Raw genomic sequence first — 141,608 nt, forward strand, 5'->3', positions numbered from 1 at the left:
GCTCGGCGTGCTGGGTGCCTGGGGATGCTTGTGCTGCTCCTCTGCCCCAGGTGCTGAGAGCCGTGAGGAGCTCTCTGACCCCTCTGGTTCCTCTCACCCATCAGAGACCACCTCACTGAGCTTTTGGTGAAAGCAGCCTTTGGGCAGGAGCCCCCACTTTCAGAAATAAAGGCACTGAGCAGTGCCAAAGGCAGGCTCTGGACTGGCATAGGGGATCCTTATTGCTGCTGCTGGAAAAAGTCACAACCACACATGATCCTGGGGGACCCAGAGTGATAGAAACAAACAAAAAAAGCAGCAACAAAAAACCACAGCAAACAAAAAACCCCACATTTAGTGCTGCAGAGATTTTGCTTGGTGCTCCCTTGCCTATTTTTATTGAAACTTCCACTGTAAGTCACTTCAGACCATTTGCCATGGCCTCTCTTACACTTCCCAAACATTCCTGAGCATGTCAAGACAGAGGCCATCAGGGCAACATAATACCTTGTCATCTCTGGTGCAGAGAGAAAGACCATAGAGATTTTTATCCACAGAAAAATGTATGTCTTCTGCTAACCAAGACAAAAAGGAGCCTGGAAATCAAAGCCAACCTGCTTTTCCTCATGAAGCTGTTCCACAAAACATCTGAGTCCATTGTGCTCCACTGCCAGGAGGGGATGGCTGTGCCCCCTGTGCCAGCACCACGTCAAGGACCAAATTTGCAGATCTGCACGTGGCCCTGGGGTCTGAGCTCTTTGTGTCACAGGACAAGGGCAGCATCACGTACCAACCATCCGGGGGGGCTGAGTGCACTTTCCCTCTGCAGCTTAGAATGTTTGTGCTGTCAAATACTGACAGGCACCAAGGAGAGGAGCAGCTCTCCTGTGAGTGGCTCTCCTGTCACGGGCACAGCTCCGCACTGGGAGCACGGCGGGGACACTGGGCTGGCAGGGGGGGTGTATGGGGGTGCAATAGAGGAGCCCCCAAAGCCCAGAAGAAGCCAAGTGTCTCTGCTACAGGCTTTCCTGGCATGCCAGGGCACTGACCCTGGACTCCACAGATGCTGTTGGAAGCTGGGCACCAGCCAGTCGGGTTGTAGGCAGAAGAACATGGTTTATTTCACTATCTTGCTAAGAAGGAATAAGGCTGTGTTGGGTCAGACAGGACCTCTGGCCATCCTATAAAGCCATCCATGGACACAGCATGGAGCCAGCAGCAGCAAACAGGATCAAACTACATTAACAAGAGCTTTTTGGGATAGGATACTGAAGGACAGCAAGAAGAGATGTGGGACAAGTAAGGTTTGCTTGGAGCATTTGCATTGGGGCTTGGAGATTGTTGCTGTGTGAGCAGATGAGGAACCTGTTTTATCCCCACCTATCTCCTTCTTCTGGAGGTGACTTGGGGACCAGCTGGAGCAGCACACAAGGGGAGCACCAGGAGTAATTCTGGCTCCTGGCCTGAGCCAGTGCCAAAGTCCAGCCTGGTATGTATGTCCTCCTTATCTGCAGGGGCAGGGAAAAACGTGAAAATGGCACAGGAAAGCACAGAACCCATGAAGAGCAAGCACAGCCCTACTGGCAGGTGGGGAGGGGACCCCAGGCAGCAGCACCAGAGCACAGTGGGGCCTGAGCAGCAGCATGGTGCAGTGAGCCCTGTCAGCCAGCTCAGCCCTTGATTTTAAATACTCTGGCCCTCACTACCACCATCCTGCATTGCACCAGTTCTCCCAGGAAGGACTTTTTTCCACCAAGTGCACCTGACAATGCATATTAGACTGGATGCATTGTCTCAGGGTCTTCTTCAGCCTCTCAAACACCCTGCAGCTTGCTGGGATGGACTGAGCAGAGCAAGAAACAAGAATTTTCCTTCCTCCCAAACCCTGTTGCCGCTTTTTCCAAGGAGAATGCTCACATTGACATTTGGGCGTTTCTCCTTTGTTCCCCGTTGGAGCGAGGGCAGAGACAGGGCAGAGAGCTGAGCACTGCAGCTACACCCTGCAGAGCCTCCTGGAAGGGTGAGCCACTGTCACCGGGCAGTGAGCCAGCCAGTTCAGAGCTGCTGTCCTGGTTTGGGGCTGGGGATGGGCAAGGAAATGCCCCAAACCTCCCCACTGCCTCCTGAGAGAGCAGCAGGCTGTGAGAGAACAAACTCTGGCAGAGAAGGGACATAACATGCTACCCCTGCAGCACTGTGCATTGCTGTCCCTTAGATTTTTGTCATGTTTATTTCAAATTTGGTTTAGAGGAAAGGAAATGAAGATGTATAGATAAAATCATTGAACAGAGATCTGCCAGGGGATTTTAAACACCACAGTCCAAGAGGCAAGAACCCACACCCAGCTCATTGCTGAGCAGACAGAAATGCACACTTGAAATGCCAGACAGGACTCACCCAGGTGGACTTTGGTCAGCTGTGACCTTTCATACACTCACATTTCACCTCCCCTTCCTCAGCTGGAGCTGCAAGGACAACATCCACGTTCCCTCCTCACCCAGCCATAACTCCCCCAGCTGCAGGGCCAGGGAGAACCCAGCTCTTGGCTGCATTACTGAGAGCAGGCTCTGGCACAGCCAAAATCCTTCTGAACAGCTCCGGGCCCACAACAGGCTATCCCAGCTGGTTAAGGAATCCAAGGCATGGCACCAGCACTGTAAACAGGGACATTTCTTTCCAGAATAGGGTACCTACCACATTCCTGCTGCCCTACCAGGAGGAATGGCTTCACTCTCAGCTGGGGTCCCAGCTTATACACAGTTGCTTTAAAATTTTTATAAAATATACCCCCAAAAAGGATTTTCAAAAAAAAAAAAAAAAAAAAAAAAGAAATCCTGAAAATCCTGATTGATGCAGAGCGACTCCAGAATAGATCAGCTGTGTTCCCAAGCTAAAGAGAAAATGAAGAGTTTGCTAGAAACTGCAGAGAAGATCTGAGTTAGGTCCTAGGAAAGACCCTTAAATTGTGAGGCAGAAAGAACACTGGAGCAGGCTGAAAAAACCAGAGTTGATTTAGACACACCTATAGGGGACAGTCCAGTGATCACTGGTTTACATTTTCTCCACATTATATCTTGAACATATATCAACAGTTAGATCTGGCTTGCCATGTCCTGCCCTTCTAAAAACTTCTGCCTCAAAACTGTTCTATTTATTGAATATAATAAACAATGATACATTTACATTTTCAAATTTTGCTTACCATCAGCTAAATAATCTGACATCAGTGTGCTGAAACTCATTACTCATAAGTAACTGCTTGGAAAATGGAAATAATTGCATTTTTTATTTTGTGTTTAGGTGGGGTTCACCCATTACCTTCCAACTGCAGGATAAGAGTTCTCTGAACAGCATTTTGATATCAGAAGGTGACATTATGCAGCAGCATTTTTCCCCAGTCCCACCCAAGGCAAAATTATTGCATAATCTCAAGGAATCACAGAATTAAAGCAAATCATATTCTTGTGATTATATTTTTATTTCAGCTTCAGCAGCTAAGGTAAGCGGCTCTTTTTACCTACCTGCAATAACAGAGTAGGAAATCCCAAATAACCTCGATTATGCACTAAAGACTCCAAGCACAACTGCAGTTCCAGACACCTGAGACAAATCAACCTTAGGTGCAGAACATTCTTTGGAGTCTCGAAGCCCTGAAACATAAATTTATTTCCATTTCTGTGCTGTTTTCAACCTGTGCCGCACCGTGCTCGGCTCCCAGGGCGGGAGCACCGCCCCGCTCTGAGCCGGACCATCCCAGGAGAAGCCACTCGCTGCTTCCACGCTCCCTCTCGTGGTGCTGGTGGTGCCCCACAGCAAACACAGAGAGGACTCGGTGTGCAGGGATGAGCAGCAATCACACTTTCCAGCGTGCACCCATGGGCACTGCTGACTTTTCCTCCTTTTTCAGGTTTTACATGTTATGTAAAAACTATTACGAGGACTGCAGAAGGCAGCTTGCTGTAAGCAAATACAAATAACAGCACAAGCTGTACAATAAACTCAATACTACCCTGACTCTGGTGATATCCAGACCACTTTATCTCATTTTTGATATGCCAGTTGCACTGTGTTGTTGGCACAGCTATATAAAAAGCACTCTGTGATGTTTAATTCAAACAGGTCACTTCAATGACATGAGAAAGCAATTTATGCAGCAAGAGAAAGCCTCTTAAATGTATTGAATCAAAGGAGCACTGATGCTTCCAAGGACTTGGGCATTGCACAGCATTCAGTGATTTCCAGCTGGGGAGAGGCACCTCACCACACCTGTGCAGCAGTGCACAGCACTGGGCTGGTACCTCTGTTTTCTGCTGTCCTTTATTTTTTCACACATGCTGTTGCTGGGCTGCTTGCTGAGCATCAGGAAGGATCCTACAGCCAATGGCTTCATCTGAGGAAGCTGCCAAATGGAGTCTGCAATGCCAGGTGAATCCTAGTGGGAAGGATAGAGTTCTAAGGAACTATACTGCTTATTTTCATGAGAGATGTGGTTTCCCTCTTGGCTCAAGACAAACGACTCTGGTTGAGTAAGCCTTGATTACAGCGAGACAAAGAAAGCACATGTTCTCCAGGTACCTCCAGGCCAATGGATCAGACCCATTCCACCATATGGATCTTCATCCTGAGTTTTATTAACACTTCCCTCCCAGGTAGCCCCTCTACCCCCACTCTTTTTTCCTTTTATTCTTTCTCAAAAGACCCTTATCACACTTTAGTCCTACCAGGGCACACCAGATTCCAGGAATACAGCTCACAGCAGAGGGAAAGGCATGTCAAAGCCACTCTTCACAGCAGGCAGTGGAGGAGAACAGAGCAGTGTCCACCTGAAGCTGGGAGCTTGGTACTTTTGCAGTGATCAAAGGTGATCCCAAATTCATGGCTTCTCTTCCAGGGCCTTCTGGCAGGTGGTGGCAGCTACGAGACAGACATATTTCCAAAACCAGGAAACATTCCTACATTGTGACTGTCCCAAGGTTTCAGGGGTACATTCACAAAACCTTTCCAGATTATTAAAGCGGGCCCCAAGAAGGAGCCATTCGGATGATCCTGTGCCAACAACTACTTCACAGACAGCTGAGAGGAAAGGAATGCAGCTGGACACCCAAGCACTTCTAACCACAGCCTGATAATGGGCAGGCCCAACAGCTAAAATATTTCTTCTAACCTATTAAAACATCTGCATTACTGAGATTAGACCCAGAGCATTTGGCAAGGCTGTGCTAATTCCTGGAACAACGAATGGAAAATAATGACAAGATCAGTAATGTGACTGTGGTCCCTGCAAGGGACTTCAGAGATCCCACGTGACAGCCCAACACACAGAGGCAGGAGCTACATTAACCTCACACACTCCTTCTTCCAGCAGTGGTTATCCAATATCACCTTAGAAAATCCCTCACCACCCCACACAGCTGCAACTTGCTCCAGCACTTACATGTGCTCTGTGAGCAGCTTTCTCTCTTTTCCAACATAGATCAGCTTTCTGAAAATTCAGTTAAATTCTTCTTGTTTCCCCACAGAAGCCAGGCTGTTGGTGATTACATAATCATTATTAATTTGAAGAAAAAGGGTCTGAGATCTGTCCCAGCAGTAGGATGAATCCCAAGCTTACAACTGATCATCCTATCTTACCAGTTCCCAAAAAGACAAGTAGCCCTTCAGAAATGTCACAGACAGCAAGTGTATTTTCTCTTTTCTGGGCTAACCAAATAATTTAAACAGAAGGTAGATCTTCTAAGGACATAAAGCTGTATGAACTAGTCAGCCTAGTGGCAAGAGAAAAGAAACAATTTCTGGAAAAGCCAGAAATTTCCCAGAAAGCTGACTGCTTCCTTTACTGAGTTGCAGTTAAAAATAAATTAAACCTTTTAGTAGAAGCATGAGTCTTAAGACTGAAAAGTTACATTGTAGTCTCACAAATGTATGAAATACTAATCCTTTTCATAAGTCTGCGAATTTTTCAACTTTGTTCTTTAAGTTCTAGTCCACTTATTTATTTACATGCAAGAAGTCCAATTTCAAAATTATTCTACAACGCTGGTGCATCTGATTCCAAGCAAGTCCAAGCACCTCCACATCTCTAACACACCCTTCCCCACATCCCCCCAGCAGGGAAGTGCTACAGTTACAATTTTTCTTCCCAGGCAAGAACAATTGAGGTCACCCAGTACCTGGCAGTGTCGCTGGGTCTCAAATCCCACGCAAGCCTAATCACTGGAAATATGCTTAGGAGGAAGGAAGGCACTGCTAAGAGAGCTGTCACAGCACACCCAGACTGAACCGGCAGAACACCAAGGAGCACAGACATGCCACAAACCAAACAAGCAGCAAAGCCTCCCCTATGAGTGAATATTTTACAGGTTCCTGCAACATGAGAGACTCTTTCCCATCAATTATTGCAGTTATTGCTCCAGAGCCTTTGGAGGGACTTGAAGAAAACGGCTTTGAAGGAGAGCACCAGCGGCAAGTAAGCTGATTCCACACTAAATACATCGTTTCCACAGAGAACAAGTGTCATCCCCTACAATCCTGCCGTCAGCACGGTCACGGCCAGCCCAGCTCAGTGCTGCCCTCAGCAGCACCCGCACACCACCAGCGGTTCAGCACCTCTGAACGGAGCGCTGTGCTGAGGTGCAGCCAGAGCCCTCCTCCTCCGCTCCTCGCAGCTGTATTGACCAGGCAGAGATAAAAGCGGCTATGTAAAACACTCCAAACCCACATTATTTCACTTTCAGGGCGCAGAACATCGGGCCACGTCATCTCCTGACAGAGCGCGCCCGCAGCTCCGGGAGCTGCTCGCGCTTCCTCCAGCGAGCCGTGACTCACCCAGCCCCAGCAACTGCCCGGGCTGCCTTTCCAGCACAGATAACTCACACAGGTCAACACGCACTGCTCCGGAACCCCTATCTCATTTTAATTAAGACTAGACACTTGCACCTAGTTTCACGCTGTAATTACAGCCCAGCCTCCCGGGGCAGATGCCAGCGTGCAGCTCCACACGAGGTGTGGCCGGCGGTTCACCCTCCACCCTGGCAGGGTCTCTCAGTCCCGGCTGTGGGGTTTGTGTGGCTGGGGGTTGTACCCCTGCACGCCCAGCCGGGCTGCAGGGCCCAGCTCTGCCCCGGGCAGTGACACAGTTACGTGTCACCCGTGCTGGCTGGGGGAGCGGGGTGGGGACAGGCCTCTTGCCTGTGCTGCAGCTGGCTCCTGCTCTCTGATGGCTCTGCAGGGACATCCCTGTCCTCTGGCTGCACAGGGGAAGCAGGACACTCCAGCCACCTGTAGAGTAAGACCCGGTAGACCAAAGAAAAAGCTGCCATGAAACAACCCCGAAACCAGGCAGAGCAACATGACATTGCCACACCTATTTAACAAAGGATGCTGCACAAGTCTGTGCAGCAGCAACTGAGTTCACTCTCAGCACCAAAGACTTTTGAAAGATAACAGCCTTAAATAACAATCTTATGTCCTTCTTTAAAATCCCCAACCCAGCCTGGATTACACTGTCACCTGGAAACAAACCAATGGTGTAAGTCACAGGGGCTTAACAGCTGTACTCACATCACTTCCCAAGCTACAAGTGGAAAGAGGAAGCTCCTTAGTCACACTGAATGCCATAAGGAATTGGGAGTATTGCTGCATTCTGACTTCTTTTAAACCACAGGAGAAGTCAGACCCTCACAGCAATGAACCCAACAGTAACACCACAAAGCAGACAGATCCTAAAGTGTCAGCTCCCACCCTCAGTGACACTAATGAGAACAGGGCATGCTTCACCCTCGCATCTCAGCTATGTTAGGGAAGCAGACATTTCACCCAAAATCACTTAGAAGCACATCCTGCTCTTCTCTATCATTTTCTTCTCGAGATGGAAACTACTTCTCTATTGCAGCAAAGGAAGTGTGAGCAGGAAGAAGAAACAACACCAGAAACTTACCTACAAGATAAGACTAATGCTGTTTCAGCTGGAGGAGGGGTGGTGAGCAGGCTACGTGGTGTGCCTGCTGACACACTGCTGAGGACTGAAGGTACCAAGGTATCAACTTTTTCTCAACTTGAAATCACATTTTCCATTAAAGCACAGCTTTAGTTACAAAGGCAGTACTAAAGGTCAGTGCCAAGACTGTATGTCCTGAGGAAGATGCACTTTTTGTTACAGGGCCCAGATGACAATCTGGACTTGGCAAATTCAGGGCTTTTACTGAGCATTTGAGATAATTGCTATCAAATAGCTTTGGGCACTTTGGTTTTCTGGAAAAATCTTGAGCCTCTCCTGTGGCAGAGCTCCAGGAGCACTCACTCTGCCAGGGTGGTGGAAAGATGTCAGCTCTGGCTGGAGAGCAGCTACAGACACTGCAAGGTGATGCCAGGACTTTGTGGCCACCTTCACTCACATAAAGCCTGCATGAAAACAAGAACGTTAAAGACTCACACAAGACAAACACAGATTTCTTTTGAACAAAGCTCCATCACACTGGCCTGTGAGGGGGCTGCTCTGAACTGGCCCCCAGCTCAGGAAGTGCCTGCCCTGCACAGGAAGACCATGCACTGCCCTTGCTCCCCCTTCTCCCTCCTCTGAGCACCCGAGACTGTGAGATTTACACCCAGCTGGGGCACAGCTGTACACCCTGTTCCCCCACACCAGGACTCAAACAAGACAATTCAGATGTGGTTACTGCATTTAGAATAAAACCAGGACCTCAAAAACAACCCACAAAACAAAAAGCAGCAGCAGCTTGTCAGTTCAGCCCACTCCAGAAGAAACTGAACACAGACTACTCACCCTGGTTTGGTAATACAGGTATCTATTTTATTAAAAAAGTTACAAACAGGTGGACTGTAGGGTTGTCTTACAAAATGACAAGAATGAATTCTACTGGAAAAAACTTTTTACAAAGCATTATAGGTAATTGTTCCATTTTTGCACTTGTTATTCCAGATTTCACCTATCACTGATAAAGATACAGTACATTAGATACAAGATGTTAGGTTACATTTTTATTTGTAGAGCCCTACTGCAGTGATTTGAACAACTCCTAAACAGATGCCATAGTAAAGACAATACATATTGCATTTATTATTAGCCTCTTACTCTAATAAGCAACTTCACATGCAAACTATTGAGGAAGCCTAAATAAACTTTTGGTCCCTTTTTCCCCCCAAAGTGTGCTGAAGAAACCATCTCTCATTTTCCCAGTCCTGTCACTCTAAGCTAGTTCAAGTTTAAGGTTTTTTTCATTTGTTTGTTTTTTTGTGTTTTTTTTTTCTTTTTTCTTTTTTTTTTTTGCTGAGGTCAATGAAAATGAACACTGCTTTGAAAACTACCCATAGGAATGAACCACTGATCAATATCAACCAACTTTTTCCTTCTTAGACAAAGGAAAACTAGGATCTTCATGAATTACTTCCATATCCTATTACTTCCTTACAACCTACAAAAAAGATCAACAACCATCACTTAAAAAAAAAGTCTAGTTTGAATACAAGGTTTGGTTTAATTCTGATATTAAAGTGCAAACCTAAGTATTAGCCTCAGCCTGTTTATAAAGTTTGTACAAACAGGAAAAAAAAAATTTCAAGTAACCCCACAGAAAAAGAATCAGGTGTTTTAATAACCAGGCAGAAATCCTGGAGTCCTCTTCTTTTCAGGATTCAAATTCAACACTGAATGTAGACACAGAATCTTTGTATCTGCTAATATTGTAAAGTCAGCCTGCATTATTACCAATAAAACACATTGAGATACTGTACCGGTGATCTTTTATTGTTTTAAATGCCATCATCCACAATACAATTTGTGAGTTCTTAACTGCTTAACCTCATATATCCATCACTGCTTTTACTGGAGCTTTTCTCATAGATATTTAGCTATTACAGGGAAAGAATGTACATTTCTAGAAGCATGTTCAAATGACTAAAGCTGGGCTCCTAAAAACCTAGAACTTTGGTGCAGTAGGTGAGCTGCAGTTATTAAATTTCTGCAAAAAAAATTACACATTTTAAACCACTGCTAGAAAAAGCTCTCATGTATGCAACACGTTAATAGAGGTGAACAAAAAGTTTTGTCTGTTCTTTGTACATTTTCATTCTGCTCTTTATACCTGTGTTATTGTTAAAATTTTCAAGTATTCAGAGAAAATGTTGATCAGGTAAACAATAAGGAAGGCAATGGCTGTTTAAAGCACGCTTGCAGTTAGTATCACTGAAACCTGGTGCTTTTCCCCTTGTTACACCAACTTGTCTCTAATATTAAACTTGTTTATTGGGGAAAAAAAAAACCAAACTAAAAAGCAATTTGTGACAGTGCAAGAAAAAATTTAACAAATATTGCTTTAAAATATTATTCAGAAAGACAAATATTAGGAACTATAAAATGTAAAGTGAACTTATTTGCATTAGATTTACATATGCAGAGGTCTACTAGATGTCTCTTACTGTGCCAGGCAAAGCTGAGCTGACAGAGTAGGCATAGAGCCCATTTTGAAGGATACATTATCCCTTTTCAAAGGCATAGAGAAGCATTTTGTAAACAAACAAGTTTAGAAACTCAGTAGAAGGAAAAGTGTGCTGCTGTTTTTCAATGCTACAATTGTCACGTTCAATTAAGAAACCCGAGATTGCGAGAAACATCAGCTGGAGACTTTCTATGCCATTCCAAGTAATCCCTACTGTCAAATCAGACTAGTTACAAACACATTGTCACAGCTGCCTTTGCCAAGAAAAGGGATACTACATCCATACTACAGAGTGCCTTCAGTATCTTTCCATGACACTGTCACACGTAAACAAAAAGTCTCAAAGAATGACCAACTACATTGTAGGAGAAAACCTTGCAAATAGAAATAAGCACTGATGCGAGGTAATATACAGAAGTAACCATTTGTTTAAGGCTCAACTTATTCTCCATTAAAACTCTCTTCTTTTAAAAGGCATTGAGTAGGTAATACTGAGTTTAAGTATTTAATAAATACAAATTCAGAATTGATTAAAGAAATCAATTAAAATATTAAAAATGAACTCTTGCATATTAGCCATTATATGAACTTAGAAAGCTATAAAAGGACTGATAGATAAAGAACAGATTTTAAAACTTATGGTAAACATGCTAAGCATTCTGATTAAGGTGTGTGGATCCTGGAGGCCACCAACCTTATGCACTTAGATGTATGGCAATGTGCTGTAATAGAGACAGGTTTACCAAGGCTCAGCTCTGCAACCTGGGCTGAAAGTTCTCCAAAGCAGCATCTGTGCAAGTTTCCTCTGAGTTTTATCTGCAATTTAAACAAACAAACAAACAAACAAAAAAAAAACTAATGAAAAAAAAAACTAATGAACATATTCAATATACATCCAAAGTGAACATGGCTCCTCCCCTGCCTGGAACAGCCAGTTTTCCATCCTGAGCTCCACTGTTTTCCACAGCAGCATTCCCAAATGCTCCACTAACTCTGGTCATACAAGAGGCAAGCAGGTAACAACCTACTGCTATTAATTTTTCAACAGCTGCTGCTGTGGGATCTGAAATTGCATCTAAAGATCTGAAAAAGCCAGGAAATTTAAGTTCTCTTGTACAGATGCACCAATGCAGGACCTAGTGTATGTGTAATAATAGCCAGTAACATACAGCAATGGCCTTCAGCACAAGTTCTGGGAACAGGCAGATGAGCCAACTAACTCAGTTTTGATACCTGTGTTCTCAGCAATCAGACCCTCTAAATGACTCTAAAAAAGCCCTTTAGCATTCAGACAGCCTCAGCAGGGCCAGAGCTGTACACCACCATCCTCAGTCAAGCACACCAACACGTTACCAGTGTGACCAAACCATCTTTGCGTTTCAGATAGCTCCCAGGATTTATCTTCAGAGATATCCTGAAAGTCTTAGGTGAAGCTCAAAGTCTGTAGAAACCTGTCATATGTATGTGCATGTACTTCACTCTAGTTTGATCCATGACTTTTCAGGGATTTTGAGAAGCCTTCTCAGTTCCTGAAGTAATTTCTCCAAATGAGTCAGGAGCTTATGTTTCCTACTGCACCATTTCTTTTCAGCTGTTGAATTGCTCTCAGCTAAGTCTGTTACCACAGAGTGCTCTGACATGGCCAGGGTTCCCCTTCTTGCCTAACAACTGGTCAACACTCAGGAGCAGCACCCCTGCCCTGACAGGAGCCAACACCTAGGTTTTTCTTGCTTGTTTGTGTGCTTTCCAACTACCAGCAATTCTTTCCCAATCTGGTGAGATCACTCCCACTCCACACACTGTTGCTGGTCCACAAGTTTTAGACAGAGTCCCTGTCTGTCAAAAGCAGTGAACCAACATTTAGCTTCTAATGGTGATGGATTAGACTTGCTTAATAGATGTTTTATCTTTGCTTAGAGCACAGAAGAGGTAAACCATTTACAGTGTAGCTCCTCATCCTACCAGAGTTAGATCCACCCCAAAAACTTTATCTAAACCCAGCATCCAATAATGTGACCAGCAAAGAATTGCTGGGAACACTAAGAACAGAAAAATGAAGGAGTGGTATGTTCCTTCACGTGCCCTTCAGCATCCTTGCATTTGCAGGTTAGGGACCTCCCAATTCAGATTTGTCATCTTCCATTTGTGTTTAGTTACTAAAATTAACACTACAGGATACCTTATCTGGCTTCATTTGCCTGTGATCTTTTACACCACTCTCTGGTCTCTTCTGTGAGCAGGGAGGAGAGAAGGGAAAGTTAGAAAATATAGTAAAATAAATGTGTCTATGTTGCACAGCCACACAGACCAGAAGAGAGTACGCTTGCAGTTTTTATTCCTAGAGAGGAATACTCTTCCTTCAACCTTGCTAATACCAGTTACTCATGAACACAGGGGACAGAAACCACTAATCAAAATCAGTCTTTCATCCCAACCTTTAAGGTGTTACCAATCCTATTAGTATCAGAAAGAATTTAGTGCACAAGCACTGTACCAGATACCATACTTTAAAGAAGATTCAAAATACAAAAGAGTGTCATACTGAAAATTCAAGAGAAATACTGGAGCAAGGAACACAGAGCAGGTCCTGGAAATCTCCTAACTCTGAATGCAAGAGCAAAACTACACAAGAGCACTGCAGAAACACAGAAGAGGAGGTGGGGAACACGATGTGAGAACACCACACATTTTTTTAAAGGAACTAAGGGTTATCCTTACTATGCAGTTATGTTCCATCCTCCATCTCAGCCAAGGCAGCTGACTGGAACAACAGTTTAGCAAATGCTTCTCAAAAACGTCATGAAAGAACCTACACATCATAGCTGACAGACAGGGTGAGGTATCAGCACCAAAAAGAGGTTAAGTGGTACCTGAGAGTTAAAACTGACACTGGAACAGCCTCAGGCAAAGCTAGGCCCAGAAAAAAAATCCACCCCCACCCCTCCTGGGTTTCTGCACCAGAACTGCAGGAACACAAACTGTTGTATGTACTGCTCTGTGAACTGACACACCCAAGACTCCTCCTGGACACAGCCAGGTTACAGAACTCAGAGATTATGATGATCCCAGGACACAGCTGTAGCTCAAGCCCACAGATTTTCAGACAGCTGGTTCTACTTCCTGAGTTTCAGTTTACCTAGGAGGGGTCACTCCTAAAGCAGAGGTCTGACAAGCAGCAATTGTTTCCTGGATCACAGATAAGCAGGATTACAAAGCTGATTAGAGCTATCACAAGACACTATCAGCACCTCTCCTACCAGAGCACATCAGACAAATTATCAAGCAGCAAAGGCTTATGATAAAGTTAATGAGATCCTACATCTACTCCATCAAAGAACAAGGATAGAGTGGGAACCAGGAAGAGCAAAGTACCCCAAAAGTGTTAGCCTGAAATGAAATATACAGAGCATGAAGACTGTGAAAAGCCAGAATGAGTAATAAAAGTTCCAGACATTGTGAAAACTGGACTGAATAGGAAATGGATCAGGAAGGAAAGACTTGTTTGGCACAGGTGATGAGACTGTACTAGGCAGAGACAGCATTCCCCAGAAGCAAGGAAGCAGTTTGCTGCTGAAGGCTTAGGGTGATTGTCTAAGCCAGGCAGAAGGAAGAAGAGGAAATCTCTATCACAAAAAAAAGCTTAGATCCTCTGTCTCAAGAGCTCACAAAGACAAAAGAATACAGATGTTTCTTCTGAAGCAAGAACATGTTTAGGAAGCCACCAAACCTAGGTAAGAGTTATGTTTCAAAGGAATAACATATGGCCCTGCCCCTTCTTCAATTTCACCTTTAAGATCAAATGTGCTACTTAGTGCTAAATCCAGAAGCAGACAGGTTACAAAGCCTCTCTTAGAAGCAATCAGTTCCAGAACTATTACTTTTAAGGATGAAAGGCCTGATTTTGTCAGAGTTTAAGACAGTAACCTGCACAAGACAAACCATTAGTAACCCAGGGCATTGCCATATCCTTTGGCATGATACTTCTAGTCCACATAATCTTGCTTGTGAAGCTGCCTTAGAAATAGCTGCAACATTGCATTACTATACACAATTCAGTATATTATCCCTGCAGCACTCCATTTTTTTAAAAAAAGCAGTAATTTCTTAGATTCATTTCTTAGAACTCCATAGAATCTGCAGGTGTGATTAATGTAATGAGAGACTTTATTTGTATTTTCCTCTGCTCCAAAACAACAAGCTCGCTCACCTTTCAACAAGCAAGTCTCAAACTTACACACACCTCTTACACATTGACAGCAGCCCTTCCTAATTTCACAGAACTGGAGATAAAAACATCATGTATTATCTGTAGCATGACAGTGCTAGGGCCATGAGCACCTAAAACTTGATATTTACAAAGCACTTGATAACGATCTCAAAGAGAAGCTTTGAGACTTCACTCTGACCTTGCACTCAGGATTAAAGAGGATACATAGTCCAAAGCTTCCAGTAATAACCTATTTTCCCCTCTTGTCACTCGGACACAAAAAGCTCCGTTGAGTTAAGCAAGTTACTAACATGGCAGTGGGAGTCTGAGCCTCAAGCAGTGCAGCTGTCAGGAGGGGCAGTTCCTTCCCCTGAGTTTCCACATCCTCCCTCATTCCTGCACTTGCTCTCGGAGATCACGAGTTGTTTGCAAAGGTCCAACAGACAACTGGAGGTCTGAGGGACCAGCTGGCTGCACACAGAGCACACCAACGGTGCTTTGCAGTCACATGGATTTGAGCCAGAGGTGAAACAAGACCTGCAACAGCTACAGGGGAAACAGGAGTGGGGGTGGTTGAAACCACCTCATGGGAATGCACATCAGGGAGGGACAGAGAGTCAGGTGGAAAAAGGTGATGAAAAAGACCACACATGTGAAAGGCCAAAGGCAGCTGTCCTGGAGGGAAAAAAATAAAAATCAAAGCAACACCTGACACAGGGGAAGCTTTACAGAGGGCCCTCTGAAGGCTGGACTCTCATCTCACCTCTTGTGAGCGAGTCACTGTGAAAGGAGAGCTGTGCATTGGGAAGCCATTTTACAGTGTGTTCTCTGCTCTGGAGATTTGAGATGAAGAGCACTTTGTGCATGCCCTTGACTATTGCATGTGGGCTTTGAGCCACTTCTCACCACTCAGGGTGGTTCTCTTGCAAGAGAAACTTATTCCACTGATAAGGCAGAAGGGTACTGTCAGTTTCTGTACCTACAGGACTTTATTTCTTTTAAAGAAGCTCAAAGTCTTCTCAGTAAAACTACTGGGAAACTTGGTCACAATAATCCCATTGAACTCCAAGGTAACTCCCATTCCTGGAAAATAATTCAGATACCAGCTACAAGAATAAACCCACTGCAACATCACAAAGCACTTATGCAGAATAACACAGCATCAAATACAGCACTGACAGTCAAAATAGGTGCAGATGAGATCATTCACTTTGTGTCATTGTAAAATTACTGCAAGCAAATGCAGCATTCCCTGACTAACCCTATTGAGGTAACACGAGAAGTCCATTTGACTCAATCATGTGCACGCGCTCCCATCTTTTGGAGGAAGGCTGTCTCATTTCAGACTCCCTGTCCCTTTATCTCTTACTGAAACACCATGTTTAGGCACCTCAGTTAGTTATGACTGTTCCACCAACCTGCTCTGTATGGCCATGGTTGAGGTTTTTCTTAATATCTCTCACTGGACGATGCAAGTTGTACAACACTGATCTTGTTTTTCAGGCAGGGAGGCATAGTTCATTTGCCTGACGATCTCAGCAAACAGTTCATCCACCATTGTTTTGCTCTTGGCTGACGTCTCCATGAAGGGACAGCCCCACTCCTGAGCCAGGGCTCTGCCTTCTGCAGATAAGACTTCCCTCTCCGACTCCAGATCCACTTTATTCCCCACCAGGATCAGAGGAACTTTCTCGTATCTCTTCACCCGGACAATCTGGTCCCTCATCGGCTTGATGTCCTGGTCAAACAATCCAGCTGGTTAGTACATGCAAGGAATACATGGAATTGCTACAGAACCACATTTTAGTAACCCTCACGTGCAACTGAACATTAAAAATACACCAGAAGACTTTTCAAACTCATAGTCACGCAGATCTAGAATTCAGAGAAAATTTACTACCCATCACTAAGTTACTTCTTTTATATAAAAGCACACACACTTTAAAGAATTTATGTGCATAAACGAACAGAAAGTGACTGCTGTGCTCTCAGACAGTCGGTTCAGCCAGAGGAGGACGCGGTATTGCAGCTCTGAAGGCTGGTTTCAGCTTTCTGAAGAAGTTGTCTCAAGTCTAAGGACCTGTAACCCTAGCAGGGGCATGCCATTACACAACCATTTAGGAAGTTTGTGCTTAGTTTACAGCTTGAGAAAGCCATCAATTTAAATAAAGCCTTCTCAGTCCTGGAATGCTTAGAATAATTCATTGTGAACACATTTAATCACATGTAAGTAACCAAATTAGATGCTGTAAAGAGATTTTATTACCTAGAGATGCATTTATTCAAGTCTGAGCCGACACGGGGCGTTTGCACTTGAAAGTCTGAGTCAGCCTCCTCTGCCCCCTGAGTGTTTTAAGTTGCTATCAGTACTACAAATTCTTGCATAGTTCTGAGACAAAGCAACCCCAGCGTTTGAAGTTACCACTGTGTAAAGAACTGCAGAGAGGTTTACACCTACAGCCTTCAGAGCAAACACTACAGACAGACGGGAATAATTAAATATTAACAAGGAAGATTACTGTACATGCATTTCTCAAATAATGAGGGCTCACTGGAACCCAAAAATCAGTGAAAATGAGAGCAGAAGCATCCCAATGTCACTGCTGTTGTTTTCCAGAGATAAGCATGTCTTCAGCTTGCACAGGGCTGTTTCGAGGCCTCTGCTAAGATAAGGTTTAGCCTTCAGCAGAAGCAAACAGTGGGGGTGTGCAAGGTCTTGCCAAGCAGCTGGAACACACCCAGCTCAGCAGCCCAAGCCAAGGCAGGAGTTGCAAATAAATCCCTGCGCTGCACGGAGCGCTGCTAAACTCGCTTATTGCCCAAAAACAAAGCCCCGTTTCTACAGGCAGCTTAGACCCAATACTAGCGGAGACAGTTCCTTTCTTTGGAGAGTTTTAATAGTAGAAATCAAATCCAGATCCACAAATTATCGTGTATAGCTAGTTCTCCTCTCCAGTACTCCACCTACGCTGTGAGAGCATCGAGCTCGTGCTGGACAGGAATTATATTTTGGGGGCAGGGAGCGGAAAATAGCAGCTCACTTAACAAGTCACAACTGCAGAACAATGAGACTCTCTTCAAGAGCAACTGCAGAAACATGCCTTTTAGAAAGGAGAGGGGGTTGGAAGGGGAAGTCTCGGTTTTAATATCGAGTGATTTCTTCACAAAAGGGGATTGCCAAGAGATTTCTGTTGGGGAAGTGGGAGCTAGGCATTGTTCTCCAGCACTGCGTGGGATTTAACAAAGGTGGCACCCTGATAAGTACCTGCAAAGCAAGCAGTTTTCCATCAGGAAGCAGGGCTGGTAAACGCGCTTTCAAGCTGGCCATTTACACTTTTGGCCCTTCGGAGATAAAGCGCTTCTACGCACACGTGGCTACCCCTAAAACTTCCTCCTCGGCCCAGCGCCTTCCCCGGGGCAGGGCCGGCTCCATCCGAGGACGGGACACCGGGCGAGGTTACCTGGAAGGACTGCTGGTTGACCAGGCTGTAGACGAGGATGAATCCCTGCCCGTTCTTGATGTAGAGGTCGCGCATGGAGGCGAACTGCTCGGTGCCCGCCGTGTCCAGGATCTCCAGCACCGAGGGGGACGAGTCCACCTCGATCTCCTTGCGGTAGAAGTCCTCAATGGTGGGGTCGTACTTCTCGATGAAGGTCCCGGTGACGAACTGCACCGTCAGGGCGGACTTCCCCACCCCCCCGCTGCCCAGCACCACCACCTTGTACTCCCGCATCGGGCCCCGCTCGCCGCTCCCCGCCGGGCCCGGGCCTAGGGCAGGCGGCACCGCGGCCCTCGCATAGCCCCGGCCCGCCTCAGGTGAAGGGCGAGGCCCCACTGCTCCCGCGCCGTCCCGGGGGGAGCGAGACCCCCGTCAGTGCCCGGCGCGGCCCCGGCCCCGCTGCGCTCCTTCACCGCCGCGCTCCCGCCATCGCCGCCTCGGCCGCGGGACCCGCCCGCCAGGGCCACCCCCACCCGGAAGGGTTTTGCTGAGGCACCGGAGGCGGCCCCGCCCCGTCGCTTGCCGCTCACTTCCGGCGTGCTGCGTCACGGCCCGCCCGAACTGTGCCCGGGGGGGCAGGTTTGAGTGTGGCACCGAGGCAGCCGCGCTGTGCCGGGGGGCAGGTTTGAGTGTGGCACCGAGGCAGCCGCGCTGTGCCGGGGGGCAGGTTTGAGTGTGGCACCGAGGCAGCCGCGCTGTGCCGGGGGGCAGGTTTGAGTGTGGCACCGAGGCAGCCGCGCTGTGCCGGGGGACAGGTTTGAGTGTGGCACCGAGGCACCGTCCCTGCCCGGCCCCCCAACATGGCGGCGCTAAGATGGCGGCCGCGGCCCCGGCCCCGGACGGGCGGCTCTGTGAGCGGCGCGTTGTCCCTCCACGAGCTCCTGCTCGGCACTCGATAACTTGAACAAACTCCTTAACAAACTGCTCTCAGCTTCCTGCGGGAAGAGACCCGCGGGGGAGGGGACCCGGGCTGTGACACCGGTGGGTGTCGAGAGTGGGACACCGGCACCGCGGTTCTTCATCGCTGAAGCCCGCTGGGCTGGTGACAAAGAGGGTCACCAAGTTATCAGAGGGATGGAGCACCTCTAATATGAGGAAAGGCTGGGACTGGGAGTGTTCAGCCTGGAGATGAGAAAGCCTCGGGGTGACCTAATTGCCCCTCCCAGTGCCTGCAGGGAATTTACAGGAAAGGCAGAGAGGGACTGTTTACAAATACACGTAGCGACAGGAAAGGGGGAGTGGGTTCAGACTGAAAGAGTGTAGGTTTCGATTAGCTATTAAGAAGAAAATCTCCACTGCCAGGGTGGTGCGGCCTGAGGCTGCACAGAGAAGCTGCCCCGATCGCTGCAGTGTCCGAGGCCATCCCTGGCACGGCGTCAAACGAGATCACCTTCGAGGTCCTTCCCAACCCAAACCAGCCCGCGACTCTCTGACAGTTGTTACCTCTAGGTAACAGCTAGAGGTAAGGCAAGATTCGTCCCGTGTCCGTACACTCAAGCCCCGGTGCCCCGCGTTCTCCCCGTTCCGTGAGCCCCGGGCGCGGGCGGAGTTCCCCGGCGGGGCTCGGGGCGCGGGGCCGGGCGGCAGCGCTGACAGCAGGTGTCAGCACGGCACCAGGGCCAGCCCCGCCGCTGAGACTCCCCTTTTGATAAAAAGAATCGACGTCTGTTTTCTCTCTAAAATAAAACCCCCCGGTCACTTCAGACCCAAGTCGATGATTCCCACCCGTAGGAGAAGCTGCCCTCCAGTATAAACACGTTTGTTTCTGCTGCTCCCTGCAGCAGAATTTCAGCAGGCACGTGTGGGGTGCTGGATTTGTCCCTTTCCCCTTTGATTGCAAGTCCAGGGCAGACACAGCTGCCGCGTTGTGTCCGTCCTGGGCTTCCAGCAGCCAGAGAGAGGTGCCTGGTCAAGGCTAAAACTGTCCAAAGGTACCGAGGAGGTGACTCTGCTTGTGGCTGTTTTCACAAACAGCTTTATTTTATTCACTTTCTTTCCATAGAGAGAACATGTCCATTATGGGAAAAGGTCAATGAGGACTTTTATCCTCCAGAACAAATCTTACTTATGTTACACCAAATTTGATTCACTCTTCTTTATCAAATGTAAGTAAAAAGCCCTCTCCTTCCTTCACCGTTGCCTCCAGAATTGTGTTGTCAAGTGAATTGCTGGCAGGAGGCAGACGTGCCTGGCTGGAAGATTTTCATGTGGCTGGTGAATCAGCTCGAAAATGTAAAAAGGTGAGCATTAAAACAGGCTGCCTCCTACTTTAACCCCATTAGAAATCACGAGTTGTTGCAAAGTACCTTAATACACTCAGGGTGCTCGGGATAAAGGAAAGCCGCAGTTGCTCCCAGAGGAGCTTCCCATCTAATTTTAACCATGACACAATCGGCGACAGTGACAAATGGGGGGAGGGAGAAAAGGGGCAAGGGAGGGTGAGGGCGACAATAATAAGATTACACGGTCACTTAGGTTCATTATGTGCGCGTCTTTGTGGCACTGCTGGTCCATTATGTTTGTGATGGGTGGAGGAATGACTGCGGGAGAGGAAGGGGCAAAGAGCACAGTGGGAGAAAAGCCAAATATATTTTTGTGCAATTGACTTTAACCAGCAACGCCTCGCTCTTGGGCTGAAGGGAAGTGCAATCAGGTGGACATAGGATAGGGAAAATGGATTTTTTCCCCTCCTCCAGTATTGATTTGGATTGCCAAGATTTATTTCCCAACTCACAGCACTTTATACCTGGGCATAGGTGCCTACAGCTGAAAAAATGGGCCGATCTCAAAGTGCACCAGGCTGTTTGTTATCCTTAAGACGAGTCATTCCCTTCATTAAACAGTTTGCACAGCTCTTTCACCGCCTTGTGTCCTACCACATATCCCGAGCCACAGAAATAGCCGGTGATGTAAAAGGTTTTGAAAGTCTGGATGGAAAGAGCTGCTTCTGCCATAAATGGCCAAGCCCTGAGCCAGCCTTGCAGGGCACCTCTGCCACTCCCTCGCTACCACCATCCCCTCCCCTGAGGTGTGGCACATCCCGGGTCAAAGGCCTGATTTAATCTCTGCTGCCACTTTCTCCACGGCTCCTGCCAAGAAGAAAGGAGCAAGGCTCAGCCCTCGGTGCTGCCCCAGGAGGGTTTGCCCTCTCTCAGCAAAACAACCTTCCCAAATGAACATCCGGGCAGGATTCGATTGCTGCCAGAGCAGCTCTGTGCTGTTGATGGACTCAGCTGCTCTGTGCTGTGCCTGCAGCCAGCAGCAATAAAGCAGGCTCTTATTAAATTAACCTGCTAAGACACAGATCCTGCAGGGATGTTCAGGGAACAGACAGATGGCACAAGCAAGGGCCAGGAATAATTGCAATCCCCATCTCACCAATGTGAGAGATGAATCCTGCCCGGTGCTGTGGCCAACAGGGAGGTGGGACTGGGAGCAGTCACCCCAAGAGGTGACAAAGGAGCCTCTGTAAGCCATGGATGGAGTGAGGAGTCTGGAACATGTCCTGTGGATACCAGGGTGGGACTGCACCACCCCCCAGCAGCCAAAGCCTCCCCACTGCAGCCACAGCGTGGGTGCTGCGCGGCCGCCACCACCTCTTGTGGGCTGTCCCCGCTGCCATCAGCGATCTGCTCTGACTCCCTGTGTCTGCCCGAGTACAAACCAGGCTCTCCTCTGCCAGGAAGCCTGCAGCAGGCTGCTGAGCCAGGGCAGCAGGGCTAGCCCAGATTTCACCTCAGTTACTGTCTAGCTGGGGACATCATTTGCGTAAACACATGCAAAACCAGCTTAAGACCCAGTGTCCTTTCTTCTTTGCCTCTTCCAGAGGTTTTGCTAATCCACTTATTGTGCCTTATGGTGTTCAGCATGGAAGCTGCAGGGTAGGGACCAGCTCCTCAGGGCTGGAATGGCTACTGGAGCACCGGGGGCTGCTCTCACGTGCAGCTCATTCAAGAGGTCTTGTTATACCAGTCACATAACTGCAATGACAGCTTTTGATCTCAGCCCTGTCAGATTCCAGTGAAATGTGTCTTAGGGGTTGGATGTGTCCACTGGCCCAGACTCCTAATTCTGGGGCTGTTTCAGAACCTGCAGAGATGCTTTTCTTTTTTGCCAGCTTTTCCTGCCAATATAGAGATGACTCAGAGGCAAATCCTGAGGACCTTTCTCAGAAATTTCTGATTTTCTGCCATCCCTCAGCTTTTAGCCATTACTTTAGTCGCAACAAAAGGCATTATGGTTCTTCAAAAGAGGTAAAGGACATTTTCCAAAGCAATTACTAATTCTGAAGCAGAAGTGGGACTGCACTGAAATATAATTGATACACCAAGGAGACTGTTGGGATTTCTGGGAGAAGCATCTCTCTTTGGCTCACAGACATGGTACCAGATCACCAGCCATTTAGAAGAGCTTGGCACAGGGGCTGAACAGCACCACAGGGGAAGATGCTGTTGCTACACCCAGCCACACTCACTGCCTGCAGCCCCTCACCTCCCCAGCAGCCCTCTCTCCTGGTTATCCCCTCTGATGCTGCCTCTCCTGCCGGCAGGATCGGCATCCGAGCGGCTCTCTCATCTCCGGGTGGTGCTGAGTCACCGCTCCGTGTGAGCAAGCCAGTGGTGGTGAAGCCAGAAATGTGGTTTCACGGGTCATTCCTCTTCCTATTTTCTCCAGACATGGAGCTCTCTCCTCGTTGCCCTTCACAGTCCAAGCTGCTGTAATCCTTTCTGCAGTGCCTGGGAAGCGCCTCCAGCTCTCCGGGTCTGTTGGGCTCACACCGAGCTGCAGCTCCGTGGCTCTCAGAGGCCTGTCCTGCACACCCCCGACGTGATGCCAGCACAGTGCCCTCTCCTTGGGTACCACCTTCCACAAATACCTGCAAAGCTGAGGGGACGGGGCTGTCCTAAGCCTTGCCTTTGTTAAATCACCAACACATGGACAGCCTCTTCATAGAAATACATATATATACATATTTTAAAGTTTCTAGCCAACAGTAGAGTAAAACTGAAAATACAGCTCCTTAAGGTTAAAAAAGGCAACAGTGAACACGTAAACCAAACCCGTTGCTTTAAACTCCAAATGAAAAGAAAGGAGGGAGAAAGTAAATATTCTGTCAAGATATATTTTTAAGATTTGCAAATATAAAGCAATTTTAAACTGATGTCTTACAGAAAGATTCCCATTTGCTTTTAGAATTCCACGTGTTTTTCTTTTTTTATCATATTCCTGCAGCATTTGCAATTCAAATGCTACAGAAATGTGTAACCTTGCTCATGAAATTTGCTGGCCAAATGAAGCAGACAACAATTAATTAGTGAAACCCCCTGCTTTACTCCCATTGGTGAGAACAAGAGAGAAAAAACATAAAATTCAACCCAAATGGGGTATTGAGAAAATACTTTAATATGATGTTGATCTTAATAAGCAAAACCATTTCTTTCCTCCCTCTTTTTTAGTAAATTGCTTTTCACTTGACAATTTCCTCACAGAGAAGTGACAAGTATTATTCCGAGTCGTTAATTCCTCCACGCAGGCTCTGGCTGAGCTCATTAAAGCGTGCTGAGTCCCTGGGCAGGCACTGCCAGGTTGTGCGGTGACCTGGGACCAGAACACCCACTGCCTTGTGCTGTCCCCAGCCCTGGGACAGGCAGTGTCACCGAGACAGCCAAGCACCTCATCTTCGTGGCTCTCCAGTGCCTTGGGTGGGTGACACGGGGACATTTCTGTCGGAATACTGGTGGCCCTTTCCTGGAGCATCACTCCTGGCCAGCATGGCATGCACAATATCTGAGTCCTGGCAGCACTCACGGAGTGTGGGAGATTCTTCCCAGGTGGGCAATGCCACTGTCACCAAATGCTGCAGGGTAGCACATCAGACTTGATTTTAGAATCATGGAATATCAAATCAGAATGTCACAGACCATCTTCCTAGCATGGCCCTGTTCCCCATGCTGAGGACACTCACTTTCCCATCCATCTCTTTTCCCCAGCCACACAAACACATCAGCAGAGAGTCCCTGTGCCTGGCACATGTCCCCAAATGGCCTCCCTGCACGTCTTGGATGAGATGCCTCCAGAGATCAGCCTGAGGCCAGAGGGAAAGGCTTTCCATGGCAGTGCAGTGGCAGAGCCATGGGCAGTGGGAGCCAGGCAGAGCTTCTCCCCAGGCTCCTTTGCCAGCAGCCAACAAACCATCCGCAGAGCAGGAACACGGCGAGCTCATTATGAGACACTTGATCAGCTTCCCTGTCAAGGGAGGCCAATGGGACAAAGCTGTGTGTCCTCCACACCAGAGCCTGTCAGCTCTCCTGGAAAGAACACCTGGCTGCTTGGAGACAATCCAGACACCAGCAAGGATCTTCATAACAACCTGGAGAGCTGCAGCCTGGATGACATGTGGCATCCATCATCATCATCCAAGGGAGCAGACCTCAGAGGCTGACTGCTCCAGGAGCCTGGGAACCAAGGGGTTAAAGTGCTTGGCCAGAGAAGGTCCTGGGAGGAGAAAAGCACCGAAACTGCTTAATTAGAGTATTCAAATTAGAGGGGGTTGCAAAGCAGTTAATTTCTCAACTTGAAAAAAAAACCAAAATTAATATTGGCCAGCCAGGATCAGAAGCAGTGGGAGCCATTGACAGCTTTGCTGGGGCTCCTCGTGCTGGGGAGGACTCCAGAGGTCCCTGCTATAATTATCTGAAGGCTTTAGTATTTTGTTTTGCAGTTTATGAACTTGCTTGAGCATTTTGTGGATAAAAGGCGGTGATCCAAACCCCAGCTGTATTTCTGCATAAAGAAGCAAAGGGCTCCTGCCTGGCATTGCAGTGTGACACTTTGGTGTTTCCTCAAGGAGTTTCCTAATTTGCACAGTCTGGAGAGGATCAGACCAGTGGGTGGTGGAAGCAAACTGTGGCTCTGCCAGGCTGGTGCTCCCTCCCAGCCTCCAGGACCAGGCAAGCACCTCCCATGCCTGCACAGATGGAGCAACAAACAGCCCTGCATGGACTGAGCCACCACTCACACCGGGGGCTCACTGCCTCATTGATCCACAGCCATGGACACCTCACTGTCAGCAGCCCCTGAGCAAGTCCACCCATGCCAGTGCCAGGGAGAGGAGGCTCTTCCCTCTGCCTTGTGCCACAGCTCCAGTGTGGGAATGTGGATGTGGATGCTGTGTGGACAGTGCCAGGGCTCATCCCTTGGTTAGTCCTTGTCCTGTGGGCTGACAGCTTTCCTTGCTCTGGTCCATCTGCCTCACCCCTCAGGCTTTTCTCATCTGCCTTTTTGCTGGTCTAATCTTTTCTCTAATATTTAATCCCATGCCGAATTCTTTCCCATCCTCTTAAAATTCTGAAATTCTCTAATTTTTTTTCCTTGTCTGCATAATTGAGAACCATCTTGAATCCCTTTGTGTTCAGACTTCATACCTTGTGCTGCCACTATGTTACAATCACTTAAACATTAGATCTTTGCATATTATTCCTGTGGAGACAAATTTTTGCATGTTCCCTAGAAAGGAAGTCATCCTCCATTAGCAAGTGCTTTGTGGTGAATGAGAGAGAACACTCTGCAGGAGCAGAGGCAGCAGTGGAGAGTCCCACCCTGCACTGTGCCTCAGAGTGATACTGATGTCTGAGACAAGCTAGGATTTCTTTCCCAGCAATATCTTTGCTCTTCAATGGCTGTGAGTGAAAGGCTTTGACACTCTCCATCAGCACAGCACCAGGTGAGGGCTGGCACACGTTCCCTGCCACCCTCCCTCTGGCAATGCAGCTGCCACTGCCCCTGGTGCCACCCACCAAGTCTCAGCACAATGGGAAGGGAAGGAAAAAAACCACTTCCCCCTGCACAGACACATTACACCAAGAGCAGAGAAAATTGATCTCTGGCTGCTGAGCCTCTTTAGCACTTTGTGTTGCTGAAAGGAATAATCAAGCCTGGCCCTGGAGAAGGCAAAGACAGAAAGAAAATAAAAGCTTTCCCTGTCTGATGATTTATCTCTGGGGTTGGGGCCCTCCCTGAGGGACCCAGTGGTGGTTTTGGGAGAGGCTTTTGCTCTGGGGCCTGGTTCAACAGCAGATCCACAACAATCCCACAAAATTTTGCTTTTCCTGCTCACTCAGCAGGTCTGAGGGGAAGGGGAAGAGGCTGCCAGGGCTCCCAGCTGAGCCCCCAACAAGGGGGGCTGCAACATGCACTTACACTGGGCTTGCCCAGGGATGTCACTTGACATCCCCTAGCACAACTTCTCTCCTGTCCCTCGTGTAGCAGCCATGGTGTGATGCAGAAGCCTGGCTTTCTCCAGGTTGTGGCCCTCACAACAACTGCAGGCGTTGGAGTTTGGGGACAAGGATCAAAGTGCTGAAGTGCCACTCACGAGGCTGAGCAGGGAGAGAAGGCTCCTCACTTGCCCTCAAGCCAAGGGTTGAGCTTTGCCCTCCACAAGAGTGTGGGCCATTTGCCACAGCCCATCACCAGAGGCTCAAAATCTGTATCTAATACTCTGTTGGATCAACAATTACCAGACTAAAAGAAAAATCCACACTGAAAGGGGAGTCCTGAGGCTCCTCCTGGCTCCCGGCAGCACACCCTGAGCTGGCCCAGCCCCAGCTTCAGCTACTTACAGTCCAGGGGACGCACATTTCCACAGGCAGCCCCCTCAGCCCCACCCTTGCCAAGCTGTCCAAGAGCTGGGGGTAGAGCTGTGGCAGTGTCAGACACCTGTGAGCAGGGGTGTGGGGGGAACATCACATCCCCAGACTAGTCCAGGGAAGCTGACTGTCACCTCAGCCCCAGGTAAGTGCTGCCTGAGAGATACCCCATCATTTGGTGCCCTGTGGAAGATGCAGGCTGGTGAGGCTGCAGGTGGGAGAGGCACAGGAGGAGGAGGTAGCAGCTCTCTCCCAGCTCCTGCTCTGCAGCCCTGTGCCAGGACCGGCCAGGCTGGCTGGCTGGCGGTGGGCGTTCGTGACTCATGATCCCTGATCACCATCCGATGACACATTTACTGCCAGCAGGATGGGCCTCCCGCCAGCACAGCAGCCCTGCAGCCTCTCGGGAGGGTGGCTGGGCTTTGCCAGCAGCTGTGCTGATGCAGATGGGTGGGGAGGTCACCAGCTGCAGCCCTGGGATGCACAACCTGAGGTAGCCCCTGGCTGGGTGGTAATGGGGGCAGACCAGGACCCTCTGTCCCCGTGTTCAGTGTGGGAGCACAGGGGCAGAGATGGGACCTGGCCAGGACCAAGCACAGCAGGCCTTGGAGCCAGCCCTGCTCCCTCACCTCCCACAGTACCCTCCCTGCCTGCCCAGAGAGCTGGCTCCCGACAGCGGGCACGGTGACAAATGCCTTTAGAACATTCTTTATTAAGTGAGAAATCTCACTGCGCTCCCTATGCCAAGCCCTAATACAGTGCAGACCTAAATACAGCACTAATGCAAAAGCTTAAAGGATTTCCCATAATTGAGCAAAGCTGGCAGAGGGGCAAGAGCCTGGTGGGGGGAACTGCAGCCCACCTCCCTCCTCAGCATGGGCTACCCTCAGTCTATCCCCGCTGGTCCAAGTGTGGCCACAACCCCCACCCTTGGACTGTTCAGTGTAGAAAATTAAAATCTTCCAAGGCCTCATCCTCCCCAGCTCAGAGCCCCAAGTTGCCATCGTTACCCTCACACAAATCTCCTTGACTTATGCAATAGCACAAGTAGCATGGTGATGTGTGACCTGTGTGTCACCCGTCCTCCTGCTGCCAGCACAGCTGGGGCCCTGCCTGTCCCAAACCTCACTGAGGGTCACAACAGGGCCAGGGCAGCAGGACTGGGCACATCCAGCCTCCAAAGCACAAGGGATGCTCCAGACAGGGGAGCTGCTGAGCCAGCACCTGCTGCTCCTGCACACCCCAATATCTTGGGAGGTGGGTGGCCACCAGCACCCTGCACCCCAGAGAATACCTGGTCTTACCTTTGTACTTCCTCTGCCTTGGCACAGCCACACATGGCTCTGAGAACAGTGATGGGAATATCCTGTGTCTCCTTACTAGCACGGCAGAGCGTGATCCTCAGGCAGGCTCACCCCACAGGGCAAGTGGCTGATGGCATTAATTCAGGCTTCTGTCAGGGAAAGCAAAACAGTTTTCTTCAATAAGTTTTCCAGAAGCTTTACAAAGCACAAGCACCTTTGCTTTGGTGCAGCCATATGCAGCCCAAAACACCCCCAGCACCCCTTGATGTCACCACCAGGAGCTGTTTATCAGTGGGAGCCCTGCCAGACATTCAGGTGCCACTGTACTGCAGGCGTGGGGACAAAACTGAGGGCTGGCAGGGCTGTGGGGCAGGTGGGGCCACAGCCACAGAGGCCTCACAGCCGTGGGGAGCACAGGACATGCAGGAACTGCAGCAGAAGCACTGCCATGGAGATGGGCTGAGGGTTGGTGCTGTGAAGCATTAAAGCAGAACGGTGTTGATTACAGACACAGGCTCTGAGCACACAGTGGAGGGTGGGAGGCAGCAGCTCCCTTGGGAAGGCTCTGATAACATTTACCAGCAAATCATTTACACGAACCATGGAGCAAAGCAGAAATACCTCTGTGGAGCCCAGCTGTGGCTGTGAAGAGAGAAATGGTGCAGCAGCACCGTAGCAGGGCCTCCTGCCTGGCAGCAGGGATCTTCCTCAGGCAGGTAGTGAGGTGTCACAGTGCCATCCCCTCGGGGCTGGATTTACATATTCGATCCAGGGGAAGGGCAGTGGGAACAGTGGGGCAGATGCCAGGGCACATGCTGCTAAACAAACTGGCAGAGCCACACTGAAAAAGGCAAGAGGAGGAGGGAAGGGCAAAGCAAACATCTTCTGACTGAGCCAGGCCTTGGTGGGACTCATCAGAGCTGGGTGGCTCTCCTCCAAGCCTGTTCCCATGGCCTTCAAGCTGTGGCTTTTTCTGTCTCCCTGTCCACAGACAGCTCAGAGGCCTCCCAGCCCACTCCCAGGGATCCTTTGTTGGCACGTGCTGCCATCTCAGAGATGTACTCAAGGCATGTCTCACCTGGCCTGGAGGAGGCACCTGAGTCCATCGTCTGCAATAACAGCTCTGAGCACAAGTGAGAGGGTGCAAGCTGCTCCTCACACTGCCCTGCACTCTGACACGACCCCTGCTAGGGGGAGTTAAGGGCTGCTTGTGTTGGAGAGCATATTTTAGATCCACAACTCATTGGGGATTAGCCAAACTTTTCCCCATTCTCTTATTTCACATAACAAATAGATAAAATTGAACTATTATAAAAACTGGCTTTGGACCATCTGAATATGGAGCAAGTCTTGAAAAATTGCATTTTTCCCATGTTCCCCACTGAAGCTTCAACAGCCAAAGAGCCAAAACAGGTTTTTGTATTAAACATGACTTTCCTGCACAAACAAGCCCCAGTGAAAAAGTAGATGGGCCAGGTGCTGAAAGACTTCAAAATGACACATGCTGTAAATACAGCATCATGAATAATTTTGGTCAGATCCTTTAATCCAACTCCACCTATAAAGCAGTTTGCAGCAGCTCCTCCTGTAACTTCTGCAAATGTGCCCCAGGTAAAATCCCACATCCCTGGCCCAAGGATGCTGTTTGGCCTTGAAACATAATTTAAAGTCTCTTGTTGGTGGACTACCCTCAATTTTCAGTGCTAGTGTGGGACTCCAACTCCCAACCTCCTCCACGGGGGAGGCTTCTGAGCAGAGCTGGTGTCTCCAGGCAGCCAAGGCCCAGCCATCCCACATCTACATAAAATTCATCACTTGAAAGCTCCTGTATCCATCCTGCACAGAAAGAAAGCCATACCAAAGCTAGCAATAAAAATTATAGGTAACCATTCAGGAAGGATCCCCTGCTTCCACATCAACTGCCTAGAAAAGTTTCAGTTCCACTTTTTTTTTGATCTTAGAAACAATTCAGACATTTAACTGTGCCATCAGATGAGGCAGAAGTCATTTATGGAAGAAAGTTCTAAGTGGCCTTGACACACAAATAGAGTCAATTAACCTGCAAAGAGAAGTCAGGGGAACAGGCTGATGAAAAAGCAGCAGTTACATAATTTGTCCTGGGCTCAGTCTGTCTGTTCTCAAAGTCAGCAGCTTGTCCTACTGAGGATGAGGAGCAGTGTCTGCCCAGCCTCCCCTGGCAGTGCCTCCTCGCCACCGCTCCTGCCCGAGCAGCTGTACTGCACCCACATCCCCTAAAACACATTCTCAAACTCCTAATCCCTCCCCCAAACCCCAAGAGTCAGATTCTTAAACTCCTTTGGGAAAACAGCCAAGGATCCCACCCCTGCTGTGAGGGGACTCTCTCGTGCTGGCACCAGACCCCTCTGGCTGCACAATCCAGGCTCACCCGTCACGCCGTGTCCCGTCACGGCCGCCTGGGTGCCGAGGCTGCACCGACACTCGCACATCACAAGGGCAGTTACTCACATCCTCGGGGCTCCCGACGTTGTCCTCTGCCGCCGTGAGCTGAGTGACGCTGTGGCCTGGCACAGCCACGTGTCCTGGCTCGGCGCCTCCAGCCTAAAGCCTCGATGGAGCAAGTGGAGACCGCAAGGAGTTTAAGGGTAAGAGCCCCTCTGACACAGAGCTATTGGCAAAAAGGTGGTGACCAAGGTGGCCTCACTGTTGAGCAGTTTTCTTACATCTAAATCTATGCAGCGTTACAGAAAGGACAAACAAGCTCATCAAGAAGCAATTTTCTCTTGCAGCAGCCTGGACCCAGCTCAGCCAGGTGGCTCCAGACCTTGGTGAGAGGCAGCCCCAGTTGGTGCTGGCTGGAGGTGCGAGCCTGGCTGGGCAGTCCGGGATGAGCTGGGCACTTGAAAGAGAGCTGGGGAACCCAGGCTGCTGCCAAAGGGGAGCTCACTGTTGTATTATTGCACTGAGACATTCAAAACGGTATCTGACACGAATGCTGAAAGAGAAAAAGTAACACACACCGCTGTTCAACAAAAGCTGCAAGCCTTTGAATGGGAGTTGATTCATTCTTCATGGTTATCTTCAAATGCACAGCTCTGATCTCCTCTCTAATCACATCACAGGGTCAGAAAGGAAGCATGGAAAAACACAAGCCAAGCAGACCACATCACATGTGTCTCTGAAGGTCTAAGGCAAGAGAGAAACCAAAAGGCAGCATCTGGAAAGTTTTACTTTTTATTTTTCTAAAATACAAATGTCTGTCTTGTGTTAGTAACTTTAATATGATAGGCCAAATGCATCCAGTAAAAAGGAGGCACTGGCTACAGAATTCAAAATACTGAAGGTATTTTCTGGAAAGAAATTTATTCTGTTGATCTACACTTCAGATATAACATTGATTCAAATTCATTAGTTATTATTTTTACATCAGAATCTTTGAAGTTTGGGACTAATAAACTGGAACTTGAAAAGTTTTTAAAGTAAACTCCTATTAATGTGTAGATATGGATCCATAAAAAACATAACCAAGAATTTTATACACTTTATTAAAAGATCAAAAAATAAACAATAACAATATAGAAGTAACATACTAAAATGAGTAGCATTATGCACATTTCTAAAGCACGTACAAGCACTACAGCAATATAATGTGGCAAAAAGAAACATAAATTCAAAGCGTACACCCTGTTGGTAGCAGTTGAGGGAATGAACTATCCTGTTATGGAACTGAAATACTGCATTAACCTACGCCTGTCTGGATCCAATGATATTTTAATTTCTTACAATTCCACAGGGCTAAGTGTAATCATTTGTATATATTTTCTAAACTATTCCATTAAATTGATAACTAATGTTTCCCTTACTTTGTTTTACCAGAAACGCCTATGAAAAGAAGAATGTGCTTCAAAGATCTACTTTACACAGTACAGTATAAATGTTTTTATATATTTAAATTAAAATTTGACAATTTAGGAGAACATTCTTTCTTTGATTTTAGTGATTGCCTAAAATACAATTCTCTATTTATAAAAAAAAATAGTGATCTTTTGTCAGGTGATGTAATAAAGGGTGAGGAGTCAGTTCATTTTCATGATCTTAAAAAAAAAATGAAAACAAAGCTAATTGGAAAGAAAAAAAAAATCCCATAATCCAATCTAAGAATGGTCTTATCATCCCCTCATCTGCTAGGATACAAAAGCCATGGCAACAAAATCATTTGGCTTCCACCACTATCAAATAGCATCTGTGTACAGTAATAAAGAACTGGAACCTTGTAATTCGGTGTCAGGTAATTCTCTCTGTTGTGTGTTTGGAAAAATAACTTCATTTTATTTAACAGTTGTGTTATTTTGCATGTTTAAATATCTCCTTTGAGAGGCATATAGAGTTATTTTTGATGATAGAGGATGTCAGTAAAGATCACTAGCAAAGATTTTAGCAGTGTTGTCACGATCATGCTTGTACCCCGACAAAGTTTGACCAGCTATGATTCATTTCACATAGTGCAAAATATTTTTCTCTCATAATCCTAGAAATGAGAAAGAACTTGATTATAGAAACTGATGATGGCAAAGGGAAGCCATAATCGTGTGGTGGCTTGAACTAGCTGATTATTTAGTATTAAAATCTAGGTTATTATATAACACCATGGAGAGAAGCAACATCTGATTTTTTCTCATTTTAAAGACCCTGGGGCTGCTCCGATTCAGCAAACCACCACTTGCACAGCTCCGTGGTGCAGAGTGGGCTGGCTGGGCACACCCTGGCATCACCAGGGGTCAGGAATGCTGGCCAAGGAACAGCTCTTGGGCTTGGCAGCAACAGGTCAGCCCCCAACCCTGGGGCATCCAGCAAAAGGGTGACAGTCACATTGGATGCCACCTCCCACCAGTTCTGCTCTGAGGGACTTGCCTCACTGCTCAAGTCAGGACCAGACCAGACTCATGGCAAAACCAGTTACTTTTCTTAAGCACAACTGGGGCTTGGGTAAAAAAAAAAACAAAAAAACCCAAAAAACCCCCCCAAAAAAACCCCAAAAACCCTTAAAAAAAAAGATCTAACAAGAAGCGAAACTTGTTCCAATCAAAAATAAATGGGTCAACACAGGCACTTCAGCTGCTCCAAAATCCCCCAGCACTGCAGAGTCCCAGCAGTACCAACACAAACAGGAACAAGAGGCTGCTCACTGAGGGGCCACAGCTTTGCTCTCCTTTGGTGGCAACTCAAAGGGGCTTGTTAGTCCCAGTCTGGAGCACCCAGCTGGCCACACTGCCACCAGCCTCCACCTCCCTGTCCCAGCAGCACTACCAAGTGCCTCTCAAATAACACCACGGCTGTCACACAGCAGAAAGAACTGGTCCCAGATAATTCCAACCCATCCCTGTCCATTTATGGCTCACCAGCTCCTTCCTTCATTTTGTTACCTTACTCTAAAAGGTTAAAAAAAAAAAAAAAATCAAGAAGTTGTGACATTTCAAATTCACTCTGGGATTTAAAACACTCGCCACAATGACAGTCACCTCCCACAGAGAAACACTTCAGACAGAAATAGGATTAGGTGCTAGGAAAAATGTGTGTGTGCTGCCATGGACCTACCAGTCCTAACAGGATTCACCGAGAACACAACCTATCAGAAACATGACCTGGGGTGTGTTTGAAAATGTAGGCTGATTAAAAAAAGTAATTTGAATCTTTGCTAGTGACCTTACTAATTAATTCCACACCGTTTCCCATTCTCTGCGCTGCAGGTTGGAGCTGACCTGTTATCAGTCTGCTGTATAATAAGCTATGGCAAACTACAAAGCTTTTACAACAGCAAAGCAACATCATGCTTTCAGATAAGTTTTATAGCAAAAAACTCCTCCTTTTCAAAGCCTTAGTAATACCTATCTCTTTTACAAACTTTTCCTGTATTATTACAGACTTTTTATATTCAAAATAAGTTCCAAGGATTTCTTTCGTGGACTATGTACATAAGTGCAAAAAAGGTGTGTCTCACACATTCGTACACTAACTGAATCAGTTTAACTGCAGCATATTTGTATCTTCAACACTGTTACGGGGTCATTCCACAATATTTTTTTTTCTTATGTACAGTTTTTGCTAATATAAATTAGTATTAAAATAGTTATATGCTTAATTATTTAGCCCTGATCATAACGTAATTGTGTGAGTGTCCAATTTCTGGAGAAAAGAAAATTGCAGGCAAAACTACAGTACTGAAACTGATTACTTCTGAATTCCCACCTTGTGAATGGATGTGAAATGAAAGCAAGACCGGTCACTATGTTGTAAATACAGGCTGCTGTGTTTCCGAAGTGAAAATACTGTGGAATAACCCTTGCCACACAACAATTTCTACAAGCTATAAAACCTGACTCTAAATCCATGTGTTGTAAACTTCTTGACTGAAAAAGTGACCTTAAAGACACAAATTCAGCGTTCACATGGGACTTTGGGATTTTAAAAATATTCAATCATATCTTTATCTGACAGTATCGAACTGTACCTTTAACAAGCTCATACTGTTACACATCACTTTTAATTTACATGTGAAAATTTCACAAATAATGTATACAAAGGTAGCCATGTTGTAGTTTTGTTGCCATAGCAACAACAACTTAATATAATTAGTTAACAATGAATCTATCATTGTAGGAGTTACATACAAAGTTAATTTTGTTCTTAAACTGTAAACTATACAAACTAGTTATGGACTGTATTCTATACCTTACCATGCTTCAGTGTTGGTTTAGAATATAACTAAATGGGCTGAATACATGTATTAAAAATTTTAAACTTTCTCTAACTCTCCTTCAAAATTAAATTCATTAGTTACTAAAGATATCAAAAAAAGCAATAATGAAAACCTTAAAAACTAATGGTAGAGAAATGAAAATATATGACATGAATTAATGCGTTGTAGCCTAGTAACAATGAGTTGTAGCTCTATTTACATTTGGATTAGGCTATCAACTATTTTTTTTTTTTAAAGTTATTACAGTCTTTAACATACAGTATATACTCTAAGGCCTTCAACAGGCACATGGTAAAATCAGGTCAATATCAAACTAAATCCATTCAACAGGAATGGGAAATTAGATTTTCCTCATAAATTTCACCTTTTTCAATTTGCATGTCTGTGAAATGTACAAGGGATAAACAAAACGAGGACTCCAGTTTCTCAATCGTTGTGTACCCGGCGTGTCCTAGAGCTACTCCTACCGCGCCAGCGCCAGCCCGAGCCGGGCCGGGCGACGTCGCCGGCACACGCGCGTCCCGCTCCGGCCACCTGTGCCACCAAGGCGCGCCCGGCCCCGGTGCCAGCTCCGCGGGGTCCCCGCTCCAGGGGACAGCGGGAGGAGCAGCGGGACCCCGGCCCGGCCGTGCCGCCCTTGGGGAGCGCCCGAGCGCGGAGCGGGGCGGCGGCCGGAGGAGAAGCGCGTCGGGAACCCGCGCGGGCTGCCCGGGGAGGGAACGGCTTCTAGAACGTTGCGATGCAAAAATACACAGTCAAAAATCATCAGCTAAAAATTCCCAACTAAAAAACACGGCTGATTGTGAAATCATGTTCCAAATTACTAAAAACACTGTATTTAACAAAAATAATCTTAATAGTTTTATGAATCCATTTTATTTTAAATCCCTCTTTTATTGTCTGCTTATGTTACAGTTTAGTAGTAGTACTTTTTATTGAAACTACTAACAACCTTTTTTCGTGAAAATGATCAATCTCAGCTTTCATTTTCCCTCTGCATGACCCGTTTTATCCAAGTTTCAGCATTTCTTGCATATTGTTTGCATAAGGCTGAGAGAAATGGACAAAGAGAAATAACTTTGGATAAATAAAAAATATAGGTTCATGGAAAGTGGGAAGCTTATAAAAATGTCACTAAAATTATATTGATTTAAACAAACTTACATACATCTCTTGTCAAATAAAGGATGATATTCATGCTTTTATGACATTTGTTTAGAGTCACTAACTAGCTCGGTGACTTTGTAATAGTCTATTTAGGAAATTTATAGTCTGGCGACTGGTTTCTTTTTCTTTTCTTTCTTGAACAAAGAAAATTAGAGCAAGTCATTGCACAACTAGTTTAAATAGTGCTACCTCAAAATGGCATTTTTGCCGAGATTGTTTTGAATTTGGTGAAGTTTAGTGCTTCAAGCTTTTCTTTCCTTAAACTCATTTACAAATTAACTCTAAATTTGCCAGCAATATAAAAACTGTTGTGGCACCTAATATAACTACCCTGAACATCCCTCATTGGACCTCTTTAATAAAAAATAATCCTTAAACGCCTTTTTTTTTTCAGTGCTTTAAATGTGACATGAAAACAGCTGTATTCTAGGTTTACATTCTATGCACATCTATGCCAGATGTTTAAGTCGATAAATAAAATAGGAGGTTACATCAAAGTTTCAAGATATACAAAAATCCATTTAGCACTGAAAAAATTTCAACCTCCTTGAACTCATAAAGCCATACAAGCTTGAATGCATCCTTTCTGGCTTAAGAAGATCAGCTCTGTTCTTTGTTGAGGCACTGGCACAGGTTGTGCAAAACCCATTTTTGATACACAAATAATTTCAAACAGGAAGTACTCAAATCCACTTTTTCCACTAACAATGTTATGGTTTCGGGAAACAGAAACACAGTGGTGAAAAGAACAGGTATGTGGTCGCCAATACAAATGAGAGTCACTGATTTCAGGCCACCCCACTGCTTGTGAGCACAGATGGCTGGGGAACATCCATGGACACAAGCGACTGTCAAAACTCAGGGTCCATAAAGGAGGTCTTGGGGGGGATGTTGTTTTCCCCTTTCTATCAGGGTTTGGTTCAAAGTCTGCTGAATTGAACAAAAAGATTCCTCAAGGCCTTCTTGAGCTGGGCTCCTCAAAGGTTCGTGCTATGAGAGTCTCCACGGGCAGATGGTCAGAGCCTGCCCCGGAGCGCACAGGCTGCGCCCTGGGTGTGCCACCATCATTCATGGCCCATGGAGATACACATCTAGCAAACTGTCTGTGCTCATACTGCAGGAGAGGGGGCAAAGAATATCTAACCAAGGCCAAGGAACTGGGAAAAGAGAAGAAAATCTGGTTGTCTGAATTTGGCACTCTACAGGACCACTCTGAGCTCGGGGTGGTCGCCCCTCCAGACACTGTGAGCTGGCCTCTTGCTTGATTCTCTTTCTCCTTGTATGGAGTTTGTGGATTTACAGCAGCAAATCCACCTCTTCCATAATGCCAATGATACTGTAGAGCTGTGGTAGGGACGAATTAGGCAGTATCCTCAACCAAAATGCATTTCTGCAGCCAGATTGTTCAGCAATGCAGCATAACGACAGGCAGGGCTGTCCAGGGTGCACGGGCTGAAATGGTTTTATTCGTGCGTATGAGAAGGAGGTATTGAGAACTAGCCCTTGTTGTGCAACAAACATTGCTCTTGATCAAGTAGAAGGTGCCAAAATAAATCCACTGACCGACAGGAACTCCATTAAGACAAATGTTTATCTTCAGCAGCAAGCTTATGCTGAACTTTTTGCTGCTTTGTTACTGCTGTGTTTGCTTTAAAGGGCCACAGATCACAGGGCGGAGGTGGGGGGGAAATAATCACCCACTTATGGAAAACAGTGATTAAATAAATGGGGCATGCTGACAAAATTTCAACAAGAGACACATAATATAAGATTTCAGGCCAAAATGTTTCAGCATGCTTGGTGGAGACAAGCCCCAAGGCTCAGTGCTACCCAGCCTGGGCTGAGCCATGGCCCCGGGGCCCTCCCCAGCCAACGGCTGGCACCTGCTCCTCTCCAATGCAATGAGCTTTTTGCCCAACTGAAGCTGTCTCACTCCACCACCATTTTTTTTGTTGTTTGTTTCAACTGCACCATGAGAACAGCGAGAGAGATTGTGCGCCGTTTGCAGCTGAGAATGCACTTCAATGGACAACAGAGCTGCAGAAATCCCTTGATGCTTACTCCTCTCTGAGCAAATTGTTCCTGTCCCCTTACTGAGCCTGGGCTTTTGTGGTTTTTTTTCCAAAAGTTTCCAGAATCAGCTCATTGTATTGAAAGAAGAACCCTGAACTGGACTAAAATGACAGCTGTCCTTTCACATCACACGTACTAAAAATTTGGAGACTATCTGAAGGCAAGTTTTAAATGATAAAAGGAGCATTTAACATAAGCAACTTAAGCTGACATTAACAGCAAAATCCAGCAAAGGGCAGAACATTCTGTGTCGTGTTTTTCAAGCACATAATTCCTGTTTCCCACAATAACATTTTTAGTAAAAAACAAACAAAACCCCATAAAACCTACAGTATATGAAAACTTAAGACATAACAATAATGAAAAAATGGTATTGAGTATACTTGATAATGATGTACACTTTAAAACAAATCAATAGACTATGATGTAAACAAAACAGTAAGATAACACTTTAAAAACAAGACAAACATTTATCCATCGATAGTATACAGTAAACCAACAGTCCGCTGTGCATATGCACTTATCATGATGGTAGTCATAAAATGATTAAGTGTGTTAAAGTAATGTGTTATAAAAGTCTATTATAATTTCCTACTTGTATATCTCATATAACAGAGCGCTGTTTGTTAATTGTTTCTATAGTGCTTTTTTTTTTCTTTTTTTTTTTTTTTGACATTCCCATTGATCAGTTTTTGGTTAACATGTAGGCTGCAACAGGCTTACTGTAGAGGTGGTAGAGAATGATAGAGGGAAGAGAGGAATATATACAGAAAGGCCATGCGCAGCTTCCCACCAAGAAGTCCTGGTGCTCCATAATTTTACTGTTTAGAATTTCAACATGGTCTGCTGCAGGGGAAAGAAAAAAAACAACAACAAAGAAATAGTGAGAAGTTAATACATCTATATTTTAAAAGTCATTCTAATACATTTACATCCTCAATGTGTTGCCCAAGAAGCTGTCATTACTGCGTTGCAGACAGACATTTTATTCCGTTAATTTTCTGATGTAGGGAGAAATTGCCAATAACACACTTGTCATCCTCTTAAATCTGCACTTACGACTCTCTCTTTCACACAATGACAGGACAAATAGTGAAAGAGGGATGTGAACAAATAACAGTCTTGATTTTTGGATGGGATGCCAAGTAGAGGGTGGCTAAGGAGAGGGCCAAAGGAATCCCTGATCTGTGTTAGCTCTTGTTTCCTTTAGACAGTCACATTAAATCTGATCCTAAGGATTTAGGCAACTAAGCCCAGAGATAAAACAGTGACACAGAAACCCTGTGCTCAGGGGACCCTCTTCTGGGAGCAAATTGCCTCTTTGAGATGTACTCATGAAAATCCTCCACTGAAGGACCCAACAAGTTATCCCCTGCAGAGCTAGACCAACCAGCCTGGCTACCAGGACTATTTCAGCCATGGAGGAAAAGAAAAACATCTGTCAGAGCAGCAAGTGTTTCAGTTACCAAAGTCCCACTAAGGGAAAGTCTCCTGAAAAAATGCTGAAAACAATCTTAAAGACTTCAAGATGAAGCTCTTCCAATCAAATGATCTCCTTATTGGGTGGAACAGGCTGGTTTACACATGTTACGGAAATAGGTTAACATGTCATGTCTGTCTGTCATTTGGAACAGCAGTACAGTCTAAGCTGAACACTTTCACTAATGTGATTAGCTTGGTGTCAGCCCTCATGAACAGGGTCCACAGCCACAGTTAGCAGGTCATGTATACATATGGTATTTAATTAAGGTCAGCAGAGATAAGGGCCACCATTGAGAAATTAGTTTCTGTTGATTGCTAATAGATATCATTACAGAATTGCTTGCCAAATTAATTTCCAGTATTTAAGGACTTGCCTGTAATATGTGACCTAGGGAAGAAATGGGCTTGCATATCTGCATTACTAAATGGCTGCTTTGAGAAAGACCTCTCATTGAATCAGCTGAACTGCTCTTTACTCTCTTGAGGTAAAAAAACCACAGTCAAGAACTGAAACTACCCAGAGATTTTAGCTCATGAACATCAGTTAAAACTCAGAGAAAAAAAAAAAAAAAAAAAAAAAAAAGCAATGGAAATATTACACCGCTGCTATGGCTGTGAAATAGTACTCTGTAACTCCAAGGACAAATTCCTCCATCACTCCCCTTAGAGAAAACTATCATCTTAGGGAAGCCCAGGATTGGCAGGTGGGGTGAAGACTATGTTGCTTATGACATTCATTCTGGTCTCCAACCCACCATGAGCCAGGCCCTCTCTGCACCTGACCAGAAGAGTTCTGCCCAGACCAAGCCAGCCTTGCAGATGCACAGCAGCTACTGCTGACCCAATCCTGCTTACCCCAGGAAAGAAAATATGTCAGTAACAGCAAAAGAGAAGTTACACCTTTCCAGCTGACTCATTACCAGAGTAGTCTGTGCCATCAACACTGCAAATCCCTGAGGCATCTGCAGGCAGCTGAGAGCCGTGCAGAGCAAGAGCAACCTGGAAACAGAGCCATGGGACTGGGGGATGCACAGGGAGGCTGCAACCACCACAACACAGGTACTTGAGACACAGGAAACTCGTTATAAACCACGGGGCTGGTCCATGTCTGTGCTGCAGCAGCTGAATTCCTGTTGAGTCGGCAGAGCATGAAGCCAATGGGGTCCCATGGGCTCAGTCTCTCTGCCTGAGCCAGCCCTGTGTTTAGGGGACGCAGTGCCCATGTACAAATCAATACACCATAAAGAGAAATGCCAAAAAGGAACTTACTGTTCTATCGGGAACTTCTACATCTGTGAAACAAACATGCTGCTACTCAGGTCATCTACTGATAACTGGGATATCTACAGCAAAAAAAAAAAAAAAAAAAAAAAAAGAACACAACACATTAAAACATTGCCTTGAGATCAGACTGATCATTCTGCCTTCAGTATAAGGTTAATATGTACATCAATGTCTTATAAAACAGGATCCACTCCCAAGTCTTTATTTTGCTACACTTAAAGTACAATGTAGCTGCACCACTACTGATGCCTTGTGGAGTACCTGGTGATTGTACTGGGATTTTGATTCCATAGACTACAAGTAAAACAGAAATGCCCTGAAACTATCTAGCTCAAACAGGACTCACACAACCACAGAGCAACGCTGCACAGGAATTTCTGCTTTCCTCTCATGACCAATACAAGTCTGAGTAAGACCTACTCTACCTGAAAATAACAACAAAGCACAGAAAAAGACTGGCAATTCTGACTGCGAGCAGTAAAACACTGCCTAAGACTTACGCAGGCAAAACTCCTACTGAAATCCTCATGACCTCACACCAGCAAAAGCCTAGAGGATGCCCCCAGAGACATTACTGGCATTCAGTATGGATAACAGCCTCCTACAGAGCAAAGTGACACCCCGATTTCTTTGCAATAGTTCTAAACCTGAGAGCATGACAAAAACACTAAAATTAGTCCTGGGGAAAATTTTTTTAAAAGAGTGTTTGAAATGTCTCTGGTCTAACTGGGAGAAGTTGTGTCACACCAAATTATCAGGACGCATCACTAGGACAGGTTGTGCATTTACAGTTCAGGACTGGTGCAGAAGCAGCCATCACACTCAGTATCCTCAGAGGAAAGTTCTGGAGAGAATTATGGCTCGGCAGACATGCATGGAATCCTGTACACTTATGGCAGTGCTACAATGGCACGTACTGCACATCCAGAGTCCTCTCTGTAGGGATGGGTGACATGCTATTGGCATTAAAAAAACTTCACACTTCACAGTCTCCCCCCGATTTTTGGTTGTTTGGGGATTTTTTTGGTAGTTTTTAGAGTCCAATTTTGTTGCAGGGGGAGGCCACTTTGTATTTCCACTTCCACTTTCCAGTCCAGAGAGGAAAAGCCAAAATACCACAGGGAAGGATGCTCAGGGTGGTATTTCTGCTTGAGACTGAAAGCAGAAGTGCTGCAGGTCTTGCGTGACTCTACGCTCGGGAGATTCCCCGCCCATTTTTGGAGGACCCGGGGGGGAGGTGTGTTTTTGGAGGAGAGCCTGCGCCCCTGCCAATCGCCCATCCCTACGCTCCGGCCGGGCTGGCGCCCATCCCGCAGGCGGCAGGAGCGGCCCCTCTCGGATCCCCGGCCTCACGCACGCACACACGCACACGCTGCCTCTGCCGGGCGGGACGGCGCTCGACCCCGCGCGGGATCCAGCCCTCGCCCGGTCCTCAAGATCTGAACACGTGAAAGAAAGCCATTGAAAGGGCCAAACCTGATTGGCGGTAGCTGTTGCAGCGAAGGGGACGCTGGTGGCAGGAGTTGTTGCTGCAGACACAGTGGTGGGCGTAGCACCGTGCATCATGGGCACTTTCGGAAGGGAACCATGGAAGCGACATACAGGAGGGTGGAGCGTATATATATTTTGTTTGTTTGGTTGGTTTTATGTAACCATGGCAACATGTGGTGGATTTGGGGGCGTGGCAGGAATCACAGCAACAAGCCATGTGACATCGTCATGAAGGACACATCGGGGCGCAGCATGCAATCACAGTGCAAAGCAAGACAGCGTTGGGAAAAAAAATAAACAAGAGAGAAGGGGAAAAGCCAATTACAATTATAATTAAGGAAAAAACCAAAACATTCTCAACACTTAGTACATTTATAAGCAGAACAATGATGTATTAGACTCCGAGGGCCAAATTTCCAAAGGGGGGAGAGGATGGGTGTGCTAGCAAAAGCCCACGTCAGCTCGCACCCGTGGGGAGTTAGACACAGCCAGTGCACGTTCCTTTGGGTGGGGACATTTTGGCAAGCGCACCCTCCCGCCCACCTGGGAAAGCTTGTCCCCTTCCCTCCCCACCCCGTCCCCGCCAGCAACCAGAGGTACATGATGCACTTTGCAGCGGCTGCCGCAGCCCTTTCACCAGGTTTTCTCGCCTCTCTCTAGCAGGGACAATGTTTCGGCACGGGACAGAGCTGGAGGCACGGCAAACGAGCGGCTGGCAGACTGAGCTCTCTCCGTACAAATTCAGCATGCTTCCTTTCCACTCTAATTCTACAGGATTTGGCAAAACTCCTCTTGCAGGGTGGGGGGATGGAGAGGGGAAGGGACAGAGAGGGGAAAAATACACAAATGCATCTGAACAGCTACAATTTGCAGGAAGAGCATCCAAAAGTACAACACGGCAGCAGGGAGCTTGGCAGCCTCCTGAAGCTGCACGTCCCGCAGAGCACGGTGCTGGAAGGGATGCTCTGGTGCACACACGGGCATCCCCCAAACCCGAGGGGGGTTTGTGGGGCCGAGGAGCCCACAGGAAGGCCCAGCCATCCCCACAAACACGCGGTAGGGAAGCAGACTTGCCTTCCCCTCCACCCCAGCAGCCACGGCGAGCCCCAGCAGGGAAGGGGCGTGCCTGTGGCTGGGAACGCTCCGGCCACGGGATGTTGGAACGTGTGGGTTGGGGTTTCCTACAGGCAGAGGTGTATTTGAGGGACTCAGCCCCTCACCATGCAAGCAATGTGTCCTCCCTGTACTATAGGGATAGGCAGGTTCAAGAGCAGAGTGTTTAAGCCATTCATGCCAGAGCTTCCAGACCTGCTCTTGGAAAGCTTTGCACCCCCCCACCAGGGCTCCTGCCTCTCTCCCTCTGGCTAAAGCAGGCACACACCTGGATGCTGGTAGTCTTGCGTAACCTCGGCTAGAGGATGAAAGCTCAGCTTTCACCTGCCCTGCTGTGCCCAGCAGCTGTAGACAAGAGGGGAAGGTCCTCAAAGGCCTGCAGAGGTTTAATCAACACCCAGATGCTGAGCCTGAACAGAGTGGATCCCTGCAGCACCAATGAGCACGTACTCATTGCCTCCCTGCATCCCACGTGCACCTGCAGCGGTACCTCCCTATGACCTCCTGTACCTGCACACCTAACACTGTCCTACAGAGATGACTCTCCAGCCAGTCCATGGTCCAAACCCTGTTTCTCTCACCCTGCTCTGGCAGAGGGGCTGACCCCAGATGTGTTCCTCCTTAGCACCTTGTTAAACCAGTCTCCTAAAATATCCTCAGAAGGACAACTGAAAATCCAAACTTAAACCCGCCTGTTGCTTGATACAAAATAAAACAAAAATAAACCAACAGGATCCTCCCACTTCTACTTCCTTGTGTCAGATGACTTAAATGGGTTGTAAAGACATTTAAGTGAAAGATTCTTGTCTCTGAAGCGGAACTAAATAGGGGTGGGAACACATCACCTTGGATTGTCTTATTGTAAGTCACATGAAACACTGCACTGCACAGAAATTAAAAGGGATACAACCAATTAAGCCTCAAAGAAGACAGCAGATAGACAGTCACACCACTCAGCCACCCAAGTTCTCACTGATGCATACTAACTTGCAGTCTCTTTCAGATTAGGAAAAGTTGAGAAGTTTGTGTAGAAAAACCTACCAACGCTTGCAGTGGGTGTCATGCACAGAACTGACCCTGCACACCATGCATTGAAGCGTGGAAAGATGAACAAAAGGGATATTTCATTAGTGAAGCTTCAGTGTTAGATATCACTTTAACTAAAAAGCAGGTATTCTCTTTGCAGCATTCAGTATTTAAGCACATGCAACCAGATTCTGCATATTGGTACAACAATAGTTTAAACTCAGTTTAAAGAGATCATAGCAAACCAAATTAATTCTTTAATTCTTGAGTAGTAGAGAATAAACTCCTCCCACCTTGGTATTAAATGATATGATTGATCCCAGAAATCAGGGTTGTTTGAGATTTTTTGGATATTGGGTATGCTGATTTATTTCTGATTGTGTCAACAGAAAACAAATTGCCTTTAGAAGAATGTCATACTCATGTTAAAATTGACTTTCCAAAAGTAATTTACTCCCGCAATCAGGGACTGCGATTCAAAGTCTCTAGTTTAAGCTGAAAGAGGCATTTATTTTTCTGGACTCCAAAAAATTGCAGTGGTGATGCCATTTTCAAGAGACAGCCTGACACCCCTGTGCCATGGCAACCCATGATGCTGATCTCTCAACAACTGAAGAGGAGATTCTAAGAAAAGCAACCGCTCCCTTCCCCTCCCCACAGTGAGAGCTGCGACGTGCCACCTCTCTGCTTTGCCCTCCTGAGCACAGCCAAGGCTGAGCCCAGAGCTGGAGTCTGATGTGTAACATAAATTCATCACAGATCTGTCCTCTGACTGGAAATTTGCTGCTCTGCCCAGCATTAATGTCTTCAGACAGAACAGGTGCCAGTAAGCAGCCCTGTTATGCATCAGCCCTGTGTGTAATTTCATTGCCACGAGCCCAGTACCCAGCACAGTGAGGGCTGGGCACAGCTGATTTATGTTGCTCCATCAGAAATGCCTGTCTTTATGTCAACTTGGGCAACTGCAACCTTGAGGACGAGCAGTGTGTAGCCAGCTGGGGACTTGGCATTCCCCAAGGTGTCCATGTTTCCTGAAGAAGTATTTCACTTAGCACCTGCCAGAGCTGTGGTAAGGTCAGCTCAGCTCAGCCCAGCCCCTCCAACGCTTTGCAGAGCACCAGGTAAAATGCTACTCCATCTCTCCGCATGAGAATCCACTTCCCTGGAAGAACATCTTGGTAGCTGCCGAGTTCTGAGTGTTTCCAAGGGCTCTCATAACAGAAAGGCTACATGAGCATAGGGTTTAGGTCCCCGCTCCCTGGACCCACACTGCACCTTGCTCTCAGGACCAGCTTGTCTCTAAAGCTTTTCCCCCGACCCCAAAGAACAACAGTGCCAAGGTGCAAATCCAAGTGGGTTCACCTCCAGGGGTCAGCCCAGAGAAACACTCTGTATTTTTGTAAGTATCATCTGACAAGTAAATACAGCATTAGACATTAAGAACACAGGGCATTAATTTTCCCATGATACTCTGAATGATAATAATGATACTAAAATATGAGCTATAAACTCTGGAATATTCCTAATTCAGCCACTTATAATACTTTCCACTCCAAGCAGGTTTTGTTTTCCATTTGGCTGCAGTTAATTGGCCAGTCAGCAGACAGTCACATCTACCACATTAATATTTCCAGTCCTGTAAGAATTATTGAATTGCATCTTTCAATTTAACTCTGAGACCTTAAAGGTACAATAAAAGCTGGGAGTTAAATTGCTTTTAAAAAGCTTAGGGTATTGTACTAGTCAAAAGACAAGGAAGAGGGAAATATATGCCTTTAAAGAGGATTATATAATTTGTATTTACTAAAGACTAACCATTCCCTCTATAAACATCACAGCTGCTGCAGTATGTAGGTCAGTGAGATACAAGCTCATGGAGGTGCCTACAGCCTCAAGAGAGCAGGCACAGAGGTCTACAGACATTTTAACATGAGTCCAAAAGAGCACTATGCAAGAATCAAAGAATTAATTTGGGATTAACCAGTTGAACCATAAGGAGGAAAAACAGAAAGTATGAATTCAAGAAACATGCAGACATTTTTCTTAGTTTTGACTGCTTTAAAAAAACCCCAAACCACACAAAAAAAAGGGCTAAGAAGGATCTTTACATGTGAAAAGCTCTAAATTGTAGTAGGTGAAGGGAAAAAAGTCAAACAACAGATGTTAATTTTTCATCCATTTTTAACATGAAGCTACACACCAGTATTATTTTGCTAAAGACTCTTACAAAACTGCTCATTAGCTGAACACCAAGGTCATAAAATAAACAACCATGATGATGGGAAAGCAAGGAGACACTTACCTGTAGGGATGAATGTAGGCTGTTGCAACTGCATGTTGGCTAGAGCCTGTTGGTAGTGGAAAACGCTTGGGTTAAAGACTGTGGTGGCACCATTGTTTTTTTCAAGTGCTGGCCTCTTTGGTAAAGGTTGAAGTGCACCAGGCGGCAGGGCCTGTGGATAAGGGAGTCATTAAAGACAAGTGGAGTAAATAAAGGGGCCCACATGTAGGTCAAGCATGCAATAAATAATAGGGGGTCTTGGCTGCAAATCACCTGCAACTCTATCAACTTAGCGAGACAGGAAAGAGAAGAGCAGCTAAGTCACAGTACGAGTAGTAGGCGAAACAACAGCTTCACTAGGTAAGCAGTTAGTAAATGCACCAGGAGGAGGCGCAGAGTCCAGAAAGAGGAGGGATGCTAAGGAGCTTTTGAGCAGGACTGACTTGGGTACAGAGGGAGAAAAAAGCACTGGGAAAAGGAAGGGGAAAGATGATCACCTGGACAGGATGCTACAAAGAGCAGTTGCAGGCAACAAGCATTAAAAACCCCAAAACAAACAGGGAAAATACAGTAGGTGACTATTTAAAACCTAAGAAGATTAGCATAAGCAACAAATGCCATGGAAAAAAAACGGATGCTTGTCTCTGGTTCAACACCTGCCTACATGTATGTGTGCATGTGTGGAAGTGTGCACACTGTGCAGCCAACCCATGTTGTCCAGATGGTAAAGCTGTAGCTGTTGCCAATTATACACATAACATTACATCCACAGTAAAATGCATTTCCACTTGTTAGTAGAGAGGCTGAGCAACATGGTCAAGACCAGGCCTGATTCTCTACCGCTCACACCAGAGGCAAAGCCCACCACTGGCAGATTTGGACCAGATCCCAATTTATAGAAGGTGGCCTCCATCAGTCAAATACTGCTCACTCATTATTAACAGTGGAAAAAGCCATTGACAAATCCCTTCTTTTCATTCTATCACACCACCAGGCTTCTTCCAGCCCGTCAAACCTGTTTCATGATCAGACTTGGTAAAAAGCATTAACCCAACTCAGGAACTTTTCTCAGTGAGTTACTCATCATTCATCCAAGCATGTCTCAACAGCAAAGTAGTATGTCAGGTTCTTAAGAGACAGGAATGTTTCTAATGATTTACAGCTTTTCATTGTACCCAAGTAAGAAACCACATTTTTTTTTCTCCACATTGTGATAGAAAAGGGTCTTTTTTAATTATGCCCCGCAGTCCTTTTGCACGTAACACTCCCATTGACGTCAATGAGATTTACGCACGTGGAAGTCATGCAGAATCAGGTCATTTCTGACTAGTTGTTAGTCTGTATCATGTAGCAAAGCAATGGCTGAAAAACAGGGTTATCACTCCTACTTTTATTTTAATAGGTCACAAATGAATGGTAGGTAATAGAAAAGGTTTGGCTAATGAAGGGTTAAAACTACAAACACACAATACTCAGAAGGAAGGACACAAGTAAAGAGATTTTAAAGCGTTATGAAGATCAACACACAACAGAATGTAAGTGAAAGCTTGCAACAGTTTGTCGCCATCTAGAAACAGGCTTCACTTTAATTTGCTATAGGAGACTGCTCATCTGAGAAATGTTAAGCAACACACTTCCAGGCAAAACATTACTCCATCCTATCTCTACTCACATGGTTGCTTTTGGGTGGTTTTAATATTAAAAAAGAAAATTAGAAGAAATTGCACTTGCAAAACTGCCCTCAGACATGCACACATCCTTTGCCTGTGCTAGTGGGCATCCACTCTCAGCATTAGGATTTAATCTTCCTAGATTTCTTCTGGCTGCTACTAAAAAACAGCAGTCAAAGATGGGACAATATTCTCAGACACAGACACCAACATCTTTTACTTAAGATGCATATTTTAGGATGATGTATGACTTTCCATTTCTAGGTAAGCTTTCATTGGTATCTGTGTTAAATCTGCCTGTTATCTACAACTTGTCTATTTAATGATGGCTACATGCATGTTCCTCCAGGCATGGGACACATCTGCAGCTTACACAGTCTGGAGTAGTTTCATGTACTTCACAGAGGTTTTACAGCTTTAGAACAACTGAAAAACTTGCTACTTAAATTCATGCTCCTTATGGTACACAATTGCTAAATAACCCTTTTCAGACACTTCCAAAATCTGCCTCAGAAGAAGAATGTACTAATTATAGCAAAGCAACTGTGCCAGGCACATAATAGACTTTTGACTCCCTGCTTCTTGGCCAAAGGCTGTCACCACCCTAAACCCCACAATGGCAGTGCCAAAAGCAGAACAGCTGAAGGCTTTGAGACTGTGCTGTCATGTCCCGGCACATCACAGGACAATTCCAAAGCACAGCACTGCAGTCAGAGGGAGACACCAGCAGGTCCCAGAGATGTCAAGACACATCAGACTATCCCATCACTTCTCCAGCATCACCTTCCCTCCTGACCTGCTACAGCCCCTTGGGAGCAAGGAAAAGAAAGGAACAATGGCAGTCTCACTGGTGCTCACTCAACAGCAGTCAGGTGGAGAAACACAAATAAATGCAGTATTTCCAGAGTGTTCTAAAGAAACAAGCATTCTGCAGCAGTTCCTGTGCCACCTGATGTCCAGCTCTCCCATGTGGGCTCTGTGGCCAGGGGAGCTAGGAACCCATCTTGATCTGCTTCTGGTTTGACCCAGCCCTGTGGGTCACCCCTCCAACCCCAGCAGCTGCAGGAGTGTTCACACAGGATACACAAAGATGTGCTCCTCCTGTTGCCAACCGATCTTATTTTAGATACCGAGGTGTAGGAGGGCCCAAGGAGACAGAACGATCTGGCTTCAGCCCTTCCCCAGCCCATGCGCTGAGGTAAGAGCCTCAGGCCAGGAACACACTCACTGAAAGGTCCATCTATAATGCCTTGAAGAGGCATCTAAAATTGCACATGAGGAAGCTGGGCCAATACAGCTTCTGCACGGGAAGCTGGCAGGGACACAGGACGAAACAAATGTGTCTCATTTGACACGGGCTACAATTTTGTATCACTCGGGACAGAATCGTAGCAGCTCACAGGGATACAACATTTCTTTCTTATACCACGTCCTGGTTCTGAAGGAATCCCACACGCAGAATATACAAAAGGCAACAGAGACTCCTCACCACCAAATTCTGTAGCTAGTGTCTCCACACTCCAGCAGACGAATTAGACTAAACCCTCCTAAGAACTTACTTGATGAGTTTACCTCATCCAGCTGCTTGTGCTTTCCCTCTAGACAAGCTCTGACCACCACAAATACAGCAGCAGCTCTCGGGCAGTAACTTTTCCTGACTTTATTTTTTCCCTGTGTGTTTGTGTGCACACATGGGTATGCAATCTTTGCAACAGGACCTGACCATCTGCACCAGTCAAAGGGTTAATTCAGTTCAGAATCCATGTGATAGTCCTGCACTGATCCAAACGAACAATTTCCACTAATTAAATGCCAGGCAGCCTCCCATTTTTGGGCTGGGAAAGCCACATTCCTGCTCGAATGAACATCTGAACAAAGAGGCTTGTGCCACTTCTCTGCATGGCACTGAAAGCAATTCTTCAGCAAGACTGACTGATAAAAACACACTTCATGCTAAAGTCAGAATTTCCCACGTGCTGGTTAAAAAACCTCTCCTTATTTTTTGCAAGACAAGAACTGGATTAAATCTTTGCAACAAACAATTTAATTGCACCTCCAAGTTCCCCTCAGATCTCTATCTCCTGGGACCAGCTCACACTTTCACCCCTCTGCACTCAGCAAAGAGGGGCTGGGTCTGCTGCCAGGCATGACAAACACAGAATGATGTGAGAGAGGGCAGAGGTAGCACCCGTCCCCTGGCAAGCAGCAGAAGAAAAGTGAGCAGTTTCCCCTGAAGATCATACATGCCCTTATCACTATGAAGGGCTCAGAGGAGGTGACATATTCCAACAAGTGGCTGCAAACCTTTCGATGTGTCAGAGCGGGAAGACTCATACAAGCAGCTTCTCTCGTAGGGTTTGTTCAGTGGGGGAGCAGTTATGGGCTCTGCCGCTCTCTGCCAGACCAGGTCTCCTCACAGTGGTGGCTCTTGGAGAGGGCAGCTGTGCAGGTCCTGCCTGCGCTGGCTCTGGGGCCGTGTCTGTGTCAGCCGTGAGCAGAGCAAGGGAGAGGCTGTGATGTCACAGCATCATTCCACCACTGCTGGCAGAAGCTGGGCCCTAGCAAGGCTTCCTACTGCAGCTGCCTAAAACTCTGATAAGGAAGCCTCTTGACTACTTAAACCTAAAAATAAGTCTTTGGAGAGGAAGGGGAACAGATGAGCTTCTCCTCCCTAACTCTGGGAATGAGAAGCAACATCAGCTTGATGGTTTCACAGCTCCTATGTGTTCACTCTTCCCTCTCCCTGCTATAGCTGGGCAACAGGAGCTCTCTTTTAAAATGTATTGTAGCCTTTATTATTTGGGAAAACAAGAAAGGGTTTTCTTCTATGGAGCCAGGACTGACAGCACTGTGAGGATGGCCTTTGCCTCACTATGAGCATCACAAAGCCAAGTAAAATATCTTGTTTGAAAGTCATAAAACAATCAAAGACAACATATATGAAGACAGCTTGCAGGCAGAACCTCAGGGAGCAGATCCCATGATTGAGACTGAAGCAAAAGGCACCCAGAGTGTGGTCCCTTTGCTGACACTATGCCACTGGGGAATGGGGGATGAACCACAGACAGAGCCAGCTGAAGGGACAGCCATGTCCCCAGCTTACCCAACACATGAGCCAAGTCCCACACTGAACCTGCTTCAGTTTCCAGCACAGATCCCCAAGGATGCTGTTTAGCCCTCTTCCCCCTAAATCTCAGTTGTGCTCATTACACAGAATGCTCTTGTGCAGGGCAGTTACCAGCATGGCACTGCCAGGCAAGGCTGTGATGTTGGGAATGCAAAGTTACTGGATCTGTCGTGCAACCACCCAGTCCTGTGGCATTTAGAGCACACTGCAGACCTAACGAGCTAAATTCTTAAATTCTCCCTCAAACATTGCATCTTGTGACTCCAAAGCTGCCAGTGTTTGGAAAAAACACTTCAAAAGCCAGAGCTGCCTCCCCCTGAGATTATTCACTGTCTCCAAAACACAGCTAGGCTTCAGGAGGCAAAGCTCAGACTGCGTTAATGGATGGTATGTGGGGCACAGGATTGGCATGTCTGAACGCACACTGAACATTTCTGGCTGGGATGGGCAGTCTCCCCGGGCACTAACACCACAGACCAAGAGCAGAAGGCTTTCATGCAGATTAAGATGGTTACGTGCAAAGCGAGAAGGTGAAAGGTCCAAGTACCAGGTCAAAGGTTGCCTCGAGCGGTCGCTTCAGTGATCTGACAGCTGGCTGAGTCTTAATTAGCAGGCAGCGAGCACATGATGGCAATGGGCCGGGGAGGGGGATCAAGCACAGTAACAAAAACAGCAAGCAGAGGTGTGTCAAGAGAGAGCAACCATTTGGGAAGGCGAAGAGAAAAAAAAATTAAAAAGTGAATGCGTTATACAATATATTAAAAAGACGAGGCATGCACAACATGGGGTGGCTGGGTAATTACCTGGCCTAGTGGCAAGTCAGTTATTTTGCCTCGGTAAGTTTTAAAAGTAAAGAAATGTCATCACAGGACACGTGCTTTGGAGCTTCATCACACCGGCTGGCACAGCAGGGCAGGAGCGCTCAGGGATCAGCACCTGCACAGGGACTGGCACTGGGCTCCAGCCCTCATGCTGCCGCTACACATCATGCAGAGGCCAGCAGAGCACTCGTGGAGCGGGGAAGGACCACTGGAAAAGGAGGGAGCTTCAAGCACATGCTAAGTGCTGTCCTGAACTGGGGGCAGAGCCTTACCCAGTTCATCCAGTGCTGCACTGACTTCAGCCAAGCAGGAGTGAGTAAAGCTGCTACTTGTGCACATCAAGTAACTGCAGGATTGGGTCCCTCAGAAATGCTCAATTTAGATTTGAAGTCATTCTAAATCTGTTTTAGAACATAGACCCATAGCCTGGCATCTGTTTTTTCCTCCAAGAAAATGGAGCATCTTTCTTCCCTTCAATAAAGTCTTATCCCTCAACAGGTACAGTAAATGCATCAAACCTTGAAAAGTCAATGAATAATGTAGGCTGTTTTGGTAGCAGGGGTGATGCAACAAGCCATCAATAAATATTTTAAAGGTTCTCGTTAACAGCATACAAATAGGGTTAATTACATTTTTAAGAGAAGCCAGCTGGATGAATAAAACATGCATTGGCTTTGGTTAAGTAGCAGTGTCCTAGATAATTAGTGAAAAAGTAAAGATTCAATTGTGAAGAACACAAGAGTTTCATTTCAGAAGGTTATTTTTCAACAGACCTGGACTCTTATTTCAACAACAATTTCACCAATAAAACAGTAAGAAAACTAATAAATAAACTCTGCAGGACAAATAAATACTGCGGTATAAATTAATTGTTCAAATTACATTCCAGGTAATATTGATGCTACAAGAAGGGCACTTCTTTAATTTCTAGAACTGCCCTGGTACTGCATTAAATTTCATTATGAATTAAAAGCAACCTCCTTTACTATCTTAAAAAAACCAAAAAGGTATTTAGAAAAATTTTAGTGGCCTTAATTCTAAATCAAAGAGGAAGCAAGAGCCTTTTTAATATTAATTAGAAAAAATTTAAGAAATCATAGAAGAGATGGAAGGGACCTCTAGAGATCAGCTAGAACAGCACCCTGCTCAAAGCAGGGTCAACTACAGCAGCTTGCTTGAGACTCCATTCAGGTTCAGATACAGGTTCTCAGAATCTACTAGGATGGAGAAACCTGTTGTAGTGTTAGACCTTTCTTTGGTAAATAAGTTTTTTCTTACGTTTAAATGGAATATCCTGAATTTCAATTTGTGCCCATTGCTTCTAATCTTTTCATTGGGCACCACAGGGAAGAGTTTCCCTCCACCTTCTTTACCTCCCACATGAGGAATTTGTGCACATGGCTAGGATCCCCTGGGCCTCTTCTTTCCTCCCCAGCTCTCTCATCTCTAGAATTAACAGGTCCCATTAAACCAAACGCAACAGAGTGGCAAACATTTATATGAGCTAGGGGTCACCTGGTGAGTCTTCCTTGACTAACATTCAGAACTGTAGATACAAGTAGTCACAATTCAACTTAAAATGCAAGTGGGACCATCTCTACCAGGTACAAAGCATCAAACAGGTCAGGAAGTCATCCTTGTTTTGTGTCTTGTAATTTCACTAAGTCTTGGCAAAGGCGTCAGACACAAGCTTGCTAAGCTCAGGCAACTGATATCATCTGCTTTTTGCAGAGAACAGGCCAGGTTCTCCCTGGAAAGGATATATTGTGCATTGAGGAAGCTGAACTGACCCCTACGACTCAGCCAGGGAAGGTGTTGGGTGATGCTGCACTTGCACTCATGTCACATCACAATGTCATGTCAGCAAATCACAGGGCTGGGCACCATGTCCCTACCTGGTGAGATGTACTGTGCCATTGAGGGCTTCATGCTGTGGTGAGCACAGAGACAGGATGAAGAGATGGGATGCATCTTGCACATGCTCTCAGCTCTCCAGTCAGCCATTTACAAAGCTCTCTACTTTTCCACAAATGACACATGGAATCTCTTAGCAATGGAAATGCAGCTTGAGAAGAGCTCTACTTACCATTGCAGCTGCAGCTGTCTGGTTCACCTGGTGTTGAGCTGCCTTGATTTTGGCTTGCAGGTGTGCAGGGGGATGAAAGTACTTGCATTTCTCCCTAGAGCATCGACCTTTGATGTAATCCATGCAAACTGTAACAGTATTTTCATTTGTGTCTATCATTGCAATATCTATAGGGTGAGCATAGCGGCAATCATTCTCACCACGTGTGCAATTTCCACGCTGAAACTCTCGACAAACCTTAAAAGAAAGTCACATTGTTGAGCAGAACATGAAGTTACTTTTCATTCAGTATTTTCAACACAGCATATCAGTTCAGTTGGCCACATTAAACCATGTGTATATTCTAAATCCATCATCTGGGGTAGCACATATATCAACAGACACAGGGGCAACAGGTTCTACTCACAACTGCTTCAGGGGATGAAAAAAACCACAATGTTAATAAAGCCAATTACCAAATGCAAGTGAAGTAAAGAATTTGTGCAGAATGGAAAGTGACCCCAGAAAATCAATGTCATTTTGACAAAACTTTTGCAGTTCAGGATTTCTCCCCTGCCTCTAAAGCTTAAACGTTAATAACTCTGCCATTTGTGTCTCACCTGGATTATGTATTTGTTATGGAGCACACTCTTGGGCAAGACATTTAATTTTAAATGATGCATGCTACTGCTATTTGCAACAAGTACTTTTTCTTAAACATGAGGTGCCTCTTTCACACAAATAGTCTCCCTGCCCTTCACAATAAAACCCTGACCCTGGCATTATGTGACAGCACATTTGGTTACACAGCAACATGTTTGAAGGTGTTGCTAAAATTACTAGTTGTACTAGGATCTCGCAGATCCTCCTAAGTTATGACCACTGAAGCATCAGGGCAGAGGAAAAGGTTTCACAAAAAATCTGCAAGGTTTCTTGTCTGAGGAACTGAGAGAAGTGGTTGAATAATATAGCAAGTGGCGTAGCTCACGTACCAATGTGCAATCAGTCTGAGTGTGGGGAAAGGTGAGACATGAGCAAGGCAAGATAAAGTACAAAACAATGTGTTTTGAAATTACACTCTTCTCTCCTATCTTCCCATGTTATAATTTACACCTGCAGGGGCCTCTGGATTCAGGTCCTCAGCCCTTATCTCCTGCAGAGTCTCTGCTTAGGGTTTGAAAGACATTTACAACTCCTCCACGATTAAGTCCCAGCATGTCCAGCCAAGTGGGGAGGGAGACACGTCTTTCCAACACCACACACTCTCCACTCCCATCAGTGTAATGCTTAAAGCTTTCAGTAAAAGCTCAATAAGCCCATGTCTAGAAAAGGGAAACATTTGTTATCTCCAAAACATCGCCCACCCAACAAAGTTTAAGAGCAGACCATCTACTTGGTTTTTTGGGTTTTTTTTAAGCATGGCAGATCACATACAAAAAACCAATCCTAACCCTGCTCTAATACCCACTAATACCAGAGGAGTGAGTTTTCCCAAATTTCCAAGGATTTGGGAAAAGGCCCTGCAAAAGCGTCTAGTCTGGCAGAGAGCAGCAGCCCTGTGCTAGGAAAGCTGCAAGTTCAACTCTGAACTGTGCTGCATCAGGTCATTTTAGCAGAGAGCAACAGCTGGGACCACATGTCCTGTTCATCCCTGTCAGCAGTATTGTATCAGATGTCCAAATACCTCCAGTTTATCCGTACGCATCAGTTTCTGCCCAGCAGAGCCTCCCGGTACTGTAACAGTAGGATTTCCAGAAACCAGGACAGGAGTATTTGGTAAAAGCTCTGCAGGAACTAAGCCCATCCCAGGAGAAACATGACTCAGGTAGGGACTAAAAGCCATTGTGGGGCTTGTTGCAAGCGATGGAGTCACAGGAAACGTTGTCTGTGTACAGAAAGAAGAAAAACAAAATATTAGTTAAAAAGCTCTGTCTTGGATTTCCCATCAAAGCCTTGCATCACACTTCAATCCTTTTAGACAATTTGATTAGCCACATCAAAATGCTGTGCTCTCCAATCTATTCATTTATTGCCATTTATTTGCGATCCATTCGCTTCTCCTGACTCACAGATTTGTGACTCATCCTGAATACAAGGCATCTTTATTTGTCAGATCAAAGCATATTGATGATCTTTATAGTTTAATGACACAATTAAGAATTTCATGCCAGCAATTAGGGCAGGCCCAAATTAAACAGACTTCTCATTCCCAAATATACATCTCTGCTTCTTTATGCCTACACCGCAATGCTGTAGAGAGACTCCAAGGTAAATTGCAGCTTCAGGACCTGGAAGCAGGTAACCCCATTAGCTGCACTGCTGCTTCCACCATCAGCCTGCCCTGAGCTCCACGTTAGCATGGCCAGTGGGCCTCACATTAGACCAAAGGCACCATTCAGTCAGGTGAGCTAACTCTGCTGCAGTATGCTTTGTTGGTCAGGCATCCTGCACATCTGGGGTTGGTTTCAGAGTGTCAAGAGAGTCCAGGCAAAAGCCGTTTTGCAGAAGGATCTAAGCCTGTGCTCCATGTGAACGGCAGCAAGAGGACACCAAACTCATTCATGTCACAACATGCCAGATCTCATGGCTTTGGCAAGAGCAGGTGAGTCTTGGGCTTGGAATAGCAAGGACAGAGTGAACCAGATGAGATGGCTCAAGTGGACTAGTGCAAGGTCCAAGACCCCACCTGTGCTACAAGGAGCCATATTCTCTTTGGGACAGAACAACAGGCCCTAAAGATCTCGACCACTTCAGGTCTCTACATTGTGTTAGGCAGGTCCTCTGAGAGCAACAGAGCTTCAGTGCTGGGGGCCGGAAACACTTCCCTGACCTGAGCTGATCCAGCAGCGCTCATCTGGAAAAGGATCTGCTCTGCTGGCAGGCAGGTGAGCACAAGGCTCCTAAGCAGATGCTCAGTTTAAAGTCTGGGACTAGCCCCTGTAGCCAGGGAGTTTGTGAGGTTTCAAAGCACCAGATTCAAAGTGTTCTTGGGAATAAAACTAATTCCAGCTGATGAAAATCTCCACCTGCCACCACTGAAGATGACAGCATGTATGGCAGCACTCCTGCTCTTATAGCAGGGGCTCGAACACCCCCCAGGGAATGCAGCCTGAAACTTGCAACCATTTTTATTTTCCCTCCTGTCACCTGCTCCACTGTGAACTCTGGGTTCCAGTTAAAGCTGCTCATACTGGCAGGTGTCTATGACACCATCCTTGGAAGCTACTGCCTCTATTTGGCAATAAATACAAGTGTGCTTACACAATTGCCTGGGGCAGTTTTTTGGCCACACACATCATTCCCTCCTTTCTTTTGTTTTGGTACTTCTAGTCCTGTGAACTTCTAAAAGAAACCACATATGGACACAGTGTGTTCCTCAACAGCACCTTCATCCTGGTGCTTTCATACTTGGCTTGTTGTGATGTGGAAGGAGTTAACCCACAGTAACACCAGCCAACCGTCCTAACCCAGCTTTAGCTCAACCATGCCCCTTCCTAAGGTCAGTGACAGCAAGCAGCTCCCCAGCCAACAGGAAAGGGAATCATTGACAGAATATATCCCATTTTCTCCTCCTCAGTGAGGAGACACAGCTTCCTGCATCAGTGCTGCTGGATGCTTTAAGTGTAGCAGAACCAAATCATTCTTTTTCTGGGAGGGATTTCCAATTTTCCTTCTTGTGAGCCTTAGTCAAGCACTGTTTCAGTTGTTGGGAGACTTCAGCCACTAAAGCCAGAGATCCCCTAATCCATAGCCCTTTATTTAATAATTTTCTTCTCTCTTTCAATTCTCTGTGGGTCTCAGGCATTTTATACCTTTTGCTGCTAAAAAACCTCTTTAGGATTTTCAAAGCTGTGACTCCCTGAACACTTTAGGGAGAAAGCAGTATCCTTTAGACTGTTTTCTTTTATGCAAGTACCAGTAATTACAGTGGTATCTGCTGAACTTCCATCACCATTTGCACCATAGATGCTATTTTAAAGAGCTTCTCTAGCCTGGTCAGTCTGCACAGGTTATAGTGGGGCCTGACATGTTGTCAGCATTTGTTTTATGTATCCATAGTAGCCCAAACCTTGCAGTACACATGGCTTGCACAAATGTGCAGGCAAACCTACCCTATGTTTTTCAGCACCTAATACAGCAGAAATATCCTGACTGAGCAGGTGTGGCACAAACACTGCTCTCCAAAATGCCAGGAGATCCTTTAAAGTAAGCTTCTCCTGCTTGGCTGGGTTCAAACACAGCTAGCAGTCAGGCCAAGGTCCTCTCTGGTTTCTGAGACAAAGGGAAGATGTTCCTTCCATCGCTGAAGGAAGGATTTGTGCAGACTGGGAATGCTGAGGCCTTGCAATACCTCACACTGAGTGAATTCACCTGAAACATTCATTAAGAGATGATACACCAACCTCTTCACCACAGCTACTACAAAGGTGGAAGCAGGACCTGCACCCTGAAACACAATCCCTATCTCCCTCAAAAGCAGTCCCTCTTCTCTCTGGGAGCAATCAGCAAAGGCTAATGGATCCAAACCCAAGCTGAAGCGAGTGCAGGAAAGATGTGCATGAGGAACACCTGAGTAGTATGATCCACCTGCGATCTTGGAGACCTGCAGAGTGATGCTCATAGGAGCAGGAGGAGTTTTTATTGCTGCTGCTGTTTGTTCACCCCTTTCCATGCCCTGACATCTGCTGCTGCCTTCCCAAGGTTTCACAAGGCTCCTTCTGCCTGCCTGCACCATGTGCCTGCTTCCCTGATGGGAAGTGCCAGTTGTGCTCCACACCCTGCCCGCAGGCTGGGGCTGCTCGCAGCCAAGCGGGTGCACAGCCAGGGAACAAGCAGACCTCACTCAACATATTAAACCTACAAGAGCTGGGGTTTTAAGTCTGGAGTGTGCAAAGCACTCTGAGAACTGCGCCTTTGTGAGCTGGCACCAGGGAGCTCTGTATTTATTGTGGCTGATGAGGGGAAAAGATGGGCTGTGCTCACTGCCAGACCCGGCTGCCTGTCTTGGATTGGGAAATCCAGTCTGGCTCACGCATCAGTACCAGTAATAGGGATGCTGCCAGCCAATTTCTTTCCTCTACGTCTGTGCAGGTCCCCCATGTCCTCAGGGAATATGAGAAAATTTCCTCCTTCAGCCAGAACCCAAATGTAATTTTTACTCCAAACAGCACTGCCCTCCTCAACGTGCCTCCTGTCCACCTCTTGTGACAGCTTTTGGCTGGGATACAGTTAATTTTCTCCATAGCAGCTGGTACAGGGCTGTGGTTTTGATTTGTATTGGAAACAGTGTAGACAACTCAGGGATGCTTTTGTTGTTTCTGAGCAGTGCTTACAGAGGGTCAAGGGCTTTTCTGCCTCTCACCCCACCCAACCAGCGAGTTGACTATGGGGGGCAGCACAAGGAGTCGGGAGGGGACCGAGGACAGCTGACCCCAACTGACCCAAGGGATATCACAGAACAAATGGCATCATGTTCCTGATATAAAGCTGTGGGAGGAAGAGGAAGGGAGGGACAGGAGATCTGACAGAGCAATGTTATGGTTGCACACTAAAAAACCATACTCTCAACTTAATTGCTGGTGTGCTCTAGGGCAAAGCAGAGGGATTGAAAATATCAGCACTTACTCCTGCTCCCCCCCCTCAATGCTCTTGCTAACTCAGGAAACACGGAGACAGGTTTCCTTGCAAATTAACTTTTATAAATCATAGCATAGAGACACTACCAGGAACTCCTTTGCAGAGGGAAACAGGTTACAGTGCAGCAGCAAAGGGTTCAGGCTGGTAGCAGCTCACAAGACTGGTTTACTGAGTATTAAAATGCTTGTAAAAATTGTAATAATTTAAAAAAGCTGAAATGGCTGTTGTGAGAACACATCTCAGGGGGAGGGTTGCCAAGAACTTGGATAGCTCTGAGCTCCTCACAGACCTCAAGCATGGAAGCTGTTGGGTTGAAGGTGTGGGCAGAGAAGGAACCATCCCAGGGAGGGACATTTGTCACCACTGGTGACAACAGAACCTGGAACAGCTGATTTTGTTAACAATCTAGAAGTTGCATTCAATTTGGCTAGCAGAAATTGTGCTAAAGCTAGAGAAGAAACACAGAGTGGGTGTGAAGAGGAAGGCAGAGGAGCGGTTGGTGTTTTGTCAAACACAAGCACTGTCTCAGCCAGGAAGTGTTGATTCTGAGCTACCTCAGACCCTAAAAAAGGGAAAGCCTGAAAATGAGAGGCCCACTGTAAATACAGAGGTGTTGATAGCCTGAAGGAGGGGAGAGAGGTCACTGCTAAGAAGCTATATATGGAAAGCACACAAAAAACAATGGCAGCTTACAGTCTGGTGATAGAAGCTGAAGATAAAGATCTCGTACTGACAAGATTGGAAACCTTGATATTAAAAACATACTTAACGCTGTCAGAAAACCCAAAAATCTGCTTTTCCCCCAGCGTAACTGTATGGGGCTGGCTGGCTGCAAATACACTCTCCAGCATGAAGGCTGAGCATGCTGGAGTGAATCCAATGGGCAAAAGCATCCAGCTACCTACCACCACAGATGCTCATTTTCCCAACCAGTCTGCAAAGACACACTCCTAGCTCAAAGGATCTCTCATCTGTGGGCTGCTGTAGTGTAAAAGACAGGTGTTAACACCCCACAGCACTGTCTCTTGGCAGACACCAGCTCCTGGGTGGGCCAGGATACCTGCATTTATTCATTCCTAGCGTGCCTTTGACTAGAGGCTGATATAAATCAGGGTTTTGCTGCATGGAAAAAATGCCTGTGTAAAGCACCTGTTGAAATTGGCTCCAGCACTTGCTCCAAGCATCACTGGCCAAGCAAGTTGCTCACCCTCTGCTTTAACCCCTCCATCAGCACCAAGGAGTGGCAGCAGGATCCTGCTGCCCCAGAAGGGAACAAAGGGCTGGGTTAAAGTCTGGGCTGTCTTCAGGGACATGGGTGACTCAGAACTATCAAGATAGTCCTGTCTGCAAAGACCTTGACATGAAGAAAAGATGAAGAGCTTGAAAACAAAGAGAGGAAACAGCTTCCCTAGGCAGTAGCAGAGGCAGCTGCAGAGCAGGAGAGGTGGCAGGTGTGTCACCACTGCCGTGCTCTGTCAATGGCTTGTTCAGGCACTAACAGGAAGCACTGGGCAAACCAGTGCCCTGCTCCACATCACTTGGACCATGGGCTGAAGCACCTCCATGGCCAGCTCCAAAAGTCTGCCCCACACTGCTGCAAAGGGACAAAGCAGGATGGAGAGGGTGTGGACTAGGCCCAAGGTGCAGCACTCTTTGGGTGGTCTTGCACTGGCACACACAGGACACAAGGTGACCGTATCTGAGAAACCAGACATAACATTGACCAAAGCAGCTCTTCCTATCAATGCCAGAGCCCAGCTCATAGACAGACACCATTTCAGGAAGCCTGGTGAAAAGCTGCTCTGTCAAGTACTGGTTTGGTTTGGATTTGGTGGGTTTTTTTTGGTGGTGGTTTGTTTTTTTTAACTCGGTAGCTTTTCTGGTGAAACTGCACTTTAAAATATCGAAGCATTCAGCTACTGTTTGGAGCTATTAAGTATGCTGTTTCAAATCTCATCTCTGGCAAGCATCCCAATTAAGCAGGCATCCTGTTGATCAGCTTTCTGATCACATGGGATTTGTTCTGCTGCTGCATCAGATACAATACTTTCTGCTTTGACGAATTTCATGTGTACCCAGAAGGAGGCCCCACCCTTCTCATTTAGAGAGGAATAAAAAATCTCAAAGCCAGCTTCCACTGACAGCATCTTCAGGAAATCAAAGGCAGTTGAAAGAGCAATCTCTTGTTTGTCCTGAAATTGGTGTGGAGCAAGTCAGGCAGCAGGAATCAGACCAAGAGCTTGTTTAGTCTGAGTAAAGTGTGGGAAAGCGCGAAGGGAGCAGTCACTGCAGAACAAATTTTTATTTTTCTTCTTTGCCCATGTCTCCCTCATGGCACAATTTAGAAACCAGGGGCTTTTCTCATCAGATAAGGTTATTCTGAAATGAGAGCACTAACTAGACAAACCAACATATTCAGTCTCAGAGGCAATTTAAAAGGCAGGAGTAAAATTTAGGAGCATACTGGACCTGCAAGATTGCAAAGTGGGAAGATGGGAACTTTCCAAAAAGGAAATCCCAAAGATGCTTTGAATAGCCAGCCAAAGAACATCCACCGTGAATTCCCCACAGAGGAAAACTCCAAATAGGAAGGGTTTGCTTTTGGTACAGGGCTTGGAAACCAATGTCACTACTTTGTGAGAATTCAGGATTCCTTCTGATGTGGACATACTTTCAAGCTCCACAAAAAAGAGGTGTAAGATTACAACAGATAAGAGCCTATGGTACAGCAAAACTAAAGACCTTTCTGTGGCCAATTTTCTGTCTCAACTTTCCGTCTTCAAAATGGGAAGAATAAACAGCATTTTCCTTAGCTTATAGGGCAGGATAAAGCTACTAGCAGACACACAAGATGATCAGTGTAATGGCAAATACAGAAAGCCCCCCAAAACACAGGAGGAATATGCCAGACTGAGGAAATAGCTGAGTCTGGTGGCAGACCACCATCATGAAGGGACACTGACCAGCTTCCTCTGCTGAAACAGGGAAACCTCCATCACAAGCTCGTACACCAAACATCACAATAGCCTCCAATGAAGAGGAACCCTTCACTGTTCTCTGGTGAGAATAAACCAGAAACACCTGAGCTTTTCAGCTGAGGTGACACAGCTGTGTCCCACATGGGCAGAGAGGCCAGGCACTGTAGGTGGGACACCAGGAGGCCAAGATCAGGCTGGTTCACAGACTTGACGCCTTCAGGCTAGAAGAGCTGGTCCGAAGGATCTGGCCAGTCCTCCCGTGTGGCACAGCACAAGGAGCCTCACCCAACTGCAGCACACTAAGAGCACATTGCCCCAGGAAAGATGCTCACTCCCAACTTTAAACTGAGAACTCCTAATTAACTCTCAGTGCAGCTTATTCACATCAGCATTGAAGAGCTGCTTCAAGACCTCTGACAGTTCTTAAAATATACATTGTGACAGACTAAAACTCAGCTGACGAGTGTCATCCCCTCCCAGATACACCAACCAGCAGACACAAGCCATCCTCTCCCTGGCATAACAGGGCTCTCCAGCCTGAAACCTGTTGTAACTGACAAGTAAAAGCAGGGACAGGCAGTGAAGGCTTCTCTGAACTACCTGCTCTGCAAACATCTATCTCACACAGGCTTCCCTTCCTCCCTGAAAAGAAGCAAATCCTTCCTGCTCTTACTCTAAATCAGCATTACTGTGAGAAACAAGTGACAGGGCTGTGACATTAGTACAACTCTCTGCTGGGACAACTGCAGTGAAACGGTCTCACTCCCAGACATTAAAAAGGATTAAAGTCTAGGTAGGATTCATTTTCCCCAGTTTTAGTCCAACACTGTCACACAGCTAGTCCAAGGGAGTCAGCATCATCTCAGTGCAAAGTAACTATCCAAAATAGGATCCACTGGAATTGAGCCACTCAGAACTTCTGGTATGTACATCAATCAACTAGTCAAAATAAGCACCTGGTGGTAAGACCCTTCCACTTGAAGCCCTGAATCTCACAGCTCCTCACTTATCAGAGGAAAAGAGATACAGCTTGCAAGGAGACACAAAGGTAGCATCAGACGCCCCTCTGGAAGATTCTGCCCAGTTCTGTGCAGCACAGACAATGGCCTGAGCTCGGGCACAGGGCTGGGGCCTCCGTGGGCAAACAGGGGAGGGACAGGGAGCAGCGTGAGCCCGATGGGCTCAGGGCTGTAACTCACAATTGGCTGTAGCTGCGCGCCCGGTAGCATGAACTGCATCTGCTGAGCAAACATGGCTGCGGCCGTCTTCTGCTGGATCAGGTTGTTGCGTCCATTTATTTCAAGTTGTGTTTTTAAATGTGGGGGAGGGTGGAGATATTTGCAGTTCTCTCGGGTACACCGGCCCTAAAAAACATAATGGAACAGAATTTCAGTGAATGTAACACCCAGGGCAGCCAGAGAAATTTAATTAAGGATTGTTTGGGTTACTGGAACAACACAATCATCGAGGCGGAGGCGGCTTGGTAGCTACTGTGTCTCTTTTGTGATTTTCCTACAGTAGGTGAAGAGAAGAGCAACAGGACTTCTCCTGCAGTAACACTAACTGAATACTATCAGCTAAACCAAAAAGTCAGGCTTCCTGATGTTAAAATGATTGTTGTAAGAAAAAATCCCAAACAATCTAACACAAACACCAATACTTTCAGAAGCCAGTGGCAACAGTTCCAGAAACAACAACAAAAATTCCCTGTTTCCTTGTGTGTGTTGCTTTTCCCCTCCTTCCCAACACCAGACCACTTAATTGGCCCTGACAACCAGACAGAAGAAACAAAACTGTCTCCACCACTTCCCCAGCTGCACTGGATAAAACTTGAAGAAGACAGCTCTGTAAGGCAGCACCTCTGATCTGCAACATGCAGGTACCCCAAGATGCTGAGAACTGCCAGTCACAGGAAGAAGAACTGAAATTATTTTCCCCCTTCATGCTTTCATTTGTCAAAAGCGATGTGTGTTGCACCAATGACTCCTTTCCCCCTGCAATAAACATAAGCACTGGCCATGCCAGTGCCTCCTAAAAAGCAAGAGATCACTGATGTTATCTCTGCAAGTCAAGTGAGATCATCACTTAAAAAACATGTATAAACTGTGCCTTACTTTAATAGTGTTTGCAAGTAGACATAAGAAGATAAATATCACTAAATAAGAAAGCTAGTAACAAATATTGTCATTAAAATGAAATAGTTCTTGAAAAATAAGTTTTTTCTTTCCCCTTTTCTTTTTGAATTTCTTCCTCAAGAAACAGAAGGCATACAAAAAACATTGAATACTTAACGTAACTTTATGCAGAAATTGTGACTTTTTTGAGGAGCAAATTCTTCTGAGCTGTTCAAAGCCTATTTAAATAAGGCCAGACCTGGAGGCCACAGAGCTGTTCCATGACAGATAATTAATAACAGTTCCTGCAGCCAGCAAAGGCACAGGACCATCCATTACCCAGCCTATCCCAGGCACAGTCATCAAGGGCTGGACACAGAGTTCTCAGTCTCAGTGTAATTAAATTTGCTTTCCAAAAGGGGCACATCAGATAACCCCATGTACCTGCCCCTGTTAGCAGGAACATGTGCAGCAGAGCTGTAACCCCATAACCAGCTCCACAAGGATACAGCAGTTACATACCACTCACCCAAGGAACCTCCTGGGATCAGCCCATGATGCATCCAGGATACTCCTCTGGGGATTCTTTAAGGCTTTTGCAAACACACAGGTGGAATCACTGGACAGACCAAGTACCACTGCAAAAAGCCAACACTGTGAGCCACTGCAGGGGCTGGTTTTGAATCCCCAGCCAGGCTCCCCAGCATGCCAGGTTGCTGTAGAGCAGCCTGAGATTTTCCAAGCTTTACTCTGCCTCCCTTCCTGGTGGGGATAAAAGCCTCAATGGGGAGAGGGCTGCAGAGCTTGACTGCTGTTAAAAGGGGCTGTTTGACATGTGTCATGGGAACAGGCTCCTCTCTTATCTGCTCCGAGGAGATCAGAGTTAAACAAAAGGCAAATAATTAAATGCAAGAAGTGATGGGCTAAAGCCAGTGGGACAGGAAAAAAAACCACTTCCAAACTTTAGCAGCCTGGCTTGGTGGAATGAAACTCTCTGCCCAACTCCTAAAAGTGCCCAGTGGCTCCCAACAACCCAACTCAAAACAAAAGAGGCTTTTAAATGCTGTTCTTTTGGCTTCTCAGCAATCCAACAGGCCCAGATCCCCAGCAGTGAATTAACTGCTCACAGGTCTTGAGGACACAAATCTTCATCACCAGACACTTTCTCATATGTGTGTGAAGTGAGGGTAAAATGGCACCACGCAGCTGGCTGGTGCTCAGACAGCCAGTGCCACTACAAAGGAAATAACTGCAATAATCTGCAAGGAGAACACTGGGCAGGTTTGGGTCATCCTTCTCATGCTGCACAGCACCAGGCCTCTCTACAGCCTTTCCCATCACCTGGGACCCAGCAGGAGTCCAGGGCTCAGCCTCAGAGCATATCTGCAGTGTCCCACCTGCACAGCTGCTGACCAGGAGCAGACCACGGAACCACAGGCTGCCCATGGCCAGGCAGCTGCTCGGTCCTAAGCTCCAGCCTCCATGGGCTTACACATCAGCCTCAGAAATTCCTCCTGACTGTAACTTGGCACAAGTGCTTTGGGTTGGGGAAACACTTATTTCTACCAAATTTGGAATAAATCTGTGTAGATGTTTCTACACTGCAGGAATGGAGAAGAACTACTATTTTTTGTAAACAATACTTACACAGTTGACTTCAACTTGAGAAGGATGTTGCTATTTCAACTGAAATTGTGAATATCATTGATACCAGCAACCCCAGCCTGGTGTGAAGCTTTGTTCTATTTTTTTTTCCTCAAAGCAGTTTGCTTAATTCCAACAGGGGGTTCTACAAACAGAATATTTTTACTACCAATTAAAAAAAACACCATACAGCACAAGGCGCTGGTCTTGCAGACAGAGTCTGTAAGCTGAAACCAGTGCCCACACAGTGCTACTAGTTTCAAGGACACGTATTTGTAAGAAACAGAGCTGTGCAGATGCTGCTGCAGAGCAAAGGCTGTGTGAAATGCTGTCAGTCAGGCCTTTGAGGGCTCAGAAAGACTAAATGAATCACTGCTACACTCAGATTCAAACCCATGCCTTTGGTCTAACTCCTCCTTGCCAACATTTTCATCCTGAGCACCACCAACCACAGTGTTTCACTGGGGCATATGGGAAGCCACAGCTGAGTTGAGCTCCCCCCTACAGCACCACAGTAAGTTCTTCATCTCTCAGACAATGAATTTTAGGAAGTGGTGATGTGACAGAGTGACACAAAATGTTCCTAGTTTAGACATCTTGCTATGTAACAACTTTCAAGATGCTCGCTCTGTAGTGATAGGCACCACTAGTACCCCCTGAACTCCAACAGTGGTATGGTGAGCCCTTCTTCTACCCTTCCATCACAACACCCACAGTTCCTGGTACTTCCCAGAAACACACACAATCTTGGAGACCAATTTCAGCTCTACAAAAGCTGCCAGAAGGACAGAGGAGCTGCCATTTTTAACTCTTCAGTTTAACTCTTCAGTACCAGTACTCTTCCCTGCTGCAACACAGCAGGGAAAGCAACAGGGAACTGGTAGCAAATCTGCTGTGTGGATATTGGGCTGGGGATAAATAAGGACAACTCCATTTTATACCTGAGTGGCCTAGGAATACAACATGAGAAAATACAACAGGAATTAGGCCCCCAGTTTTAGATGAGTATATTTATGCTACAAGGCACAGCTTTCCTGCAGGGAGTAGCTGTGGCTCCAGCATATTGAAAGCTCAGCACAGGGCACAGGACCGTTCCAGAGCTGTGCACAGAAGACCAACTGAGGCATTCTCCAATCTGAGTGTTGCACCAAAAAGCACCATTACAGCTCCTGGAGTGGCCATTGCACATGTTGGTAGGGGCCTGGTGCTCAAAAACTGATCTGTGCTGGTAAGCAGCACATTGAGCCTGCTGGCACCAGTGCAGCCATCCTCCTGCAACTGGAAATTTGAAATTTGCTGCTGTCAATTTAGTCTGAGTACTGACTCCAGGACAGGCACATTCCCACCCTGTCCTGGGTGGTATACAAGCCTGCAGCCAGGGAATCACCACCCAGTAACAGACTGCTGCTGGCCTTGGCAACATGCTAAATATAGCTGTATTTTCTGGCTCCTCACAAAATGGAAGGAGTCTGAAGGACCATGTTTCATCTGCTTCTTTGCCAATTACAACCAGGAGGGAAAAGCATATGGACTGCACTTTCCAAAGACTTGAAAATGGATATTAAAAATAAATCATTAAAGGATTTTATAAGAGTATCTTCTCCCCATTTCTTCCCACACACTCCCCCACCCTTACAGTAGGCTGCTGGCATGTGATTGACTCTGTGTTGCCAACTTAAGTCATGCTGTGATGGCGTATACTGTAAATGGCTGGCATCTGACACCAGCTAACGTGACAGCAGCTTGCACTGCAACAAAGCCAGCTGTTTGGAGTGCAGCACTGAAGGCAGCACACTGAATTCCAGTAGAAAAACCTACATTATACCTGGTTGTGTGGAGTTTGCACCTTGTCATCTGCGTCCTAGCTCAGCGGGATGCAAATAAGAGCATTCTGGGTACTGCACCAGGCTGGAAGAATCTTCCCTAAGCATGTTGCACAAATTCTCTCCTCCCTGGCTACTGAAGTGAGTTGAACTGTGCTGCAGAAACGAGGCTCCCAGCACAAACCCCAGTGCTTGCTCACATGTGCACCAGTAATGCAGTTTGTTACGGTCTCTTTAATCCCAGACACCAGTGAGGGGTTCCAGACACACATTTCTGGTTTTAATGACTGCACACTATGTCCCATCAATCATGAGCAGTTCTCATGTGAAAATCTTCAAGCTGATGCGGCTTTTCACACACTGGAGGCTGCACTAGGTTGGTGCCCTGACTGTGCAGTCTTTTCCACAGATACTGATGACATGTGCAATGACTGACAGCAAAAAGAATGAAAAGAGACCAGGCAGGAAAGGATTTCCATGTTTTGCACAAAACCAGGCACCAAAACACAGCTTGTCTACATAACTCTTCTCTGCATGAAGCAGCAGATTTCCCCCTCCCCAAGAGGAACTCAGTGGGGAGGCACATTCAGAGATGTGCTGGCCCTGCTTACTCAGTGCCTGTCGCTCCAGTGCTGAGGCATGAAACGCTCTCTGCTTTCCATCCCACTCACCACATGCACACTAAGGCTCTCTCCTGGCCATGGATCCTTGCTCCTGACACAGCCTTGCATGGCTTTGTCATACACAATACAACCTCAAGCACCATGGTGTCTGCCCCACATTTGCAGGGCAGGCTGCAGATTCATGCCATAGAGCATGAATTGTCCTGCAACAGTGGGAGGCAAAAGGTGGGAAGCTCAGGGTTGCATCCCTGTGTCCATGCAGCACAACTATGAACAGGTACTGAGCAGCACATGCTGCTTTAGGCCTACCCCTACTGCCACCTGCTCTGTAAGGAAAGAGAGGTCCTGGGAGGCAGAGTTGGTACCTGGTGCCCAAGCTCTAAGTCCTTTGCCCATCCTATAAGGACTTGCAACTTTGAAGTTACCCTTCCAGGGCAGCAAACCACCAGTGCAACACCTCAAGTGCTCTGTGCTCACTGCAGTTTGTCCCTAAGCAAGTGGAATGCTGGCTGGATTGAGTGGCCACCTCCAATGCACTGCATGGCTCGTCCAGCCACCCCCAATGCTGCACCATGCTCCTCTTACCACACAGGTGGACAGCTGCATTGGAGGAAGGGAGATAGCTGTCCATCTCACTGCTGGATCAAACGCCTTCCCCTGGCAAACATCAAATAGCATGGAAATAGCATGTTTTCAACTGGAAAACAAAGGAGGCTGGAGCTGACAAGTCAGTCTGATCATTAGCGAGTGTTATGTCTCAGATAGGTGTTCATGCAGCCCAGCTGTCACTCGCTGCAGTTCAAAGCCAGCTCTGAACACACCTTTATCTGCAAGTCCTTTCTAAGGCTAATGAAATTTCAGAAATTATACTGCCAACTGAGTCAGTGATAACTGCAACCTCACAGCTTCCCCTGAACATTGACCCTGACCCAATACATGAGGTAACTTCTGTTTTAGAGCAATGCTTTCCTCCTAGCAGTGTTGGAGCAGCTCACTTTCACAGAGTAGTTTTAAAGTGAAATTATGTAGAAAACACTCCCTGAATATGTTCTCATAGAAGGCTTTTAGATTCCCCCTACAAGCACCCTAAAAAGCATGTCTAGGATAGAGTGAAGTGATACATCTCCCCATTGCCCACACAGATCACCTATTTTATTTGTTCCCATTACTTGTGTATTTTCCAGACATGGGACTCCAACACATCAGTCTCCTCACAGCTGATTTTCAACAGTTTTGCTCCACTTGCAACAGAAACCTAAAACTTCTGGTTTAGGCTAGAATAGGAATTATTCCCTTCCTCCTTGAGGAAGGGCCCATACTTAAAGGTGTTGTCACATCTACCTCCCTTCCTTATTCTCAGCTCCAGACTATGCAAACCATCCTCTACCAACTCTCCCTGCACAGTCTCCAAGCTTTTCCTCAGGCTACTCCCCCAGTCCCTGCTGCTGTGGGTACCTGCACGGGGCACTGTGCTCCACCTAACCACTGCCAGTGCTATGCAGGTACACAGATTTTTTCACCTGTCCTGCAGATGACACTGCTGCTTTTACATCCCTACATGGCATTTTCTTTCCTACTAACAATGTAACATTCTTTGATTCACTCTCAACAAGCCTTTTCCAGAACTACTCCAGACCCAGCTATGCTTCTCCCTGTATGAGGCAGCTGATTCACTCCAACACTGTATTTCATATTGCTTTTATTGAACTCACTCACCTTTTTATGGATTACTTTTCCAATCTGTCAAGACTATCTGCAACTCCACATCTAGTTCTCTAAAGAGTGTCTGTAGTTCCTCCCAGCTCAAAGCACCCTACCAATTTAACAAGCATACTCTCTCTATTCCATCATTCAAGCCATCAGAACAAAACAAAACTGAACAGTCCTGCCAAGCACATCCTTCCAGACAGCCACTGAACTCAGTTTTCCAAGCTGTTGTGGATAGTCACATAAAAATGTATCCTATGCTTTGTTCCCTGTCTTGTTTGGAAGTGGATTTGTGCTGCATTAAAGACTCCCAAATCTAACGCCAGCACTTCATTCTCCCTCTCTGAAATAACTCATTACAAAGGCTTCCCAGTTCTACTGCTTTTTCTGCTCCTTTTGGGACAGATGTTGGGATTCTGGAAAGTCTGTGCTCTGCAGCCCTCCTACACCAGCAGCCCTGCTCTGCTTATACAGTATTGGGTACAAAGAAGCTGGTGGTCTAAAGTTATTGTAACAGCAATAAAAAATACAGCACAGCTGGCTGCTGACATTTTTCAAATGCAGGTGTAACACCCATTTACAGAGAGCCCAGAGACTGCTGTTATGGTGAGGATCCTGCTGTGAACAGATCATAGCTGGAAAGAAAAAGCAAAATGTATCTTCTAGTTAGCATTACCAGATGGCAATCAGCCTCGAAGGCAAGGGAAGCAACACAGACTTCCTACCATACAGAAGTTTCAATTCCAATGTGTGTGAATAAAAATGCTAGAGTTAAGGTTAATCTGGTAGTTTCCAGCTATGGATGATACAGACCCTGTGAAATGCATGTTCTAGCCAGGAAAGAGTACAGTTCATGAATACAGAATTTTCTGGAAATAGAATTCAAACAGCCCATAAAAAGCACAAACCACATTTTTACAACATCTCTAGGGTGAGTTTTGCCTAACTTTGGAATTCCCACCTCTGAGTATAAAGAGCCACCTCCCTGAGCCTGCACAGACAGACGAGAAGAAAAATGCTAAAAACAACTCAGGTGTTATTTTGGCCCGACTCAGCTCCCCTGCAGTCACTCGAGAACCGTTTGCAGATTTTGTGCTGTTCTGAACAATGCTCTGAGCTGCAGCAGCAGCATGTCAGCTCTGACCCAGGGCTGCTGAGGTGAACAGGGACATATCTTTTGTCAGGGTAGAGAGGACAAGAGTCAGACCTGCCTTTCCACACAGCTTCAATGGAAAACCAGAATAGCTATCACAAGCTCCCAGAGCTATTAATGTTCCCAGCACTCTCAAGGCAACCCCAGCCTGCCACTAAAACTGCAACTGAATTTCATGGCTTCAATGAATGTTAGGTCAAGCCCTTTCTGAGCCTAGACTTGATCTTGACTGAAATGAATGAACCTTGATGTTTTGCATGATTCCAAATGAAAGCAGGTGACATTTGGCAGCTATGACAAGAGTTTTGGGTCCTTCTGAACTGAAAGCTCAAAGCAAAGCTCAGTGGTACATGCAAGTGCAAGACAGCTTGAAAACCCTTGGAGCACACCAAGCAGACGCTCTGTTCATCCCACTGAAGGGAGGCTGGTACACTTTGCACAGTCCCAGTCTGACCAGTTTTCCTCTCCCTACAGCTGTAGAGCAGAGCCTTGGGAAGCCAATCAATGCTTTAAAAAGCTTAAAAAAACCAAAATGTTATATCCCTCTGCAACTTTAAAAGAACAGGTCAGTGAAATACAATCACTTCAGTTCAGGTAAGGTCTAACTCTAGGTCCAGGGAGTTAGAAAATGTACAAGGAATGGAAAGCAAACACAACAATCCCTGGGTCCAAGACACTGATGCTGCTCTTCAGCCTCCCCCTGTGACTGTTCTGCTGGGACATTTTTGCTTTGCAGGGAAGATGGAAAGAAGGACACACAAGGTAAAAAAAAAAACAGCATCATTTTTGCAAAAGGTATTCAAGTCTAGAAATAAAGCTGCCAACAGCCAGCTGAGGACACTGCCCATCTCTCTGCCATTCCAGCCTTTGTCTGTGAAAGCCAACCTCTACCACAGACACAAACCAAGGTGTAGGGGCTGTGTTGTGTGCCACTGGCTCAGGGGGATGTGCTGTGCTTGAAGGCTCTCTCCCATCACAGGACTGGAAAACTGCCCCTTGTCACCAACACACGATGACCAACCCCAGTGGCACGTGGCCAAGCTGACAGGGCTTCAGTCATCTACTTATTGCAGAGTTGGACAGGTCACCACCAAAAGGCATATAAGGGGCAGCAGCACTTTGCCTAAGCAGGAGACAGACTTCCCACCACATGGCACAAACAGTTTAGCAGCTGAACAATTTCACCAGTATATTAAAAATGTACACTGAGCACTGCTTCCCTCGCACCAGGGTAGGACAGTGATCAGGTGCAAATGCTGGGAACAAACAGATGCACAGCATGGCCAAGCCCGACTGCACTTGTCAGTCCTTTCAAATAGTCTGTATAAAAGTGCAAAGCACTTGGACAGGGGTGTTTGCAAGATCAGATGTGCTCTACTGGAACTCAAACATTCTTATCTAGGACTCGCTTAAAATCTGCAGCCTCAAAATGCTTGTCAAGCTTGTTTTTGTTACATAGCTCAAACCAGAGCAGGAGACAAAAACAAAGCAGAAAGCAGCGTTTCTATGTCCTCATCTCCCTTTTTGGTAGCACCTTAACTGGTGACAGCCACTCACAGTCATTACCAATCACTTCAAACCACTGACCTCGGCAAGCAAATCCAGCTCCAGAAAGAAACGATGGCTTGTTACCACAGAGCTCAAGTACTATCACCCTGACATTTAAAAATATATTTTAATTAGGAACGGGGGGACATGCAACAACTGCATTCCAGTAGATTCTAAGCAGCCACAGGCACTAGCCTAAATTCCCAAATCCTTATTCACCTGGCAATTAGGGAAGCTGAGAGCTGCTGTGAGTGAAGTTTTGCACATTGCTGAATACAGCAATGTTCCACTGAGTTTCCCCAGGACAGCACAAAGAGGTCATGGCTGTCCTCCTGCTCTCACGCAGGATTTTCATTCCAAGCTGTTTGTTATACTTGAAGGTTCTTAAAAACTCAGAGCAGTTATTTTGTTGGGGAAAAGCCCTGTAGCTCCTTCATTATATTTTTACATCTTGACAACTCTTTCCAGCTCTGTTCCCCTGCCAAGCTCTCTTCTTTGAGGCCAATGGCACGCTCTGTTATGCTCAATGAAAAAAGTGTATTGATTTTAATGTTTTTGGTTTGTGGAACATTTAGCTTGCTCCAAGCAATGGACAGTGTTTACCAAGCCCAAGAAATATATATTAAAACAGCATGGCACTGTCAAAGTATGTTTTTTGAGCTGTAGAGCCACAGAGCAGAAAAACATGTTTATCTGAGAGATTACTATTTCCAATAATAGCAATCTCATGCCACAAAAGACAGGAATAAAGACTTCATCAAGCTCTTTCTTTTGTATCCACCAATACATTTTGATTATGCTATGTTTGTGAACCATACCAGTCTGTTACCACCACATATTTGAAATTAGGTTTAAACAGAGTAGGATTATCATCATTTAGAGTTCTGAACTGAGCCTTTTTAATGTCTTCTAAGTATTATTCTACTACTCTCCTAGGTTCAGGAATGTTAAAAGCACAATAAAATAGGCTTCTTTAATACAGGATCAAGAACAGGCTCTCTCCAAGACAAGTAAGACTTTACAGAACAGCCTGGCCACAGACCTGCTGAAGGAAATGATCAATAACAATTACAAAAGAAGGCATTTAGTGTCCAGTAAAGAGAGCACATTTAGGAATATGTTTAGCCCTGGGATCACTGCATGCACAGAGCAGGATGCAGAGGAGGTGACATCCACCAAAGTTAATATTCCTGTGGGTTTCAATGTGGGACTATTTCTAAGTTAAAAAAAAAAAAAAATCAATTCTACCTGGAAGATAGAAACACTGGCAAGTCATTGATTTTTCTTCTATAATAAATTACAAAAAAAGCCCACACCAGCTCTCTGGAACAATACTGCACAAGTACTGTATTAAAAAAAACACCACAAAATCCCAAAGAAAAACAAACAAAATTAAACTTCACATATGTCTTCTACCTTCCATCCTCAATTGTTTCCCTCCTGATTGCTATTATACCAGGCCAGCATTTGAAAACAGCAAGTACAGTTTCTCTTGTCCCTTAAACCATCTTTTCATTGTAAATCCCATAATCCAATTCTATAACTTTCACCAGCTGAATCTGTCAAGGTCATATGGAAAGTTGATGCTTCTGACCTTCCTCTACCTACAGTGTCTGTTGAATATTACAGTTGCAGCAGGCAAACCACACGTAGCCAGAACCAAGCAAAGTACATCAAAGCCCAGGAGAATAAATGTTAAAGTACTGTGTTCATGAATACAAATATCGGACATGCAACCAGCTCCAGCAGCCTCAGAGCTCAAGTTTACCCGAGGGAAAAGGCAAATAGGGAAGAGCAGAGATTGATAACTAAGTGTCTGACCCAAACCCTCCCTCCTGTCCTGCAAAGGGCAAAGTCATGCTCAGAAAACCTCATTCTCATTGTGTTTCAGAAAGCACAATGAAATTGCAAATAAAAAGATAAGGACGTGGCTAGGTTTGGTTGGGTTTTTCTAAGAAGTTGGCAGAATACAACCATTCCCTGAGCAGGGAAGGATGTGGCTGGGCTCCGCCACTCTGGCTTTCCACACTTCAGGTGGAAACACCAAGATACGTCAGAACATGATATGACAGTCCCTCCGTGCAATAGCTTGAGCCAACAAAGGAGGTGATGGCAGGGCAACAGGAGATGCACCAGTACAGGAGGGTGATGGCCTCAGTTGCCACCACAGCATATCCTCCCTGACATCTGTCAGAGCCAGGGGTCTGATGTTCCAAGGCACAGGACACCTTTCTGCTCTTGGCTAGGATTTGCCCCACAGTAGAGAGCAAAGCCAGCTTGCCCTGCTCCTCACCCTGATGGCCCACTGATGTCCCCAGCTGCTTTCTCAGGCTATGGTTGAGTTCACCAAGGACCAAGCTTTGTCCTCAAGCTCCTGTTTCAGCTATACATGCCAGGCATATTTGTGCACAGCAGCACATTTCCCCTCTGCTCTGGCTTTGCAGAGAAGCTACCAAGCTACAGAAAAGGGCTGACTGTGTGCCACCAACTTCACACATCTCCAAGCAAAGACCCCAAAGCTTTCTGGTCCATGCCAGGCCGCAGATTTCATGCCCACTGTATAATGAACTTGCTGTTGGTCAAAGGATTAAAGGTGCAGATACAAAAAGTACCTTTAAGAGAGCTCCTGCAGCCTGCTAGGCACAGCAGGCAAGGACCACACATCTCACATGGGCCTTGGCTTCCAAAGAGGACATTCAGGCCAAGTGACATTGAATCACAACCCTCCAACTAGGAGGCAGCAAGGCTTGAAGAGAAAGAAAGAAAGAGAAAAAAGGAAAAAACCAAGCAAAAATAAAAAGAAAGCCTGCCTTGCCCTAGGCAAATATTCCACCTCGGTCAGCTTTTGCAGACTGATCTGTTTAGTGAGTTGTTTATTACAGCCAGTAACATATGCACATTTAAGTCACAGAGGGGATTTTTCTCTTAAAAAACACCTTCAGAAGTGCTCTTTAAAAAGCCCCTGGCACTAGAAAGCAGATATGTGACCAGTATTTGCTACCATCTCTAGTGAAAGGGAGGTTAAGGCATTGTAAATGTTTGTTAGGAGCTGAGCCCATGGAGAAGCATGGCAAGCTGTGGTGGCAACAGGACTGACCTTTTTCCACAGAGGCAAACATGATGGGCTCACAGTGCCAAAGATAATACACCAACATCTCTGTGGGCAAGAGATGGAGAGTTTGGCAATGACAATTCTGGGATAAAACTGCAATTAGTGAGACATATTTAGGTGCAGTTCCCATGCACTAGTCACAAGTGCCACACCGACAGCCAGCTTTAATGAACATGATGCCCAGTTCTGTGCCAACATCTGAAAACCTGTTAATATACAATGGATTTACTACAACAACCTTGGCCAGAGCAAAACTTCTACCTGTTCTAATTACAACACTGCTCACAGATCCCTGTTCCCACAGTCTGTTATGCAGTCTCGTGAGGTCTGTGCAGATTCACACTCCCAACCTCACTCAGCCAAAGCAGATCCATGTTACAAACTAACAAAGCCTACCCAGGAACAGTAAGCCAACAGACGCTGCAAACCAGACTGCTCAAGGGGGCTTTCTGCTCACCCTGCATTCCATGCTGACCTAGATAGCCAAAATTCGGGGTCTGTAGGTCTCTACACTGACATACAGTCCAAAGACCCCAAAATCTAGCAGGAGTGGTCTGCTTTCTCCATGTGATGCCAGGATAATGTATTTTGCAGAAACCATCATCTAAGCTGCTGAGAGGTTAATTCCATGTAGTCACCAGGATCTGTTCCCTTCTGTGTAACAAGAGCTGTAGGACAGGACACTGAAAACGTTGTATGTCTAGTTAGGTGGATGTATCCACTTAGTCCTGCGGGATGCAACTTCTGGTCTGACCTAAATTCTCATCTGCGCAGCACTGGTGTAAGTGCCAGAACAGCTAAGAAAGGAATGTGTCCTGCGTGTGCATACATGTGTGTCTGTCCATCCATCTGTCCCAGCTGACCAACAAGAATGGAACTGATCAGGGCTTTCCTTTCATTTGCTTGCTGCTTTGGAGTTCATGTTTTTAATAACTGCCAGATTCACTTAGGTTTGAGAGCACAAGAGAAAAGCTGGGGGAGGCAGAAGCAACTAAAGCATATCCATGTGGATGTGCTTGCTTATTCAGACTTGAGGCACAAAAGCAAACTGATCAAATTACCATGGGGTTTTTCTGTCCTTCCTGTATTGCTGCTCTGCTTTCCAAACTCCTGCAGCTCTCATCCTTGTCCCGTTCACCAAGTGCAGTACAGACTGCCTGAGATGCTCAACCTTTTGTAGTTGAGGAGGCATGCAAGGCTTACCTTTTGAAGGCTGTTCTATTAGAAAGCAATCTTAAACAACATGACTTCCTTAGGCAGCAGACACCTGATCTCATGTATTTTGCTTTTGCTACTGACAAGAGATATCTTCAGATGCAGCACAATCCCTTCCTAAAAGGGCAGCAAGAAAAAGACCTTTCACCGCCCTCACCAGGCACAGTTAGGATGAGTCAGCTGCAATGCAAATATTCATTTGTTTTTAGGTGGGATGGGCCCATATAGATGGGGGTGGGAGGGACTCTCAGGGATTTTTTCTGCAAGGAAGAGTGACCTTTCTTGAGGACATCTGCAGTCTCTCTGCCACGTGAGAGGAGTAGCTGCAAAGAAGCTCCAGGGTCATTAGCAAGTCTGGAATGCAGCAGGACCAGTGCCTACATAAGCGAACACTCCAACACTGCTGAAAAAATGCTCAAACTGGTTTAAACTAAGATAGATGGACTTCTCATAGGGCCCCGGCAGAAATCCCTGTACAAACCTCTCTTCAAGTGCCTCTGACACAGGCAAGAAGGACAAAGTAAGAAAAATGCTAACACTTTTCCCCTGATTGGGCTAAGCACTGAAAGGATGCTTAAAATCCTTTTCCAAGAATTAGCACAATCAAAACAGGAAAACAAAACCAGTTTTGAGTAGTGTTTTTGTCCTACCTAATGTGAGCTCTATTCCAAGTAAACATTTCTAAAGATTTTATATTACTGTGGACTCTTCAAAAACCCATGCAGAGAAACACAAAACGACAATGAAAATCCTCTTAATTCAATCTGTGCTTTATCGCACAAGGCCGCAGCAGGGGATTTCTGGCTGTGGGAATACAAATACTCATCAATGCTACAGCTCAGGGTCCAGCTCCAATTACTACTCAAACACAAAATGAGACAGTCTCAGCCTGAAGAGTTTTCAGTCTAAATACACCAGACTTGGTGGAAAAACCCCAGGCAGCCAGGGGAAGCCTCGGTAACACCAGACTGTATTTCAGCTGCTCTGTCCTGGGCTGCTGCAGCTGTGATGCCTCCCAAGCTCCTTCCTGCCGGCAGCCTGCCTGTGTCCCACCCCTGCATCACTAGCTAAAAGTGATCCTGCCCATTTGTCTCCCAGTCCCCAAGGGATTTACCCCTCCCCCCTCCCAACTCTCCCAAGGATGGTGCAGAGCCTTTTGAGTGGGCTGTGCTGGGAAATCCGCGCCCTGCCGTGACATGCCAGCCAGCAGATGCTGACAGAGCTGGCAGCGATGGGTGGCCAGGGTCCCTGCCACATCCCTGAGCTCCCCAGTCCTATGGGAAAGTGGCTTGGGGAGCTGCACTGCTCCTCCCCAGAGTCACCCCCACCTCCTTCCCTTGAGGTCCTCCTTCACAGCTAGGAGGTTTCAGACATCCCTGTCTTGCTTTTATCAGCCCTGACGGCTTTCCAGCTTCGAGCACCAAAGTCACTCAGCCTGCCTGCCTTGCTCCAGCTCCCACCCTGCAGCACATCACTGAGGTTTTACAGGCAACAGGATTGACACAGCAGGGAGTCAAAAGTCTGCAGGGAGGTAACCATGATTACATCTTCATCTGCAAGGGCACCAGATGCACTGAGAAATAAAAACGACTGCTGAAGCAACAGGAGAGGAGAGCAAGAGCTTTCTCAGGCTGCCTTATCCAGTCCCTGCAGACACTACAACATGGACAAAGAGGACAGGGGAGCTGCACTAGGGCTTAGGGACAAATAGGCCCAGAGGGGAGGAGGAAACAGCAGAAAGAAGAAGCAGGGCACTAGAATAAGGCTGCAAGTCTTGCACCATCGGAGCAAGATTTGGGAGGGTTTCTGCATGAGCAGGAGCATCTTTTAACACCTTCTCCTACAATGTTTGGGAAGGAGCAACATTCCCTCCAAAGACAACTGTCTTGAAAGTCCACTGGTTTATAAAACAAAATTCCCTCACATGGAGGAAAGAGCTTTCCTTCATACAGCTGACCTAAAACACCATTACCTCTGCCATGCCTGGATGATCTTCCAAGCCCTCCTTAAAGGCTCATCTGTATGTCTGGCTTTCAACTCCCCACGACCCTGAGCACTAAAGTGCTACAGCATAGGCTGAAATGTCCAACCCCATGAGGCTCTAGCTTTCTCCTGGCAAACTCATCCTGGGTTTGCTATCTGCAGCATCACGTGGAAGGGACTCTGGGAGCAGAGCCCAAGCACTGCATGCAGCACAACACTGCACAAACCAACCATTTGGGATCAACAGCACATAATGGCTGCAAGCCTTACCCATGCTCTGATCCTTTAGGAATGGACAGCAAGAGGAAGAAACATAGACCAGTGGGATCAGCCAATACCGTTGGGATTACACACTGAGGTTTTGCATTCAAACTCTCCTCAGTTGAAGCAGGGCTCTTTAAGGACCTAATCTCCGTGTGACTGTTCCCAGCACCAGCCGTGCCCCTGTGGATAACAGGGACTTAGGGAAGCAGCGTCATGACGACCATGGTCTCAGGCACACGGGCTGCAACTCCACTGTATTGGTGCTGCCCTGGCCACCTCTGAACCCCCAGATATTCCACACTTTCCCAAATGCCCCTCTGCTTAAGAGGTGTCTCCTCTCACTATGCACCCAGAACTGATCACAGCACCCAGAGTTCATAAGGCAAAGAAGTGATGAGACAGAGTTAAAGCACCATGTTTCAGGCTATTACCTTAAATCCCCATCAGAACCTGGTGTGAGTACTGCTGGGCAGAGACGCGGGCATCACTCATGCAACTCAACTGGATTCCAACACTCTTATGTGTAGTGGTTGTTTTGGGTCTTTTTCTGACACCAGTGTAGGAGAACAGCTGAAAGTTTGTGCTGTGTTAACGCAGAGTATGGTCAGAGGCAAGATAAAACTCAGAGACCATTCACCAGTCACCTGGGCAATGCATTGTGATACTACAGCCATTCTGGATTAGCTAAACTACTCCTGGTTCCCATTCCCAGAATTAAGCAGAATTTGCCTCACTTTTTAATGGTGCTCTGTGCACCTACCTCAGCAAGGGGTGGGGGCCAGCAGCACGCCTGCAGCTGTTATGTTGGACTGGGTTGTGGGTCTTTCTCTCCACTGTGCAGCCATACTAATACACAAAGTAACTTGTTTTAAACACTCACATTCCACTGCTGCAAGAGGAAAACTTCTTCCCAGAGCACAGGCTGCCACCTTCCAAACAAGGTCAGACACTGACCTCCTCCCCCACCGCCAATGACCTTATTAGCACTGATCATGGTTCTAATAATATCCCGCATTGTAAGCGGGCCATCTGCCGTAATATTTCACTACAAACTTGGGGAATTGCTTGATTTGAGTATGCTCGTGTCCCAGCAAGCCAATTGTGCCCTCTCAGGAATATGCTTCTTCCTCACAGCTTTAAGCTAAATGTTGCAGAAAGGCACCTCCAGGTCTCAGCTTTCCAGCTTGGAGCTGAAGCACGCAGAGAACAGCCCCGAGCCATTCCCACGTGCTGGCTTCAGAGAGAGGAGGTAAAAACACAGAGTTAGTGCTTAATAATCCCTGACTCCAGCATCCAGTTCCTCTGACAGTGGAGACATCAAGTAACCATGTCACTGCAATCCTAAACCAAGGCCAAACACTAACCAGACATTCAGAGAGACAGATGCAAAACCCAGGGCTCCCAAGAGATCAGCATTACTTTTGTGCCATGTACTTTCTACTGTGTGGACAGCAGAAAGATTTTACTATCCTAACACATTACCTATGGTGAATATTTTCACTGCCATTACAGAACAAGGGCTCTCTTAACAGGCTGATAAGCTTACAGAATTAAGCATGTTTGATAGCTATTCCTTTGGAAGGAGCCAGGGTTTGAAATGCTTACTCAGTTAGGACACCTGTCTAAATCACCCAGAGTCTTGCTATTACAGCAGCTCAGCTACACTCAGCCTTCAAAGACATTTTTTCTGTACTGCTCCTGTGAGGTCAAAAAGTCCAATTATGCACAGAGACCAACATTACAACACTTCGAAGCAGTTTGCATCATCACAAGGCTCTGAAAAGTGGTTTTCCAAATCCTTGGTCTTTCCTCTAATCAAAAGACTGTCATCAGACATGGCACGAGGACTCTAAGGGGTGAGGAAGGGGGTCAGTGCCTGGCTCCCTGCTGTTTTATGAACAGCAATAAAACAGTATTAATAAGCCAGAAGTAAAACTGTGCCTGTATGGGGCAATATTTGCCCAAGGTCTTCAAAGCATTTATTTTAATACCAGCAAAACAATATTTATAGAGGCAGAATTTCAAAGAGCTCAGTTCCTCACTTGGAAATCTAACCACTTATTGAAATGCTCTGTGGGAGATGTCAGGCAATGGGCTCTCCAAAAAGCCTGGCACATCTTGTTTATATTTGTTTTAAAGCTTCTAAACAGCTCAATTACATAAAAGCATGTTACTGTACCTTCCTTCAGAAGGGTGAACCAAGTGGCAGAAAGCTATTGTCAGCTAAGAGATTACATCCAACTGATGCTATGCCACTGAAAAAATCCGCCAACTCCACATACTTGTTCAGTCACTCCCCTTGAAGACATCTTTCACCACCTTTTCCCCCAGCTCATTTTGCTGGCCTAATGCAATCAGGAGCATGAGAAGTCCCTAGGTAGCTTCACCAACACTGCAGCATCACAGCCAAGCATCCTCTTTACCCCAGACTCTGTCCAGGCATAGAGGCTTGTAGGTTTGGTGCTTCTATTTCAATCCCAGTGTTAGGTACTGCTACACACCAGAGCTGGAAGATGTAATGCTTGAACTTCTTCCCTAGAAGAATTTGGCAGCGCCACATTTTGCAACATGGCACTATCTGAGGTGCCAGAGCTCACTGTACATACACCCCCCCCCCTTTTGTGCTCCCTTGGCCAACTTCTGACTCAGAGCAGGCAGAGCCAGCCACTTGCTATCTGGGCCCATCTCATCTCCTTCCTCCCTGTCCAGAGAAAGACCCTGGGGCTCACAGAGCGTCCCCCTGCAGCTGTGCTGGGTCACAGGCATGGAGATCCCTGCAGGCTTGTCAAGACTGCAAACTCAAGGTGTGCATGCAAAGAAACTCCCAAAAGCCAAAGGTGGCAGAGCAAATGAACACAGGCAGCTCTTCCTCTTTGGAGACTGCATGAGAAGACCACTTCCCATGCTCAAAACTTGATGCAACAGCTCACTCCAGCACAAGGAGCTCTTTGCTGCCCACAGGAACTCTACAGCACTTAAAATCAGGCTTAAGTATTTTGCAGAACTGGAATCTTGGTCTGGCGGGCTTTGCCCTTCAAATGGGAAAGCAAGCCTCAGGAGCAGGAGGTGGCATGCCAGGGCCAGTGGAACATTGCAATATGCCCATAAAAGGTTTCAAAATGTATCTGCTTAAGCACACACAGAAGCTCAGAAGAGTTTAGAGTCAACATCCCAAAAGAATTCCTCTCCTGCTTTTTTAGGCAAGTGTGAGCAGCAGTCAGCACTTTACCATCATCTTCCCAACCAGAAACCCAAGGTTACTCTTGGCTAATATTAATAATGTAAATGCTGCTTTAGCCTTTGAGGATGGTGGTTTGCTCACGCCACAGGGAGAACAAGGCAACATGAGCTGCAGGCAGGAGCAGAGGCCCTGCATTGCCAGGGCTGGCTGGTGAGGAAAGGAGAGGCGAGGCTGGCAGCAAAACCCCACTGCTGAATTTGCTTGGCCCATCTCCCTGAAGAGGCTGGCCTCCAAAGTGTGGTCTCAGGACCAGTTTGTGGGCACAGCTCTGCTTTCCAACACGTACAAGAGGAAAAGCACACCAGTCTGAGGCCCAAGGAAAAGCTGTAATCATTCAGCTGCAAGAAGATGGACAAGGGCGGTGTTCCTGTCCTTGCCCCTTGCACTGGGAGAGCTTCTCAACTTACCAGCCTGTGCCTACACTTCTGCCAGCCTCCTGAACCTGTTCCAGAGACACCACACATGAGACTGGCACTCACACACATGCAACAGCAAAGGCATCTGCTCCCCTGTGGGCAAGCCCTCAGGAGAAATGTGGGGTCAGGAGGTCTGGGGCACAGATGGTGCTCTCCATCTACTGCACAGCAAATGCCCAATCACCAAATATCCACCCTCTGCAGGAATACAAGCAATGAGCTGAGAAGAGAGCATCCCTCCAGGGTAGCACCAGAACCAGACTATGCACCAGGAAATCTACAGATATCTCACCATTCTTGCCATGTTACCACAGACAACACCAAGTTCCATAAAGCACATGTTCTCATAAATGTAAAGGCTAAGGTAGTGTTCCCTGCTGAGGCTGCTCAGCTACAGAAAGACCCAGTAAAGATAAGGACAAGGTCAACCCCTTCACTCTCCCTAACACACCTCAAAGATCACCTCTCCTTGCTTTAGAGCACAGTCAAGAATTCCTGTCAAGGATTCTGCCTTAAACCTTTGCAAAATGGCTGACAATGAGTAAGACCTTCCTGCATCTCCCTGCCTATTGCTGTCCTTGCAGCACAGTCACCAGGTAACACCAGCCTGTTCCAGTTACACAAGTTCATCACCCAGCAGCTCTGCAGAGAGCAGGACCAAGGGAATTCCAGCTGCTGGACTTTGTATTCAGCGCCTAAGGCACTCTGTCCTCCTGCTAACCCTGCCACAGTGGCAGCAAGCTGCAAGAGAAGCAAGGGGACAGCTGAGACCAGCAACCTTATAAACTATGACTCCAAAACCCACCAGTGCTCATCTGCCACAGTTCAACTGTCAAAAAGTCACAGATAAATGAAATGAGACTACTGGGTCATCAGAGAAACCATTGGGTAACACTAAACAAATCAAACATGCTGTGCACAGACCTCCGTCCCACAGAAAGATCAGCTAGGCAGATTAAAGAACGAAGGTGTATCCTTTCCCTGGAAAGCTGAACGTGCCTAGGGAGGTCACACATCATTTTTAAGCAACCAGCCTTAACCCCACAGAGAGAATCTGCAGTCCAGACAATGGGGCAGGCCTGGGAGATGCTCAGCCACAGGCAGTGCCAGGTGAGCTTTTCCATCAGATCTTTCCATCCCACAGATGTGCCAAAGACACTACAGAGAGTACAGACAGCAAGTATGCCAATTAATAAATTAAGATGTGAAAACATGGAGCTTGTAACCTGTAGATAAGAAGGGATCAGGCCTAAATTATTTTCCCCCCACAAGCTCTCCTATTCTCCTTGAAATACTAATTTACCTCAGAGGGAAATACAAAGAGAAATATAGAAATTAACATAAAAAGACAGAGAAATACAGTATTAACAGGTTTTAAAAATAAATTTGAGTCTAAATACATTTTTCCCCATTTTAAGTTGTTTGATCTGGTAGTTTTAAAAAGCACCTAAGACATGCCATAAAACACACTAGCATCCAGAGTGGACAGAAAGCTGCTGGAAATCTACTGTTGCCACACAGGTAAGTGGCTTAATGACCAAGGAAAAATGGATATTTGTCACACAGGCAACTTGGCTCAACACTGTTCTTGTGGAATATTTACATCTCCATTACACTGAGCTGAGACATGGAGTCAGAATGTCTCCAAAAATATCACTATGGCTTTGTTTGCTTTCTTCTTCCTCTCTAAAAGTGTAACCATATGCTAAGTTTAGTGGGTGTTTTTAGTTGTTTCTTAATTTGGCGTTTATTTAAATTTTTAAGAAAAATAGATTTGATTGCCAACCAGTAAGTCAGAAATAATTCTAGTCAAGTCAGCATAAACCAGGTACAAATTAGCATGAAAACTGTGAGGAACAGCCTCAGGTACATCAGTTTCAAGATCATATAGTACATCTATTGCCCAAGCAGTGTGAACTTTTTAGATTGCCATGGGATTTTAAATATTATTACCAGAGAATAACATTTCTTTTAGAAAATAGACAATTTTATACAAAACTACTTTTAACTTCTTTTTATGCCTGTTCACAGAAAACTTTTCACCTTCTTTTTGTAGAGTATTGCTTTGAACATGCAATAGTTTAACAATGTTTTTCACATTGTTAAACCTCCCAATTGTTAAAATTCATATTACTGAAATTTTTCACCCCACTATTTTCCATCTCAAAATGCTCTTTGAAGCTTCAATCCATATTAATGTTCATAAAGAAAATTTTAAAACCCCTAAACAGCAGAAAGCCCCAGCCCACACCTCACAAAGCTGCGTTTGTAAATTTTTTTAAACCACAAGTCCTCAGTGCAGATGCCCAAACTGTGAGCAGTATAAATCAAAACCTCTGTGAACACCTGTGCATTACCTACACATTTTTATATAACATGTCACCATCTCCTAATGCCCCATCTCTCAGCTCTCTGCTCCATTAGTGACCAAAGATGATGCTTTTTTTCCCTTCCTGACAACATCAGAAACTGAAAACACAACCAATGACTTGCTGGCCAAGAACTGTCAGACAAGCTCATATCCTGCCCTCCTGATCCAGTCTGAATAGGAAAGTTAATGACTTGATGAGCAGCTCACCAAAGTGCCAAAACAAACCTTTGTAGGAATTGCCATGAGCCAGCAAACCATGTCCCAGTCCTTACAAAAAGCACTGGCTCTGCATGGGACAGTGCACACAGCCTGGGAGAGAAGCAATGAACGAACCCAGAGGCCACCCCAATTTACAGGGATGACATGGCACTCCTCTCCTTTGCTCAGAACATCTCTGAGGTGCCACAGGACCCAGCTAGGAGGTACCAGAGAGCACTGGCCACTGACCAGCAACCCTCATGGTCGCTTCTGGAAGCAGGGTGGCCCAGCATAGCCAGCTCTTGGGCCTCTGGATTGCCCTGCAATCAAACAGTGCAGACTCTCCTGCCATTCACACAAATTAATTCAGAGAACACTGCTTCCAGAATAACAAGGAGGGCTGCACGAGTAGAGTGAGAGCTCTCTTGGCATCTGATTCAAATAGCAACTTCTTGCAAGGAACTATTTTTAAGTTTTGTATCAATCTGCTTGAGAAAGGTTCCTTCTGCTGCCTACAAATGTGCAAACTCCTCCTTTGAAAAAACACAGCTCAGGACAGCAAGATCCAGCCTTGCACTTTCAACCTAATCAAGAACAGATATTTCATGACCAAAGCATTGCACAACACACAACGTTCCTGCAGAGTATGTTCTGGTGAGGGCCCCCATTACCTTCAATGAGTCCCGTGTGTTCTTCACAAGATTACAGGTAGCACACAGTTAGTTACCCGTGAAACAACCCACACTGAGACGTTCTGACTGCTTCTGGAAGCATCACTGCTTTTTCCACTGCAACAGGCATGAACTGCTATAGGAGCAGTTCCAACCTAAGGAAAAAGGGCAATTCAGTAAGGTATGGATGCTGCGCATGACCTGACCAGTGAGGTGAAACCATTGTTTGCTGGGTTATCAGAAGTTCCTGTATGAAGGCATTGTTCAAGCTTAAGAGGTCTGTGAGAGAAAAAAAACAAGCAACAGCAGCACACAATGGATGCAGATAAGCAACGTCTGAACAAAGCCCTGGGTGGCTGCGAGACAACAGGAGAACTTATTAGCCACAAGCATCCTATATCCTGCCTCCAATAAAGCAACACAGATGTTCTGCTAATGCGGGGCAGACAAGAGAGCACTAAGAGACAAGAGAGCACTAAGCAGCTATTGAGCCCTCCACGGGAGAGAGGGTCGCTGTTCCACAGCTGTTGGGCACAAAGACATCCACAGGATGGGCAAGAAAAGCCTCTTAAAGGGTCTGAGAATGTAACCTCTCTGGTGACCGGTAAGGGTGGCCACCCTTATAGCCATGAGCCCCTCAAAACCACTGCAAAAAGTGCTTTGCAAGCCCAGCTCTGGCCCAGGAACAGAATGACCATTGTTTGAGGGTTTAGTCCCCAGGGGAGTTATTTCCACTGGGAAATGCATGGCGTTAGACATGCACACGCTCAGCCTGCAGCAGTGGGGACCACAGCCCTCCATGGCACAGGGAAACAGGATTCTGTCCACTGAGAGCTGCTGGATCCATGGGACTGAAGGAAGTGCTCCAAGACCCACTGTCTTGTCTGCAAAGAGGGGTGCAGAAACAGCCCCATCACCTTTGGCCAAAGTGCTCCGCACAGTCGGACTTCTCCTCAAGTACTTCCCCAAGACAGAGCTGTCAGCCCTCCATGAGGCTTTCCTAAGTCCAAAAAACCTATTCTCTGGAAAATTCAGGCCGCTTAACCAGCACATACTAGGCATCTGCTACTGTGCCATGAGGAAACTGCAACTAGAACGTTATTTAACAGCCAGTTACACAGGAAACACTCTAGCTGTAGAAGATCACATCCTACTCCTTCCCCTGTTTGAATTTTTTTTTTGTTTGTTTGTTTTCTTAACATGGTGCTCCCCATCCCATCCCCACTGCTGAAGTGGGAGAAGTGTTTGCTCATACCAGTGAGTGGGATTTGAACCCCAGCTGCCCATGGACTTGGTCCTGCACATCGTCCCAGCCCCAGCTGTGCAGAGAGGGGCTGGCACAGCTGGGCGTGCTGCAGGAACTGCATTGCCAACAGCACACGTGGGGAAGTGTCACACACGGGGTGACAGCACAGCTCAGAGCCCAGCCAAGCTGGGTGGCTGCACTGGGACACCCCCCAAGATGCTGCAAACACCAGCAAGGGGCACAAAACTATCCTCCACAGCATGACAGCCCTCCTTTCCATTCACAAATATACACTGAAAAATATTAACATATTAATCTCTTCATTAAAAATATCTGCACTGCCATTGGCTACAATTCAAAAGTTTCAATGACAAAGAACAAGATTTTTTTCCCCTTCAATAAAAAAAAGTTTGTCTCTCACTGTCAGCAAACCAGCAATGTAAATGAACATTTGAAAGTCACTGTAAAACTAAGAGTCATTTCATATAATCAGATTAAAAAGAGAAAACCGAATGCAAACAGAAAACTTGAGCTTCTTGGAAAATGAGAGCAGAAATGAAAACATGAAGAAGCCACTAACAGGAACAAAATGGGTAAACCAGTTAGTCCAGATCCAGTCCTGGTCTGAACCACTGCATATATAACTCTACCAGTTCTGTTACTCATTATGCTCATAAAAATAAACACAAATCCTTTCAAGCAACAGTTGAAGTTTAAGAGAAAACTTTTAAGATTATAAAATTTTCCAGACTCTTTCTAGCAATTTTAACAGGTTGATTACTTTGGTCAAAACATTAAACACAATGTCAAGAATTCTCATCTGCTATCAGTTATCCATATGGTCTCAGAGTAAAAAATACTTTTGAGGAGTCATACATTTGGGAAAAAGGAAAAAAAAAGTGGATCTTCCTTTCCCAAGAACCATGGTGAAGTGAGGCCAGAAAGAGATGCCCACATCCCCCTCCTGTGAGCCCCTCCACTCCTCACCCTGACTCACAGTCCAGGTCTTTGGTATTTTTGAAAGTCATCCCAGGAATTCCAGCAGGGACAAGCAACCAAGAGCAATTTACTGCCTCCAAATTCAATTCTGCAAGGACTAGCACCAACCTCATGGCTCAGGCCTAGCAGAGCCATTGAGTTCGTGTGTCCCAAGCAGAAAGCACTTCCCCAATGACCATTTCTGGAAATATTGTTCTCCAAATATTTTGGCTGGTCCTCATCTACAGGACGACCTTAAAGTGCATTAGCAACTCTGTCTCCAGGAAATACATATAAAGTTGATTCATTATCTTAAAATGCTGCTTTCATTTTTGCTCATTAAAAACACATTTCAGATCCCTGCACCAAATGCACAGCTGATGTGATCTGGACACTCAAAACTGGATTACAGTTCTCTCTACTATTCTTATTTCATTTGCTGCCCACAACCTACGTTCTCTGTTTCAGGGACAGCTATATCAGACCTGACCTACCACTGAAAAATGCCGTGGATAAAATCCTTCTCCCTGCAATGCCTGGCACTCCAGGCAATGGCACCCTAAGTCAGACTCAGCCTAGATTACAGGAGCAGCATCCTCCCTGCAGACACAGAGCAATAAACAGCTGGTCTGCACATCCCACACCCCTGCCTGAGCCACTCGGAAGGCAAAGAAAAACAAGGCAGCTTAGGCAATGCACGCGTTACAGTCCTCACCTTTAGGGAGTCAAAGCAGGCAATAACTCGACCATTTTCCACATGGCAACTCCGTGACGGATGGGCGAACTTGCACTCTGCATCAGACCGAGAACAAGTCCCTCTCTGAAACTCTCGACACACTTCTAACGTCAGCCATTTTGTATCACGAACCAGGGAAACGTTTACAGCCATATTAAAAAACAAAAATTAAAATGCAAGCAATCGCACCCTTCCTCAGGGTAATATTTACTGCTGATCTTCTTTTTCTTCTTTTTTTTTTTAAAAAAAGGGTAAAAAAGTGAATTCAAGTTAAATGTGAAGAAATAACTAACTTGTTGCTTTGGTAGAACTCCTATTCATCAGCACTTAGGTTTTCATTTAAGTCAAATCGTGTTTCTTTAAACAAGAATTAAACATAAAGCCAATCATAAAATAGAAATCTTATCAGAACAACTGAAAATCAAATTAGAGGCCAGCTCCTAAAAGTGCAATTGTAGAAGTTAAAATACAAGTGTTATATTTTGTGCCACTGCCAAAGTTACTTGCAAATAACTGGCAGACTTTCAAAAGAATTCTGTGCTCTCCAGTTAATGGTTTCAATTATTCTTGCAAAAAGCATATGCTGCTGGCAGCACTTCAGTTTGTGGAATGGTCTCGGTCCTTGGGGAGAAAACTTCGGTTTTTTTTTTTTCCTTCTATTTCTTGCTTCTAAAAATTATGGTTCATGAGCATCAAAACAGGCAAAAGGATGTCTGATTTTTCTCTTTCTTTTCTTTTAAATATTTGCTACATAGTCGGGGGAAGGAAAAAAATAAAATGGCTGAGCAAACTGCGTGTAAATGGGGAGCAAAAAAAAAAAAAAAAAAAAAAAAAAAAGGGCAAGGCTGGAGGAGCCGCCGTCAGGGCACGGACTGCAAGCAACGCCGAATTAAACAGAGAGGGGGGCGAGGGGCAGAGAGAGGCAGCCCTAGACAGAAATCCAAGCAGCGGTGGCTTCAGGAAAGGCACTTTTCAGCAACCTGCAGGAAAAAGAGAAATAGAATCAGCCAGGAGCCTGCGGCCCCGCTCGGGCGGGCGGGCGCGGGGCGGCGCCGGCGGCCATTGCGGGCACGGGGGCACTGCCCGCGCCGCGCTGCGCATGGGAGGCGGCGCCGGCCAATGGCGCTTGCCGTTACAGCAGCATCCGCGGGCAGGCGACCAATCGCAGAGCCCGTTCCATAGCGGCGCGGTGGGCGCCCGCCGCAGCCCCGGGACCCTCCGGGACAGCCCCAGCCCCGGGCAGCGGCTGCGCCCCACAGGCCCTCCCGGACCACGGGCAATAGTCTGCTCTTCGGTTTTCTTGGTTTTGTTTTTTTTTTTTTTTAATTAACATTAACTAACCCACCCCCTGGTCTGTAGGAAACGTTCAGGCAGGAAGAGCAGCCGGTGGCTTTCTTACGTCCCAGGCTCCTGCTCAGCCCTGCACCGCTCCGCACTTCCAAGGTGTTCCACCAAAGCCATCCCCAGCGCAGGGCTGCGCTTGCGGTGGCACATGGAGACAAACGACTGGTTCGCAGCCGCCCCTCTGTGGATACGGAGCCTACAAAACTAAGAGCAAACCCGACAGGGAAACCTAAGCCACACACACACGGAAAAAATTAACTCATTGCTCACAGCTGTAGTTTTCCACCAGACCAAAGGCAACTCGAATTACTCTGACTCCAGCAACTCGTGTTATACAACAAAACAACTTTCAATGCATTCCAGTTGAAGGCTTCCTTGGCATCCACTAAAATGTTAAGCTGTCTCTAGAGTCTCCCATTCTAATATTAGCTGTACCATTGCCGCCTGATAGGATTGAGTTGTTTCCAAGTTCCCAAAATCCAGCCCTTTATCTTCCTAAAGTACGGCCGTCCACTTTTACAAACATTTGACAGGCGCGGGATGTTGCCTGTGTGACTGCTATTAAGATTTCAAGCTTTCGTAGGAGAAGAGCCTTCAACTACAAAAAAAGGAAGCTTAAATTCCTCTTTCATTATTGGTGTGTTATTGCAATTACACTGATCAGTAACTGAAACCTACTGGAGCTGGAAACAATGGAAACAATGCTACCAAGGAAGAAGTGTGGGAAGAGGCTGTCATCAGCAGCAGGGGGTGGGGCACAGAGGCTGTTTGATTCACAGATCGAATTATTTCAATTTAGAAAAAACAACACTCATTAAACCTACACTGCAAGTACTTTCTCGGCTTAATTAGACTCAAGTTGATAACAAAACCTGCCCAGATCCCTGCAATCCAGCTTGAGGCATCAGCACAAAGCTTGGTCTGACCCATGCTTCTGGCAGGACCTTTGCATTTTTGCACATCAGGTGGGGAACAGAGACTGCAAACGTCGTATTTGCTAAGCGTGTTTTAAACTTCAAAGAGAAGGAAAAAAGGCACACCTAAACCACGCTCGTGTCTTTTGGGCTTTGTAAAGAAGAGCTGCTCTAAATCAATTCCAATTTTGCAAACAGGGCAAATTTATACAGGAATCCCATTCACTGATATGTGGACTCCCTATTCAAATGAGCTCAGAAAGCAAAAGAAAGGAAAAGATGGGCAGAAATCTTCTGCAGGGAGCTAAGGACTAGCTGGGAGCAGCTCTTAAAAACGAGCTAGAACAGGTCAGATATGGGTGGGGATTAGAAAGAATGCACTCTCAGAAGTTCTTCCGAGCAGACTGAAATACAACCATCTTGTGGATTAAGTGTCTATTCCATAGCTTCAGACTCCCAAGGGAAGCGAGGGTCTGTTAATGCTGGGAATAGAATATGATGCGTCTGACTTAACACACAGTTACACCAAACACCAGAATGTCTAAACAGCATAGCAACATCTACCCTTCCCAGCCCCTGAACCTCAAGAAATCCCAATGTAACAAACCAAATGTTGACCTTGCTCTCAAGCCATGCAGCTCAGGATCACACACTGCCCACAGGAACATGGCTGCACTAAACTGCTCAGTCCTCAAAATGAAGGGCATGATGTTAATGAAAGCTACATCAAATGAATTCTACAAAACATTAAACGACAAATATCAAAACGTTCAGACACATGTAACACAGTGGATATTTTTCTTTGCAACTCGTGGAGGAGGGAACAAACCCACTGATGGAAATTGCCCCTGCCCCACACCCTGCAGAAGGGCATGCTCATCTGTGCAACATTCAAGAGACAAGAAATTTTCTGTGCCGTGCAAAGAACCCCACCTCCCTGCAGAAGGATTGACTCATCTCAGACCCTGGCACTAGAGCTCCTGTACTGGAGGGAGCCAAATTAATGAATATATTTTTCATACCGCAATTCTGCAGCCTGCAAGGCACCTGGCAGAGCACTGCAGCAGCACACACTGCCCCATCACTTGTTTGCTGGGCACTCAGGAGAGCAGTTAAGCACATGCTTAACTCTCAGCATGCCAACAGTCTTTCTGAAAAGAAAATCTGAAGCATGTACTTAAGTGCTTTGCTGAATCAGGGCCTAAATAAATGAATCTGCCTTCACAGGTTGATCAGGACTGGGAGGCCAGCAAGCTCAGGCAGCAGTCATCGTGTTTCGGCTTACATGATCACAGCCCAGAGGAGCACGAGTTAGGCTTTTCTGCAAGTCAACAAATACAGCTCTGTCAGTGTTTGGATTGCTGCAAATCCTCTCCATGTGGTCACGGGGAAGGCTGGAAACGCATGCATGCAGGGCTGACATCACAGCAAGCGCTGCACACTGCTGCAGCGAGGCTCCCACGCGCAGCCCAAGGACAGCGCACCACAGACAGGAACCCGCCACTGACAAAAATACAGAGCTTCAGCTCTCCAGGTTTCAACTCCTGGCAGCAAACAACTGTTCTCACCAGAATGCACCCTTTCAGTTCCCTTATATTACCCTTTTTTTGGGGGGGAGGGTGTGGGGTGGCTGGCATTTTATTCCCTTTGTTCTCCCGTATATTTCAAATGGGAGGAAAAAAAAAAAAAAAAGCACGCCAAAACCAACATACAACCTACAAGGATTAAAAAGTAGCTCCAGAAATCAGGGGCTTCGTTAGAGTGCAGGAAATACAACAAAGGGTAGGTGCTGCCTTTTGAACCCTTCCCAGCAAGCCAGATCCGTCTGGCAGGGCTCAGCTCCTCCACTACCAGATGAGCCAATCTCATTTCAACGGCATCCGCATCAAAGCTGGAGAAAGCAGCAGAGCAGAGAGAAAAGCCCGTGGCCTTTATCCCTGTAAAGAAACTACAATATCCCTGAAGCCTCTGCTCCAGGGCCACTTGCTGGGCCGGGCTCTAATTGCCTGAGCTGCAGGAGGCTGGGGCTTGCTCCAGACGTCAGCCCCAGCCTTACAGCTACCGAAGTGCAGGGGAACAAGGGCAGTCTGAGGAGCAAGGGTCACAGCAGGGCTCGCCTCTGGCGGGACTAAGATGCCCTGACCGCTTGAGGTAACATGAGGACGAGCGTATTTCACTTGACGCTTGAATTCCTCCTGCTTGCCACGAAACCGATCCCCTTCCACTGACAGCCCCCATGGATGTCAACTTGTGAGGACACTTCCTGACAGCCGAGTTCAGAAATGGTAATTTATGTGACAGGACAGATTTGAGCAGCTCCCAAGTGTAAATGATGCTATTTAAAAGAGATTTTTTTTTCTTCTTTTTTTTAAGAAAAAATTACTCAGTAGAAGTGCCAAGGTGGGTTCCTCATTTACTGTTTTTCAAGGACTTCTGGGTCACAACTGCTCAGCTGAGAGACAGGAGTGCTGTTGCCCTAACTCACAGTCCAGTGAGTAAGAACAGCAACTATTCCCTTTGCCTGAAGAGGAATTGGGATACTGCAGATACACTGGAGTTTTCCCAAGGTTAAGTTCCAGCCATGCCCATTTTTTATCATATGTGATGCTGTCCATGCTCCTCTTCCACTCAAAACATCAGCATGTGACCATGGAACTGAGGACTGGCTCTCCTAGTCCAAGCTCAGCCTTACACTGCCAGGCTGCAGTGTGCTTTACCTAGTTTTGCAAGTTATGGTGACTGAAAGCTCAGACCCATCATGGGTGGATGGATGGATGGATGCCTCCAAGGCAGAGCAATAGAGAAATTGTGCTTGCAAAATCAAGACCTTCAATTTTATACCAATTCCACTAAAACTAAATATTGCTATTAATGTTCACTAAGTGTCTAGATCCTGTCAGAGTCCAAAAAAGACTTATGTCTATGGGCTTTCCTCAAAGCACTAAATTCAGCTGGCAGTACAAATGCTACACTCACTCATCAGTCCTTGCACCTTTGAGATGATTCTGTAACTTGGGCTTTTTATTGCACCTTAATGAGTATGGAAGAGCTTGGTGTGCCTACCACCACATCCTTGATAAGCCAGAATAGGGAACTCCTCACCCAAACAGCAGTGAGATGTTTCTATTATCAAACAATCTTCCAAATAAACACAGTGTTCCTGGAAACACTGCAAGGGAAAGAGAAATGGGAGCAATGAAAATAGCACACTGAACTGTTTTGTTCTGAAAGAGAAAGAAAATTCTGTGGAGAATACCACCACCCATCCAATAGTCTTCTTTTCTCTTCCACTTTCACAGCAAGTAGTAAAAAACACATGAAACTACATCCTTGCTTATCAAAGGAACAAAAAAGTTATAGTCAAAGGCAAGATTTTACTGAAAAGCATTCTACTGTTACATTTATTGACAGTGATGCATGAGTTAAGATAATGCACATTTGTGGGTAGCTTTCCAAGTCAGTGAGGAGGGGAAACAAAAAAGATTTTAAAATCTTCACCTAGGATCTACCAAACCAGTAACACAGTGGCATTAGTTGAGTTGGCTGACATTAGAGAAATTAATTTTGGGTCTCAGAAAAGCCCATGACAAGTTAGGTGCTGTCACCATTGGATCACAAGGCTTTACTTGGGACTGATGCAGAAGTGCTGCTTCACGACAGCAAAAGAAACCACAAAAATAACCCCCAAAAAGTCCAGCCATGGATCCTCCATTGCTGAAGCACCAATGACAATGCTCTTACCCTACCTCACATAAAGCACAGCAGTGTTCAGATTCCCACAGACACTGTTCCCTTGCTGGTGGAAGAGTGACAGTTTGCACACAGCGGGGCTGCCTCGGACATGGGCTGGTTCCTGCCCCCCGCGCTGTGCACTGGGACCGGAGCCATCCCGGCAATGGCAGCTTCTCCAGGGCTCCTCAGCGCTTGTGCACTTAATGGGCCGCAGCGTCAAGACCAAAGAAGGTCAATTTATTTTCTGTCACCTGCAAGAGGTATTTTTGCTTTCAAATTAGAAAATAATCTTCTATTTTTTGCTCTGGCTCGCATACTTTAAAACAAACATTTCAGGGACACAGCAGACACTTTGAATATTTCTTTTATGAACATTCTGTACCTGGACACTTTCTCCCTCAGGGAACAGTTTACTTAATTTAAGGTAGACCTTTACAGCTAAAAGAAAATAAACCTCCTTTTGTTCTTCTACCAGTTACTCAGAAAAAGAGCAAGTTTCCTGTACCATGGGCATGCATGAAAAGTTTCTGTTCAAGGTCTAATCACAGATGTTGGGGGCCGTGAATCACCAGGGGTCACACTGCGTGCCAGAAAGTCAACTCAGCTCTGAGTGCCGTCTGTTCAGAACAGGATGGCAGAACCCAGACAGAAATAATAAACCCACACAAGCAAAACAACCCCCCCAATGCTGCTGCAATGGAAAAGCCTCATTTTCAGGACATAAACCCACTACAGAAGTGACAGGGTGAATGTTTGGGCATGCAGGTACCACACAAATCTGTGCTGAAGGAACCACTAACACTTGTCCTTCTTTCCCCACACTCTCTCATTCTGCTGGCTTAGGGCATCTTTGGAGAGTGGCCATCACTGGCCGTGCTCTCTCTGGACAGAGCAGCACAAGGAACACCCTCCTGCCCCTCAGTGGGGGAAGGCTGGGGAAGGCTGTACATACTGCACCCCATCTCTTCAGAGGCTCTCCAGCCTTGCTGAACTCCTGGATTTATGGCACCCTGGGAGATGGCTGTGGGGCTCTGCAGGGCCAGCAGTGCCACTGTCCTTGAGAAAATGGATCATGCATCACTTGCCTCTGGGGTGCTTCCCACTGCTCTTAGCTGCCCTGACACAACCTCAGCACCTCTCTTACATGCAGAGGTGGGCAACTGAAAAAAAACAAAGCGGGGGGGGAAAGGAAAATATGCAAAATAAAGTAGCATGAGGGAAGGAAGCCCTTCACTGCAGAGAAAAAGAATGTACAAATGCAGGGAACTTTATCCTCCCTTGTGTACATGCAATTCTCCACACTTACACCCTGAAGCAAACAATCACAGGAAAAATTAATGCTGAGTTTAAGGAAGTATGGAAAAAAATCCCTTTGTTTTTGAAATCTACCATTCTTCAATGTGCACTATGGTGCTCCTATTCCCTCAGCCATCTGAAATCCTCAGTCTGTTTTCCTTCTTCCTGAACCTTCAGCTGTTCTTGTCCACCAAAGTTCAGGGAACTCCTCTCCCTTTCACTCTTACAGGATTAATTGCAAAATGCTTCCACAGGCAAATGGCTGGGAGTTATTTCTCACTATCTGCTGGGGATTTCTAAGCCAAAAATGCACTACAAAAACACTGCAGTTTAAGGAGCTTTTTTTGTTTATTTGTTTGTCTTTGAACAAAGTCACAGAAGCTGCTGTGCTGGACCCACACACGTGCCTTGGCAGAACAAATACCTTTCCATGGGGTGTTCCAGGGCAGCATGCATTGCAGTGCTTCAAAGGGAACTTCCCCCTCTTTCACTAAATAGATTTGTTGTTAGAATAACCACACGTGCACATATCTATTCTTTTAGGCTTTTGATTTTCTGCCATCAGCTTATTTGGAACCAGTTAGAGGTCAAGACCCCTTTCCTACTCCAGCTCTCTACTAGGAGTGATAGCGACCCACTGCAATCCCACTCCTCTGGGATATGGGGGATGCTCTGCTGATCAGGCAGCCAAGAGGGAGTTTTGCTTGACTAAAGCCATCACCAGTAAGAGACACATGGAGAAGGATGCTCCCTTCTATTAGGACCTGCCTGGCAAATCCCTTCTGGCCTCCTACATGAGGCAACTTCCCAGTGCTGAGGGCCAGGGACCCGCCTTACAGCGGGGAGGCTGACCCGAAAGGAGCCTTTCCTCTGCAGTGCAGAAGCAGCTACTGCACTTGCTGTGAAACAGTGCTAAAATCCTCTCCAGTGCCAGCACCACTTGGGAGGGGTTAGGACCACAATTACACCAGCTGCAAACACAAAAGAAATGGGAAAAAAGATTGTTGGCAGGGATCTCTGGAGGTCAGCTAATCCAAACCCCGTCTCAAAGCACAGCCAGCTTCAGAGGTGGATGCTTCCATATCCAAGCACAAAGAGAGCTGTCTCACACAAAGAGAGCTCAATTGAGTCAAACAAATTTACAGAGGAGACAGGAAAGGCCAAGGCTCATTAAGGCTTGTTCCCCACCACGTAATCGTAAGAAATAGGATCAAGCAGACGTATCCCACAATCTATCTGATTATCCTACTCAGTGTTCAAGCAACCCACAAGGTCCCTGCCAATCAGGAAAGTGTCTGCATGTGTTTGGGACAGCTGAGGGGAGGGAATGCTTTTACCCAACTGCCCTTCCCGGGATTCTGCTGACAGGATGACCCACAGGTATCTCCTAAGCTCCAAGCATGACCCTAGCCCTCAAGACAAGCAATATACTCTGTCAGGAAGGAGAAAAACAGAAACAGGAGCCCAGCTCAGCCATTCACTGCGCTGCAGAGGCACAGGAAGAGAGCCTTTCAGGAACTTTCAGGAGGTATCAGATGTGTTCTATACACAGAGGAGACCAGGTCTGGTGCTTCATAGGTACCTCTGCCCAGGCACACATACTTGTGCCTGGAAAATTCCCACTCCAGACTTCTCAATCACAGAGCCTTCTGCTCAAAGAGACAGGTTTTTCTCCAACAAAAAGGCACTTTCCCTGCAGGTCTCATATTATATCTTCTATAAGCACATCCATGCTTCTACACAAACACTACAGCTGAAGGCACTTCAGTGTTAACTGCCCTACCTGGTCACCACAGGCCTGCAGAAAGAGGAGACAGCATTTGGACTGTGGTTTGAATTCTTTCTCAGCTGGAAGAATTCAGAGAAAACAAAAAAAGTTTTTCTTTTAACATTCTTTGTACTGAGCGCTTGGATAAGCCATAAGTAACTTGGCAGCAAACCAGTTTGGTACAAACACAGCACACCAGAACACAATGCTGTCATCACAAAGCCACCGCTCTGGGCCAGACAGTAATTTTCCCCTTCGCACAGGGCAGGCCTCCAAAGTCTTTGTGCTCCTACATTCGAGTCCATCTGAGTTACATGATGTGTTAAAAATGAGGACTCATGCACAATAGGGAAAACACCTATCATTTATGGGCTACATGGAAGGGAATTCGTGAGCACAAAGGTACTCAAAATACATTTGTCAAACCATTCAGGACTTGAGAAAAGTAAAGCCTTGACTTATTTCTCAACTCAAACCTCTAACAGCATCCTCAGGTTGCAAATCAAATACACAATGACAGAAGGAGACTGAAAGGCTGGTAACAAAAGCATCCAATGTATTTACAATATTTTCTTTCAGAATTAAAATAAATAAGTTAGAACATATAGGAAAGCAGGAAAGCCAAGCATAGGGACAACTGAGAGCATATCTTCCACTTCCATATACCAGTGAAAATCCAGGCCAGCCTAGTCCCAAACCCCAAAGGCATTATTGTTGCACAGGTAGTCATCATTTTGACAGGAAAGATGTTCTAGTCCTGTCAGACTGGGACCCTGGAAACAGGGGCTCAAACACTGCTGCAGCCACTGGTGCCACAAATGACAAGTCACTTCATCCCTCTGCAAACAGGGGTTTTTACTTCCCCACCTGTCAGGTATCTGGAAGATAAAACGCAGGAACTGCAATCAGGCATTAAGAAACTGCTGTGGTAAAGGCTGCCACGAGCACCAGATGAACAGATCTGTTTCAGACCCCACAGCCATTACAGAATGAAGCAGGATAGAGGAGAGAGAGCAGAAAGCATGCACATGCACAGAGATCTGCCCCATTAATCCAGCAGGCTGCAACAGGATGAAAGGCACGTCCAACAATTCCAATCCTGCTTGCGCAGCAGTAAACACCCTCCCAGTGTGCAAGGGAGGCAAAGCTTCCAGGGGAGCAGCCAAACCAAAAGGCAGCTAAAAGTGTAAGGGCTAGTTCTGGCAGCGTATCTTAGCACCAAGCACCACCCACTCTACTCTCTGTCCAGTTCTCCTGTGGGAAACAGGGTTTAGGGGTGCATGCAGAGAGAAGCCAGCGCAACTAAGCCCTAAAAAAAGCAGAGGAAGTCAGAATCACCCTTGAGGCACTTCCCAAGCATTCAGAGTTAGTGTGTTGGCCTCTCCTGCCTTCCATGCACCCCAAAATCTGTTATTCATTACTCTTTATCTCACTGCCAGGTGGATGAATCAACTTTTCAGGGACTGAATATCCTATGTTTTCCCTGACATGCCTGAGTCATTGACACCAACTGAAATCCTCAGATCTTCAATTATCTCATTACCCTCCTGCATCTGTAACACCACAACCTGTAACTCTTCTCCCCCTGGAAGTCTTAGTGACCTGAATTATTTTCAATTTCCCCCTTAATGCCTGTGGGCATGCTTTTCTTCAGAAAACATCTGAATCAGCATGAAACCTCTGAATCAAAACCAGGAGCCCAAGAAGGTGGGCAGATGTACAGATGAGCAGGGTCTTCCATGTGCCCCACTCTTCCTGCCACCAGTCTGCAGCCCCCAGCCACATGCAAACACACAGCACCCACCCCTGCCTGGCTGGGTGTCTGTCCAAACTGAATTTTTAAGAAGTTGGCAAAAAAATCCCACGTAGGGATATATTCCATTAAACCTTGAGCACACACACTGAACCACTATCCATTAATGCACTTCTGTCCCTCCACCCAAGAGAAGGAGCTTGGGTGATGGCAGAGGGAAGAGGGGATAGATAGCAAGTGAAGTCTTTGTTTTAATTGGCTGCTGTTAAGAACATGAGAAGGATGTTTGAAGGAGAATGATTACGGGCAGAGTGCAGAGGAGGTAATCAGAGGTGTCCAACAAACTGAATTTATGATGTGGCTTAGCAATCCATCACCTGGCTATCATTCCTATGTACATGCACATACATAAGCCTCAAAATATATTTAGCTCAGGGGGTCTGGGAAAAAGAGGCTTTTCTTGCAACCCCAGCTAACAGTACTTTGCTCCTTATAATATTACAGAAGCAATCTTTTTCCAACAAGGGAGGAGAATCAGATATAAAGGATAAATTGTTTTAAATTCTTCTTAGTGTGAAGACAACTTTGTTTACTAAACGCATACGAGGGAACATATGTGTACAGCACAAACTCAGCAGTGGAAATTTGGCTCCCTACAATTCCCTGTTATATAGATGCATTTTTTCCAGAGGAAGTCCAATGGTCTTGTTTGTTTTCACCACTAATAGAGGAGTTCAATGAAATTTTCTATTGGGAAAGTCTAATGAGGTCAGAATAAGAGAACAGAGTAACTAGGAAAGAATGTCATTGCGTTTTATTTTTAGAAGAAGGATAAAGGTGGGGCCTCACAAGAGGCAGGGGATGGGCCTGTTTTGGCACAGAGGGCCAGGCTGGAACGCTTGGTCCTGTAAGCCTGTGGGGGTTTAGAGCTTTTTTTTTTTGCAACAACGAATCCCTTGCCAAAATCAGTGAATGAGTGGAGGGGTGCAGCTGGGAGAAGAGCAGAGTGATGCCTGGGGGTGCACAGACAGTGGGGTGGCAGCAGCCCTGGGGAATGCGTGAGGGGCAGTTCTCAGCCACAATCCTCTACCCTGATTCCCTTTCTTTCCTGGGAAGATAAGCCCCTTCAGCAGTTCCACTGACCTGTGGATCTCCCTACTGCAATTTAAAGGGAATCCAAGTTACAACATGGTAAACATGGAGGGAATCAAGCGCAAGAAAAGCTCAATGTAGAAGTACAGAGGGGCACATGGCTCTGCAAAGAGAGCGGTCACGACTATGACAGGAAACAGGACTGACTGTTGTTAAGGCTGGATGTCAAAACCCAGAGAGGCAGCCTCAGGGAGACAAGATGGGCCAGAGTAAGGCTGTGAAAATGAAAAGGAAGGAACAAAGCTAAATTAAAGAACTGAGGCAGAACGGAAAGGGGCTTGACTGGGATAAACAGGTAAGGAGGAAAAAGGGTGCATTCAAGAGCAAGCAGGCCGTGGTCTGTTTCCTGGCATCAGTTAATCTGATTGGCACAGAGATACAAGAAACAGAGGCTTAAATAGCTCATAGGAACAGACCTTCAGCTGGAGAGAGCCATCATCATTCAGCAATTAACTCCCTCGCAGGCTCTGTCCTCAAACCCGAAGCACAGGGCTGACCCTGCTGAGCACTGCCAATGCAGAATGAAGGAGCATAAGAGGAAGTGGCTTTCCAAGGGTTAACAGACAGCAGAGAACAAGCTGTTCCATGCATTCAGGTCACAAAAAACAGAACTGGGACTCGCCACACGCACCATGCAGACGCTGCTCTGCCAGGATCAACCAGAGCTCAAGTGCAGGAGCAGCCAACTCTGCCTGCTAGGAATGACACTGCAAGGAGTTTCACCTTAAAAACGTGCAAGGACAGCATTAACCCAGGGGAGTATTATTTAGGGGACATTGAGGCATCCAAGAAGACCAGAGACTAGAATCTCTGTTCTGCTTCCTGATATTCTGTGTAGGAAAGGAGTAAGGGAAAACTCTTTAGGGGGAAAGTCTGCAGGACCAGGCATAAAGCACTCTTTCACCCTTTCCTGTGCTATCAAGTACTGCAGGCTTCCTACTTGTGCTGAATATGTAAGTGGAAACAACCCAGAAGACTGGAACCAGAACCCCAGGAATGGTTCAGGGAGGGCAAGAAAATGCTCCTTGACAGGGAGTCATGAGAGGCTGGACTTCCCCTCCAGCATGTAAGCCTTCCAACATCATGTTTCAGAGTGGTGTGCTGTTTGTGGGTCCTCCCTCTGCTCCTGTCCACAGGCAGGTGTGGGCAAAGAAGGCAGGAGCAGCCTGAGTGTGGAGGAATGACCCTCCTTCCAGCTGGGCTACAGCTGGGGAAAATGATCCAGCAGCCCCCACAGATGCCCAGGAGTAACAGCACAGCAGACATGCACAATCTCCCACCCTGGTGCTCCAGCCTCCCGCTCCTTCTGAAGACTCCCTAAGCATGCCACTGTTTGCCTGCTCACTATTCCCCATCCAACTCCTTGCTTAGTGCTTGCCCAGTCTCTGCAGCACTTTTGAAAAGCTTCATGTGCCCACAAGACCTTTTGGCAAGGACCTCCAGAGCTCCACTATGACTCATGTGAAGGGAAAGACCTCCTGTAAGTCCCTAGCTACAGGCATGCCCTTGTGACGTCCCTGCTCTTCCCCTGGCTGGCTTTATGATATGCCACAGACTGAACATCAGTCTCTTCCAAGAGACACATGCTTTTTGGGGCTTCTAATATCAGCAATGAACTTAAAATCTATGTACAGTGCTTTACAAAGCTTATTTTCCTGTAAGATAAAGGGAAGGGGCAGAGTGAAACAGAGTAATTGCAGGATGAAATGTCACAGTTTCCAACCCTTTCTGGGAGCTTGACACAACAAGTCTCATTTCCAACCCCAGACTTGGGAGAAAGCTTGCAATTAAAAAAATTAACAGTGACCTTGAATACAATGGCTACAGTTTAACTAACCCGCATTCAGTCTTTGTTAATCAAGAAGCCCTTCTGTAAACTACAGCACAAAGGCACTTTTCCAAAGATCAGGTTACCTCAGCCCAGCCACACCACGGTGGAAATTTTAGAGACCTTTATTTAAAACCTCAAAAGAGTTCTCCACTGCTGAAACCGCCCTATTCACTCTTCACCCTCTGCTCTGCAAGGAGCAAGGTGAGCAGGAGCCTGGTTCCACCCATGGCTAAGGCAGGGCTTGCAGTTAAGCAATAACAACCACAAAGCATTTCCAAGACACTGATGACCAGCTGGGTGGGGTTACATCACATCCATGGACAGCATCTCAACATCTGGAACTGCACTGCAGAGGCTGCACCAGGATTACAAAACAAAATGAGAAGATACTCTTAAAACCTGCATCTTTCAAGGCTCTGGAGAGCCTTACAGCTACATCTTCACAAATAATCACATCACAGCTACAGGACAAGGTTAGCAAGTAAGTGCCCAGAGCTAATGAGCCAGTTTATCCATTTTATCTAGCAGAGAAGTGTTTTTTACCCTCCATTCCATAGTAATGTTACCTTGACAGGTGCAGTGCCCACAGTAAATACTATGTCTGTCCCATATCCTAAATTATCCCTTTAGGGTTGAAAGCAAAGATACATATTCAGGGAATGGATGTTTCCTGCAGCCTCCTGCACAGCTCACAGCATCAGAAAATTAAGATGACTGGAAGAGCAAAGCCTGATGCTGCTCCTAAAGCAGAACTTATTTGGTATCATTAGTCATAGGCCAGTTAAACTAGAGAGCTGGCTACTCTGGACTCTTTTCTGCTTACTTTATGGATTATAGAGCAAAATATAAATTTCAAATAATGTTCTGGAAATGCCATGTGCCCTAGGACACTGAGCCTAACTTTGCCCCTCTCCATAAATTGTTACCCTTAACAAAATATCAACTGCATGTCTTTGCTCTTGTTTTCTAGCTGGAATACCACTGAAATGTGGTGGCAGTTGGTAATTAGTATTTTTAACTCTTGGGAAGTGTTTTTTATGGCAGTACTTCCTGCTGGGGTTGGTTTTAACACATTGTCCTCACTCCTCTGGAAGGCTCATCAAGACCATATGATCAGATGTAGACATCTGTGCATATGGATGGACCAAGGTCTTAGAAGTGTTATCAGACTACAAGACAGCTATGAGGTCCAAGTGGTCTTGTTTCCATCCAGGCACATGTTCAGCATTCTAGATTTCTGCAGTTTTCCCATCATTCTCCTCTCTTGGCAGTTTTAATTGCTAGATCAGCACATCCTCCAAGTTCCACACTATTTCTGCCCAGCCTGAGCTCTGCCTGCAGACAGGAGGGCTCTTTTTGTCTGGATCTTTGTTCTTTCAACATAATCTAAATATCACTCCCTTAACACCTGATTTAGTATTTCAACCCCTCTAATTACACACAGTGAGATTTTATCGGAAATCTGATTATTGTTTGAAAGTCTGAGCATTTCATCCCAGCCTCAGAATTGATCTATTGACTGCCTTTAAATCTCACATTTTAATTTAGCATTTAACACTTTATACCCGCATTAATTACATTTCCCATGATCGATATCAACAAACACCATCTCTGGCCCTCTCCTAATAGAGAGACCTTGGAGACCCTGCTCTGCCAACCACTCAAGACAGCTTTGCTCTTAAATATGGACATTTACAGGGCTGATCTATCCAGTGGAAGAGGAAGAAAAAGAAAAAAGTCATGAGAAACAGCAGTAGTCAGTAAGTAGCAAGGTTTAGTAAGCAACACCACCAGAAGAGATGTGGTGCAGACCTGGCCATGGTGGTGGCACGGGGACTTGCCTGGCCCCAGGACGTGGGGAGCAGAGACTCCAGCCAGCTCAACATTCCCCTGTCCCACTCCCACCTTGGCTGGAGGGTTCTGAAGCAGGGACTCACCAAGTATAGGCTTCATTGTAATTCCTGCTCACGCCAAACAGTGGAGCTTGGGCTTGGCCTGTCCAAGAGCTGCATGCAAGCCCTGGGCCACAGGAAATGCCTGACTGGCTCGGTATCTCCTGCCATTTAACCAGTCTGCAGGTCTAGCCCCACTTTTTGCCTCCAAACGGCACAACAGCAGGAGCAAAGTGCCCCTCTGATCTCTGAGTCTAGCAGATCTCTTATTAGCAGACACAAACTGCACAGACTAATTAAGGAAGCCACCCATCTTGCTGCCTTTCTATCCAGCCACTGCCAGCCTCAAAGGTGGCTGCTCTAAGGCACTGGATCCAGCTTTGCCAGGAGGACAGTACTAAATCTCTTTCTCTAGGCCATGGGAAGCAGAACTGCCTGTGCTTGAGGAGGGTCAGGTCCTCCTTGTACCCTGTCTGCAATGTATTTGTGTTTGTGTTGCGACTGGAGATGGAAGATGACATTGTCCCCAGTACTGCAGAAAACAGGAATATTTGTCCCTGAATAATTTCTCTAGCATATTAAGCACAAGTCATTCTTATGCAAAGACTGCCCTGTACAGCTGCCAAGGTCAGCAAGACCTTGCTTTATTTGCTGCATAAGGGCTGGCTGCGCAAGTTTTACCTTGTACATATTTTTCCATGCGTTGTCTTAGATTTCCCTGCTGCTAGTGTCTATGCATCTTGCTGTCTGTTCAGTAGGTCATGCTACCTTCTCTGGCTGTTAATAATAACTACCCAATATCCAGTGCTCCAGAACAGTCAAAATCCCAGCAAACCAACTCTTACAGTATGTTTAATTCAAAAGACAGCAAGAACATTGAATAACAATTTTCAAGGAAAACATGTTCCACAGCTTTTGCTAACAACATCAATATGTTTCTATTTTCAGGGGGTCGTGACCTGCTATCCACTCACATAGACATCACTGTTCACATTCTAGTATCTACATACAGACCATTTTTTTTTGTGCAAGGATTGCATTCAACCACATAGCACTGCCTGCACACACAGGCTCTGGATTACAATATCAGTGAGTGCAGTCTTCAGGAAGCAGCCAAATACTGAAGAGCCTGCATTTAAATAGATTACAGGATCTGAAAATAATTTCCTATGTTTTTTAAATTGCAGACACATTTTTACAGACTACAGCCAATAGTTATACCTAAACTAAGGATTGTCCCTATCCCCAGTTTACTAAATCCTGTAACCCTGCATGTGCCACAGTCAAATTTAGATATTCACACAAGGAAGAAAAACAGTATTTTGAAACTGCATGATATCATGATACTGCAAAACTCAAAGTTCTTGACACTTAACCCAAGCAACTCCTTTGCAGAAGAACAGAGTTAAGTGATCTACCTGAGGTCAGTGGCCAGTTAGGAAAACTTGTCAACAGCCTGCCGTGCTCAGGAAGCGCCCTGCCTCACCCCAGCCTCTGAACCCAAATCAGTGGGGAGATGACAAAAACGTCTAACACATCCCCTGATCTGCCAGGAGCAGTGCAGCACAGTCCCCCAGCAGTCTTGCTGGTTTATTTCCCCACACCTGATCCCCCACAGCAGCATTTGGTGCTGAGCTTCAGCTTATCAGTGTGAGGAGATCTGGTCTGGGTGAGAATAGCAAGCCAGGACCTCAGACAACGGATCATACATCCTTCTTCCAGCTCAGAAATCAAGCTGTTTTAACTGTCTCAGTTTGCCCACAACATTGCTTGAACCCCATTCACCATTTACACTAATGTCACATCACCCTGAGGGCTACAAGCTCCTCGGGGTGGAAACCCTCTTCCCCTTTACCCTGCAGCAGCCTCTGACCTTGGTAAAACTCCACAGCCACTACCAGTAACACAAACCATCATTCAAACTTAAACACATCCTGGTGCCAGCAGTCTCTCAACTGGAGACAGGCAGCACTACAATGGGGCTGCACAGAGGGGTTAAGAAGCACTGCTGAAAAGGGATGCAAACAAGGACTCCAGGCTCTGAGCAAGCACACTCCCCCATACAAAAGGTGAGCATCACTTGTGAGCAAGAGCTGTCTGGCTGAGTATACTGCCTTTGTTAACAGAGAAGGCTACATGATGGAGTGGGCTAATTAACTGCATTTTACTTGGGGAAACCCAGGCTTAAATCCTGGCTCTTGTCACAGTTGAAAATGAATTTAGGGGCCAGAATAAAGGCCAAGATAATTTATTTTCTACAAAATCATCAAATAGTTGCCCATCCTCTGGCAGAGAAGCCCAGAATTCTATGCAAGGCAACTATTACTTATGCAGTTATTTCTCCAAATATAAAAGTTATTAACTGACTGACGTGAGTGGTGATCACAGCTATCCATGCTGCTTAGCCGGACTGAGCACCCCAACGTGATGAATCTCACCATTCACGTGGCCTGTGCTTTGTGATGCAGTGCCACACAGGTTGCAGGTCCTACAGGGAGGGACATCATGCCAGGCAGGATTTAAAATTCGATTTTCATATGGAGTCATTTATCCCTTAACTTTGAAGAACTAAAGCACAGCTCTCGTGTAACTCTAGTTACTTCACTGGAAAACCACTAGGACTGGTTGTGGTCCAAGAGAGTTGAGGGTAATTTCCCCACTTCCTCCTGGCTGAAGGCTGCCCAGCAGAGCCAGGAGGGAAGCAAGTACTTTCCCCATAAAGTAATTCTCTATTTTTATCATGCTAAGAAAGTTTTTCATCTGGAAACTAAAACTCCTACTTCAGAAAGAAGCTAAGCACCCTCTTCCTTTCTGATTTATACCACAGAAATGTTCATCTAATCAAATCAGCCATTTTTTCTGAAAGGCTGAAAGGAGTCATTGTGGAAAAAAATCAGAACAGCAGACCAGCTCCTGAAGGTCGCCAGGCAAGAAGTACAGATAAATCACATTCCTGACCCTGGAGGTGGCATGTTCCTTCATAATACTGTTTGCAGTGTCACCTCACCCATCCCATAGGGCAGAGATCCCTGGTGTCAGAGCACTTCTGAAAGCAACATACTTAATGTGTAAGCAGCAGCTAATGATCATGAAACACAATTTTAGGCACAATATGCTGTTCTACTAAAGTATGGGGTTAGTGCTTCTGAAGTGCCATCATCCTCCTCTTTCCTTCTCTCTCAAAAAAGAGACAGCCTCCAACATCCTCAGCTACCAGCACAACTGAACTTGGGCAGGAAGACACAATGGAGGTCAAAAGGAGCACAGAAAAATTTTCTGAAGCAGCTTCCAGCACATAATGCTCCAGCACACAGCACAGCTCAGCAATACAGCACCTTTCATCTGCACCAAGCAGGAGACCCAGACACTTAACCCTCCAACACAACAAAGTGAGGGGTGGGTGTTGTCATCACAGTAGGGTTTTACACCAAGCCAAAGGCTTGTGTGGGAAGCTTCCCTTGAACAGCAGAAGAGGAAAGCTTAAGTCAAACTTCTATCCAAAAAGTCAGACTCGGGAGAAGGGATCAGTCAGAAGACTTCCATGAACTGCAGCAGCAGCCACAGTGTCCTGGGGCCCACAGAGAACTCAGGGACCAGGAGGTCCCTGCTCCCAGGCACAGCGAGATTCCCACGGCCAACTCAAATTCTGCAAGTAAGGGCCACACATCTCCCCCCACTGTTATCTTTAAATCCTCTTTACTCTGCAGAGCTATTCTCCACCCTCCTTCCCTTTTAATCAGCCCTGACCTACAGATGTCAGCCTCATTTCGGCTAAGTCAACACAACTGCCACATCTAGGATGCTGTTACAGGAAAAAAACCTTACACTCCTGGCTGAATTCCAGAGTCTACTTCTTGGTCTAGACCTGACCTCGTTCCTTTTCTGCAAGCTTAATCCTACACCTTAAGGGCACAGCAAACACACAGCAACTCCAATGTGGGCCTGTCTGTGCTGTCTCCCCTTCAGCCTGCAGAGACTCTTTTGATCACCCTACACAAATACCAACAATTATTGACAGGAGGCTCCCTCAGAACTGATTGATCTTAAAAACCACACACGTTCAAAAGCCAAAAAGCAAACAAAACACACAATACTTTCTGAAAGTTGAATACTTACCCTAGAGCTCACCCAAGAGGACAGGAACCTTAAATCAACGGTCCCCAAAGTTTCCTCAGAAGCAGCTCTGGCCTCACACCTAAACCATAGCCAAGTTTGGTATCTCCAGCTTCCTCTAAAGGTTAGAATGGGGATGAAACCAGCCTTAAAAATCATTTCTTTCCAATGCCTCTGTCATGGGCAGGAATACCTTCCACTAAAACAGGTTGCTCAAAGCCCTATCCAACCTGGCCTCGAGCATTTGTTCATCTTTTGTCAGAAACACACGTCAGGACACCAACTGAACGCAAAGGACTTCAACCAGATACCAGAGCACCTTACCAGGCACAGCTCAGTGACCTGCTGCAATGGTACAGTCAAAGAGCAAGCTGGCTCCTCTATTTTGCCAGGCGTGGCCTGGTCCCTGCTGTCCCCACCCCATGTGGCCAATATGCAGGAGGCACAGGCTAGAGATGGATGGACAACAGCTTATCCTGTCTCGCCCAAACACAAAACACATCACACAAACAGGGAATCCACGCTGAGGATCCAGCTCCTGCAATCCACCTTGTGACCCAAAAACCTCACGTATCAGTAGCAGCAGTGGGAATATCAAACCACAAATAAGGTATTAGTAGCTAATTTGTTATCTGCTTATTCCAAGAAGGCAGCTAGCTGTGGATTCAACCTTCAGGCAACAATGCAGGTTTTTGTTAGCTCTCAAAAACATTTGCACAGTGCTTTGTTAAGTGTGGGCGATGTTCGAAACCCCAATTATCTGTATCTGACACGATGCTGAACCAATACTCTCCTAATTCACAGGAGCTGTAAAAGCAAAACTCCATCAAGGCTAGGAAGAGCCTTTGGATCAAATTGTCTTAACTCTGAAACAATCCTTGACTATGTGCTGCAAGAAGTCTGCCATACAAACACACCTTTCATATTGTAGGAGGAGGAGGGGAGGGAGAGAAGAAGAGATTAAAACCAAAAGCCAGATCCTGAGGTAACAGAAAAATCAGAGGTTCTCCCTCAGTTTACAGTACCACAGATTTGAGCCAAAGGTGCTTTTAAAGTCCTTTCATGAAATATTTAAATTTTTCTACTTGCTATGTGTGCGAGCTAGGCAGTGCTTCTCAGACAAATTATTTATTCAGCTTTACAGTGACTAACCTGAATTTCCAGACTGCTTCAAAAGAAAAACTGAAGCATTTCTTTACAAAAGGCAAAGAGCATTAGACTTCCTCCCTCCCTGTTTTTCCTTTTCATTTTTCCTCCATCCCTCAGCTGAAGGATCTCTACCTCTCATCTAATAAATAAACAAATTACGTATCTTTCCATTAAAATTTGCTCTTCCCTTCACCTCCATGCCAAAAATGTGCTGACAATTTTTTCTTTTTTCTTTTATTTTTCTTTGGTGATGCTACTCAAAATGAAATAAATTCCTTTCCTATTTTTTTTTAATTGTTTTTTCAGTTTAGCTACACACATGAAAAAAAAAACCCAGCAAGTCTTACATCACTGGCTGCAGTCTTACAACCTGGAATAAACTGAACACCATGCTGAAAAGCATGGGATTACCACGGGCCTGGAATTAGTGGGATACTCTAGGAGAAACAGCCACAGCCAAAAGGAAATTACAGGGTCAGTGAAAGTGGCCACCCTGTTGCATGAACTGCCTCAATGTTACTTCCCAGTAAGTAAGTAGCATCACAACACTAATAACCATCAAGGCTTTAATCCAAGCCATCAAATGAAGGACCAGTTCCATAAGGCATGGGCTCACCAGGATACACTTCCTGGCACCCAGGGTAGGTGTCTTGAGGACAGGGAGCTCAGGCAGCACACACCTCTCTTCACCATGCCTTCAACATGTGCCTGCCACAGGGGAAGCAATGTCACAAAGAGCAGGTCTGGTTTAAGGCAAGGTTTGAGGTTCTTACAGCTGTATTTCGTCAGGAGTAAGCTCTAATTCTGCGATGTGGAGGGCAGATGTACATTTTCTTGGGTGGAGATGCCCTCTACTCAACCCAGCCTAAGACCTTCACTTACACGGGGCTATGATTAGGGGATTCAGGTCATAAGCAAGCAGATCTCATGCTTTAATTCTCTCTCTCTCTCTTGTTTTGGTTGCCTGGATCTCCAGGATGAGCAACATCACATTCCTACAGAAAGCTGAGCTCGCGTGCAGCAGCTCTCTCCCTCAGAAGAGGGAAATGCATGAGGCTGATCGTGATAACCTCCCACCCGAAGCTGTTGGATGTGCCACAGCACTCCTTCCCCACATTGAAAGCTCCAAACAACAATCCTGAAGCCAGTCTTGCCTCCTCACCTCCACAATCCAGCTAACAATACTGCATCAAATTCATCTATACCATTGCATTTGTATCTCCCCTCTGGTAAACCATCCAGAAAGTTATACATCCAAAACTACAGCAGCCTGCACCCTCTCACTCTCAGTTTCCTCCTAAGATCACCCTGCTGAGAATCTCTTTGGCAACACACAGATTCAAGACCATCCTAAAGCCACCCACAAATGGATATCACATTGCAGCCCTTGTTTCACTCTCCTCTAAGAACCTTGCAGGATTAACCCCTTGCTAAATTATCTGGGACTATGGTAACATGCTCCCAGATTTGCTATTTATTTGTGGCAGCTTTCACTACCTGCAGATACTGTCCAAAAATACAGAAGAAAAATGTGTGCCCTTGGGAGCTCAAAGTATAAAGGCAGAGGTCAGGAGAAACACTCTGTTCTTATTAATGCAGTTCTACAGAGAGCTGAGGAAAAAAAGAAGCCACGTCTGTATGCTTCTCAGAAGCAGATTATGGTTAATAATACAAAGATTACTGACATTAAATGAATTTAAATTCATTCTTCTATCATTCAGAATATTAAGGTTTTTTACCTTCCTCCCAGAATCACTCCCATTTGTAGTCAGACTCACTTTCTGCCTATCACAAAGTTATTATATTTGGACAATAATCACCACAAGTAGACTTGTCTCCCTTGACAGTTTTGTTGTATTAGGAGTCTTATAAAAAAAAGTATTTGTAGCATTACTTTAACCTAAAAAAAAAAAATAGGAAGACAGGATGCTTCAAATTGCTGCATAAATCTCTCAAGACGTTTCTGCAATCCTAATGGGTTCTTTGCCTATCAACAGGCAAGGGGGAAGTCTCACTTGTGCTGTAGTAGTGTCACTCCTGCAGACAGAACAAGTGGTGTTCAGCCCTGGGCTCTGCCAGTGTGGAACATGCCACAACACCAGCATGTGTCACAGGCACATGGGACCAACAAAAAAGTGTCTGTTGCTGGTGACCAAAACTTGATTTTAAATTCGAGTTGCTCCTCACTGTTGTTCAGATTCAAACTGAAGACACTGCTCTGCACCACCCCAGTAGGAATTTAATGGTTTTACAGCCAGCACCAGAAAACTGAAGATGAAGCACAGTAAGAACCATAAAGCCAAACACAGATTTATTTTCATGAGAAAAAAATTCTTTTGAAATTTAGGTTCCAATTCAACTGTAAAATCCCTCTCCCCAGTCATCATAACACTCACAGAGAAGTATCTGAGGATGCTCAAGAGAAAGCCATCAGACAAGCAAGTCACCAGTCACGTGTTTGCTGCTCAACATCACGAATGACTGCGCTAAAAAAGCGTCACACAAGTGTTTGAATCTACATTTTACTGAGAGAAAGGAAATTTCAAGTCAAAAAACCTGCAAATCACTGCCAGTCAGTCCCAAATCTGGCATGCTTGGCTGGACTGTGGCATTCCCCACTTGCTCTCCTGGTCCCTACATTGGGAAGTCAAGCCAACACATCCCCACACCTACCAAACCAGAATCAGTGGGCAGTTGTCTGAACTGTAGTGTGTGGTGAAGTGCCGCTGCATGGGACTGGTCCAATGCAACTGTCCAGTCCTTCTGTTTCAAAAACGGAATTACTGCTGTTGAAAGGCACCTGCCTTAGCTCATGGCCTTATGCAATGAATGCTCTAAGCATTTTTTAATTATTAGAGTGTTCTACTGAAGCAAAAAACCCAGCACCCTGCAAAAGGCTGCTAGAGACTGACTCAGCCTCACCCATGCAGATGCTCTCCAGCAGCCCTGGGCATCCTCCAGCTCAGCTTTCACCACCTTTTCCAGCTGACCCAAGCACAGGCTGGACTGGCCCAGGTATCATTCCTGCCCTCTCCCTCAGCCACGACAAGCATTCAGGACAAAGCAGAGGAAAGATGACAGCAGCAGTGAGGAAAAAGAACACACCTTTCAGTGCCAATAAACATATGAAATGCATGAAGGAGAAGGCTTAGCTCCTCCTGGCACCCATGAAGCCAAGAGCACTGGGCTCTGCCTTGGCAATGCCCCATTGTCAAGAGGTTTCTACCTCTTGTTCCAAATCCACACATTCCCCACAAGATGTTCCAAGACCTAGGGGAACACTTTATCATGTAAGCTGGCATGCAAAATGGTGTCACCACCCAACTAGGGGCATCTACGACAGTCTCTGCACCTGGGCTGAATTTAGAAATCCAGGTATCTCCAGAAAAACAAGTGGGTGGCACTGTACAGAAAATAAATAAATCTGTTACTAAACACATGAGAAGCTTCCCTGTATCTTATTAATAAATCTCAAGGTCTTGTCAGAAGGATAACCTTCCACCTAACACAGGGCACAGAATGAATTTGGTGTTTGGCAGCAGCATCCTCATTCCAGCCTTGGTACCTGAGCATCAGCTACTGAATGAGTCATATTACAACACAGTCACCAGAGCTGGAAAGTCCCCAACCCAGCAGGTCTCTCCCTTCAGCAAGGTTTATAAAACCTCATGCAGAATCTGTCCTACATGCCATATTCATCTCCACAGTCTCAGAAGAAATGTGGATCACAGCTACTCAACCCACTGCTCTGCAGACCCTGAAAATCATGCTGAAGGTGTTCAATCCTGTCAGAGAGCCACCCAAGAGAGGTGCCCTGGGCAGACTGGTCAAAGGGAGTGTGCAGTGCAGGCGCGGGGAGGAGAGGGGATAAACTGCCAGCACTTGTGAGCAAGGGGGAGAGGCTGGTTGCACCCAGAGGCAGCAGGGGAGGTGTCACCTCACTGCGGAGATGTAGGAGGCAAGGGGCTCGCTGTTCATCCTGCAGGAGAGCAGCCCACTCTGGTTTCCTTATTTACATGACCTGAAGTGCAGCTTCCTCAAGCACCTTGTGAAAGGTGCTGCTTCATTAGCCAGACCACGCCTGGGCACTTGGGACACCGCCAACATTAGCTCGTTACGGAGGCTCTGCTTAACGAAGGGCATGGAGGTTGTCACAAGGTTGTCACACCGAGTGTGACAAGTCACACCAAGTCTGTGTGCTTCACTGAGTAATTAGTCAAGCCAAATTCATCAGTGATGGACTTGGTCAGAGGAATACGCAGAGTACATGGAATGGAGGCATTTGTTTGTGGATCCAGGAGTAAAGAGCAAACAAGGTGGAGAAGGCAGTGCCAAAACCTGGGCAGTCTGTCTAAGGGCATGGAGGCTACACAAAACACCTCTGCACTCTGATTTCCTCAGTCAGCTACAACTCCAGCATCTGGAGGCTTAAGAGAAAGGAGGATAAACCACCTGTAACCCTGCGGATAACTCTGTGCTACTGTTTCTTTTTTGTACTTCAAAAATAACTTCACTGAAACGTATCTAAATGCAATACAAGCCCCCTGGGCCAGCACTGCTTATTACTGTTTATATAAAAATGTTCAAACTATATTTGAAAGGAGCCCACTGATACCTGGTATGGCCATAAAAAGATTTATCCATCCCGACTTGCTGGCTGCAGAGAGATCCTACAACTGAGCAACTTAAAGAAGAGTGACCAGCATTGATTAAGAGTTTTGACCAGATTTTGGTGAGAGAAATCCAAACACCTCTGCTGCCCAGCCGGGGAAGAGCACAAAGAGCCAGCCTGATTCTTTCTTCTCCATTAGTTTTGCACCCTATGGCCTGTGGTAACATTTTGCATGCTGTGGACTAACCCGGTGCTCCGGAGAACAACTCCCAGCAGCAGCCCGGCAGTCAGCCATGGCTCAGAGCTTGTCCTTTAACCGGGCAGGATTTCCCATCACTGACATGGGGATGTTTTACAGCTCACCATTCCAGCCTTTAGGACCACTTTAACAACTGGTCCATCAACCCACACAGGCTCCTCCCAGCATCGCAGTCCTGCATTGCACAACCACACCTCACCACCACGCAGCCCCAGAACCTTCCACCAAAACATTACCAAACACTTCACGAGCACTAATTAATTAAGTCCCATCATCCCAATTAACGCCAGGAGCAGAGAAGCAGGCTGAGGTGTCCCCATCTCCGTGAGCCTGCTGAGGAGCCAGGCATGGCAGACAGACCTGCCAGCTCCCTCCCTCTGCTCAGCTACAGACCTGTGAGATATTTCAAAGGCTCTTTCCAAAACAGAAGGAAAGGAGAAAAAAAGAAAAAGCTTTCTGTTTTCCTTGAAAAGCAGGTCGTGCAACAAAGAAAGCACTAATAAAGGTTTCACCATCCAAATTAAAAGTCAAAGGCAGCAGTGAAGTGTCTCTGAAATATAAGAAACACGTTGTGCACGGTGTAAAATTTATTGCTGCCTAGCAGAATGAAGCCAAACTTCTTAATATGGAAAAACACCGCTACTTTTGACCCAAACAGATTGGGAACAGGAAGTAAAAACAAATCACCCAGCTGGAGCCTCCCCACACTAAGAGGAGCAGCAGCCAGTGTTTCCTGCCCACCCTCGCCCTGTCTATGGCTGCCAAGGTCTGCACGCTGTTTGCTCAGGGGCCAATCCCACCTAAAATGGACAGTTTGTTACTAAAGCTGTTGTAGGCAAGATCAGACCTTTATTGAAGGGGATTCAGCTCGGAAGAGCCAGGAAAATGGAACTGCAGGAATCGCCCCAAATGCTGCATCCATTTGCAAACTGCACAGGGAAAGGGTCTCCTACAAGGAGATTCCCCTTTTTCAGTGGCTCTCTACATTTTCACCAGCCAAATTCCTGACTCAGGACAGGCATATTTCAAGAGTTAATTTTGGTTTTACTACATCATCACCAACAAACCCTGAGAAATTAAGTCAAGCCTCAATTGGCTCAAAACATAATTGCATTTCTCTTAAATAATAGCTTTGCATTATTTCTTTTTTTTTTTTTTTGAGCTCGTGCATATTATGTTCTAATTATATTTTAAAGCTTTCATTTGCAGCTACAAGAATAACCCAGAAAGACATACAGATGAACTAATTTTCAAATAATCACTTGACGAAGGACATGAAGCTTTAAAAAAAGTGACAGATAGGCCAAAGGACTGCAAATAAAAAAGAAACATGCAAAACTGAAAGTCCATTATCTCTTTTGTTAAAGCCAGTAACTCAGTGCCAAAGAGAACGGCTTTAAGACCTCAGCAGAGCAAATGCTGAATATCACATACGTAATGCAGCTACACACTGAACAACAGCTCAGAACCTGGTATTCTGACTAAAATTCTGCTTCCAGTAAATCTCATAATTTTTATCAGCTCAAGCAGATTTTTCCTACAAGATTTTAAACAATTACATGCCAGGTGTAGAATACTTCATAAAGCAGAATTCTATTTTTGCCTTGTGTGATTTTTTTTTTAATATTTTTAAATATATAATAGCAACCAGCAAATTACAGCCATTAGTACAACACTGCCTTCACAGCAGATTTACGACAGCATTACCAAAAGCAGAATTTCATCCAACAACACTTCTGGATAACACAGACATCTGCAGAACCAAGGGGAGAAAAAAGCACATAAACATGCACAGCCACACATTTTGTGCATTACCGTCCAAGACTTTTACAAGGATGGGTGTTTTGTGCCACTGTTCTGCAAGACAGTACCCTGAGCACACACATGGGGATGGTACACACTCCTGCACACAGCGACCTCCAGTCCTACCTCATATTCTTTCAAATCCCTCACCTTCATGCTCATAAATACAGCTTTGGCAAAGGAGCTGCACTGCAAGGAAGGAAACTCACCCCACACTCCTGTTACAGTGCTACATGAAATCCTCCCTCTGCCCCAGCAAGCTCCCAGCAAAAATATCCAAGTTTATCATGCCGGGGAAAGAACAATAAGTGGGAGTTCGAAACGGCAGTCAGAAGTACCGCCAAAAAACCAGAGCTCTTTCTCAAAAAAAGGCCCTCCCTTAGGAAGCCTGCCAGTCAAACCTGATCACGAGGCTGTTTTCCGAGGGTGAATAGAGTTCTTATTGACACAGCTTATGTCTGCAGCATGCAGCCCTCCACAAGGCTTTCAAGAGCAGATCGGATTACACACACACATTCTCTCTGATTTTATGCATTCAGAAGCCCTCAGACATAAAATACCCGGCTCAGAAGGCCACTGCTTTTTCAGCTTGCTATCGGCCTATGTGCTTTTACAAAAAAAAGCCCAGGCAAACAGATCCTGGCACCTTTACTCGGGCTCCTAAGGCACTCACCCTCACTCAGCAGGGCCTTGTAATTTGCAGGCCAAGCCACAGATTTACTCCATGTGAATAATACAAGACGACTCATTCTCGTGGTGAGTACTTAGCATCAAAATGAGAGAAGGGAAAAAACAAATATCTGCTGACACCATTTAAAATGGGAGACGATAACATCACTCTAGGTAGACAATCCTTCCTGGAAGATGGCATGGAAAAAGGGGAGGATACACACCTTTTAAAAGAATAACATGCACTGCACAGCTCAGAAGAGGTGACCAACTGCAGAAGCATCGCAAGCACAAATTCAGGTAAATCATCTATCCAGGGGCAGCAATTTGCATACATGGAAATCTGGAGAAAACAAACTAAAAGGATCCATTTATACAACTTCTATACTTAGGGGGCACAATAAGGAATTCTATTTCAGCAGCAGATACAGATAGCCCAGGAAACCCGTGGTGTTGCATTAGCGGTGAACAGAGAATTACAAAATGTTTTATTATAAATGCTCCAGCTTAAAGACTGAACTTCAGCAAAAGAGACAAGTCTGTGTTTAAATCATATGACAAACTATTACCTGAGCATTGCTCTAGAGATGGATGCATGCACTGCCCAGAGGTCTGGACTACACCAGCTAAAAAGAAGCTCACAGTCCCCCCCTCCAAAAACCAGTCTAAAAAGCAAACCAGTACATTACACATGGGTAAGTGGATCCCTATCACCTAAAAAGGAACTCCTGCATCAACTCAACCACACTGAATTGAAACTTCTCACTGAAATATTACATATGGCAAACACAGCAAATCAAGCAAGCTTGAGCTTCAGAGCTTTTAAGGGATTTTAAGAGCAAACACACACTGTTCAATAAAGACATCCTCTCTTCCCTGCTTCCAGGCTGCAGTTGCTCCCCAACAAAGATTTTCTAGCATTTTGCAGAAGATTTTTCTCACATTTTCCTGATGGCTGCTAGAAGGCTGGAGCTGGGCAATGGAATTGCAAGATGCCATGTCTGTCTGATGTGGCAGTTCTTTGGTTGGATGTCTGCACCCTTCTCAAAGCCCACCAAGAGAGCCATCACTCCTATGACTACCTCTGGATATCGAGATCTAAGCAAACCGTGCTTTTCAGTGCTCAGCCTCCCTCTCAGTGAGCAGCCTCATGCTTCTAGTACTCAGTTTCCACATGCGACTTCTAGTATGTTCATGGTCCAAAAAGCCTGCTCCTATGAATGCTCCATACTCTTTCCCAACACATCTGAGTCATGCAATGGTTCACTCCACTGACAAAGCCAAGTTGTAACCACCAGCACAGAAGGGGTGTCCTACTGTGGGCATCAGTCACCAAATCCCAACTGCAGATTCATCATCTTCACGTGTCCCTACATTAGCCACAAAGAGAAATTTCATTTGCTTTCAGGCTCCTGACTGAGCTGCAGGCACTGGTGACTAGGCCAGCCATGGTTTGACTTGTGCCTTTAGGAAGATCCACTTGCCAGACATTAGCAATGCAGTTATGCCATGACGCAGCCTCCTCCTGTCCTGCCTGGGCCCCCCAAGTCCTTGTGCCAACACAACCACTTCTGTGGCCACATGGAGAAGCTGAGTGATAGCTAAAATGAGCTTTTTTTTTTTTTTTGTTATTCTGCAAGATTATTCTTAAATTACAAGGATGAAAAAGACTGGAAAATAAGGCCAGAAGCAGAACCACTTCCACAACAGCACCAGCTTCAAAATTGATTTGCAAGCTATGTTGCAAAAAGCAAGAAAGCCAGCCTCTCTCTCTCTCTGCAGTCACAAGTTTTTGAGTTGCACTTTGAGATTCCCTTAAATGTGCAGAACAGCCCCTCAAAACTTCACATGTGACGGCATCCTAAGTGCAAAATTCTAAGCTCTACATATTCCTCTTGCCAAGATGGGACAAGCCCAGGAGAAAATTTCTAGGTCTGTAAAATTCTAAGAATAACACTTAAGTCTTATGCCAGCCGTTTCCCAACAGAGAATAAGAGGCAGAACAGGGCCCCATTGCTTGTGATGTGGAACTGAGCACAAAAACCACTAGAAAATCCTCTGTGTGGATTCAACATCTCAGAGGGACAACTGCCCAGCACCCCTACTGTCAGTAACCTTCCTGCAGCACATGGTCCAGCACTGGGAGGGAGGAATGACAGGACCAGATCCACTCCCTCTTTCTCCATGTGGGTCCCTCACTCCCTTCACAGCAGAGGAAAGGATGTGGCACGCTGAATTCTGCTGACCTGGCCAGATGCTGCAGGAGGCTGAGCAGGACAGTTTACAGCGCCGTGGAGCTAATTTCCTTGCTGACCACCAGGTCTGCTTTGGGCCCCTGCCAATATATCCCAAAAGGCCCATAAGGCAGGATCAGATCTGCAGCAGCCACACAGCTGTAAACAGGCTGAACCAGGTGTACACATAAAATTCAGCTGCTCCTAGGAAGGCCAACTGAGCCCAAAGTAGACTGCTCCTTCTCCTGCTATCAGCATATCCCATAATACCTAGAAGCTTCAGCACAGTCCATTGTCTTTGAAAAAGAAACACTCAAAACACTGAAATAGTTCTCAAAACTTTTCTGGGCCATCTCTACTTTAAAATGACTTCATTTAAATCTGTACCATGTCTATATATACACACACACACACCAAGGGAAATTAGCACCCGTGAGCAGAGCTGGTGCCCACACGCTGTACCTCTGCACAGCCTCCCAGGTCTGCCTGTGCAGCTGCACACCAGAACAACCCTAGAGCAAACCAGAGCCGCTCAAAGCTGCCCCAGGAAGCTCCTGCCCCACTGGCAGGAGCACTGAAAAGACCACAGCCTGCAGGCTCTCCAACAGACCAGGCTCTAAACCAGACTTGCTAACACTCTTGGGGTATGGAGAGTAATGGGGGCAGGGAAGTTTTAAGACCAAATTACAGAGTTCTTTAAGTCCTTCACTTCTTCATGAAGCTGAACCCCCCAAGTCCTCCCTTCAGGATTTTCTTACCTCCCAGGACCAAGATGCACAATTTGAATGTTCTTTAGTAAATGAAGCTCCAAGGAGCAGGACTGTGCCATGTAAGGCCTGTCTCCAACCTAGAGAGCAGCACCATTGCAGCCTCCACATACTACCTTAACAGCAAAACACCCACAAGGAGGACCCATAGGGGGGAAAGCATCTCTGCAAACCCATGGAAGCTGCTCTGTGGAAACTTTAACTGCACTACTTCTGCTTCTGTATAATCCCAGAATAACTAGCTTAATTCAGACTGATCCAACACAGACACCCGATAGTTTCAACATGGTATAGACTATAACCTCACTCTAATTACAGGATCATATTACATGTCCAACAACTGCTGCAATTTAGTCTTGCCTGATACACCCCAGCTGAAAATTGCTCATCCCACCCCTTACTCTCTTACTTTTTGGCAACCTTTGAATGGAGGCAGGGATACCTCACAACACCTCAGCATCTGACACACTCGCATCCCAAGCCCCATAAAGATTAAGTCATTATTTCCTTGCAGTAACAAAGGCAATGACTTCCATCAGTGCAGAATAAACTAGTTTTAGGCAAATAGCACAGACACGACACTACTGTTCATACACTTCTCTATGCAAACGCAATATAGGATTATAGCTAAGAGCCACAACACCACGAATCCGCACATCACTCCCCGAGCCCGGTGCTGATCGCACACGGAGCCTATCTGAGCAAGAGGGGAGTTTTCAGAGGCAAAACCTGCAGGATCAGGCAGTCGGACTTTCACTACCTCAAAGGCAGGGGATATTCCTTACAGCAGTGCACGTCTCGCCTTTGAGCTCAAAAACTGCATCCACGGCTCCCGCTGCCATGAAATGGGAAGGTTTTCCCCCCGCAGCCGCTCGCCCGCGCCTGAGCCGAATGTTAACAGGTCTCTGCCTCGCGTCAGCTCCGCCACCGCCTCATGCTCGGCCGGGGAACGCTCCGCTGCCCGGGCGGACGAGCTGTCCGGCCATGGCTCGGCGATGATTCAGCAAGGGGGTGGCTCCCGGTGAGAAGGCACACCTCCTGCGAGCTGTCACACCGCGGGGCCGGGGCAAAATGGGAGAGAGAACTTGCTCTGTCTATCATGGCTGCACTTTTCAAAATGCGTAACCTGGCCTGGTAGGGGCGAGGGGGGCGAAGGGGAGAGGCGCGGGGCTGTATGCTTTCATCAACAGGCACATGGGAATAACTGAAGGAAGCATCTCGAGGCTTTTATCGATGGCACAAGTAAATGAAGGAAAAGAAGAAAAAAAAAAAAAAAAAACAGACACTTTGGGAGCCAGCATCAACTTCGCCAGGCTGTGTTCTTTGTTTCTAGGCAGACTCCAGTGCGGTGGCAAGAATGAACAAATGCGCATGTCTTCATAAGAGTCAAAAAAAAAAAAAAAAAAAAAAAAAAAAAAAAAAAGAGGAAAGAAAAAAATCCCCCCTCCCCTTCGGCCCCTCTCTCGCCGCTGCGGCGGCCGGAGCCCTCCGGAGAGTTTGGGCTGCTGTTCCAGAACTAAAACTCTGCTTCCCGCTACTCCGAGCACGGGCTTGCCACACTACCAGGAGTCCGCGGCTACGGCAGCGCCTGCAACACTTTCGGCTGCAAAAATTAGTTCTGGTGTGGGTTTTGCGATTTTTTTTTTTTTTTCCTATTAAAGAACGGAACGCCGCCCCCGCCACGCTCCTACCGCGCCAGCCGCCCTCCGCAGCCGCCCGCCAGAGCGGAGCGGAGTCCGGGCCCGCCGCCGCCAGACAAAGGAGCGATGCGGAGCCGCGCCAGCACCCGCGGCCAGCCCGCCTGCGCTCCCGGGACAGCCGCCCGCGGGACCGGGACTGGGACCAGCCGCCGCCGCGCCCCCTCCCCGGAGCGCGCCCCCCTTCCCCGGGCGCCCGCGGCTCGGGGGGAGCACAGAGCGCCCCGCGGCCGCCCCGGCCTTACCTCGCAGCGGCGGCGGCGCTCGCAGGCAGCGGCGGCCGCTCCGTGCCACGCGCGGCGGCGCGGGGCGAGCCACGGGGGCCGGTTTAGCGCGGGGGCCGCCTGCGCGCCGCCATTTTAACGCCTCCCGCCCGCCCTCCGCCCCCCTCACCCCCCTCTCCCCCCTCTCCCCGCGGCCACGCGCGGCGTGGAAATGCCACTCAGCGTCCCCCCTCGTCCTCCCCGTCCCCTCCGCCGCCGTCCCCGCCGTTACATTGACGCAGCGGCTCCTGGTCGCCGGGTCCGCCGTGGCGGAGCTATAGCAGCAGGGCAGCAGCAGCAGCCGCCGCCGTCGTGGCCCCTCCGCCGCCGCCTCCCGCCGCCGGGCGCACATGGTACGCTCCGGGGCCGCGCCGCGCCGCGCCCCGCCGGCCGCGCGCGCCGCCCGGCTGCTGCCATGGCAACCGCCCCGCGACCCCCGCCCCGCCGCGACCCGCGGGACGCGCCCCGGGGCCGCTGCTCCCAACGCCGGCCGGGATGCCCGGGCACCTCCCGGCACCCGCACCGCTGCCCGGCCGCTGTACACAGAGACACCGCGCTCCCGCACCGAGCCCACCTGGCCCCAAAGCCACCGCCACCTGCTGAGCGGCTGCATCGCCACGGTCCCCAAGCCACCGCCATACCTCCGTGCCGTGTCCCCTCCACCCCCAACTGTCATCACGCCTCCCTGGCGTGTCCACTCCATCCCCAAGGCCACCATCGTACCCCCCTGACATGTCCCCTCTATCCCTGAAGCCACCATCGCACCTCCTTGCTGGGGCCCCGCTGTCCCCGAGACCACCGTGACATCCCCCCACTGAGGGGCTGCTTCCCTACTGATCCCACATCACCATCACGTATTCCTGCTGCGTCTCCTCTATCCCCAAAGCCACCATCATACATTCCCACTGTTTCCACACAGTTCTCAAAGTCACTATCACATGTCCCCACTGTGTCTCTACTGTCTCCAAAACTGCCGTCACACCTTCTTGTTGTGTCCCCACTGTCCCCAAAAACAGCATCACATCTGCCTTCTAAGGGGCTGTAGTCCTGCTGTCCATAAAGCCACCATGATACCTTCCCACTCTGTGCCCTCAGTCCCCAAAGCCACTATCACAGCCCCCTGATGAGGGGGTGAATCCCTTCTGTCCCCAAACCACCGTCACATAACCCTGCTGTGTCCTCTCTGCCCCCAAAGCCACCATCACATCTTCTTGTGTGTCCCCACTGTCCCCAAAGACACCGTCACATCCACCTGCTGAGGGGCTGCATCCCCACTGTTCACAAAGCCACCATCTCATCCCCGGCATTGTGTCCCTGCTGTCCCAAAGTCACCATCACATACCCCCCCACTGTGTCCTCTCCATTGCCAAAGCCACCATTACACCTTCCCGCTCTGCCTTTCCTGTCCCCAAAGCTACCATCATATGCCACCATCATATGCCCCCACTGTACCCAAAGTCACATCATACCTTCCCTCTCTGCACCCTGTGTCCCTAAAGCCACTCTTACATGTCCCCACTGTATCCCTGCTGTTCCCAAGGCTACTATTACACCTTCCTGCTCTGTTTCTGCTGTCCCCAAAGCCACCAGCACCTCCCCCACTGCACCCATCCTTATGTCCAAAGCCATCATTGCATCCCCTCACTGACGGGCCATATGCCTGCTGTCCCCAAGCAATCATCACATCCCCCAGACACATCTCATTTGTCCTCAAAGCCACCACCACAGCCTCCCGTCACCAGAGCTGTTGTCACTGCACCCCCCCCCCCCCCTCCCCCGGAGGGGCCGCGTCCCTGCCAGGCTTGGCCACCCTTACCTGGGCAGTGGCACAGCTCTTCCACGCTGCAGTGCTCATTTTCGCTCCTGTTTTGCAACAGAAGATTGCGTACGCCAGGACAGTCGCGAGGGAGAGTAGGCGCAATGTGAAGCAGATGAGCGAGTAAATCATGAAGCCGCCGTACATGTTCTGCATACTGCAAACGAGGAGCTAATTTCCTGGCAGCCGCCTTCAGGATGCTTCAAGCCCGTCTCTGCCGATGTGGCCCTTAAAAACCTCTCAAGCTGTGGCTGCAAGCAGCCCTGTTCCTTTCTGACTTTGGCATCTAATTCCTGCAAATATAGATAATTGAATTATGCATTTCGTTAGGGCGAGCAGAAAACAACCACTGGATCACTGAGGAAAACAAAGTCAGTCACTTTTTTTTTTCTTAATTCAGCATTTTTTGGGGTTTGGTGACATATTGTCAAGCATGAACTCAAGCAGAGGTAGAAAGAAGCAGCTGAGTGTTGTTTATTGCACACAGAGTAGCCCTCCCTGACAGCAGCACTAATGGAAATAACACTTATAAAACTGTCGTGTTCGTGGTCTGAGCAGCAAAATGTGAGCCCTGGTTTCTGTGCCCTGTTCTGACAACCACTTCCCCAGTGAGCATCAGCAGACCACTTCACCTCCCTTCCTGGTTACCACCACTGATTCATAGTTGAGATCAATTAGTTAATGTTTGCAAAGTCAGTTGAAAATGACAAAGCGTTACATGCTGCTAATAAAACCATAATGACCCCACTGTTAAACATTAAACACACAATGAGGTGTAAAAAAATACCACATTTATGGAAAATTCCTGCAAGGACAAAGGATTAGCTCCTAAAAAACAGAAGGATGAGCACAAATTTGCACCACAGGATTGTGTTTCAAGGGTTTGGCTTCTGCTTGAGTGTTTGCTATTGATTATTTGTGTGTCCATGGGCACACCACTCAGGCCAGCAGTTGCTGACCTACCTGAACGTGGCAACTTAATCCAGAGCTAGCCAAAAACCACCAGAAGGTTTTGGAAAAGGGATGGTCCTTTCCATTTTGTGCCTCTGCTTCCCAATCTGCTAAACGGGATGAGGATTGCAGCTGTGTAGCCTGATTTTTGCAGGCAACATAATGCAGCAGTTAGCAAACCCTCACAACATGGTCATTAGAAGCCTGGGGAGCTGTGCTGCCTGCGAGGCACGTCACACCAGAGTGTGTGGAATAAAAAAAAAGTGGGCGTGTGGGACTTTCTAGGAGATTTTTCTTGGCAATGAGTCTTGCTTTAAACGTAGGACTGGTAGCTGTGCCACTGGTAGGGCCCCAGGTCGCCGCATGTAGAGCAGCGCATGTCTGATGCTCTGACCTACAGGCAAGAAGGAGGAGAGGAACCAGGAAAACCACGTTTGTCTGTAGCTTTGGGCCTGCACGGGGCCGCATTCATGGTGATGAGGCACTGGTGTTTCTGGCAGGGCAGAAGCCATGGGTGGGGATTTGCACAGCAGGAACTCCAGGTAGTGTAGGGTTTGGCACAGCAATTTCAGACAGGAGAACTCCTCTCCAGAAAGAGCAGCCCTTTGACAAGGCATCCCTCATTTCCTCCATCAAACTGCCCTTTGCAAGGAGCACGCCTGAGCTGCAACAGCCTATTGCATCTTCCTCCTGAAATCTGATGCTGCCCTGCTTTGATGGCGATCAGTTGATGACTGCAGAAAAGCTGAATCATGAAAGAGAGGTTATAAACAAGGTTATTTTTAACAAAGGAAATTAATCCCACATCATTCAGAAGTCAGGGCAAGGGACTGTCAGCTAGGGCTTGCAGGTCCCACTTCTGCCCCGACGTTCTTTATGTCCTGGAGCAAATTAAAATCTCTCTAGCCTTTAATTTACCTCCTTGTAGCATGGACAATGCAGCAGACTCCAGTTGTGCTTTCTTTGTACAGCAAAGCTCCTGGTGTGACAATAAAGTGACGCTGGGAGCTGCGTGATGCCAAGGGCTGGCTTGCACTGCCACCCGGCACCTTGCAGAGCTATTTTCAGCCATGCAAAACGATCACACGCAGTATTTCAACAATGTTCATAGACATTTCAAATGCAGAGAGAGACTAACCAGTCTGATTCCTCTCTCCCATATTTCACAGTCTTACATTTCAATTCCCACATGAAGCCCAGTAACTTCTGCTTCATTTTGCTCACTGCAAACTCAAAATAGACAAGTTTTGCAACCCAGAGACTCATGCTGTGTCCTTCAGGCACTGGGGTGCTGCTGGTGTGCTGTAGGTAACCAGCCCAGGGGGAAGGAAGATGGGTCTGGTTTACCTACAGCTAACTGGGAAATTTCCTGAGCATACCACTTTCTCACATTTAAATTCTTCCAAGAAAAGCATATTTCATTTTTTCTACAAAAGATGACTCCACTCAGAGAAGCAGGAGAGTGAGGCTGGGGCTGGCCAGGCTTCCATGCACTTCCCAAGAAATACGAACAACTCCATATACAGATCCTTGCAAACCTGTCTTCTCTGCTTCATGCCCGAGTTAACAAGTGTTTTGGGTGTGTCTTCCCAACATTACAGAGACAACTACCAAGGTTAAAGAACTCTAGATTTTTTTGAAAATGTTTTGTAAATATTTGTATTTAAATTTATACACATGTGTATTTACAAAAAATCTTAGGAGATTGTAAACTTCCCTGCCATACTTACTCAAAATGCTGTTAAAGAGGACTTTTGCTCCTGGAGGAGCTTACCTTGCTCACTCAAGTTTTCTTTAAGTAGGGACTTCCACACAGAAAATATCAGCTAGAACCCAAAGCAGAAATGGGTTGGATCCCAAGTGTGTTCTGCTCCCCCTGGCCCATCTTCACTTACCTGCTGTGGAAGCAGACACCAAACCTGCACTGGCTTGGGGCACACAGCAGAGCCTTGGCACAAGTGCCCAGGAACCTCCAGCCTGGCTGGGAGAAGTGGAACAAGACCAACCTTGCAAGCCAGTTCCCTCTTGCTGGTGCCTGCAAGGACATGTGGCTGTGTGCCAGCAGATGGAATAACCATTGCCCCGTGCTAGTTATGGGGCAGGGATGTGCAAGGCTGCACTAATTAGTGCTTGAGACGCCTCTGTGATCTGTAGATGAAAGGTGATTTACAGCTGCTAATTATTGCTCTCCTTCATGTGAAGTCTATTATTTCCTGGTGTCCCTCATTTTGACTCATGCCACATTTGGCACAGGGCAGGTTCTTCTCTGTAGAGGTGGTGCTTTGCATCTCCAGCTGCTTGCACACTGTACAAGCCTGAGATCTGCTCTCAGCGTCCATTCGAGGCAGCCTGGCTGTGCCCATGCTTGGGAAACTTGGCCTGGAATTTGCACAAACTTGCAACATTTGAGCAGGTGCTTAGCTAGTGGATTGAGAGAGGCTGCATTCAGTGCTGGGTACTCAGCTGGGTTGTGCACTCAACTCTGTGAGCAGTCAGAGGACCAGCTGGGTGAACCAGAGAGGAGAAACAGGAATATCCCGAGCTTCTCTGCTTGGGACTGCCCCAGGGAAGGGGGAAGAAGCCAGAGAGGACCAGACTGGGGCCTCTTAGTCTATGGCTTCTCATCTGTGTCCCAAACCTCCTGGGCAGGAGTTACAAAGCAGGAGAGGTTCGTGTCTCTGGCAGGTGTCTGGAGGGAAGGGATATTAACGTGGTTTTGTGAACAGCCCATGGATAGCAGAAGGAACAAGTATTTTCAATGTCCTTCCCACGTTATGCCCCATGGCACATACAGGTTGCAAAAGCGACATTTTGCTCTTATTGCAAAATAAAACAGCAGAAAGTGACACATGGCATAAGGTAGTTGTAACAACAGAGGAAGAAATATCCCTGATACTCTACACCAAAACAATTCTAGCACAGAGTGGGATTTCCTTCCCCCTCACTCACTGTGCAGCTCTCCAGCTGGGAAGTAAATGGCCACTCACACAAGCTGGCACAAGGCAGTCAGGGATTTTTACAACTGAAAGAGGTCTACCTCCTGCCTAGCCCACAGCAGTTTCCACCTTCTTCCCTGAAGTCCACAACATTTTAAACCTGCAAATTATGAGACTCCCAGGCAGCCTCACGTACCAGAGAACAAGGAGGACTGGATGGAGCTTCCAGTCCCAGAGCAGCACTCTCTCCATCACCCTGTTCTTTTGGCTCCACCAAGGCCTCCTGGCAGCTGTTTGCCTACACAGTGAATTGGTCTGGGGCTGCTGTTACTCTCCCCATGGACACAACAGTCACACTCTAATTCCAGCTTTGGCTTGCTCTCAACAAACCCATTTAGGTCCTGTGCCACCTCCCTGGGAGCCAACGATGGTAAGAGCCCTGCCTGTCCTCTGCAAAAGCCCCACTAATGTACACACAGGCTGCCCACGGATGTGTAACAGGAAGGAACCTGAGTGCTGAGCAGAAACCAGACAGCAGAGCTGCACCCCAGTGGCAATGCACGTGCGTACAGAAAGAGGCTCTATTTCAGAAGTGCTTGTGCCAAGTGGGCTGACGAAGGCTGCAGTGGTTCTCTGGGCCAGTGTCACCCTCACATCCACCTGCAGATCCCTTTGTGGGGGCCATGAGACCCATGGTCCCTGCAGCCCACGCTGGAGGAACTTGGTGCTTCAGGCTGATGTTGTGACGCCTTCCCCTGCTCCACATTCCTGCAGTGTTGTGAATCCTCCAAGGTACTAAGAAAGCCACAAGCTAATTCCTTTTCTTGCTACAAGATGATCAATGGAGTGAGCCAAACACTGCTACGGGGAGCGTGGTTACTCATTAGAGGTCCCACCTATGCTGCAAAGGGGAAACACAGAAAGATCCCCACCATAAAATCCGCCTTCTGCTGTGTTGTATTTTTTTGCTGCAACATTTTCTTCAGAAGGTTTTGTCCTGAATTCCTCAATGTGTCAGGGCAGAGGGGCCTTGGGTCCCAAGTTGCTTTGCACATCACTCACCCTCATGGTAGTGAAACCCAGAATTTGCTGGGACAGGGTCCTGCATTGTATTCCTGCACTTCTGTATGGATTCTACTAACTATGGGAAATGCTGAAAATAAATCTTCAAAACCTAACCCTGCTCAAGTAGAAGCTGATTTTAATGGCCGCTGCTGAGCATTAACCTTAAATGGGTTACCAAGGAGTGAACAGGCCATGAGCACCACTTAGAAATTGACATTTTACATAAGAGGTTGATAAACCAGGATCATTTTGACACCTTCAATAGGATAAATCATGGTAGAGTATAAGAATTCTTTTATTTTTAGCAGCTGAATAGTCGCAAATAACAGTTTTTAATAACCACAAATGATGACATCAAACTGCCACACCCCTAACTGAAATCATTACTCACTTCTTCTGGCAGATAGGGAGGGATTTCTTGGCTTTCTTCCTCCTTTTAAACAACCTCTGCAGCAAAGAAACATTAAAAGGTAGAAAAAACACACAATCTTGCGTGGTGGTGACATTGACAGATGTGATAGTGCAGGCTGTACATGACGTTGTGATTTTTTATTAATAACTCTGCACTGCAGAGCTCAGTTAGGAAAAGAAGGAGTGCCTGAGTGCGTGGGGAGGACAGCTTTGTTCTTTGGACTTGCAAAAGAAAGAACCTAACGTCAAAGGTAGAAATACAGGAAGGGAACAAGGCTCACAAAGGAGGCAATGGGCTGTGGGTGGCTGTGAGCATCAGGTACATGCAGCAAACGAGACCCCAGCCATCAGGTATCCAGCTTTCAAATCAATTGACTTGGATCACCAAGAACAGGGCAGGAAAAGATGCTCTCAATTTGTGGAGCAGATAAGAAAGGTCCAGTTGTTTTAAACAAAAGGGTTTGGGAGTTTTTCTTTGCTGACTGTTATGGTGGATTACCCACAGAAAAATGCTCGGTCCCTTCCTCTGGCAAGGGAGTGTTCTTGTTCCCCCTGGCCCACACAAATCACCCGTGCAGAGGTGTGCAGAGCCAGGCAAGACGGGGAAGGAGGGATTCCTTCTCCAAAGCCAGCAAATGGCTGCAGCCGCCCCATTTGCCCCTCTCCCAAGCAGCCACGGAGGAGCTGCCCTGCAGGGAGGACATGGGCGGCTGTAGGAGCAGCCAGGCTCAGCCCCGCAGAGGGCCCGAGTGCCAGCGTGTGATGAACACACTGTCCCCAGTCACGTTGCTGCACGCCGAGGGGAAGGAAACCAAGCTTCAAAGGGAGGGAGGCAGGAGGGGCCCGAATTTCCGGGGGCGGCTGCTCCCCAGTGTTTGTCATCATCCGAAAGAAGAGTGAAAGTTTTTGCTCTTGGGATAATTATTAAAGACATCTGGGTCTTGCTTTCACATGCCCTCTTCTTTTTTGTTTTTTTAATTAACTGTAAACCCCATCCTGACTGCTAAACAGGGATCTGTGGAACTGAAGCTTGTATAAATGTGGTGATTTATGTTCCTTTGGAAGTGAACTGGCATTTCTGAGGAACCCCACCCAAGCCTAGCAAATACCATGGGAGTGCACTGACTCACTGGTGCTGGCATTCGCTCCTCTCCCTCGATGGCTGGAGCCGGCAGCCAGTTTGGGCACATGTGAGACAGTCCTGGTAAGTGAACCCGGGTCCCCAGAGACACCTTACACTGAGGAAGTGCCTGACAAAACCTCCGGCTCCCAGGAGAGGCTCGGAAGGGAAGAACAGCAGCGCTGCAAGGCTGAGTCAAGCTGTAATCACCGGAGCGATGCGATGCGCTGGAGGAAGCAGCGTGCTGGCACAGCCTCTGCCTCCAGCGAGGGTAAGAACCTGCTGCCAATTAGCAAGCGTTCAAGTCACCCGAAGGCAGAGGAGAGCCCTGCGGAGTGGCCTGCCTGGCAAGCCTTGGCAGAAGCCCCTTTGCTTTGCTACACCGTGAGAGCAGCCGGGAGGGTAGATGAGCTTGAGGAAGCTCTAAACAAAAATCCAGTGCTGCCTGCAGAAAGATCAGCCGAGGCAGCAATACCCGCTGAGCACCTGACACAGAGGAGCCTGACTTACAGAAATCAGTTCAGCCATTTGTAGGTGTGATCTTGGTTAAATAAATAAAGGAAAAGACATCACCGCATTGTTAAAATGGCCCCTGCCTACTCAGTGCTCTGCTCCCTCACATTAATGCAATTGTATTTGATGAATTGAGGGAGAAAAGTCCCTTTTGACTGCAGTGCTCCCAACAGGCTGCAGAGCCACCCTTACAGGCTGCCTCTTGCCTGGCTCATGGGGCATGTCCCAGCTTTTGCATACATCCCATATACAACAAAGTCCCCTGGGACCACCTGTTCACTGCCCCACCCACCCTAAGGAGACCCTTTTCCCATGCACCCAGAGAGAGCAACACTGATCATGGGTGTTCCTCGGTGGTGTTTGTCTGGAAGAGCATGTGCTGGGCTCCTACAGTTCCCAAATGCCATAAAGTGAACCAGCTGGACCGGTCTTCCCCTCTTGTTTTTGTTTGTTTGTTTGTGGTTTTTTTGCTAGCTATCCATCCAATATCAGCTGTAATAAAAAAGGCAAATCAGAAAACAATGCCGTCTGTTTGTGTGCTGTAAACTGGGAGAACAGCTGCTACTCCTGGGCTAAATGGAAAGGCTTTCCTTGAGAGCCATAAAAAGCAGGGCTTCTCCTTTCAGTTGCTGCATCATGTTAAAAAGAATGGTTTCTGCCAGCCTTGATGCTTTTTGTCTAAATAAAACCAGATACAATGGTGGGGAACAACACACAGGACACAGCTCTGCCCCTCAGTGCTCAGCTGTGCCTTTGGAGAGCCTGAGATGCATCTGAGAACCAGAAAAATTGTTTCCTGACAATGTCCAGCATGCAGGGGAACCTGGACACACACTGTCCCTGGTGTGTCCCTCTGAATTGTGGCATCATCTCCAAACACAACCAGCACCATCCCCCTGGAGACTTTCCCTGCAGATCACAGCACTGAGAGACACTGTGTCTGCTGTGCACTGCAGATCACTTTGGAATTATATCTCCGTCTTAGGCTGAAACAAACCTCCCTGGGTCATTGGTGGACTCAGGATATGATGATCTATGGAGGTATCACCCTTTTCCAAATGGGTTCTCATTTCTTCCCCCAGGGTCACTGCTCCAGGCAGAAGAGTATGACAGGCTTCATCAGAAGCTAAAAGCTGCTCTAAATCTACTCTTGGGCTGCCTGGGCAGCCCAGCCTGCACACTCCCCACTGTCTCCAAACACACAGAGGCTTTGTTTAAGCATTACTCAGCTAATATTTCCTTTTTCATGACTTACAAAAGGTGTACTAATCACTGTGGGAGAGCAGGAGAGGCCAGGAAGGATTGCCACTCCTTACACCACCACAGCTCCAAGCCCTGACCCTCAAATGTGTGTGTATCCCACCCACCGAGCTGTGCATCCACCTCTGTGCCAGGGTTTGGCTGCAACCCTGGACAGCCTTCCCAGCTGCTTAGCTAGTGGCTGTTACTCTCTCCCAGCCTGTTGCTGGATTTATTTACCTCAGTGACAGGTCTTGCAGCGTCAGGCCTGAAGCCCCTTTGAAACTTTCTACAGATGGGAGTAGGAAAAGAGCACAGGAGCAAGAGGATATAAATAAATGGGAGATGTCTGCTCTTGGCTGAGAATAGCCCTGTTTGATGGGAGAAAACTTTTGTCCTATTTTCTGTTTTATCAGTGGAACAGCACTTGACAAGACCACTGCTCGGCTTTTCTTTTCTTGTCATTCAGAGGGAAACATTTCTGCCTTAACAGAGATGATGTTTCCTTGCAGACAGAGAAGCAGCCTGCACCCGAGCTGCAGCAGAGGCAGCTCATCAAAGCTCCAACAAAGCTGCTGTTGTGTTGTAAGGTAGCAAAGCAAACAGCCTGCTCCTGCTATCATCTGGGCTTCACATATGCAATGCTGTGACCACCATTAACAACAGCATGGGCTAAATTCTCATATCCCTGCTCTGATTCCAGCCCTGTCCCACTAACAGCCCCACTCTTCCCCATAAAGCTGCCAGGGCAAATAGTCACTGTGAAAATGAAGGACTTGGAGTGGCTGCATGGCTCGTCCTGGCCTCGCACAGTGCATTAACCTCCTCAAGGATCCATCAGCACACAGGGATTGCATCACCAGCTCCCAAAGGAGGCAAAAATGAGTATCTGCTATCCTAAATCATGCCTTATAAACAAGCATCATTCAGCTGAGGAAAATGGGGGCTCAGGAGGCCACCAGAATCTGTGAGTTTGCTGGTGAGCTGGGAGCTCTCTTTCCCTGTTTCCCAACACAAAGAGGGCTCAGGCAGAAGGAAAAGAGAGGAGCTCCCTGTCCCCCAGCCCCAAGGACTCTCCTCTCTGGGAAGTAGTATTGGGAGCACAGGGGACTTTAAGAAGAGATTAGGCAAATTTGTGGGTGGTGGGTGCACAAAAATCTGAGAAGCAGGAGAAAAAGATGGAATTTCAGATGGAACAGAGATGCAAAAATAATTTCCTGTCTCCTGAAACATTTTAATTGGCTCTTGGATACCTTCAACAATGGCTGTCCTCCTGAGAGTGGGATACTGTGTAAAAGCATCTCCTGGGTGTATACACAGTGTTTCAGTGGGGAAGAGGAATACAGGGCAATGTCCAAAAGGGCCAACATCACCTAACCTGGGACATTCTCAAAAGGCAACATTTAGATGTATTGAAATAAATGTCTTTTTCCATCTAAAATTTTGACCAATGCCACCAACACTAGCATATTCAAGCAATTCACTTTAATTTCAACAAACTGCTCCTACAGTTTTGCCTTTTTTTTTTATTTTCTTTTTTTTTTTTTTTTTTTTTTTTTTTTTTTTTTAAGGATTTGCTCCTCAAAGACACCCATTTTCCCAGGAGAGAGGTCAGAAGCAGGCAGGGCCCGGGGCTTTTGGGAGAATGGCAGGAGCCTGGCAGCAGGATGGGGATTGGTTTTTCCATGGCTCCCTCTAGTGTGTACAATCCAAAATGGGATTGAACACAGACAATGAATTTCGTGTACTCTAATCTAAAATAGATTTAACACAACAGGCACTTAAAATGTATTTCCAGAGAAGATGTTTGCTCTGGTAGAAATTCTGCTCCTTTTGCACAGAAAAACATCTACTGGGGCTGCAGGAGCATCTGGCTGAATTTTGTGTGCTCACAGTCTGATTTCCTGTGTTTCTGAACCAAAAATTAAAAGGTCAGAAAGACTCTTCTGTAATAGCAGCTTTGGCCTATTTTTCACCTATTGCTTTTTAATTTATTCATATCTTCCTCAGGGACTGATCTACCTATTAGAATAATAGGGTTATTTTCTGAGACTAATCTAAGAAAATAAATTAAAAAGTCTAAACCTTTCATTAGGTCTCAAAGAGACAGAATTTCTCGGTCAAGGAGAGCTGAGACACTCAGGAATAAATGTCCAGCAAATAACATTTATTAATTATGCATATTCATACTCACAGCCATGGACAAAGGCAGCCTCCACCAGCAGACTGCAGGAGGCTGCCTGCAAACTAATGTGTTAAATAAACAGCTCCTTTATTGGTCTAAGTAGTCACGTAGTAAAGGAGCTCAGATTTCCAAGTAGCTGTGGAGCAAAATAATAGAAAAGCTATTAAAGTCCAGAGAAAGATTGCATTATATTGCCTAAATTAAAGCCTAAATCAGTACAGATGTAAATATTACGGCTCCCACTTTCTTCCACTTCTGAATACCAAGCAGAACTTGGCCAGCAAATAGAGATCCTTTCAATAAATGCCTCTTTTTCCCCTGGATCTCAGATGGGGCCGGGGAGGGGGGGTTTGGGGTGGGGAGAACCTTGCCCTGAGGGCAGAGATCCTGGCACTGGATGAGGGCCAAGATCAGGCTGGGTTGTGATGTCCAGGCATCTCTGCTGCTGGGCAGGTGGGAACATCAAACACTGCTCCCTGTGATCAGCAACAAATTTTTCCTCACACAACAGCCTAAGGCAAGGAGCATCCTTGGCTTGGGGGCCCTGAGAAATGGGCTCTTCTCTGAGGTCTCACAAGAAAGTCAACCTTGAGATGTGCTTGGCAAGTCCTCTCCTATCCTGACTGCATCTTCTTTGCTCCCCTGTGTGCTGAGCCCTCCCTTGAGGAGCCAGGCTGACCATCAGACAAAGCAAAAGAAATGAGCCACACCCCAATGCTTAGGTCAAGCAAATCCAAGGTGCATCATGCTAAATTATTATCTGTCCTGAGCATGAATCAGAACAATCTCCCAGCTATGGTGCTGCAATTGCAGGGGATGCACCCAACCCCCTACACAAGGTCTGTGAGGAAGATGAGCAGTGCCAGGGTCAGATGAGGACCATTGGCCTCTATCATGACCAACATATAAATGACCAATATATAAAATGGTCAACAGGCTGCAAAGCAGGACAGTTCTGTTATGCAGCTGACTGATGGAAGGCAGCTTTGCCACGCTGCCACCCTCCCACCCCCAATGCAAAGTGCTGCACCTCTCCATGCCCGGGTTTCCCTTCCAGGGAAGGCTGTAGGGCTGCACAGAATGGCCCCTGCACAGCATCCTGCAGGGGACTGAAGCCTGCATCTCTTGCACCATCCCCACAGGCACAGGGGACAACACCAGTGCCCCAGAGGCTGGTGCCAGCTGAGATTTTTCTTTAAGGGGACAGAATGAACTGACCCATGAATATTCAGAACCCACACAGCAGCAGGACCTTTTCTAAGAGCCCGTCACAAGTGTTAATGGTGGCTGAGATCATTGGCTTGTCTCCACTTGGCCTCTGCACTTGGTGGGCTCCCTCCACAATTCAGCTGGTTGCACTTGCACAGACTGCAACTTTGTCTGGCGAAAGTGCCCCTCACAGAGCAGCAGCCAGCCTTCATCTGGAGACAGCAGGAACTGGAGGATCCCCTGCTCCCCTCAGTGGCTTCTTCCAGCAGTTAATCACCCTCGCTCAGAAATTTGTGCATGAACCAGAAACAAAAAAATTAATGATTTCTTTCATCTCCTGCCTTGGCAGCCTGCTTGGGCTGCTTGTTCTACTGACAACAATGATTCAGTAATCTGAAAAACATCGTACTTCATTTACAGTATTAACAGCTGAGCATACAGATACAGAGATTGTATTCACCCTCATGGAAAGGTTGTTCTGCAGAATGCAGAAGAATGACTCACATTTACATCTAATTTCTAAAACTGCCTCTGCAACCTTTGGTTTGGCCTTCACTTTTGTGCAGAAGTGACAGAAAAGCAGCCAGGTCAAAGGGGTGAGGATTTAGGGCATAGGTTGCCAGATTCAGCAAACAAGAAAGAAGCAGGAGTATGTGGACCCCACTCTCTCTTTATCACAACTCATGGTCCATGCCTTACAGACCTCCAGCCTGAGCACTGTTGTCTTATCCACCACCCAGGTATCTTGGGAGGAAAATCTCTGCTGGCAGAGTGTGTTCTGTGAGTTCCATCCTGCTCAGGAGCTGAGCACCACCGGGCAAAAGTGGAGAGTCTGATATTTCAGTTCTGATCTTCTTCTCCCCATCCGAAATCTGACCTGCCACTCCCAGAAAATCAATGCAGCCAAACCGGATAATGCCACCCCTCTGCCCTTCCATGGGAAAGAGAGAGATCAGCTATGACAAATGCAGAAGGCCACAAAAAGTGCACTGCCTTAAAGAGCCATCAGAGTAATTTTAAAATCAATGTGATGTTTGATAAAGAGCCAGCATGACTCCTTCCAGACTGGCAGTGACATCCTGAAAGGCCCTGGAAGGGACTTAGAATTCTGCAGGCAGCACTTTGCACACGCTGACGCCGATGCAGCATTTTCTCATCACGGCCATAAAAAGCGAATTTAAAAAAAAAAAAAAAAAAAAGAGAAAAAGGCAGCATTGCAATGGTGTGACCAGCTGGTGAGGGGAAGTGGCACCGTGTGTGAGTCAGCAGCACCACAGCGACCCTGCAGAGCCACCCACACACCACGGGCACGGACAGCCAGGCAGCCACGGTGAGGAATGTGCTCTGAAGGGCACCGGAGGAAGGCAGGACATCCTTAATTATAATTTGTGTTCTCTCCACGATGGAACTTGAGGACACGATGGAAGGGACTGTTTGGGAAAGCTGCTGCTGCCAACCGTTCCCCCTCTGCCTGCTGTGGTGCTGGCAGTGCCTCCCTGGCACATCCTACCAGCCCCAGCTGGCAGCATTATTTTGGCAGAGCCTGGTGCACGTGGGCTCCCTGGGCAGGATCTGGCTGGACTGGGGGATCCATGAGCAATCCCAGAATGGATGTAGCTGAAACACAGCAGTGGTGCCCACGGTACGGCAGGGCACAGGGGCACAGGGCTTGACAGGGACTCACCATGGACAGTCCTTCTCACCTGCCCTGAGCAGTCCCAGATGTGAGGTCCCAAATGTGGTTTTTTGAGGAGGGGATTAGCCCACTCACAAATCTTCAGTGATTTCCAGAATGATGGTCACATTCCAGGCTCCTTGGCTAGGGTAAGAGCTCTCCACCATTCCTCCTGGCTATTGCTGCCCATGAGTCACCTCTTGGCTTAGCTGCCTGCCAACAATGGTGGTACCTGGCACCACCTGGGCCACCTCCAGGTGTGAGTCCTCCAAGTGCAAACTCAGACACTGGAGCACAGGAGTTGAGGGAATCCCTCCTCATTATTCCCATATGTTTGCACTGTAAGAATATATTCTTCTGTATTTTAAAAATTCCACTTATCACTACTTTTTATTCTCAATTCATTACTCCCGGGAAGCACCCATAACTTTTATCTGTATAAATAAGCAATACACCCAGACCAGCTCATTGCATTCATCTGTCCACCCCAGCAATTAGCCCCTCTGATATGAGGGGCTAACCATGTGATTTTCTATTGAATTAAAAGAAACATGTGATTTTCTATTGAATCAAAATAAACACACGTCCATAAGAAAACCTCAACGTATTACAACAAATGGGGCAAAGGCAGCAGCAGTAAATGCACTTTCCAGCAACAGCAGAGGTTATCCCACATCATCACCAGCCCTGTGAGCTGAGGAAAGGGGATTTCCTGGCCTTCAGTCCAGCAGCAGGAGTTACTCCAGGTGTGGCAGTTCTTCAGAGAGCACCAAAATCCCAGCAATGACTGTAAATCTGTGGCTGGTGTCTGCAAATAACCATGGGGCACACTGGGCACCAGACAGTGGCACCTGGGGTCGATCTGGCTGTGGTGGCTTCTACCCACCAGAGCGGACACACAGCCTGTGTGCCCAGCTGTGCCAGTGTGTTCCCAGGATCACCGGGGCCCAGCTGGGATGTGCACCACAGCACCTTCCCTACAGGGAGAATTTTGGCTCTCCGTGCATTTACAGCCTCATAAAACTGTGAAGCTGCTCCCGGGAGCAGAAGTTCCTGCCTGGCCCAGGCTGTGAGTTGTGAGTGAGCACCAGCTACAGCCAGCCTGGGGTTTGCACAGGAGAGGTTTTGCCGAGCTGATGTTTGGGATGTGAGTTGGTGCTGAGGGTTTCTCACCCAGCCATAAAATCGCTTTCTGCACCCCTCTCTGTCCCCAGAGCCCTGCCGTGGGGCCGGGCTCAGCTCTCAGCCACATGCAGAGCACACCTGCACAACCAGGGATGCTCCAGGAGGGCTGGGCCCCCTGTCCCGTGTGCCCCGTCCCCAGCAGCACCTCCCCAGGGCATCCCCGGCGGCTGCCGCGCCCGGCTGGGCTCTCACCGACCTCCGGACAGTCACAGCCTGCGGGGACAGGGACAAGGACTGGGCCTGGCCCCTGCCATTAGCAGGGGATTGACTTCAGAGACTGATGCTGCTGAGGGTGCTGTAGCCATTCAGACAGCTTTATTCATTAGTAATTAGGCAGGCGTTGTCTGGCATCTAGATTAATCCCACTTTTAATTATTTTGAAACTGTGTGAGATTTCCCAGGCATTAAAGATTATGTACGCGCTTGCTGATTCCACAGCAATTATTCTAATGTAATGATGTCTATTAATACGCTTCCCAGCTTGCCATGCCCAGAGGGGAAATTCCCAGTCTCCCCCTGTGGAGCACACATCTCCCACGAGGCATAACCCCCCTATTCACCTGCTTACGTGGCACAAAAGAACACTTTCCATGTGCTTCACCTAATATTAATAACATTACAGAGCTGTTGCTGTATCAAGTACCAAGCAATGATAGCAAAGGGGAGAGAAATCCCTTTCAGCCACAGCCCACCCAAAGCCAGCATCTTACATTTGTAGGATGCTTTGAAAGGAAAAGGTCACAATATTTCTATCCCAAGACAGGCTACACCATTTCATCTGAAACCAAAGGTTTAATTCAGCTCGTGCATCATTTGAGCTCATTACAGATTGCCTTTACAACCTAAAGACAGCATTTAAAAGAAGAATGTAGTTTCAAAGAGGGACAATGAAATGTGAGCTGAGAACCTCAAACCATAGAGCTATTCCAACATCTCCCCTTTCCTTTGGTCTAAACATCCCCTGAACTCATCCATTTCCCACTATAATTCTCATAATTCCCAAATTTCATGTATCAGAAAGTTTGCTATTCACTGGCAAAACAAGTATTGTGCCATTGGCCACCAACTGATACTGTGGAGCTGAGAGAGTTATCAGAATGAGGGCTCAAGTGAATGCTGTGCCAGGACCCATTTGCATCCTTCTGCTCATCAATGCCCATCAGAAAATACATATATTTGACATTAATCTCTCTAGCTTATATAGAGGTTTATGTCCACGACTGCTTTTGCACCTATCAAGTGAAAACCTTATTTGCAGTCATATGAGGGAACAGATTAAAATAGCTGAGGATACCAAAAGGCAGTGGTTGTACTGTCCTGAAAATGAACACTCAGCTCTCACTATAACTATTTTGTTTGCTTTGCATATATATTGTTTCAGCATTTCATTGCTCCCCAAACAAAAAATGAAATAACCTCTCCTGCCTGGCCTAATGTATCCTCACAGAGCTAAACTGCATGACAGAGCTGCTGGGTAGAGACCACGGGTAATTTGGCTGATAGATCCTCTGGAAGCTCAGAGCTAAATTCGATTTCAGGCCCAAACTCGTCAGCCCGTCTCTAGAGATGGCAGAGCAGTGATATTAGCATGATGGCAACACCGTTCACTCTGAACTCAAGAAATGGATTAAATGAAATTACACTCTTCCCTGATGAGGCTGGTGGAACAGGGAGATTGCTTTAGGAAACCCAGAATTGAATTTCATAGGTAAGAGTTCAGATGCTGGGCTATTTGCTCAGGAAGGCTTGTGCAGGCTGCTCCTCCCTGGAGCCACAGCTGCCAGCAGGGCAGGAAGGACACGGTGCCAGCTGCCTCCAGAGCCTGGAGCCCACCCTCATTCGGATCACTGCTTGGTTTGGCAGTGCTCCATCCACTTTGGAGGCAGGAGATCCCATGTCCCCATCCCAGCATCCCCATTCCCACTTGTGAAGGACTCTCCACTTCTCCCTTCCCAGGCACTGCCACCCC

At 46.8% G+C, this 141,608-nt stretch overlaps 2 protein-coding genes and 3 long non-coding RNA genes across 16 annotated transcripts; 3 read left to right on the forward strand and 2 right to left on the reverse strand.

The window, feature by feature from the left end:
• Positions 1 to 8,766: 8,766 nt before the first annotated feature.
• Positions 8,767 to 18,582, reverse strand: RAP2C (RAP2C, member of RAS oncogene family). The gene is made up of 3 exons (XM_053989842.1): positions 18,102 to 18,582; positions 16,059 to 16,378; positions 8,767 to 11,249 (listed from the first exon to the last, which is right to left on the reverse strand). Exons 1-2 carry the CDS (start codon positions 18,372 to 18,374, stop codon positions 16,100 to 16,102), a joined length of 552 nt encoding a protein of 183 aa, XP_053845817.1. The 5' UTR covers positions 18,375 to 18,582; the 3' UTR covers positions 8,767 to 11,249; positions 16,059 to 16,099.
• A 323-nt stretch (positions 18,583 to 18,905) lies between these two features.
• On the forward strand, positions 18,906 to 28,081 carry LOC128814219 (uncharacterized). Of its 2 annotated transcripts, none has more exons than XR_008439304.1 (3): positions 18,906 to 19,602; positions 20,143 to 20,380; positions 24,131 to 28,081. It is a non-coding gene; the product is annotated as an uncharacterized LOC128814219 (long non-coding RNA). The 2 variants fall into 2 exon arrangements; XR_008439303.1 differs by lacking the exon at positions 24,131 to 28,081 and adding an exon at positions 22,815 to 23,851.
• Positions 28,082 to 31,291: 3,210 nt separating this feature from the next.
• MBNL3 (muscleblind like splicing regulator 3) lies at positions 31,292 to 90,920 on the reverse strand. Of its 11 annotated transcripts, none has more exons than XR_008439299.1 (10): positions 90,066 to 90,920; positions 64,243 to 64,407; positions 56,113 to 56,313; positions 54,450 to 54,686; positions 46,767 to 46,917; positions 44,480 to 44,515; positions 42,311 to 42,405; positions 40,820 to 40,893; positions 38,862 to 38,914; positions 31,292 to 35,878 (listed from the first exon to the last, which is right to left on the reverse strand). XR_008439299.1 is itself a non-coding variant. In XM_053989838.1 (10 exons), exons 1-9 carry the CDS (start codon positions 90,237 to 90,239, stop codon positions 40,837 to 40,839), a joined length of 1,023 nt encoding a protein of 340 aa, XP_053845813.1. In that variant the 5' UTR covers positions 90,240 to 90,920; the 3' UTR covers positions 31,292 to 38,914; positions 40,820 to 40,836. The 11 variants fall into 11 exon arrangements, 6 of the variants coding, with proteins under 6 accessions (XP_053845813.1, XP_053845812.1, XP_053845809.1 ...); XR_008439298.1 differs by having other exon boundaries at positions 38,837 to 38,914; XR_008439297.1 differs by having other exon boundaries at positions 38,792 to 38,914.
• Positions 90,921 to 104,261: 13,341 nt separating this feature from the next.
• LOC128814222 (uncharacterized) lies at positions 104,262 to 106,864 on the forward strand. The gene is made up of 3 exons (XR_008439307.1): positions 104,262 to 104,357; positions 105,575 to 105,636; positions 106,717 to 106,864. It is a non-coding gene; the product is annotated as an uncharacterized LOC128814222 (long non-coding RNA).
• A 16,600-nt stretch (positions 106,865 to 123,464) lies between these two features.
• LOC128814220 (uncharacterized) lies at positions 123,465 to 125,469 on the forward strand. The gene is made up of 2 exons (XR_008439305.1): positions 123,465 to 123,687; positions 125,212 to 125,469. It is a non-coding gene; the product is annotated as an uncharacterized LOC128814220 (long non-coding RNA).
• Positions 125,470 to 141,608: the final 16,139 nt, after the last annotated feature.

Source organism: Vidua macroura, chromosome 14, assembly GCF_024509145.1.
Source record: "Vidua macroura isolate BioBank_ID:100142 chromosome 14, ASM2450914v1, whole genome shotgun sequence".
NCBI classification, from domain to species: Eukaryota; Metazoa; Chordata; class Aves; order Passeriformes; family Viduidae; genus Vidua; species Vidua macroura.

Bases quoted from the DNA above. Each gene is read 5' to 3' on its own strand.
- MBNL3 (XM_053989834.1), bottom strand. From the start codon at position 90,239: ATGGCTGTAAACGTTTCCCTGGTTCGTGATACAAAATGGCTGACGTTA. The intron at 64,408-90,065 runs GTGAGGACTGTA...TATGTTTTTTAG, and splicing joins CCTGCTTTGACTCCCTAAAG to GGCCGGTGTACCCGAGAGAA. The intron at 44,516-46,766 runs GTAAGTGTCTCC...CATGGTGTGCAG, and splicing joins GCCTACATTCATCCCTACAG to GGTCAGTTCTGTGCATGACA.
- RAP2C (XM_053989842.1), bottom strand. From the start codon at position 18,374: ATGCGGGAGTACAAGGTGGTGGTGCTGGGCAGCGGGGGGGTGGGGAAG. The intron at 16,379-18,101 runs GTAACCTCGCCC...TTGTTTGACCAG, and splicing joins TCAACCAGCAGTCCTTCCAG to GACATCAAGCCGATGAGGGA.